The 144,179-nt window shown below is 43.8% G+C and overlaps 1 protein-coding gene across 2 annotated transcripts; it reads left to right on the top strand.

The window, feature by feature from the left end:
• Positions 1–37,489: 37,489 nt before the first annotated feature.
• On the top strand, positions 37,490–115,297 carry PLPP3 (phospholipid phosphatase 3). 2 transcript variants are annotated; one of them, XR_008556926.1, is made up of 7 exons: positions 37,490–38,218; positions 79,134–79,291; positions 93,345–93,625; positions 94,040–94,097; positions 101,391–101,567; positions 109,857–109,947; positions 113,378–113,437. XR_008556926.1 is itself a non-coding variant. In XM_008139359.3 (6 exons), the coding sequence occupies exons 1-6, from the start codon at positions 38,080–38,082 to the stop codon at positions 113,498–113,500; spliced, it is 936 nt and encodes a 311-aa protein (XP_008137581.1). In that variant the 5' UTR covers positions 37,492–38,079; the 3' UTR covers positions 113,501–115,297. The 2 variants fall into 2 exon arrangements, 1 of the variants encoding a protein (XP_008137581.1); XM_008139359.3 differs by lacking the exon at positions 109,857–109,947 and having other exon boundaries at positions 37,492–38,218; positions 113,378–115,297.
• The last annotated feature ends 28,882 nt before the right edge of the window (positions 115,298–144,179 follow it).

Genomic DNA, 144,179 nt, shown 5'->3' with positions numbered 1-144,179 from the left:
ATATTGTACCATAACATTGCATTTGTTCTGTAGCATTGTTTTGTCTCCCTTTTTGGGTGTATATTCCTCCTACCTGAAATATTCAAGGGCATGGATTTTATCCTGTTTATCTTTGCATCCCAAGTGCTTAGATTCCTGATAAATGTTTTAAGAATGTATTGTTTAATAATTAAGCTGCTATCTTACCTTTTAAAGCCTTATATCACGTAATCATGCCCATCTTTTTCCACCTTCACAAAGTATTCCCTAATCACCCATGGTTTGAATTCCTCTTTCGTTCTGGTATTCTATTAAGCTGGTGCTATTGTGCAATTACCACTGTCTAGAACAGTTATTGATATAGAGTGACTATAAAAGCCTAAGAAGAAAAAAATTTTTTTCTTCATTATATTCCCGTGCTGTATGAGTCTCAACTCTTCTTTTTGTGTGTACTGCTATACTTGAGTAGTGCATACCTCTACCAATTCCTAGAGCACTTGACATAATTCTACCCTTTTCTGTTGGAGAGAGCCATAAAAGCAACACTCTAGAATCTGATATGACTTATTTTGTCAAAAACTACTGCATTTATACTATTACTACAGGTCTAGTGCACAGATTTGTGCACTGGTGGGGTCCCTAGGCCTGGCCTGCACCCTCTCGTAATCCGGGACTCCTCAGGGGATGTTGGAGAGCTGGTTTCGGCCCGATCCCCAAGGCCAGACTGAGAGACCCAACCAATGCACAAATCCATGCACCGGGCTCTAGTATGCATATAAGATCTTTGGTTAATCTCTTCCCACCCTCCCCCCATCCCCCTTCCCTCTGAGATTCATCAGTCTGTTCCATGTTTCCATGCCTGTGGTTTCCGCTCCTTCGTTGAGTGTCTGCCCCCTGGTGGTCAGTGCACGCCATAACTACCGGCCAGTCACCCGGTCGGCTGGCCACTTAGGCTTTTATATATATAGATTAGTAACTTTTTCTAGCAATCTCTTGCTCCATTGAGCCTTATACATTGTAGGCATTCTTTAAATACTTGATGAATGACTAAAAAAAGGAAAGAATACTATTTCCAATACCAAGTTCACAGGAAATTCAGGCTTTGTCTTTTGTACAAATTTAGTCCACTCATTTCATCGATTACTCTTTAGAGCCAGAATTAATTTATTTGGATGGGCTAGAGGAAAATAATAATGTCTTTCACAAACTTAATTCTAGATAAAATAATAGTGTTACTTTTTTAAAAAATTTAGGCTTCTAGCCCAACCGGCATGGCTCAGTGGTTGAGCATCAACCAGGAGGTCATGGTTTGATTCCTGATAAGGGCATATGCCAGGGTTTCAGGCTCCATCTCCAGTGTGGGGCGTGCATGATGATTTTCTCTCATCAGTTGATGTTTCTATCTCTCTCTCCCTCTCCCTTCCTCTCTGAAATCAATATATATATATATATTTTAAAGTAGGCTTCTTTTCTCAAGCCATCCTAACCTTGGAAACAAATAGAAATGTTACAGGAACTGAGTTTTCCCTGAGGTTTTATTAAGTTCTGACCTCTCTGTTCTCTGTGGAACCAAAGTGACCCATTTCCCAGTGTTCCCCAGCACTGCTTATCCATGTGGCACCTTGTACAGTCATCATAACCCTCAAAATTGAGGAGGAAGGATTGTTGGCTTATTTTCTTCTCCCAGTGACAACTACTCTTTAACAATCAAAAAGGTGATTGTGTTCTTTTAGTTTACAGCCCCCTTACAAAGCAGAACTTGAAATCCAATTCTTAGGAAAAGGACTGAGCGACATGCAAAGGATATTATCCAAAATCAGTTATCCCTGCAAACCATCACTGAGTAGCTTAACTCGAGAGTGCCTGTCTTGCTGCTTTCTTCTACCTTTTGGCCAATTCTTACCTTCTCTGGGCACATCTTCCACTTTCCCAAAGATTGAAGGCAGCTCTTATTTCCCCCACTTTATTTTTCCTCCTTGTGTCATCATCCTAGTGCCCCAGAAAGCTTCTCCTAATACGGGAGGGAAGGGGTGAAAGGAGAACAAAGCATGTTGGAAGGAACTCTCCATGCAAATTTGACACTTTGGGGCCCTTGCCAGAATTTGGAAAGTGAGCATGTGGTTGGCATCCCCACTATGAGCCTGCTCTTATACTCTTTCATTATTTGATCCGCCTGCTATCTCACATAGGTTATGTCATAAGTTGTGTAGAATTTCAGGCTTACTTGGCTGCAGTCATAGACTAGGGAAATGCTCAAAATTATAATGGATAATGAAAAAGTTATCACAGCATCTCCCATGAGATTTTTCCAGGAAAAAAAAAATAGGTCAAAGCTATCTTCAATTGTACTAGTATTCTTGGAAATGGGACTTTACAATGTTCCTCATGAGAAATAAAAAGAAGTCACTTTAAGTTTCTTCCTTTATTTTTTTAAAATGTATATTCCAAGCCTTTTAAAATCTATTTCAAATGTTGTCTGCAGGACAATAAAGAAAAATAAATGTAAAGGCATTCCTTTTTTATTAACTGATTCTAATTCACTTTTTATAAAACTTACAACTACTTTTAATATAGTTTTTTTTCAGGTAATTATTGTTTGGCTTATTATAAAGTTCATCATTTAGAGAAATTGTTTTGGTAAGTTAAATGCTAATTTTTCAGAATGCAATCCAAGCTTCAAGTATTTTTAATGCCTACCATATGAGATACAAAGACGTATCTCATGAATAATGCCCTTAAGGCTCTGGACTCCTTAAGGAGAAGACTTTTAGCTATGAAACAATTTAAAAACAAATTACTCTTTTTTTAACTCATGGATTAAAATGGCACCTCATTATATATTTCTGTTACCATACTCTTAAGAAAGAAGTTACTTAATTTTTAGTTCCTTATATTCATTGCTTATGACATAAACTAGAGGCCCAATGCACGAAATTTGTGCATGACAGCAAGGGGCTCAACCCTCACAGCCTCAGCCAGCCCTTGCAGCCTCAGCTGGCTCTCGCAGGCCCTCGCAGTTTTGGCCGACCCTCACAGCCCCAGCTTCATCCAGAAGGTTGTCCGGACGGTCGTCCGGATGGTCATTCTGCTGTTCATTCTAATTAGCATATTAGCTCTTTATTATATAGGATACCCCCAGAAACATAGACTTGTGAAAAAAAGGAGTGTGGTTATATATCTTTTCTACACTTCTTTTTAGTTCCCCCATTCTAAAATCTAATGGAATCTTTATGATGCCCACAGGGCAAAAGCTAACTTGTCCTATATAATAAAAGGCTAATATGCAAATTGTCCCCTCAGGAGTTTGACCGCTTGCTATGATGTGCGCTGACCACCAGGGGGAGGTGTGGAATAAAGGAAGGGTCCGGCTGGCAGCCAGTGGTCAGGGGAAGGAAGGCCTCAATCAGCCCTGATCGCTGGCCAGGCCTAGGGACCCTACCTGTGGATGAATTTCGTGCACCAGGCCTCTAGTCCTATATAATAAAAGGGTAAAATGCAAATAGACCGAAAGGCAGAACAACCAAACAACCAATCAGAGTGTCATATGCTAATGATATGCTAAGGCTGTTCAACCGCTCACTATGATGTGCACTGACCACCAGGGGGCAGACAGTCAACTGGTTGACCAGTTGCTATGACATGCACTGACCACCAGGAGGCAGATGCTCCGACTGGTAGGTTAGCTTGCTGCTGGGGTCTGGCTGATCAGGACTGAGCGAAATGGGCCAGACACCCAGACACACCCTGGAGCCCTCCCTCGGTCCCTCCCCGGCCCTATTGTGCACCGGTGGGGTCCCTTAGCCTGGCCTGTACCCTTTCGCAATCCAGACACTTTGTGGGATGTCAGAGAGCTAGTTTCAGTTCGATCCTGCTGGCCACTCCCCTTGGGAGGGCGCCAGACGCAGGGCTCATGGCTGGTGAGCACTGCTGCAGCAGCAAGAGCCTCTCGCTATTGGGACTGATTGGGCTTGAGCCCACAGCAGGCACAGTGGAGCCAGGATGAGCAGGAGCAGCAGGTAGGAGCTGCAGGTGGCATTGAACTGCAGGTTTCAGCCTGATCGCTGCAAGCCACCCAGAGGGACCCCACCCATGCACAAATTCATGCACCGGGCCTCTAGTTGTTTAATAAAAACAAACTGCGCCCTAGCCAGTTTTGCTCAGTGGATAGAGTGTTGGCCTATGAACTGAAGGGTCCTGGGTTTGATTCTGGTCAAGGACACATACCTCAGTTACAGGCTTCTCCCCAGCTGGGGCCCTGGTCATGGCGCATGCAGGAGGCAACCAATCAATGTGTTTCTCTCTCGTAGATATTTCTCTCTTTCCCTCTCTCTTCCACTCTCTAAAAAATCAATAGAAAAATATCCTCAGGTGAGAATTAAAAAACAAACAAACAAACAAAAACAACCTGCAAAGCAAGGAGAAAAATATTTTTTGAGACAGAATTAATCAAACTTATTTTAAATAAATCCCAAGTTTCTAAGTCCCAACATTGACTATCCAAAATTCAGCTTCAACCCTGAATCACTGCTAGAAATGCTCTCTGCATTGGTTGTACAGATTCCTCTTGTGAACTCTTACCTGTTTCTTACTTTACTGCTTAGTTTGCTGGTTAAGTCTGTTCTACATTATTGATATTTACCCCTGTTTTCCATTCCTTCTCCAAAGACTAAAGGTTTTGATACCAGTCCAAAAGTTAATTCTACAAAATCTGGACACACCCTAGCAAACTCCAAGCATTCAATAGAAAAAGGTTGCTATAGTATCAATTAAACCAGGAGTATGCCAATCTGGCAAGTTTCTTGTCACACCATGTAATGCCTAACCTTGTACCTCACTGGAATTTATCAACATTGAAAAGGTATTGCTTTTTTCCTCTTCTTCACAAAAAAGGGTGCCATAAACACTTAGTATTGAGCTTTCTTTAAGGAGTCAAGACTTTTGAGAAGTATCAGGTGAAGAAATCTTTGGATTGGTAGAAGGAATAAGCAGCTTTTATAATTTGGAGAAATGAATTCAAAGTTGAGTTAAAAGCACATTCTACACTTATTTCCAGTTCAATAAATGGAGTGTTTTCATGGCAATAAGCCAAAGGTTTTATGAATAGCTCCTTACTTTTTTCCCATGAGTTAGGAACACTTTTCCAATATAAATAAAAAATAAATCCCTATGAGAATTTGTATGTTCTCACTCCTTTGCTGTTTGGAGCTCTACACCACAGCTTTATGTCATGAGTCTTAGTGAGTTTGCATCTGATAGAATCCCTAGAATGGAGTCAAACACCAGATAAAAACAACTTGATCTTGCCATGGCCGGTATTCTCAGTGGTTACAGCACCAGCCTGTACCCTGGAGGGTTGTAGGTTTGATTCCAGGTCAAGGTCATGTACCTGGGTTGTGAATTTGGTCCCAGACTGTGCGGGAGGCAACCAGTCGAAGTGTCTCTTTTACATCAATGTTTCTCTTTCTCTTCCCCTCCCTACTCCCTTCCATTATCTCTAGAAATCAATGGAAAAAGTATCCTCACTCCTTGGGTGAGGATTAAAAAATGTTTTTATCTAATTGTCTGGAAAATATTTCTCAGTATTAAGCAAAGAATTTTGAGATTTCAAACATTATCTATTTTTATTGCTTTATTATTTCTGCCACTAGAGGCCCAGGGCACAAAATTCATGCACTCAGGGGTGTCCCTCAGCCCAGCCTGTGCCCTCTCATAGTCTGGGAGCCCTCAGGGGGTGTCCTTAGCACTGCCATGGAGGTGGGAGAGGCTCCCACCACCGCTGCTGTGCTAGCCAGCTGTGAACCCAGCTTCTGGCTGAGCGGTGCTCCCCCTGTGGGAGTGCACTGACCACCAGGAGGCAGCTCCTATGTTGAGCATCTGCCCCTGGTGGTCAGTGCATGTCATAGCAACCGGTCGTTCCGCCGTTCGGTCGATTTGCCTATTAGCCTTTTATTATATAGGATTATATCCCTAAGTTCCTAAATTAAAATCTTCTAAATATGCATTTCAAATCTAATACTTTATGAGGCAGGCTGGGTTTGCTGTGTGATTTGGATAATTCATTTAGTCTCTAAACTGTTTTCACATTTAATCTATATTAAAAAAAAAACAAAAAACAAGTTCACTTGAAGTAAGATATCATATTCATTGAGTCCTCAAAAGTTTTGTCATGAACAATTAAATTCCCATAGCAGGATAGTATGCGTATGCAAAAATCATAACCAAATGTTCTTTCCTTTTGTGTAGCTACATTAAAATTACATTTTCTACTCTTGTCACATATTTAGACTATCTAAAACCAGCTACAGAATTGGAAAGTGTGGTTTGGGAACACAGGGCGCGGTGAGGGGTCGGGGGGTGGCGGGGGAGGGTTGTACAGATGATATCTCTATATTATTTCTGAATGCTATTTTGTGTGAACTTTATTTTAAAATATTTCATTACTTCAGTGTGAAGTTTGAATCATGAAAAATATGCAGTCGAGCCAAGTGAGTTTAACTATAATTTTATAGAAATTGAAAGGTTTATTATATGTGGAATGTTAATAGAAACCAGTTTGCATTATACTTATTTCCATTTTTAAAATATTATCATCTACTTTCTCATTTCTTTTTATCTGCTATTTACTGTGAAGGCACTGTATTGTACAATCTATTTGAAATTTTTGTGGCTGTGCTGGTATGGTAATAGTCCTCCTGACAGACTCATAACTACATAATTTGAATCTCAGAAGGTGTTCCCAGTAAGCAAATCACAAAAGAACCTGATTCAAGAACTGATTTTCATCAGTAGTATCGTATAATGAAAACTCTATAGCTATTTCCAAAATGTATAAAAACTTTGCACAAATCTCTCTGTCTCTCTCTCTCCCTCCCTCCCCCTCTCTCTCATCTAGGTATATCAAATCAAGCATGTTCAACTTATTTTATTTAAAATAAAACATATTTTATTTTAAATAAAATGAACTCAACAGGGAAAGGAAAAGTGAAAAGTCCCAGATAGGAAGAAAATAGTGAAGGAGAAAAGAAAATGTCAGTTTTCCCATGTTATAAACTATAAATAACTTCAGGAAAAAAAAAAAAAAGAAAGAAAGAAACAGTAAGAACAACATACAGTGTTCCCTGTTTATCTGCGGAGGATCCATTCCAAGATCCCCCAGGGACACCTGAAACCACAAATAGCATTGAACCTTACATATATTAGTTTTTTTCCTATACATACAGAACAATGATAAAGTTTAATTTATAAATTTGGCACAGAAAGAGATTAACAACAATAATAAAATAGAACAAACAATTATAGAAATATACTGTAATAAAAGTCATGCAAATGGCCTTGGACTATCTATATATATATAAAAGGCTAATATGCTAAGTGTCCCTCCACCTGTCTGACTGGTCGCTATGATGCACACTGACCACAAGGGGGCAGACGCTTAACACAGGGCTGCTGGGCTGCAGTGACTTGGCAGTGGCGGTTCTCAGGTGATGCACCCCAAAACCAGAGAGGAGAGAGCTGAATTCCTCGCAGGGCCGTGCGATTCCACCCTTGGTCATGGGTTATGTTGTTGCTGGGCACTGTTGGCCCTGAATCTGGTTTACTGCACACTTGAATTTGCGTTCCATACCCTGTATGACAGCAACTTTGCAGGGTGCCCTCTCACTCTCCAGGACCCCTCAGGGGATGTCAAAGAACTGGTTTCAGCCCAATCCCTGCAGGCCAGGCCAAGGGACGCCACCTGCCAGAGGGATCCTGCTCACTCCGCAGACACCAGGGAGGGACTGTGGGAGGTGGGCTCCAGGGCATGTCTGCCCCATCTCACCCAGTTCCACCCTGCCAGCCACCTTCTAATTAATTTCCTTTCAATGTGCACGAATCCATGCACCAGGTCACTAATTATAAAATAAGGGTTACTTGAGCCAGCACTGGGAAATTGAGTCAGTCGATCTGATAATCCATATGGCTGCTAAGTGACTGCCATATACTGTGTGAATTCTCTGGGGAAAGAGATGATTCACATCCGGGCAGGATGGCATGGGACAGTGGGAGATTTCATCATGCTACTCACAACAGCACATAATTTAAAACTTATGAATTAATTATTTCTGAAATGTTCCATTTAATACTTTTGGAATGAGGTTGACCAGGTAACTGTAACCAGAGAAAGTAAAACTGCAGATAAAAGGAACTATTGTATTTTGAGTTATGTATTCATGGATTCCTTCAGCATTTCAGCACACACTCACTGAGTTATCACTATGTGCTAGGGGATTTACTAGGCCTCGATTATACAAAGATAACCAATGCTGGTCCTGTCTCCGGAAATAAGCAATCAGAAAGCACAGTAATAAGAAGCATGCTCAGTTAAGTATAGGTGCTACAGAAGCCCCAAAGAGGGATGAATATGTTTTCTTTTGCACTTTCTTAGATTAGTTACTATATCAGATTTCCTTCTCTAAACTTTCATTCTGGCTCCCCTACAATCAAGTTCTTTGTAAGTAGTTGTCCAAAGATGTATTAAAATTTTAATAAATTTGCAATGGTATTTTAGTATTTAACTCTTTTTGTAACTCAGGGATATGACTTGGGCTTTAAATCTGTAGCCATAATAGACTACATTATTTTTCAACTATTTTTTACTGTCCTATTTCTCCCTCCCTCCAGTGGGAGGAATATATTTTCCCACTGCTTGGATAAGGGAAGTGGCCATGTGACTTGCTCTGGCCAATGGAATGTGAGCAGATGTGACATACACCCATCCTTGCAGAGCTGTTAAATATGCTTACATGAGTTGGTTTGGCCTCTTGAGTTTCTGATCTCTGCCAAAAGAAGAGCATTTCTCAAATAGTCCCACAGTAGGAAAAAAAACAAAAAACTCACAGAGCTCATCAAAACTGTAGGCAATTCACAGCATGAAATAGATCTTTTTTAGTATAAGTCACTGAAATTTGGGGGTTGTTAGTGCAGAAAAAAAAAAAAAAAGATTAATACAAGAGTCAACCTTAGAAGCACATTTGTGTGAAAACCATAAGCAATACAGTGAAAGGCAGGATATTCGAAATGACTTTCAAAACGAAAAAGATGAAAATGTTGTATGCATATTGTGAAATATGCTACATTTGTATTAGCCTTAACATGATGTCTGCCTTGTAGTACCAAGTATATGTATGGAATGCAAATATTTAGAAGCCAGGCAATAACCTACAGGTATGCCTATGTATCTGTATGTTTGTATTAATAATTAATAGTTATGTATCTGTCCTGATTCCCTTTATATTACACAAGTTAGAAGGGCTTTTTTACAATAAAATTTATTGCCATTAATCTAACTCAATGCAGAAAGCTACATGAAGAAAAGAATTTCATCCTAATAAATTAGAACTTTAAGCTTATTAACAATTTCAGTTTTCACTATCCACCCATGACCACAGGAAACAAAATAAAGAAAACCATGTTCTATGACTATAATGATATATAACTACACACCCAGATACAGAGCTAATGTATTAAATTATCCTATATAATATGCTAATTAGACCACTCGGCAGAATGACCTTCCGGAACGACCTTCCGAAATGACCAGTGGGTGGGGGGCAGGGCTGCAAGGCAGCTGCCGGGGCCACGAGGGCTGAGGCAGTCAGGGCTGCGAGGTCCTACTCTTGCACAAATTTCATGCATCAGGCCTCTAGTATGTATATAATTATATAAATTAATATAAAATAACTAGAGGCCCAGTGCACGAATTCATGCACAGGTGGGGTCCAGCCGGCCCAGTCCCAATTGGGATAGATTGGGGCTGGGCCTGTTGGGAGGAGGAGATGGCAGGAGGTTGGCCAGCCGCCCTCCCACCCCCAATCAGGGCCAGTCAGGGTCGGGCTGGCTGGGGGAAGGGGCTGCGGGCAATTGGCTGGCAGGCCTGCCCCCAATTGGGGTTGGGGGGCCTATTGGGGGTGGGACCTGCCATGGGGAGGGGCTGTGGGCAGTGGGCCGGCTGGCCCTGCCCTCGAATGGGGTAGGGGATGCCAATCAGGGGCCAGCAGCCTGAGGGAGGGACCATGGGTGGTTGGCTGGCCAGCCCTGCCCCTGATTGGGATGGGGGGGTACCAATCTGAGGTGGGGACAGGTGGGGGAAGGGGCTGCAGGAGATTGGCCATCCAGCCCCACCTCCTATTGGGTGGGTGGTGTGATCAGGGGCGGGGCAGGCCAGGGGGAGGGGCTGTGGGCCTATCATGGGAGGGCTGGCTGATTGGGGGCGGGGCTGGCTGGGAGGAAGAAGAGGGGTGTTTCGCCAGCCGACCCCACCCTTGATGGGGGTGGGAGAGTCCAATCAGGGGTGGGCTGGCCAGGCAGAGGGGCCGCAGGAGGTTGGCTGGCCAGCCCCATCCCCTGATGGGGCCGGTTCACTGGCCACAGTGGACATCATAGCGACTGGTCATTACAGTCGTTACGGCGTTACGGTTGCTGGCTTTTTATATATATAGATAATAATACCAAAGAGTAATTTCTTATTTATAGCAAGGTTCTAGATCTAACACTAAAAAAGATTTCTTGCTCAATATTGTGCATTAGATCACAAACTTTTTAAATCATCTATGACTAACACTCATCTTGTTTATATGTCTATTTGCACTACACAGTATTTGCATATTATAGTTAACTGGCTATCACAAAGCAACGACCATGTTCAAAAAGTAATTATAATGTGTGAGTACAAAGATTGTAACCATATAAAACATAATGATATTATGCCATTTCCAACATGAGTACTTTTATATACACCAAATCATGCAAGAAAGCATATTTTTGGAAATTGAAAAATGTTTCATAAGCACCCATGGGACATAAACTTCCTTCACAAAGACACATATGGGCTCATTCCTGAATTCTCTGGTATTTTTCATCTAAATGAAAATTATTTTTACAGCTGATTTTTGCGGCAGTTTTTCACACTGCCCTGCAGATGCATTAATGTGTTTTTATCATGGTGACATCTGATTATAAACAATTCCATTTTATGTTAGACTTATGGTATTTCTCTCATATTTACATTAAGAGGAAATGGGGACTCAAAATAAGTATGTGCAATCGTCCTTCCAACAGTTCCTGTAGCCCTTTGCCAGCTTGAGGCTATTGTTTGGGGGGTAGGGTGAGGTGATACAATCACCTAAAATATAAACAAAAGTGTTTCCCTAAACTTCCTTAAATCAGAAAGAAAAAAAAATATGTTTGGGCTCTACTAGACAGATTTCTTTGAATTCCCTTGCCTATTCCCGTGAACCCACCGCCAAACAAATGAAGCTTATCGTTGTATAGTTGGAGACTTACTAGTGCTTCATTTTATAAAAATAAAACTGTAGGTGATTGTGTACCAGTTGGTCTGCATGTGTACATGCAGCAAATAGGTGGTGAACTACTTCCTCCACTTAGGTGCTGAATAGAAGCATTTATCATGAATTTGTCATACACTGAATGCAGGAGACTAGATATTAAGGCTGAAAAGTCATTTTGCCCATTCATTCCTTGATTTGTTCCTTTGTCCTTTACTTCACTCATTTATTTATTCATTCAACAATAAATATTTATTGAGCTCTTCCTGTGAAGCCAGCCCTGTGCCAAGGTCTGGGAATACAATGGTAGGTAAATAAATAAACAGGAGGAGCTCAGAAGACAGTTCCAGATCCTTCTCAAATTCACTCATCCATTGATTCACGTTCGCTTCCAACACATAGTGCAATGAAAAGAGTCAAACATGGCTTTCATTTGCACTTAACAGCTGGGTGATCTTGGCCCAGTTGTGTAAGTTCTCAGAGCCTCAGCTTTCATATCTGTTTTCTACCTCAAACAATGATAGGGTAGATTACAAACATAACCAAGAAAAAGGCTTGATATTTTATTCTCCCCTCATCCACACCAAATCTCACCTGTTCCCCAAATATTAGGTCACAGGTGTATATAATGGATGGATGATTTTCCTAGCACTGTGTTTAATTGAAGCTGAGAATACAGAGAAATATTCAATGTGGTCCTTGCCTTCTGACAAATTAAATTTAGAATACTGATGAATAGCATTTAACATATGCAATTTGCAAGCATTATTCTAAACAATCTACATGAAGGAACTTACTTTTCCTCACAATAATCTGAGATAGAAATTACATGCATCCTGTTTTCTGAGTGAGGAAACCGAGGCACAGAAAAATTAGGTAACTTGGCAAGTCACATAGCTAGTGAGCAGCAAGGTAGCATTCAAACCCAGATTGCCTGTCTCTGGAATCCAGGTTCTTAACCACTATCCTGCATTGCCTTTCAGGGGAGGCTAATAATGCAAGAAAATTTATCATAACTATTGTTTGACTGGTTAAGCAGTTAGATAAATGAGAGGAGAGAACTCAGGGGCTTTTGGTGTGAAATTTTAAAATTTGATAGCATCTATATAATAAAAGCCTAAGCAACCATTATGGTGGAACAACCAGAATGACTGGCTGCTATGATGTGCACTGATCACCAGGGGGCAGACGCTCAATGCAGGAGCTGCCCCCTGGTGGTCAGTGCACTCCCACAGGGGGAGCACCATTCAGCCAGAAGCCTGGCGAGCACAGGCGGGCCATAAGGAGCATAAGGAGCGAGGGGTCCCAGACTGCGAGAGCCCTGGGCTGTGAGAGGAATGTCTGACTGCTGACTTAGGCCCAATCCCCCTGGGGGAGTCGGGCCTAAACCAACAGGCAAACATACCCTGAGGGGTCCCGGGCTGCAAGAGGATGCAAGCCAGGCTGAGGGATGCCCCCCACCCCCCAGTGCATGAATTTTGTGCACCAGGCCTCTAGTTTTAATAGAAATGTGAAAGATGATGAAGAGAGATATAGGACATTTCAGGAAGGTTTCATTTTATCTCTGTAGAAAGTGATTTTTCTTTACATCAAATACAAGTATACTATGCTGGAATATAAACCATTCTATTTAGTGAAGATGGAAAACAGATATTTATAAATATAATTTAAATTTTTTATTGTTTCTAATTTGTAAAAGTTATGCATGCTAATCATAGAAACACTAATAAAACAGCAAATTCTAAGAAAAACACCTTTAAAATCATTCTTAATTTCATCAACCAAAAAAAAAAAATAACTTTAGCAGTATTTCTTTTGATCCTATATCCTATGCATATTGCATTAAGTGTATTTCTATATAATAACAGCAATGTAATTATACAGTTTTCAGTCTTGCTCTTTTCACTTAATATTTTATCCTAGCAACAAATATTATTTTTTTCACTGATGTCCCAACAGTCCCCATTCTCCTTCCCTGCTTTACTATCTTTGTACCACTTATTATCATTTACATACTGTATTTTTTACTTTATTTTTTCTATTTCTTATCCCCCCTCCCCACACAAAATAATCTTTATGAGGGCAAGAATACATGTATTTATTCTGTTCTCTACTGTACCCCCCCGTGCCTACAAGAGTGCCTGGCACATAGTGGGTACTCTATTTGTTGAATGAATAATGTCAAAGAGGAAGATATAAAGCACCATGACTGGAAATAGTTCCTTGATTTAAAAGTTGATAAATAATGTACCCCCGAAAACACATATCCACACACATTACTTGGTTCATCATTCGTACCTTTTGTACCAGGCACTCATTTCTACTTATTTGGGCTAACACATATAGACAACGGAATGGACGATGTCTCATGAATAATTAATTACATGGTTGCAATTTGCATGCAGTTTTGTTCTCATAAGGATTTCTCCCCCAAACTCTCTTCTGTCCAGACTTTCCTCTTATATCATCTTTGTCCTGTCTTTTCATTGTGTCTCAAGCATTCGCTATAATCCTGGGTTCCTAACTTCACTGTTTTCTAAAATTTGGGGCTTGTTTTCATTGAAAGTCTGCAATTTGTCATGCATATGTACTCTTTCTTTGAACTTGATTTCACTTTGATTGATGTTTTGTTGGTTTGTTTAGCTAGTCATGTCTTGTAATACACACCTGTACCTTCAATGAAATTAATCAGCTTTCTACATTACCCAGATGTTAGATGGTCAGGCAAGAACTGCCACCTTCCTATCTAATTAAAACCTGGATCGTTGGATATGTTTATATTCAATAGTCCTTTCTCTCATTTTTATTAGTAATGTCTGTTTTTTTTCCTAGTCTTTTACATATGTATATAAGATACATAGAACATTTACATTTTTAACTCACCACTATAAAAATTAGATAATGTATATGAAAGTGCTTGGTAAGCTTTCAGACACTGTACAGACATTATCACAATGCAATCACCATGAACTCATATCATCTCAGACTATACCACATGTCACCTATACACATCATTCTCTGTTTGAAAACCCTTCACATGCTAGAAGACTAACATCAAATTCCCATTCTAATTTCTAGGCTGAATAGCCCAGTTTGTTTAAAATTTCCTCCTGTAATCTCTTTCTCAAACTCTTAATGATCTTTGTATTTTGTGACTTTTAAAAATTTTACTTTATATTAATATATTTTTTATTAATTTCAGAAAGGGAGGGTGAGGGAGAGATAAAAACATCACTGATGAAAAAGAATTATTGGTCGGCTGCCTCCTGCACACCCCCTACTGGGGATCAAGCCTGCAACCCAAGCATGTATCCTGACTAGGAATCAAACCTGACTTCATGGTTCATAGGTCAACACTCAACCACTAACCCACACCAGCCAGACTGTATTTTATGACTTTTCTCTGATCTATCATCTAGTCTATCTTTGTTACCATGAGCATTTTACAAATGAACCTCACTTTATGAAATACAGCTATGTAAAAATAGAATTTTTAAAAATAAATTGGGTCATATGACAAATATACTCAGAGTGCTGAAGTTAGTAAAAGGCCCTCTGTAGAGAAACAGAAATTAGAAAATAACTTGTTTACTGAGTACCAACTCACGGCATATCTCTAATGTGTCCTTATTCCTTATCTTCTGTAAGCCCTAGTTTCCTCATCTGCAAAGCAGGGACTCATCATTAACTACTCCTGCAGTGGTTCTCAATGATTGGGGTGCTGGGGCATATTTGAAAATGTGTGGCAGTGTTTTCCATCCTCACAATGACTGGAAGTAGCTATTGCTATGTAGTGAGGTGGGGTGGGACATAAATATCCTGAAATGCCTGAGGCAGTCCCTCATAACTAGAAATTGCCCTTTCACAAAATGTTTGTGGTGCCACCATTGAGAAACAGATAAAGCAACTTCTTACACACTGCCCTCTGATAAGCTAGTGAATGCTAGATATCAGGGCAGGCTTCATGATGAAGATCAAAAAAGTGAGCATTAAAAATTCATGACACTCTTCTGCTCTGTTAAAATAATAATTTAAAATCGTTTCTTTCCTGCATAATAAATAAGTCTGCCCATATATCCATATCCATATATATACATACATATATATACATAAATATATGTGTGTGTGTGTGTGTGTGTATGTATACTAATAAAAGAGAAAGATGCAAATTGATTGTACCTCTCTGACACCCACCAGCCAATCAGGAGTTAGTATGCAAATTAACCCAACAAAATGGTGGGTTAATTTGCATATGCAGGCATGGAGTGAAGACTGAAAACTGAAGACTGAAGACTGAAGGCTCCGTTGTGGCCGGAGCCAAGCCTGAAGGCTGAAGTCTTGGCTCTGCTGCGGCCAGAGCCAAGCCTGGAGGCTGAAGGCTTGGCTCCGCTGAAGGCTGAAGGCTTGGCTCTGCTGTGGCCCGGGTCCCGGGTGCCGGAGGAAAACTGGTGCCGGCAGCCAGGGGAAGGAAGGCCTATTGCAAGAATATTCATGCAACGGGCCTCTAGTGTATACACACACACACACACACACACACACATACACACATATACATATACATATATATACATATATATATACACACATATATATGTATATACACATCCTATCTAATAAAAGAGAAACATGCAAATTGACCATACCTCTGCTTCGCCCACAAGCCATGCCCACAAGCCAATCAGGAGTGAGTATGCAAATTAACCCAACAAATATGGCGGTGACCACAGAGCTGAAGAGAGCAGGAGGCTTGGGTTGCCCCCAGCGATGGAGGAAGCCAAGCTTTCCACCCACCCTGGCCTGCCCTGGCCTCCACTCAAGGCTAGAAAGTTTCAATTATAGAAGATAAATAAATCCCAACAAAAATGGCAGCAGCCATGGAGCTGGAGCCAGCCGGAGACTTGGGTTGCCCCTGGCGATGGAGGAAGCCAAGCTTTCCGCCCACCCTGGCCTGCCCTGGCCTCCACTCAAGGCTACAAAGTTTCAATTATAGAATATAAATAAATCCCAGATACCAGGGCCTCTGCTTGGGTTGCTGGAGGGCGTGGCCGGCCTGCAAACCACCACAGGCCCCTCGCCCAGGCCACCCATGCCCCAAGGGAACCCCCACCCTGATCCGGGACACCCTTCAGGGCAAACCAGCCAGCCCCCACCCGTGCACCAGGCCTCTATCCTATCTAATAAAATAGTAATATGCAAATTGACCATCACTCCAACACACAAGATGGCTGCCCCCATGTGGTCAAAGATGACTGCCCCCATGTGGACACAAGATGGCCGCCACAAGATGGCCAGCAGGGGAGGGCAGTTGGGAGGGGCCAGGCCTGCAAGGGAGGGCAGTTAGGGGCAATCAAGCCTGCAGGGGAAGGACAGATAGGGATGACCAGGCCAGCAGAGGAGGGAAGTTGGGGGCAACCGGGCCTGCAAGGAAGGGCAGTTGGGGGGGACCATGCCTGCAGGGGAGGGCAGTTAGGGGTGACCAGGCCTTCAGGGGAAGGCAGTTAGGGGTGACCAGGCCAGCAGGAGAGGGCAGTTAGGGGCAATCAGGCTGGCAGGGAGCAGTTAGGCATCAATCAGGCTGGCAAGGGAGTGGTTAGGGGGTGATCAGGCTGGCAGGCAGAAGCGGTTAGGGGCAATCAGGAAGGCAGGCAGATGAGTAGTTGGGAGCCAGCAGTCCTGGATTGTGAGAGGGATGTCCAACTGCCCGTTTAGGTCCGATCCCAGTAGGATCGGGCCTAAACGGGCAGTTGGACATCCCTTGAGGGGTCCCAGATTGGAGAGGGTGCAGGCTGGTCTGAGGGACACACACCCCCATGCATAAATTTTGTGCACCGGGCCTCTAGTATATGTATATACACACATTACATACAAACAGACAGGTCTTATCCCTCAGTGCCTTGGTTTTCTACACCTTAAAATGAAAATTTTGATAGTACTTATCTTACTGATTTATTGTTTAAATTAAGTGGGATATAATATATTTAAGCATTTAGCAGCACAATGCCTGGAACATGGTCAATGCATCATCTCTTCCCCCCGCAACAAGACCACTATTGCATTTGTGCATGCCAATTTATTATGTTGAATTCTATAGCACTTCTGAGTCCCACACACTATACATATATGTGGGTTGCAACCAAGTCATTAATGACTACTAAAAAAAATCATCCCATGTTTCCAAATATTTCTGGTTGAATATCATGTGTATGAGTTATGGATAAGGAGGCACAAGAATAGACATGTTAATGGTGAAAAGGCACCAAATTGTTACTGAACCTTGGCTGAGCAACCTCAGTACTTGAGTTTGGCAAAGAGAATTCAGAGCCAAGGAACTCAAATTATATGATGAAGTTTATTTAGAAAGTCACAGAGGTAGAAAAGATGAGCCAGCTGCTCTGCATGGGCTCAAAAAAATAAGATACAGAGGCAAAAGAAGGTCTCTTGGAGCTTAGGAAAAAGAAAGGCAGAAAGAATGTGCTTGGGGAATGGAGAGGGGTAAAAGGGCAGGCATGCTCCAGAGCTAGAAAGAAAGTGCTCTGGGTCCTTTGTTTTAAGGGGTTTTATCTGGAGGTCTCAGGGGAGGATCTGAATAGAATATTCATCAGCTTTCCAGGTGTGTGCTTTCAGGGTCTTGATCTCTACTGATTGGTTTGCACCAGGGCAGGGGTTCATTGGTCATGGAAGCTGGTCCTCAGCCATGGCATCACGTCACCAGGCCTTGCTTGCTGCTTTTCTGGGCTGGAGCTGAAACACAGCTGAGGCCTAGATGTTATCTCTAGAGCTTAATGCTTAAGGGAGTGGTTGTGCAAGGGTCATATGAGGCTATTCTTTGCCCCTTCCCCTCCCCCCCCTTGTTCCTCCTCTAAGGGGGTCTACCACATGACTAGCATTATGAAAGGTCAGGGGTCTAAACCACTTGACCAGCAATATGATAGGGGAGGAAAGGTCACCCTGGGGGTGAGGTCCCACACTACGATTGTTACTTGCTTTTAGTACTGGTGACCTTCTACACCTGGCCTATTGTTCTTGCTCTGCTCATGCCTGTCTAACTGCCAACTATTATATGAGCGTAATGGCTCTTTCTTTCCCCTAATTCTTTGCTGAAATGTAATCCTTCACATGAAAATAAAAAGCACAAAACAAAAACAGAAGCAATGTGATGTAGTAGTGCACAGGATGAGGGCTGAGAAGATCTGGGATCTTGTTTTGTTTTGTTGTTTTCCTGTTTTAAGCAAGCCCTTTAGTCTCTCTAAGATAATTTTTAGTATAAAATGAGGTCCAAGCTGCTAGGGGCAAAAACAGAATATTGGGAACTAGCTATAGTTATAAGAAATATTAATCATGCTTTGTTAACCGTGATTGCCTTGTTCTGATTAAAGAAAGGATATTCTAACCTGGCTGGGAGTTGTATGCCCCTGGGACCTGAATGTCAACCTTGGATCTGGGAGTCAACTTTGGAATTCGGTCCATTCTCATTCAAGAACTGCCTATCATATGGAAAGATGAGCAACCTTGTTGCCTGAACAGTGGAATCCTGCCCCAGCCCACATAGCCTACTTCCCCATGCCTGTAATTCCTACTTCTCCATGTAATCTTTGTTCTACCCAATGTAAGCAGCTGGTTTACGGGGGAGTTGCAGAGCAGATTTTTGTGAATGACCTGCTGCTCTCCCATACTGCCGGCATTATTGGAATGAACGCTCATATACGTTTTAACTCTGTCTCTCTTTAATTGGCTCAAGTAGTGACAGGCAGCTGGGAACCCTTGGTTGTCTGATTACAAAGCTACAATTCAGAGTCCTTTTGGCTCTAAGGTTTAAAGATTTTAACATGTTCAAGAAATAATTCTGCTGAGGTGCTTTCTCTCTGTAGCAAAGATTGGACACCCAGACCAGTTTTGCAACTTTGTAAATTACAGAGGGCAGGGGTTTAGATTCAATTTAGATGCAATCAAGTAATCTAGAGGTCAGGTAACACAGCCTAGGAAGAATGTACACAACCTCCCAACCTTTTTCAGATCAAGCTTTTTATTGGCCTACCTGAGTGTGAGCTCTCAGTCTTGTGTTTTTGTCTTTAGCTATTTCTGTTTGGATGCAACTCTTTGCCTCCAAGTTTAATAGACTATTAAACTTGTTTCCTCATTTGTCTGTACACTTCAGAAACTTGTGCGTTTCAATTAGTTACCAGACCTGAAGTGTTAATCCTCCAGTTGTAAAAGGTTGTCATTTCTAAAGAGTAGTCTCATTATGTTGCTTAATTATACAAAATTACCATGAGTTGAGCATTTATTTAACACTTTATGTACATTCTTTACTTAACCTGCATGGGAACACTATAATGCAGATATAGCTCATTTTACAGATCAGAAAACTTCAGGAAGTAGCTTGTTCATGGCCACACATGCTGGTAAGTAGTACAGCCTATCTGACACCACACTATATCACAATATCGAGATTAATCAACTGAATCATTTAGGTAATTTTAAAAAGACATCATTTTTCAATGAAATTGAACATTGAGAAATTTCCTAAAACATTAGCCCTAATATTTTCTCCTGTGTTTCCTGTTCCAAAAGAGAGTATCTATATCAAATCCTGGAACCTGAGTAATTCCTGATTATCCCAGGAGAATGACCTAGAAAGAATGCTCAAGGAAATACATAAGATTACATTGGGATAGTTTCTTTGATCTCCACTCTAACCCACAGTTTGGGGCATTAGACAAAATACTTTGCGCAGATTCATCTGTAAAATAATGTCTTCTTTATCACTATAACACAAAATAGGTTAAAAAATGAGGAAAATGAGTTTCAATAATATTGTGGAAAAAGAGGACCTGTCTTTTATATTTTTAAGGCTAAATAGGCTTATCATTCTTGTAAGAGACTGAGGGACAAAAATGTCCCTTTGTGAGACCCTTTCTTCTTGTTACCATGGGACTACCTTTAATATTATGAAACTTTCCCAGTAAAGTCACTAGGATCCCAAGCCCCCAAGTGTCTCCCTTTTCTCTGGGGTCTACTGCTGTTTTGGCACTTGCTGGGTTCATTCCAACACTGCTCTTCTGCCCTCACTGATATCACTCATCATGCCTGGGTATGGAAGAAGGTCTTCCCCTTTCAGCATTTGCACTTGGCTCACAAGAGCTTTATAAATTCTTCCCTGTTGGCTGCAATGACACATTTGATAGAGAGTCAATGTTCTGCTTGACACAGTTCTTTGTCAAAAGATCAACTTGGGCTCCAAGCTGACTCACGTGTCTCAATTGTTTTCTATCAAGATGATTTTACCTCATGGCAATTAGGGATGATCTTTATCCTCCCCAACCCCCAATGCCTTCTTTTTTTTTGAGGCTTAACCCCATGCTGGATTCCACATTTATTTCATGGTCTTTCAGGAGCCCTAGGAACCACAATGAATACCTGTGAGCATCTTGAGGACAATTTTTTGTTCCTAGGACTTTACAAGAGTCAATGTCCAATTATATTTATTGAATAAATGGATAAATTGATGAAACATAGCTAAGTAAGCATAACAGTTATATTATTACTAGCGTTCCCATTGCAGGAAAAATCCTGCAATAGGGTTTCCTGCTGCACTCTACCCCGCCCTGCCTGCTCTCCTCCCTTGTCCCCTGGCCCGCCTTCTCCGCCAGCCCACCTGCTTTTCCCTTCTCCCCCGGCCCCGCCTCCGCTCCTTCCTTCTCCTCCCCCCTGGCTTGCTTGCTTCTCCGCAGCTTTGCTCCCTTCTGCAGCTTTTGGCTTCTTTCTATGCTGTCTTGATATGCAAATTAGCCGCCATATTTGTTGGGGTAATTTGCATACTCATCCTGATTGGCTGCTGGGCGTGGCTTGGTTGGTGGGCGTGGCGAAGGTGTGGTCAATTTGCATATTTGTCTATTATTAGGTAGGATACTAGTAGCCCTGTGCATGAATCCATGCACCAGTAGCTCTCTGTGGAGCTTGGCTGCTCCGTGGCCGCTGCCCAGAGGCCCTTCGTGGCCAGGGTGGAACACTTGCCTTGTCACCGCAGTGACAAAGCAAGCTTTCTGCCAGGCCGCTCACTCTGCCCACTCTCAGCGGCCGCCCCCCTGGGACTGGGGGACTCCGGCTTGGCTGAGAGGACTGGGCGCCGCCATCTTGTGACTACGGGTACCTCCATCTTTGTGATGGAGTGATGGTTAATTTGCATATTATCCTTTAAATAGATAGGATAAGAAACATATAGCATAATATGTATGTATTTAAATGTACTATGCAATTGTATATATTTTTTAGTCCTTATGATTTATTTATTAAGATATGTAAGTTTTAACAAAGTACAACTGTACCTTTGTATGGAAACACTTCCTATTGGAGAACAATATCCAGGCTTACATTAATAAAATGATGGGATGCATTTAGGTCAAAGATGAATTTATATCTATACCTATATCTCTATCTAGTTAGTGATAGTCTTTCACCTTAATCTCTTTTAATATTTGTCTCAATACTTTTTCTTCATGCTTTTAGTACAAATAATAAAGACTGACATATGCAGTTTAAGAATTCATTATAAATATGTCTCCTAAAATACTCACAGAATGTATTAGGTGCTTGTACTGAATCTCTCCATTCTTTTTATAACTGCATGGCTGACTACCAGGACCGCTCCACTACACAAGGCTGGAGGCTTCATGGGGGTTACATCTGTGAATGGAAATCCTAGAATTGTGTAGCCACATGTGGTGGCCCTAGATTACATAAATTTCAAAAATTTTTATGAATAGAATTCTGTCCATAAATAATAAATAATTATATATAATGTATATAAACATATTACTAATATGTTTATATTAATAACAATTGAAAATTACAGACCATGCCTCTCAAGTCAGATTCCTGTCAAATCTTAGCATTAAGCTAGGAGTCTACTAAAATATTCTATTGAAGAATTTTGATCATTTAAACAGTAAAAATAATGTAATATTATATCTGTTCAGAAAAAAATTTTAAAGGATAATTTTTAACTGTGTCATTTCAATCTACCAAGAATTTCCACATTCATGATCTCATTGTATTCCTATATCAACCCATTGTATAAGGTCTGTTTCTCACTATCAAACTGGGAACTTGGGTTTAGGGAGAGACAGCAACTTACTCAAAGTCACACAGCTACTTAGTGACAGACTTGGGATTCAAATTGCTGATTTTATTTGCAATAATATTTTCACTGTGCTACTTTTATACAAAATCAGAAATACCTTGCATGTGCCAGAGAGAATTCCATGACCTCATAGGTGGATATAAAATCAAAGGAGGTATAATGATATTACAGAAAAGCTCAAAAGAGCCAAGAAACCACCCACAGACATTAGAAGGGTCCTTCTGAAAAATTTTATTTTATTGTATATTAGATTTTTTAAAGTATACTTTATTATAGATAGTTTATTGACTCACTTATTAATTCAGTACATTTTTGGGGTGTCTGTGATTGACAAGGCACTAAGCTGAACACTATGGGAACTATAAAAATGAGTATGACATAGTCCCTGATGTCATGAAAGATATAATCTCTGAGCACACAAATAACTACAATAGCAGGCAGAATGTTATAAATGTCATACCAGATGTGTGAGTACAGTGTTGTGAAAATTAGCGTATACAATGAGGAGACAACATAACTTTTTATGTTTATCTACATAGAAATGGTAATTACTCTTGTAATAATAATAATAATAAAACACATTTGTTGGTTTATTTTTTAAAGAATAGAGATTGCTAAGTTCATGGAAGAGAAACAAAGGCAGAGAAGTGGCCATGGAGAGTCAGGAATGTATAGACCAACTTCTTTTTCTTTGACCAGTGAATTGGCAGGAGAAGGAAAAGTAGCTGCCTTCTCCAGCAAAGGTCCAAGGAAATGATGTTACCTGGGGAAAACCAGTTTTCAATAAAGATAAACAAGTAGAAGAATTTTTAAGGCTCTGTGTGTGTGTGGGGGGGGGGAGGGAGGAAGGAGGGGGACAGGGATCATTGCTATCATCATGCACAGCAATCCCATTTTAAAGTAGAAGAAACTGAGGCACATATAAGTGAAAATACTTGCCCAAGATCACAAAAGCCGTTAAAACAGAGACATAACTAATATTTATGTCTCCTGACCACACACTGTATTCACTGATTACTGGCAAGATGTAGAATACTGTCTGAGGGATAATCAGAATTAGATTATGTTTATCAGCTACAGTTATGCCTTATACATAATGAGCATACACTAATTCTTTACTGAGTGAATAAAGAATTAAATTGGTATACAAGTTATTTGATGTTATAATGAAAATAAAATTATATCTATCTATATATATAAAAAGAGCCAGGGGCCATCACATCCAAAACAACCGAACGGACGACCGAATAGGCTGTGTGGGGTGACCAGGCTGGCAGGGGGATTAGTGAGGGATGACCAAACAACTGAGCAGCAGGCTGTGTGGGGCGACCAGGCCAGCAGAGGGGGGCAGTGAGGGGCAACCAGGCCGGTGGGGAAGGGGAGGAGATGGGGGCGACCAGGTTGGCAGGGGGGGGCAGTTAGGGGTGACCAGGCCAGCAGAGGGGGGCAGTGAGGGGTGACCAGGCTGGCGAGAACAGCAGTTGGGGGCGACCAGGTTGGCAGGGGGGTTAGTGAGGGACAACCAAATGACTGAACAAGCAGGGGGAGGCAGTTGGGGGTGAACAGGTCACGGGGTGGGGGGAAGTTAGGGGCAACCAGGCCGGCAGAGGGGGGCAGTGAGGGGTAACTAGGCTGGCGGGGGGAAGGGGAGGGCACAGATGAGAGCGACCAGGATTGCAGGGGGGGAAGTGAGGGGCAACCAGGCTGGCAGAGGGGGGCTACTGGGGGCTACCAGGCGGGCAGGGGGGTTAGTGAGGGATGACCTAATGATTGAACATCAGGCTGTGTGGGGTGACCAGGCCAGCAGGGGGGTTAGTGAGGGACGACCAAACAACTGAGCAGCAGGCTGCGTGGGACGATCAGGCCAGCAGGGGGGTTAGTGAGGGACAACCAAGTGACTGAACAAGCGGGGGCAGGGTGGCAGTTAAGGGCAACCAGGCCAGCAGAGGGGAGCAGTGAGGTGCGACCAGGCTGGCAGGGGGAGCAGTTGTGGGTGACCAGGTTGATGGGGACGGCAGTTAGGGGCAACAAGGCTGGCAGGGGGGGCAGTTAGGGGTGACCAGGCCAGCAGAGGGGTGCTGTTGGGGGCAATCAGGCCAGCGGGGGGGGGGGAAGTAAGGGGCCACCATGCTGGTGGGGTGGACAGTTAGGGGTCACCAGGCTGGCAGGGGGGGACAGTTGGGGGTGACCAGGTAGGCAGGGGGGCTAGTTGGGGGTGATCAGGCTGGCGGGGTGGCAGTTAGGGGCAATCAGGCAGGCAGTCAGGTGAGCAATTAGGAGCCAGCGGTACTGAATTTTGAGAGGGATATCCAACTGCTGGTTTAGGCCTGATCCCAGGATCAGGCCTAAACCAGCTGTCAGACCTCCCCTGAGGGGTCCCGGATTAGAGAGGGTGGAGGCTAGGCTGAACCCACCCCACCACCCCCCATGCATGAAATTCATGCACCAGGCCTCTAGTACTATATATCTGTCTACTGGACCATGGGGATAACTAATAGATATTTCAAATCTTACAGGTCCAACAACAAACTGATCATAGATTTAGGATTAGGGTTAGGGTTAGGGTTGAGGGTTGGGGATAGGGTTTAGAATTAGGGTTAGGATTAGGGTTTAGTGTTTGGGTTATGATTAGGGTTTAGGGTTAGGATTAGGGTTAGGGTTGAGGGTTACGGTTAGGGTTTAGGATTTAGGGTTAGGGTTAGAGTTAGGGTTGAGGGTTAGGGTTTAGAATTAGGGTTAGGATTAGGGTTTAGTGTTTGGGTTATGGTCAGGGTTTAGGGTAAGAATTAGGGTTAGGGTTAGGGTTGAGGTTAGGGTTAGGCTTGAGGGTTAGGGTTATAGTTAGGGTTAGGGTTGAAGGTTAGGGTTAGGGTTTGGGTTAGGGTTAGGTTTAGGGTTCGGTTAGGGTTACAGTTAGGGTTTATGGTTATGGTTAGTGTTAGAGTTAAGGTTGAGAGTTAGAGGTAGGGTTTGGGTTAGTTTTAGGTTAGGGTTAGGGTTAGGGTGAGAATTTAACCCTAACTCTCAACCCTAACCCTCACCCTAACCCTAACTCTAAACCTAAATCCTAACCACAACACTAAACATAACACTGAACCCTACTGTAACCCTCAGCCCTAACCATAACCCTAACCCTAACCCTAACTTTAAACCAATAATAAATCCTAAATCTTATCCCTATCCTTAACACTCAAAGCTAACCCTAACCCTAACCCTAACCCTCAACCATAACCATAACCCTACCAATAAATCCTAACCCTAACCCTAATCCTAACCCTACCCTAACCCTAACCCTAACCCTAATCTTAAATTGTAACTCTAACCCTAACACTCAAGCCTAATCCTAACCCTAACCCTTACCTAAACCTTAAACCCTAACTCTAACCTTAACCCTCAACCCTAACCCTAAACCAAACCCTAACCAAACCCTAACCCTAACCACTAACCCTAATCCTAAACCCTAACCCTAACCCTCAACCCTAAACGTAACCCTAACCCAAATGCTAACCTAACCCTAACCCTTAACCCTAACCCTAATCCTATCTATGACCCTAACAATAACCCTAACCCTAATCCTGAATCCTAACGCAGACCCTAACCCTAACCCTAACCCTAACCCTAACCCTAACCCTAACCCTAACCCTAACCCTAAATCCTAACACTAACCTTAACACTAAACCCTGAACCTTAATGCTAACCCTAACCCTAATCCTAAACTTAATCAAAACCCTAACCTAATCCTAACCCTAACCTTAACCCTATCTATGACCCTAACTCTAACCCTAATCCTAACTCTAACCCTAAACCCTAACCCTAACTCTCAACCCTAACCCTAACCCTCAACCTTAACCCTAAATCTTAACCCTAACCCTAACCCTAACCCTAAACCCTAAACCCTAATGCTAACCCTAACCTTAACTCTAAACGCTAACACTAACCCTAACCCTCAACCCTTACCCAAACCCTAAACTAACCTAACCCAAACCCTAACCTAACCCTAACCCTAACCCTAACCCTAAACCCTAAACCTAACCCTAAATCCTAAACCTAACCCTAATCCTATTCCTAAACCTTAACCCTTACCCTAACCCTAACCCTAACTGTAACCCTAAACCCCAACTCTAACCCTAACCCTAAACCTAACCCTAAATCCTAAGCCTAACACTAACCTTTTACCCTCTCCCTGCCTTCCTGATATCCTCTAACTGTTCGCCTGCCAGCCTCATTGCCCCTAACTGCTTCCTTGCCAGCTTGATTGCCCCTAACTGCTTCCCTGCCAGCCTGAACGCCCCTAACCACCTCTGCCTCAGCCCCTGCCACCACGACTTTGTCTGGAATGACTTCCGGAAGGTCGTTTGGCTATCTGGCCTAATTAGCATATTAGGCTTTTAATAGTATAGACCAGTGGTCAGCAAACCGAGGCTCGTGAGCTATATGCAGCTCGAGAGCTGCAGTTTGCCGCTCTGTTGACTAATGTGTTTGCTGACCACTGGGATAGAGGCTTAATCACAAAGAACAACAACAACCTGTAATTATTGGAATCTAGAGTCTAGGTCAGTTGTCGGCAAACTCATTAGTCAACAGAGCAGCAAACTGCGGCTTGCAAGTCGCATGTGGCTCGCAAGCCACAGTTTGCCGACCACTGGTATAGACTAGAGGTCTGATGCAGAAAAATTCATGCAGGAGTAGGCCTTCCTTTCCCTGGTTGCCGGCACCGGCTTCCCTCTGTCACCCAGGAACCCAGCTGGCTTCCCTCCAGCCTGGCTTCATCAGGAAAGATGTCCAGAATGACATCTGGAAGACGTCCAGTATAATTAGCATATTACCCTTTTATTATTATAGATAATCAAGAGGTAGAAACAAACCAAATATCACCAAATGGATGTATAAAGAAAAAGGTAGTGTAGTCTTGCAATGGAGTAATACTTGGTAAGAGAAAAAAAAAGTTAAGTACTAATATATGCTACAACTTGGATTAACCTTGAAAACATTATCCTAAGTCAGTGGTCGGCAAACCGTGGCTCGCGAGCCACATGTGGCTTGTGAGCCGAGGTTTGCTGCTCGGTTGACTAATGAGTTTGCCAACCACTGGGATAGGGGCTTAATCACAAGGAAAAACAACAGCTTGTAATTATTGGAATCGAGAGTTTAGGTCAGTTGTCGGCAAACTAATTAGTCAACAGAGTAGCAAACCGCGTCTCGCGAGCCGCGGTTTGCTGACCACTGTCCTAAGTGAAAGAAGCCAGACACAAAAGACAACATATTGCATGACTGCATTTATATGAAAGGTCAAGAATAAGAAAATCCAGAGACAGAAAATAGATTAGTGATTACCTAGGGCTAGAGAGATTGGAGGAAATGGGTAGTGATTGCTAATGGGTACAGGTTCATTTTGGAAATGATAAAAGTGTTCTAAAATTGATTTTGCTTATGGTTGTACATCTTGGTGAATATAGAGAGAGATCTCTTGGTAAATATAATAAAACCACTTTAAATGGATGTATTTTATTATGTTACTAGAGGTCCAATGCACGCAATTCATGCACTGGAGGGGTGTCCCTCAGCCCAGCCTGCACCCTCTCCAATCTGGGACCCCTTGGGGGATGTCTGACTGCCAGTTTAGGCCTGATCCAGGACTGCTGTCTCCTAACCACTCACCTGCCTGCCTGCCTGATTGCCACTAACCACTTCTGCCTGCCAGCCTGATTGCCCTTACCCGCTCCCCTGCTGGCCCGATTGCCCCCAATTGCCCTCCCCTGCTGGCCTGATTGCCTCCAACTGCTCTCCCCTACCAGCCCGGTTGCCCCCAACTGCCCTCCCCTGCCAGCCTAGTTGCCCCTCACTGCCCCCCCCTGCCAGCCTGGTTGCCCCCAACTAACTCCCTCTGGTGGCCTGGTTGTTCCTCACAGCCCCCTGCCCCTCCTGCCAGCCTGGTTGCCCCACACAGCCTGCTGTTCAGTCGTTTGGTCGCCCTCACTAACCCCGCTGCCAGCCTGGTCGTAGGCAGCCATCTTGTGAGGGTGTGAGGGTTAATTTGAATATTACCTCTTTATTATATAGGATATTTGCTAAGTGCCAGACACATAGTAGACTAAAGGGCAAAAAGACAAAAGTTCTTATCCTAATGGAGTCTGAAGTCTGGTGAGGAAGACAGGAAAGAAACACATTTATATACATTCTATGAAGAAAAATAATGCCAGGGCGATAGGAGAGATGCGGGCGTGGTGAATAAAGCAAAGGCCTAAAGAACATTCCAGATGGAGGGAACATTAGTGCAAAGGCCTGCATCTTCCTGTCCCTGCCCTTCTATATCCCATTTCCCCATCCCCTAACATTTAAAGAAAGAAAAAATGTCTGAATTGAAGAAGATAATGCACTCAGTAACTCCATGTTTCTAAGGGCTGCTTTAACAAATCAGTACAAACTGGGTGGCTCAAAACAACAAAAATACGTTCTCTCACAGTTCTGGAGGCCAGGGGTCCAAAATCCAGAGAGCACACTCCCTCTGTCCCTTTAGGAGAGAGTCCTTTCCTTGCCTCTGCCCCCTCCTGGTGGCGGCCCCAGCACTGCTGGCTTCCTCCCTGCAACCACTGCCTCCATCCCCACATGGTCTTCCCTCATGTGTGTGCATGACTGCTCTTCTGGGATTAAGTTCAGTGTATGGTGTGAAGTAGAGGTCTTACACTTTTGTTTGTATATAGATAGACCAGTTATAATATACCTGTTGCAAATGTATGATGCAGCTATGACTTATCTGCTCTGTAAAACTTTCCCTGACAGCATAACTGTCTGCTAGTCATTAATTCAACAATGACTTTGGGAAGGCTTATTATGTACCATGCTAGGCACCAAGGTTTGCCTTTTGTCTGAAGGGGGTTAGAGTCTTTTGAAAAAAACAAGTCTTTATAGTAAAACAAGAGGCCCGCTGCACGAAATTTGTGCAAGTGTAGGCCTTCCTTCCCCCAGCTGCCCGCTTCAGCTTCACAGCCCCGGTCCCCTCCCCTCCCCGCGCACCCCTCCCCCCCGCACCCACATTGGCCTCGTGCTGCCCATGTCCACCGCCACCCCCCCCTCGTTCCTCGGCTCCGTGGAGCCCCCCTCCCCAACCCAATTGATCACCCGCAGAAGGTGGCCTGGGCCTCCCTCTGTGGGGCGATCGTGGGGCAATGGTGCCCCTCCCCCTCTCCCTCCCCCCAACCAATCACATCACACCCGCCTTGGCTGGCCTGGCACCAGTGCTGTCATAGTGTGGTGATCCAGACGGTCATTTTGCTATTCGGTCGTTCGGTCCATTTGCATATTATGCTTTTATTATTATAGATGTGATATGTGCCATGGTAATGTGGCAAGTAATTTGTTAAGTTTTTCTCCTACTAAAAATGAGTCATTTGGAGAAAGGGATCATAAGCTCTAATTAGATTATCTCTAGCACCTAGCATGAATTCTAGTATGGAATAGGAGCTCATGAAAATTTGATGATAAATAGCCATACACATTCGGTGAATAAATACATTTATATACAGTGAATGTGTATACAGAATATGTATACATATGAATTCAGTAAATAATACACATGCACCTTCTACCCTTCCTCCCAGACACACACAGCTAGTTGCACTTGGGGAAACCACTAATCTTTCTCTGTGTACCTTAGACAGAGGACAAAGTTTATTCAGTCTAGATCAGTGATTTTCAACCTTTTTCATCTCATAGCAAACACAAGCTAATTACTAAAATTCTGTGGTACATAAAAAATATTGTATTTTTTGCCTATCTGACATAAAAATAGGTATAATTTTGATTTATGGACATCAGACAGCTATTGTTGTGTTGGCTGTTGTCATTTTTTTATTTGACAACCTAAGGGAAAAGAGGTCAGTATCTCTGACTAAATAGTCAGCTATTGCATGTTTAAAAATTCTTGTGGCACACCGGTTGAAAATCGCTTGTCTAGATAGATGATTAAAGTCTTGGCTGCTCTTATATCATATTCAAATACAGACTCTATCACTCAGTAACCACATAATCTTAGACCAGTTACATAACCTCCCTGTGTCCCAGTAACCTCATTTACTAGTATAAAATGCAAAGTCTTCCTTATAGAGTTGTTTAGACTATTACATGAACTCATACAAATAAAATAATTAGAGTTCTAAAGGCTCAGTGAGGACAGGGGTTTTTGTCTGCTTTGTTCATTGCCATATTCCTAGTGTTACCAGACAGGGATCTGGCCTGGAGCAGATCTGCTTCTGACCAGTCTGTATGATGTGAGTTCTGGACTTTGTAGAGGAAAGATTTCACAACAGGAGTTCAGGTGATTTTGAGCGTATGTTTATTAAAGCTGGGGACAGTGAAACAGGAAAGGCCTAGGAGAAAAGAAGCAACAGGAGAGAGACTAGGTGGGGCTGCTTTGGCTCTCTAGAAACATTACGGGAAAGAAGTGAGCCGAGGTGGGGCTACTGTCAGCTCACTGGAGAATCAGAGAAAAGGGGGCCTTGGAGACAAGCTCAGGGGGTTAGCCTGGGACAAGCTGTCGCTGCTCATTGCTCTGCTGGTTGCTAGTCTCGTGGGGACCCTTAGAATTTAGGAGATGCATGCCTGTGGGTGAAGAAGAGGGGAAGGGAGAGGTGTGGCCTGCTCCTGGGAGAGGGAGCACAGGCTGGGACCTTTGTTTTGAGGGTTTTTAAAACTGGGAGTTTAGGGGAGGTCTCAAGGGAGATTTCAGTAAAATATTCATCAGCTTTTCCAGATGTGCCATTTCAGTGTCCTGGTCTCTGCTGATTGGTCAACACCAGGGTAGGGAATCATTAGCATTGCAGCTGGTCCTGGCATCACCCACTGGGTTTTGCTGCTTTTCTGGGCCTGGAACTGAAATAGTACAACTGAGGCCTAGATGTTATCTCTAAGGAGGAAAGGTAATGGGGGTCTAAACTGCATGGCCAGTGATATGCCAGGGGAGGAAAGTCCAACCTGGGGGCAAGGTCCTATGTCAGTTTTGCTGGCTGTAAATTGCTGGGCCACTTTCCCCGTTCCACTTGCCAAGGAATTTTCCTAACTTCTTACTATCCTGTCTCACTAGCCCTTAGAAGAGTGCTTGGTACATAGTAGGTGCTCAGTAAATATCTGTTGCATAAAGGACAAATACCTGGATCAGGAAAATAGCAATAACAGTTGGCTATTATTTTTTATGTATGATATAAAAGTTCTGAATTCTGCCCTAGCTGGTTTGGGTCAGTGGATAGAGCGTCAGCCTGAGGACTGAAGGGTCCCAGGTTCGATTCCGGTCAAGGGCATGTACCTTGGTTGCAGGCACATCCCCAGTGGGGAGTGTGCAGAAGGCAGCTGATCGATGTTTCTCTCTCATCGATGTTTCTAACTCTCTATCCGTCTCCCTTCCTCTCTGTAAAAAAATCAATAAAATATATATATTTTTAAAAAAAGTTCTGAATTCTTTTTCTAAAATTTTTTATTGTTGAAAGTTTTACATATGTCTCCTTCCCTCCCCCTTTCCCCGCCCCCCTCGCCCCCCCCTCCCCCCCATTGACCTCTAGATTCTGAATTCTTATTCCAATCATTCCCCATGCCCCAATTACAAGTTTTCACTTTGGGAGTCCTGGCATCTTTCTACAATGACACAAGGTGGCAGCATCAGTCTCCTTTTGAGTTACCAGCATCGCTCTAGTTCGACCAGTTCTAGAGACAAACTTTGCAACGTCTCTATATGCAAATTAATCCATTCTAGATCCTGTTTTTTATTTAAATGAACAATGTTAACTGTTTGAATTATCATAAGGTTATCTCTTAACTGCCCCAATTTTTAGCTAAAGAAAAGATTACCACTTGTAGAAAAGTAAAAATATTCACATGAATCAAGGCTGCTTTACAATAACACTACTGTTTTGTGTTCTCAAAGCTCCCTTTTGGTAACAAATAACTGCTTGGCAAATAATGAACCCAAATCTTCCCTTTCAGTGACACAAGATGCAACAAAGTTGTTCTTTTCCAAGTCTGTAAGAAAAGACAAAACAAAATAAAACTTCTTCTCCTTTGTCGTTTAAATAGACGTGAAGTTGATTCTGCCATCCCTCTGAATTACCCTGGGAAACCGCTGCCCAGAAGCAGAAATTACTGAGTACCTTCGAGGGTGAGACCTTGTGGTATGAAGAATCTTGGTTTAGAAATTGAGAGACCGGGAATCCTGGTGTTGCTTCGGGAATCTCCTGACCCCCACTTTAAACACATCTCTTATCTTTTCAATATTCAGTACCTTTATTTCTAAATCATAATCTCTGCCTTACCTACTTGAAATCAGTTTAGTGAATGCAACTATCTTTATAAAATGTAAAGGTGTTTATTTTATATTGAGTGAACTAAGGTTAGAATCATTTCCACTTTGCCTATGGGAAAACCCAGTTCTAGCCAGTTACATGGGCTTGCCTCAGTTTTCTCATCTATAAAATAGGCTAATGATAGCAACCCCACCTACTTCAGTGAGTTGTAAGGATAAAATGAGATAATAGGAATGAAAGTGTCTTTAAAATGAAAGTGCTCTCACTGGCCCAAGATTATAAGCTTAAGCAAATGGCTTTTCTTGAGTTTCACAAACAATCCTGAAGAAAACAGTATGTAACTAAGTTGCAAAACAAAGCGTATTTAATTTACTACCTTCAGAAATCTCAAGAAATTGTGCATTTAAAAGAAGACAGGGAGAGAGCCGCTGAAGGTGTTATGACATTTAGTGAAGGATGAATAAAATTAAATGGTTAAGTGTATTGTGTGCTTCTGCATTACATATACTAACTTAGGTGTATTGAGGAACAATGTGTTCATTTAAAATATTAACCTTCAACTAACATTTGTCAATTGCTTGTTGCATACCAGCTATTTGCAAACACATTATTTCATTTTTAATGTTATAGTCCCCAGAACCAGAGAAAAATGTCAGCCACATTTCAAAGGCAAGGAAGCTGAAACTCTGAGAAGTTGCTCAGCTTGCCTTGGGTCAAACATCAGATCTAAGACAAAATAGTCAGATCTCAAATCCTCTGCTTCTCCTGTCTTTATCAGGACTGTTTCTGTGGAGGCATCTACTCAGTCCTGTGGGGACTCCCCTCATCCAACCAGCACCAAGCAGCAACTTTCGTTTAGTAAAAAGTGAGGTGGAATGTAAATGGAAAACCCGAAGAAGCTGGATAAATGGATACTAGTAGCCCAAACTCATCTGTCATCTTCTCCTTCTCCTTCTCCTCTTCCTCTCCTTCTCCTTCCTCTTCCTCTTTTACTCCTCCTCCTCCTCCTCCCCTCTCCCCCTTCTCCTCTTCCTCCTCCTCCTTCTTCTTCTCCTTCTTCTCTTTTTGTTAATTAATCCTCACTGAGAAAACTTTTCTCCATTGATTTTTAGAGAGAGTGAAAGGGAGGGGGAGAGAGAGAGAGAGAGAGAGAGAGAGAGATTGATTGGTTTCTTCCCACAAGCACTGCGACCACAGTGGGTGATGGAGCCTGCAACCGAGGTACGTGCTGGTGACAGGAATCAAACTCTGGGATCCTTCAGTCTGCCGGTCAATGCTTTATCCACTGAGGCAAACTGGCTTGGACTCATCTGTCTTCTTAAGTGAATTTCAATGGCTTGGGAAATTTGGGCTCTGACCCTTGGACTATATATACCTTTATGTGAAGGGAACTGTTATCTCTCCCTTAAACATTTCCAGAGCCAATTCATGCCTCTTTAAAAAAAATTAAATTAAATGATTAATTATTGAATGATTGAATGTTAGGGGTTAAAAAGAGAGAAATAAAATTATGAGGTAACAGGAGATCTTAGGAATGAAGGCCATTTCTGTCTCTTGGGAGGTGTCAGTTATGAAGAATGATGTGCTGTCATTGCCACACATAATAAGTTAATCTTAAAAACTATAGCATCTATCCCGGCTGATGCTATAGTTTTTATACAGACTAGTTTAGTGATCTGGCTGTCATTTTAGGTGTGAATTTTGGTAAGCTACATTTACCAGGAATTTTAATTACTTTTAAATGACACCGTTCTAAACTATCAAGTCTGTTCTGTGGCATTACTTGCTAGGTAGATTGTTCAATTTTGGGTTTAAAGCAAAAAGGCCGTCACATTTATGTATTTGGAAGGCTGTTTTATTTCCTATTATCTAAAGAGTGATACTGACACTATATTTATGACTTGCTCAAGTCAATTTCAATGAGCCTCTGTAGTTTCTGCTCCCTTGAAGAGTTATCCAAGTATACTTGTTTGCATACAACTACATGCATCAATTAACACTAGGATCGTTTTGTTATGAAAAAAAAAAAAATAGCCCACAGACCCTTGTAAATGGAAATGTAAAACTATCATTTAAGCATCCATTGATTTTTGCCTTTCATTCACTCCTGGAATAACTGATTTTTATTCTTCTTAAAAATTAGCTGAGTTTAGTTCAGAGAACCTTAAAGCAAAATGGGTTCCTAGTATTCAATCTAGTGCCTACTAAAGTTAACAATCTTACCCTATAACTTTAAAGAGACCAACAATGATTGGTGAGTTATGATATCATTCAACTACAGTAAAAAACCTGGCTTTTAAAAATGTTTGTTATTAAATTAATAAAAGTCATTTCACAGATAAGGTGAAGGGAGGTAACTATACAATTCCAATAATAGAACAGAGTGGAATATAAGTGGTCTTCATTTTTTTTCTTTTTTTTTTTTTTAAATGTACTTTTATTGATTTCAGAGAGGAAGGGAGAGGGAGAGAGAGATAGAAACATCAATGATGAGAGAGAATCACTGACTGGCTGCCTCCTGCACGCCCCCTACTGGGGCTGGAGCCCACAACCTGGGCATGTGCCCTTGACCAGATTCGAACCTGGGACCCTTTAGTCCACAGGCTGACTCTCTGCCCATTGAGCCAAACTGCCCAGGGCATAAGTGGCCTTCTTAATGGCACACTGTCCAAGGACTTTTCAAATTCCAAGAAAAGAAAAGATCACAGTGGGGTGTAGTTTCAGGAAGGTAAGCACTTTTAAGTTGAAATTCCATAGATACTGTTTGGCGACTTAGAACTTGAGAGATGATTATAATTGCAAAGAGGGTTGGATGGGCAAGAGAGAGACACTGGGATCCTTAAATTCCTTTTACAATGTCAATAATGGTGAAATCAACCTTGTATTGTTTCTGCTACTTTAACAGTTCAAAAGAAGACATTTCTCACTGAAAAGCTACCTAAGGAATCTATTCTGTTAGTTACCTTGGCTTTTACTCGCTGCTATTTTTTTTTCTCTTGGGTACTGTGTCCCGGCTTCAGCATTGTCTTGGAGATTCATTTACTCTCAGCTTCCAGAAAAACAGCGAGTTTGCCTTTCTTTGTCAGCCCCACGTATTATTATCCAGTCTGGACTTGAGCTTAATTCAGCAGCCACTTAGCGGTGTGCCAGGTACTGAGGAGATGCTGTGAAGCGGGTAATTTATAGAGTGGACTAGTCTTATGACACCAAATCAGACAAGTGCTACCAGAGTGTTAGGACAAAGTGTGGAAGGTGAAGTTAATCCTGTCCAGGGGTCAAGAAAGGGGTCCCAGAGAAGGTAACATTTCAGAGGACCTTAAAGCAAGAGAGCATTGTGGGAGCTAGAGAAGGGACAGATGTGCATTATAGGTGGAGGGAGTACAGGGGCAAGGATTTCACTGTGAAAAGACTGTTTGAGAAAGGGCAAGTGGCCCTGGCAGGTGTGGCTCAGTTGGCTGGGTGTCCTCCCATCCACTGAAAGGTTGCTGGTTCAATTCCTGGTCAGGGCACATGCCCTGGTTGTAGGCTCAATCCCCAGTAGGGGGCATGCAGGAAGCATCTGATCAATGTTTCACTCTCACATTAATGTTTCTGTTTTCCCTCCCTTCCTAAAAAAGCAATTTAAAAGAGAGAGAGAGAGAGAGAGAGAGAGAGAGAGAGAGAGAGAGAGAGAGAGAGAGAGAAAGAAAGAAAGAAAGAAAGAAAGAAAGAAAGAAAGAAAGAAAGAAAGAAAGAAAGGGCAAGTGACTGATAGGGTTATGGAACCCCATATCAAGTATTAAAAAGCTACAGGATGTATAAAAAGCTACAGGACATCTGGAAGAAATATTCATTTATTGTCTACTGTGTACTTAACTCTCTGCTAGGCACTATAGATAATATAAGGGAAGGCCCTTGCCTTGTGAATGTTTATCTGGAAGTGATTAAATCACATAAAATAATTTAAAAATAATATGACAATCTAAGGCAAAGCTTAGATTGCCCCCAAATGCAAGCTCAAGATAGTATCTGCAGGGAGTACTCTTGCTGGCCTGGCTTCTCCCCACCCCACTGTGCTACAGGCACCGCTGGCACTGGGGCTGGAGGCTTGAGACTCCTTCACCCCAGCAACAGGAGTCAAACTCATGGAATCCATATATAGAACACTTGCTGTAACCCTGGCACTTTTCTAAGTAGATTAACTAATTAAATCTCCACAATTACACTATATGGGAGACTTATGAGCTCCAGTTTACAGTTGGGGAAACTGAGGCACAGAGCCACAGCCAGGATTCAAACCCACTGAGTCTAGCTCCAGAGTCCTGTAGTCTTTTTCATGTTACTATCCTCAGAATCTAGCACAGGAATCTGTGCTGGGTGTTAAGAGCTTCTGGAAAAAAAAAAAACCCACACAGTTTTCCTTAAATATTTTCAGGAAAATGCGATTTAAATAAAAATAAAGACTTGGGGATAAAAAAAAGACTTGAAAGCCCCAAACTTGTGATAAGTGCATTTTAGCTGTACAGCCTTAACTTTTGCCTGATCCAAGGCCAGCAAGAAAATGTTCCTTTTTTAATATATATATATATATTTTTTTATTTTTGCCCCCTTTTGTGACAACCTGATGTTTTTGAACGCTAGGGGCTCCCTGATTCTCTAGTTTGAGAGTAACTTTTCCTTTTAGGATTTTTTTTTTTTTTTTTTGAAGGGGGTGGGGGAAAATGTGGCCTTAATTATCCTACGTCTTAGGCAGCTTAAGGAAGGGGCTGTGCTTTCTGAATCCCTTCAGAGCCAAGTGAGGAGGTCCCTCTCGTTCCCTCTCTCTCTTTTTAAAGGACCTCGTGAAATAAAAGTGCAGAAAACAAACCAAGGCGATCACAACAGCAGCCGCGGCGGCGGCAGCAGCAGGAGGAGGAAAAGTTGGAGCTGGGCTGGCGCTCCGGAGTGGCCGGGCTCCGCGCAGCTCCCATTCATTAAGTCGCCAGCTGCGGAGGAAGGTGGCCGAGCGCCCGCGCTGCCCACTCCCTCGCTCACTCCCCCAGGCACACGCCAGCCCAGCGCGCCCCGAGCAGCGCAGCTCTGCACAACTTTCTGCTCGGGATCTGGCTCTCTTCCTCTAGGACTTTCGAACGATTTGGGGTTGAGAGAGGAAGAAAGCAGAGGCACCCAAGGGGAGCAGAAAACACCACCGTCTGCGTTGGAAGCAGGCAGCGAAGCCGCACTCTCGCCTCCCTCCGCTCCCCAAACCCGGGCCGACCCGCCACTCTCCCGAGCAGCCTCGGCCAGGAAGCGAACCCCATCTCTGGGTGTGTGGCCGCTGTTGCGGAGCGTCTTCGCGGGGCGGGAGGATCGCGCCGCAGCCAGCGCCATGCAAAACTACAAGTACGACAAGGCGATCGTCCCGGAGAGCAAGAACGGCGGCAGCCCGGCGCTCAACAACAACCCGAGGAAGGGCGGCAGCAAGCGGGCGCTGCTCATCTGCCTCGACCTCTTTTGCCTCTTTATGGGTGAGCGCAGCCCCGCTGTCCCTTGGCCCCTTTGCCCCGCGGCCCCTCGGCGCGGGTCCCAGCCCGGCGGGGTGCCTGCGCGCGGGGCTCGGCACTTCCTCGCTGGCGCGGGGCCGCCGGCCGGCCGCGTCTCCGGGCACCGCCGGGCTGTCAGCCCCGGGAGGCCCTCGCTGCGTCTCGGGGATCCTTCGCTCCCCTTCTGGCCCCCTGGCCCGCTCCCTCCCCGATCCCACCGACTTCCCGGCCTGCACGTGAATGCTTGGGCGTGCTTAGGGATTTCGCGGGCAACTGTAAACCCGTTCCTTAAAAGCCGTCCCACTTGGAAGCCCAGGTGGAATTCCCACGGAAGATGTGGATTCCGCCTTTTAGAATAGGGGCAGTTGGTTGAACCATGACCTAGAATCAGCGCCTAGATGGTTGCCCTCCGCCCAAGTAAAATGGATCTGCTGGAGCGCCGGGCTCCCGCCTGGAGCCGAGCTGCCTTCCCTTGACTGTATGTAAACATCCAACCCCTTCCGCCGTCGCTGCCCTGGCCCCGCCAGACCTGCAAGCTGGCCTTTCCATTTGCTCCTCTCCTCAACGCCCCCCAGGGGTTTGGAAGGCGGTCTCTAGGGTCTTGGTGGGGGGTCCCCATTCTGCAATCACTTCTTAAGCGCCTACTGTGTGCAAGGTGGCAATTTTAACCAGCTCTCTCCCTGACTCTGCAGTTCGGGTGAGAAGCCCCATTTCATCGGCGAGGAAACTGAGGCACTTGGGAAAGCAAGTCACGTTCAAGTTTTGGGACCATAATGAATGCACCCCAAAACATTCAGGCGATAGTCCACGTCTGTTTATCAAACTAGTTGGAAGGGCTGTGGGAGTGAAAGGAATTGGAGTGGGAGGGGAAGGATTTATGAACTCCGTGCGGGGAGGGGAAAAGCTATTGACACGAATCTACAGGAGTTCCAAGGTTGAAGTCAGCGTAGAATTTTTATTTATTTACTTTTTTTTAAAGCGAATCATGGTGTAATGGAAAGCGCGCAGGACTCGTCATCAGAGCACTGCCACTCTGCCACTTGTTGGGTGTGCCACCTAACTGCCTCATGGGCCTCAGTTTCCTCCTCATGTCAGTGAGTGGGTTCAACTAGCTGCTCTCCAAGGCCTCTTCCTGCATTAAGAACTCGGATTTGGTCCAGGAGCTGTTCTGCCAACTCTGCTAACTGAGAAACATCTGTGTTCCCGATTCAGTCCCCTCCAAATAGAACTCCTGCACTCAGACTTCAGTCCCCTTTGAAATGGATTTGTCCAGGCAGACTGTGCACATTCCCTCTGTTAGGACTTTCCGTAGCAGAGCCCTTCCTGAGGTCCATCCCTCCTTGGCTTGCCAGTCCATGGTAAATTTTGAGAGTCAAAGAAAGATAGGACTCTTTTTTTTTTTTTTTTTTTTTTTTTTTTTTTAAATATATTTTATTGATTTTTCACAGAGAGGAAGAGAGAGGGACAGAGAGCTAGAAACATCGATGAGAGAGAAACATCGACCAGCTGCCTCCTGCACACCCCCCACTGGGGATGTGCCCGCAACCAAGGTACATGCCCCTGACCGGAATCGAACCTGGGACCCTTGAGTCCGCAGGCCGACGCTCTATCCACTGAGCCAAACCGGTTTCGGCGAAAGATAGGACTCTTAAAAAAAGAGTTTAAACTTAAGATTGGCCCCCTGTAGCTATGTAGAGAGAGGGTTTAGGGTAAAACGGTGGGTGCTCTGTGCAGAGCAAGAAAGCTGACTGCAAATCCCATTCCCACCTCTTCATGGAAATTCCACATTAAGATGCTATGTAAAGGAATTGTCACTGGGGGGCCCACCTTCCTGAGGCGGCTGGCTTATTATCATGCACAGTGGGAAGATTAGTACTTTCTTTGCCAAGCTATTGAATTTTTAAAAGACCCTCCCTGGGCCTGGGGGAGAATCAGGAAGCACTAAACACATTGAAGCTGTTTGCTGTAAACTTGCCTGGAGCTTCCAGTGTTTACTGGCGAGTTTCTTGGTGGTGGGGTGAGCTCTTTCTTGCCAGCCGGTGCAGGGTCCTTTCCTACCTCCTGCTTTGTGATTAGGAGAGCCCAGCAAGAACACGCTGGACAGCCTTTGTGCAGCCCGGTTGCTCTCCTCCTCCAGTCCCCAGAGATGGTGTATTATTATTAAAAGAGAAAGAGTGTGAAGGAATTTGTGAAAAGACACACCTATCAGCTCTCTTGTAGGCAGGGACACGGGAACCCCAAGCTGCTCTGTTGTGCATGGAAGGTATGGGGAAGGAGTATGTTTCATCTGCCCGGACTCCCCTGTGTCACTCCCAAAAGCTAATATTCTAAGCCTCGTTGTTTATTATGTTTACTCACTGTTGGCCTGTTTGAATAAGTGATTTTTGTTTACCTTAAAAAAAGGAATGATAACAGGACCTTGTATTTTATTATAAGACGCACGTAGCTATCCGCTTAATGTATGTGTGTTGCCATTAAAGCCATGTCAACTAAGTCATTTCAAAGTGGCTTGTTATCAATGCCAACCCTATACATAGGCCTAATGACAATACCACTAATTAAGTGCTTCCAACAACTTTCATGGGGAAAACTGTAAGGTAAATATTTACTTGAGAAATTTATGTGAGAGAACTCTATTTGGCTTCCAAAAGAAAATTAATAACACAACATGTGATTTTAATATTCTACACAACACAGTCCTAAAAAAAAAAATTGTTTCTACTTGCTTCACTTTTTGCCCAAGACTGTCAGTATGATTTAATTTTTATATAGTTTTGATCATATGGTCTGGATTACAGAGCACTAATATATTAAAAAGAGACATAGTTTTCTGTTTATTTTCTCACAGGAATATATACCAAGCTTCATCTTCTTGTATCTGGAAAAAACATAAAAGCTCATGTGCTCTAAAAGTGTTATGCAAGTGGAAATACACAAGCAGTTTAACTTGTTCCACATAAAATTCTTGGTGAAGAAAAAACCCACAAAAGTCCTCTTTTATTTGAAGGCCAAAATGATCTGGTGTCAGTGAACACCAATGGGAATTTACTTCCTATTGAACAGCTATTTTCACCTTCACTGACTAATTGCTCTTCTAAATACAGTTATGAATCTTTGCGTGGAAGTTGTTCTGAAATTGATTTTGTTATCCTTGCCATTAAGTAACATATATGCCTCCTGTTTTCTGTGCATTGATTCTGGTGTACGAAGTTACATGAGAACAGCAGAGAATATTCTCAGGCAAGAAGGGAGGTGCATTTACTATTGTTTACCTCTTTTTTTTTTAACATAAATTACTTTATGTACTCTTCACTGAAACCCTCACGAAGAGATTATCTCCATTTCATAGATGAGAAAACCAAATGTCAGAGAAGGGAAAGACTGAGATTCATACTGAAGTTGATTTGGGTTGATCCCTAATTCTCAGGAGCATGACTGGAGACCATCCCCCTCTCCTGTCCTATCTGAAAAATCCCCAAACTCAGATTATCATCAGAAAATCCTGCAGCTCAGTTTGCAGAAAATCCTGCCTCTCCACATTTTCTAGTTACCCATCTGTACCTAAGCAGATGGGTAAAGGCAGTTCAACTCTTCTGGTCAGTGGTGTGGCCTTGTTGCTTCATGGCATTATTGTGATTTAGAGCTAGGTCTAGTACTAAGTGATTCCCAGATTTTGAGGCCACCTTTTACCCCCATGAGACAATGGTTCCAAAGAAAGAACACAAAGAAGTACATGGCTGTAGCGCAATGCAGAGATCTGGTAAATCGATGTTGAGCTTCTGTTTCTGTGTCATGCCTTCTCTACTCTGTCTCCCTTCCTAGTTATGTATTGAGTTCCTCCTTCCAACCCATGCACTTTGCTGGGTAGGCAATTGTAGACAGGTTCAGCTTTTTGTCCTGCGGACCTTGTTCAAGGCCCTTCATTGTCTGAGTCCACTTAGCTCATCTGCAAAATGGGATCAGAATGGCCACTGACTATGTTACTGTGAGGATCAGAAGAAATGCTGGATGTGAAACTTATTTTGTCATATCTAGAGACTTGGATAGTTGCAAGAGATTTATAATCTGGAGCCCTGGATGAAGGTTTTGTGATTGTCTTCATATATTGTGTCTTATTGGTAGATGAGACCATGAAGTAAATTTTCAGTAATGATATTATAGTGAAGACCATAAACTATTCACTTGAAATAGCAGAATGGCACATTTGCCCAGTAAGCTGAGGACAGATGCTTTCCATTCATTGTTGATCTAAGTGGTAGCAGAATTCTTAAGCCCTAGATTTTAAGGTAGCTTCTTGAAATATGTATGTATGTATGTATGTATGTATGTATTTATTGGAAATGAAGAGAGAGAGCGAGAAAGAGAGAAATTTGTTCCACTTCTTTATGCAATCATTGGTTGACTCTTTTATGTGCCCCGAGAGAGAGAGAGAGAGAGAGAGAGAGAGAGAGAAGAGAGAGAGAGAGATTTGTTCCATTTCTTTATGCAATCATTGGTTGACTCTTGTATGTGCCCTTATAAGGGATCAAATCCTCAACTTTGGTGTATACTAGTAAAGAAGAAGCTCTAACCAACTGAGCTACCCAGCTAGGGCACCATCTAATCCTCTTTAGAAAAAGTTCTTTTGTTCAGAAAAACTGTTCTTCATTTGGCTTTTGGTACCAGGAGGTAGGTTAGCTGAGCTTATGGTAGGGATGGGAGATGTTTAAGGAAGCAGGTGGTGGTCAGCTTGGTCGGAAGGTCTTGACTCCTGTTCCATTCCCCACCAGAAAACAAAAGTTGGTGGGTCAAGTGTCATGTGGCAAAGGGAAAGAGGTTCAAACAGGTAGAAATGTTGACTTTGGATAGCCAGTGACCCTGCTTTATAATTTCTTGGTTCCAGAATGTTTTAGGACATTTCTCAATTTGCAATTACATGGTTGAGATCTAATTCCTGCACTCATCCTAAATATGGGATACATAAAATCATCATGTGTTAGTAAACTATTCACTTTTAATAGTGAGAGGGAGGCAGTGTTGTATAATGAAGAGAATGGGCAATTTGGAGCCAGAAACCGGATTCCAGGCCAACCAATGCCACCATCTAGTTGTGTGGTTATGGATAAGTAGGCTTTCTATGGATCTCAGTTATTTTCTATTGGTATAATGGCTGTTTGGGCGAGATTCTGTCTAATGTCGAAGGCTGCTATGCAACATTCTGTGACCGATTTCAAGAAGAGAGGAATGACATTCACAGTTGTTGACTGTCCACCTCATGCATGCCGTCTCTTTAGCTCTTCATTGAACATTACCTCAGTGCGTCCTCGCAGCAATGAGGAGCCTAGAAAAGTTGCTATCGGGTCTTGTACTGCCACTGAATGGCTGTGTGGCTTTGGGAAAATTCACTTAAGGTTTCTCGGCCTTTGTTTCTTTACCATGGCAACAAAGGGAAGGGACTAGATAATCTCTCAGATCCCCTTTAGTGCTAACAAGTATGGGTCTGTGCTGGTAGGTATTGTGATGTAGAAACCCTGTAATTGCTTCTCTTACTTTTTTACCAAAGAACTGGTGCTGACAATGTGCTTACATTGGTGTTCATTCTGGAGAGAGAGTAAGCACTTTTCTTGGTTAACCAATGTGCTGAGAAACAGGCCAGATTTTTCCTTGGCTGGATGTGCCCTTTCACCTGCCCCCTGAAATTTGTAGTAATCACAAGCGAACATGTAAACCAGGTGACTTTCCTTCTTTCTGTTGCTGAGTTATGATATTCACTATGGGTTTTCAATAACTCAGTTGGTTTTGATAACTTAATATAGAACCACAGGATATAGAAACAGATTTTCATTTAGTCAACTGCTGAACCATCTAGCTGAGCACCCTGCATGGGTTGAAATAACGAAGGAACCTCCATTTAGTAGGTAACCCCAGCTGACTTTCCCATTTCTTCATTGTCCAGAATGGCTAGTATTTTTCTTTGCTGCTTCTTCCCTAACTTTCTCATATACTTAAGAGATATACCACGGGGGTGTAGCTGCCTTTGAGAGAGACTGCTAAAGCCAGAGTTGGTGGCCTTTTCCACTTTTAGCCCTTTGGACTTCCTGTCCATTTCGGATTCTTTCTTTCCCCCTCCCTGTGCAGTTCTTTGGGCTGTCAAGCCCGGTTGGTCACAGGATGGTGCTAACGAGACCGTAGTCAAAGAGTCCTTCCTTCCCTGTGTAGGCAGTTATATTTATGGAGAAACCCTACCCTGTGTGTCAACTCCATTTAGTACACATTATTTGAGGAATAATAATCTATTTTGGGGATACCTGCTTGTATAGATATTGGTTCCCTTTTATAGATGAGAGACCCATCTTTTGTGAAATATAGATTCACAGACCCCTTCCTGGGCGAGTCAGATTCAGTAGGCCTTGGGCCAGTGACTGGGATTCTGTATTTTATCAAAGCTTCTGGTGATTCTTTTAAAGCCACTTTGAGAATCACTATGCTGTTTAACAGCTGATGTCTTAAGGGCAGTTGACTTAGGTAAGAGGGCGTTTTGTCCCTGCACTGAATGTTCTGGCACTTTGCACATTGTTAGATTGTCCATACTGTACTTTTCCCCCCCATTTGTGGCCACTAGTCTTTCTCAGTAAAGACAATCAAGCTGGTTACAGTTTTTTTCAAAAGAAAAAACTACCTCTGTGTGCTACCCTGAGGTCCCCTGTGATCTTAGTGCAAGGACTTGGTGGTGTCTCCTAATTGCTGAGAGGCTGCGATTTGTTTTTGTTTCCGGGTTCCACACTGAGTTCTAGGTAGTCGAAGTTGCCAGCTAACTGACCACTTTGGATGAATGAGGTGTTAACTCTATAAATATTTTCTTTTGAGATACTGAAGTTTGTGTATGAATAAAACGTGAATGGAATATATTAGATCTCCCAATAGAGACTTTAAAAGATCACAGTTAGCTTGGCAAATATTGTAGAAACAATACAAGCTTTGGATTCACACACAGATGAATCTTAGCATCTCGACTTAAAGCTAAGATAGGTGTGACGTGGGCAAAAATTATTTAACCTTCCCTTCCTCCAGTGTCCTGATCTGTGAAAGAAACAAGCAAACCTAGTGACACCCTTGTGTGAGGACTCTCAGATGAGATCATGGATCTGAAAGCACTTTGAAAAGTTGATACCATTACCAGGTATTACGTTGCTGATATTATTCACAGTCCTTTCCTTCCTCCATGGTTCTATGGAGTCCTCTTTCATTTTTTGGCAACAAAGTTGCCTGAAATATATGAGGAGAAAAAATTGTGAGGAGAATCCTAAGCAAAAAAAAGAGGCAGGGGAACACAAATGTTTCCCATTAGCTGAAGGAGTGCAGGGGCAGGCTTTCTGATCTGGGCAAGTTCCAGCGTAGGAACCTCAATGGCCTTCGGTAGTTGCCTCCTCCCCCCCCTTTGAAAGGAAGAGGGCCATATCATCTTAGGAGAAAGACAAATACACCTTAGAAGGGTGGGAGGGGATTTGGACAAATGGTCTGTTTTAGCATCAACTCTTCCCTGTATCTTTTGGCAGCCCAGGGAAAAACCCAACTAAATAAAAAGCTGTGACTGAAAATGATCAAAATGCTTGTTACCCAGGGTACTTCACATATTTGTTGAAGAAAGAAGTAACTGTTCATATTTATTATTCATGCTAACCATGTGGTATAGATATTGGATCCTTTTTATAGATGAGGCAGCTGCAGCTCAGAGAGGTTAAGTAACTTGCACAAGGGCTCCCAGCTTCTAGGTACTCACCACAGCCCTTGTCAGCTTAGTCTGTTGCCCACTTTTTGATGCAATTAATGCAAGGAAGACTCTTTTCTATTTTAATCCATTTAATTTATTTCAATGTTATTGAGTCCGAATATGTACACTGTGTTCTATGGGGCTCAATAGAGGACACAGATACGAGTCTTACCTCAAGAATCATTTTGAGCAGTGGAGGAGACAATTTTCATAAATAATTACAAACTAGCTTAGAGTGTGCTGAATGAATCTCTCTGGACATAATAAATATCATCAGAGCAGCTCTTCATTGCCCAGATTCATGGGATTTGAAAGCACCTTGGAACTACCAATCTCATTATCAACAATTCCAAATTCATTTTTTTTATCTCAGTCTTTGAACAGGGGAAGGTTAGGAGGTCTGAGGGGTAAAGCACAGGCTTTATAGAGTCAGATAGAAGCGAGTTTACTTAGTATATTATTAGCTACATAAACGTAGGCAAGTCACTGAATTTCTCTGAGGCCTCAGTTTCCTCATCTGTAAGGTGGGGTAATGTATGCATGTGTGGTTGTGAGGATGTGCCTGGTATAGGGAACGATGCACACATACTCACCAGGTGGCAGCTGCTGTCATCACCGTCCTGGAGTCCTACTCAGTGCGTTCAGGTGCAGTGAACCTGAGGCCTGGATTGGTTGGTGAGTAATTGTCCAGTGATCGTGGAAGAGCAGGGCCTAGAACCAAGGTGTTGGCTTTCCACCATGTTGCTTTTCTGGTGTTTACTCGTCAGTTTGAAATTTGATACCATTTATGAGGCAGCACTGTCCAGGGAGCTATAGTCTCTTCTTTCTCTTGCCCGGGTCAATTAAAAGAGGAACAAGACAAACAGGTTTAACTTTTGATCCAATCAGTGGGTGGTAGTTGAGTGAGGCCAGAGATGCATGGGACACATTTGAAGGACGAGGCTGTTTTTGATGTGTTACTTTTTTTTCAAACTGGTGCATATTCTAGAAAGTGCTTGTTACCAAAGAGCTGCTGACTGATTTGAGCTCAAACAGGCACCATCTTTTTCAAGTGATGCCTTCAAGGAGAGAAGAAAGAGAACCCATGTTTTTGAAGTTTTTGCTTTTTTAAAAGCTTCACCACCTCTTGAGGTAGAAATTATTCTTATTTGACTGAGGGGGAAACTGAGTCTCAGATTAAATAATTTTCTCAAGGTCATGCATTAATTGGTGGTCATTCAAAAGAAGCCCATGTCAGGTTCTTGAACATCCTTGTGAAACTATCCTTCCCTTAGGTCCCGATTAAATTATAAATTATGATCTGCATTAAAATTCCCAAATTTAAAACAACCCAAACTAAATAACATACATATGACCCAGTTGGAAGCTTTTGAAAGGAACTTGGTGATTTCTGTGCGCTTTGAAAGTATATATTGCAATCAGAGTATTGGTGGGAAGTGTGTTTTTGAGGTTTGTTACAAATTAACAAAATTATATGCCTAGAGAGTTCTGTAGAGAAATGCAAATCAGTATAGGCACCTTGTCATAATAAGCAGTATGCTTTGGTTCCTGTTTATGTATCCCTAAAACACATAATATACATGATTACATTGACACGAAGGAAGCCTTCTCATTGATGCTTTCTTTATATCTGGCCCCCAAATTAGTTTGCAGTATCAATCATATAATTTCTAGAGAGTCTATTTAATGAAGTCTATGTTTGTGTCTGTCTTTTCAAGTGTGCATCCTTTGCAGATATTTCTTGAGCACCTACTGTATGCTAGATCCAGGGGTTCCTTGCCCTTTAAGAATCCCAGGCTGGTGAATGGGAATCCCAGGCTGGTGAATGGGAAACTTTTGCATGATTTTTACACACACACACACACACTCACACACACACATTCACAGAGATGCTGACTTTGTCATGGTAAGGAAGGAGTATAACAGCTTGGTGAAGAGTGATGAAGTTTGCTTAAGAGCATGGACCTGGGTCCTGCAAGAGAGAAAATAGCTCATAAGCCATGAAGGGGAGAGGTATTGTAGCCAAGGAACAGCAGGTGCTGAGATGAGGTGATGCACTTGGGAAGGGTGAGTATTTGAAGGGTAAGTGTGGTGTATTTGCATTGAGTGGGGCTGGAGGAAGAGGTTGGAGCAAGCTTGAAAGGCAGGCTGCAAATGGCAGGCAGCGAAGGAACTTGAACTTTATTTAGGAGCACCAGCAGAGCAAATAAAGTTTTATTTTTGTTTTCGTTTTTCTTTTATTATGGAAAATTTCATATAGAAATGAAACACAATATAAAGCCGGGAGTGGAATTGCTGGGTCACAGGGTTAACTCCATGTTTAACTTTTTGAGGAACTGCCAAACTGTTTTTCCATAGTGGCTGCACCATTTTAGGAATAACAAGGTTAGTTAAAATATGTAGAGCAAAATACAAAGGTTTTACAGACAACGTTTAGATGAACATATTCGTGAAAAAAAATTTAAGAGGGGAGACCAGCTGGGAAGCAGGTGAGAGCTGACCCTAGGCATTGGAGAGAGAGGGGATGGGGATGGGCAAGAAAGAGATTACAGGTGGTTCCTGACTCCTGGCTGGGAACTCCTGAACTGTGGCCGTGCTGCTTCCTCCATAGGCACCTCCAATGCAGTGTTTATAGAAGACTTTCAAAACCCATGTGCTAGGGTTAGTCAGTGCATCTTCATGATCATAGCCTAATTAGAAAGAGGAGGCTGTAGTTATCTTTTTAAATGTCTCACATGCCCCTTAAAATAAATGGACTGTTAGAAATGCTCTTCGTTTACAGAGATGGAGATGGTTTTTCTTGGGTAGTAATGGCATATTAAAAGGTTTTATTGAGATACTAGAGGACCTTTGCACGAAATTTGTGCATGGGTAGGGCCCCTAGGCCTGGCTGGAGATCAGAGCTGATCGGGGCCTTCCAGCTGCCAGCCAGGGCCTTCCTTCATTCCGCACCACCCCCTGGTGGTCAGTACACATCATAGTCATAGCAAGCGATCGAACTCCTGGTCTCCCGGTCAAACTCCCAAGGGGAAAATTTGCATATTAGGCTTTTATATATATAGATAATTCATCATACTGTACAATTCATCCATTTAAAGCTTACAGATTTTAGTGTATTCAGAGTTGGGCCATCATCACCACTATCAATTTTAGAACATTTTCATCATTCCAATAAGAAACCTGAACTTCGTAATCACTGCTGAACTACCCTCCTCATCTCCCCATCTCATGGCAACCACTAATCAACCTTCTTTTCTATAGATTTGCCTATTCTGGACATTTCTTGTATCAGTGGAATCATATGTTTTGGCTTTTTTGTGACTGGCTTCTTGCACTTAGCATCATGTGTTAAGGTTTATCTGTGGTTTAATTTTAGCGTTTAGCATGTATCAGTACTACATTTACTTTTATTGCCAAATAATATTCCATTGTACGGATGTACCACATTTAATTTATACATTTATCAGTCAGTGGACATCTGGGTTATTTCCATTTTTTTACTATTATGCATCGTGCTGCTAGGAATATTCATGTACAGATGTTTGTGTGGACATGTGTTTTCAGTTCTCTTGGGTATGTATATACTCAGGAGTAGAATTGCTGGATCATATGGTAACTTGATGTTTAACTTTTTGCGAAACTGCCAAATTATTTTCCATAGTGGCTGTACCATCTCAGAAACATATTAGGATTAATTAAAATATGTAAGGAAAAAATGCAAAAGTTTTACCAAAGACTGGAATTAACATATTCATGAAACCACTGTAGTGTTGCTTTGTTTTTAAGGGCGTTTTTCACAAAGAAACAAAGTTTTTAATCAACTTAATAATGTTACTAGATTTAACATGAGTGAGCAGAAGACAATAAAGATGACTGGGGAATGAGTGTTGGGTGGTCAGCCAGACCTGCTCACCCACTGAGCAAAATACTTCCACAAACCAGGCTGTGACAAGCAGGTTCCTGCCTCAGCAAATGAAAAAAGCGTTGGATCTTCAGAGTTCCTTGAAAACAGTTAAAAGTACAAATATTAGTAAACCCACATATTGCTAGGATCTGCTTTACAAGAGTTTTTTTTTTTAATCCTCACCTGATAATATGTTCCCATTGAATTTATTTATTTTTCTTTTTTTTAAATTAAGGTATTATATGTGTACATATCTTACCATTGCCCCCCTGTTCCCATTGAATTTAGAAAGAAAGGAAAGGAGGGAAGGAGGGAGAGAGAGGGAAACATTGATCAGTTGCCTCCTTACACCCCTTGACTGGGGATCTAACCCACAACTGAGATATGTGCCCTGACCGGAATCAAACCCTCCACCTTTTGTTGTAGGGAGAAGACTCCAACCAACTGCGCCACCCGGCCAGGGCAACTTTACAAGGTTTTTAAGACCATGAACTAGAACTATAGTTTCTGATAAGGTTGGTAATTCATACTTTCCCCCCTGTATACATAATTATCATCTCAGAAATTAAATCACCACGCATCTTTCAGACTCATGCATTGGAAACTTGGAGATATTAAAGAATATAAGGCACAAATACAAACTTTTAGGGATTCATTGGAGCATCAGGTTATAAATTGCACTTACAAGTGCATGAAAATTAAACCGCAGATATTACAAGAGGTGAGGAAAAGGCATTCACCTTTATTACTAGGAGCTTTAGATGACATCTTACTTAATCTTTTCAATAACAGAAGAAGGAAGATGTCAATAACCTGGTTTTGCAACTCAGAGAGGTAAATGATTTGCCCAGGTTCACGGCTAATATTGTGTTGGGCCTGTGTTTGGACTCAAGCCTGACTAAATAATGACAGTTGCTAACATTTATCTAGTGCTAGCTTTGTACCTCCCACTGGCTTAAGCAATGTGTGTGCATTCTCTTATTTAATCCTCCTATGAGTCCTTATTACTGCTATCTTCATTTTACAGAACTGAGGTTCAGAGGGGTTATAAATAACCTACAAAAGGCTATGTAGCAAGTGAGTTGGAGAGTGGGGCCTGAGAAGTCTGTCTTGTGAGACCAATCTTAACCACTCAGCTTTACTGCGTATGTTTTCCAGCTGTCTCGAAAGCCCCAATTTTTCCCAGCCCCGTGCTAGCTTTCACATCAGCAACACAAGATGCATTGTCCAAAATGAGTGAGACCTGCGATCCTCACTGTAGGTTCTTTGGACTAATAAAGACCAATTAGGGCAATCATGAGGCATCTTAGGCTCTTTTCAGTGCTTTAATGATATCTGATGGGTATCGTAGGGGTCCCAATGATTGGCTTGCTCTGACTAACTCAGAGCATCTGCATTCTGCTTGTCAGTTGAATTTGGAATGGCACATTCCAGTTCTCTCTAGGCTTGCTGGTCGTTTTCATGAACCCAGAGATGGGGCTGGCACTTGGTATACTTTGATTAACCTAAATGGAGAAATGATTTTAAACAGTTTACTTGGTAGATAAAGACGTCTTCCAGACACGACAGAGGCTCAAGAAGGAACTGTGAGGGGTCTTCGGTGGTGAAAAGGTGGGACCTCCCAGAATGGATAAGCAGCTCTGTGAATGTGGAAGAGAGAAAGAGCATGGGATCCTGGGAAGGTTCCCAGAAGGGAGAAGGGGTTTGAACTAAGGCTTTGTCCCTCGTATCAGGCAGCAGCAATGGGTCGCCGTGGGACTGATCTGCTGTCCTTGTGGTTTGGTGTAACCTTTGGGTCACATTGAGAGATTTTGAGCTTCTCTGGTTAGCGGCTGCGGATGCTGCACCTTCATTAAATGCAGTAAATAGACCTTCCACCAGTAGCCTCTTCGCCACAAATGACCCACATTGTTGTCAAGTTAGCAACCACGGGCAGGAAGTGGCAGGAATGCTTCTCATCCACACAGTGGATTTCATTAGACACTTGCCCATAGAGCTCTTTCAGTCAATTCAGCTTGTGTGGGTTTTTGGGGACGAATGGCCTAATACACTATTTCTCATCATTGCGTTTGTCTTGCTGTCATCTTGGCCCTAATAGATATTTTTATTAAATGCATAGTGTCTCCTTTTGATGTAACTGCATATGCCATGATCATAGGGAGGAACTTCTGGCAGGCTGAGGTTTTAAACGTATTTCCAAGGTGTTACCAATTTTCTTGAGTCTTTGGTTTAGTGGGCTTCTCATTTAAATCTGTTTGGAAAGCCAGGTTTCAATGCTATGGGCTGCTCTCACCCTTGTGAACCATTGCTTCGGAGGTTCTATATCTCAGGCGTCGTGTATATGCGGAATTTGCAGGGGCTGGTTGGGAATTAAAATGCACTTCTTGGGTCAAAACATTCCCCTAAAGTCATTGGTGGGGTTGAAAAACCTATAATTATAATTTCGCCTTAAACAGGTTATTTAAGGTTGTGCTGGCCTCAGCTGAGAAATTAAAACATTTATTATTAATGAATAATCTCTTTCATCTACCAAATGATGATGGATGCACCTGAGATTTGAATGGAAATATCCTTTTCCTGCCTCCATTGATGTTTCTCATTCTAGATCTCCAGCTCTCCAGCCCTGAAAAGCCAACACAAACAAACCATCAAAACCACCACACCCAGGATATCATTATTTCCAAATGTCAACTGGAAAAGGAACATTTTTGAACCTTGATAGTTAGGCATATTCACGTATCTCATAAAACTGAACAATCCTGAAGGGAAGATACTGCTCTGATTGATTTTGCAGATGAGGCATTTGCCCTTTGCAGAGGTTGAGGGACTTTCTGGGAATCCTGCAACTGGAAAATGGAAGAGCATCTGTGATAAGAACCAACCAACATCTATGGTCTTTCTTCCAACAAGGAAGACTGGCATTGGGATTTGCACTGACAACTATTTTTCATAATAAGCATATGAAGAAAGCAGGCAAACCAGAAAGTTTTAAAATGAAATTATCTAGTCTTGTTAAGTGTTCAACTGTGATTTGGGTTTTAAAGCCATTTGCTAGTGTTGCCTATTTCATTATAAATTCCTAGAGGATAGACATTAGACTTAAAACCTCTGGGTAGGAAGGGGGAAGGGTGTGTGAACTTGACTGAATAATTCCGTGGTAGGCAGTAGTGTAGGGGTTTTACATGCGTTGTTCACTTGCTTGGATTTCACAACAACTCTAAGAAGAAGGAGGTTGGAGTTCATTTCAGTTTTCCACAACCTGATCAGCAATGCCCATCTCTACTCTTCTGAGTGGTTGGGTGGTGACACGCTGTATTAATAATTCAACTAGTTAGTCACTGGCAGAGATGGCTTGTTAAGATTCCAGGGGAAGTGCTTTGCTAGAATCTGCTTTGTGCTGGTCACTCAGACCATGCATCCACTTTTATTGTAAGTGTGTCAGTGACAAGCTCAGCTCCAATTCTGGGGAGTCTCAGAAGCAAAGGGCAGAAGCCATGGCAGGAAAAGACTGCCAATTTCATACGGAAATGGAATGACTTTTCTGCCGAGGGATAGAACTGCAGATTGTATTGTCAATTCTTCTTCTTCTTATCAGTCTTCTCCAAAGGAGAGTGTAAAAGCCAGGGAAATGCAGCATTTGGAGCAGAGTAGCCCACACTTTGGTTAAAGGCTCTGTGTACTTCCCAGGCTATTGTAGGGCTGCTATTCAGCTGGGATTTGAATGGTGGTGGTGTGATTAGCATGAGAGCAAGTGTATAATGTAGGCCTTTTTTCCCCTTTTCTAAAAGAAGTTTTGTGGCATTTCTTTTTCTGACAGAGTTGGCATGATGCTTTGACAAACACAGACCAATGGAAAACTTAAACAGGACCCCGAGAAGGCCCGTTTGTACAGAGCCTTCCCACTTAGAATGCAGAGCAGCAGAGCAGCTGGCAAGAGACACCTCAGATCATAGGAGTCATAGCAGGGGCTGTTCCTCCACTGTGGACCGGTGATGAATGGGAAATACAAGACCAATGGGGAAGTGTACCTTGGGCTCTTGACTATTCTCTGTTGTCAGAAACTACAGATGAGAACATTCCTGGGACTCAGTTGTCTAAATTACCTATTCCTCAGTATTTATTGAGATAAATACAAAGCACTGAGGGAGTCACAAGAGGTGGCTCCTGCATTCAAGGGGTAGGTGAGAGGATGAGAAAATAGACACACCACCAGCAGTTGGAGAAAACTTGGTCTTGAGCTGGTCATTGAGTGACATTTTTTAAAAGTTTAAAAAATCTAGCTAAGTGCTGAGCTGGGCTCTGTTTCTAGCTTTGCTACGTTAGCTGGGTGACCCTTGGCAAATCACTGCCACTGTAGGCATGATAAAATGAGGGCGATGATTCACTTCCTGCCTGCCTCATGGAGCTGTGGAGACCAAAGGGTATCCCATCACGAATATACAGGAAAATGCTCTGGAGCATATGACTGTAAAGTCCTATTTGTGCAATGAATACAATTTTCTTTTGTCTTCTGAATCTGCTCTCTCTCCAATCTATTTCTAACCTATTTTAGGCACATGCTATTACAGGCAGTCCTCGGTTACGTTGGACTCGACTTAACGTCGTTTTGTTGTTACGTCGCCATCTCTGATTCACAGTATTTATAAAAGAAAAGTTCCATCATTTCGACATATGTACATATGTGCTTTATGTTTTTTATTGTTTATTTACCACAACTAAAGGTCGGGAGTTGTTATCTTTCTTTTAATTTTTTTATTGTTTCACTTCATTAACTGCTGTGTATGTGCTCCATGTGAATGATGTAGGTGCTTATGTAGGTGGGTCCTGACTTACGGCGAAAATCGCGTTTCGTGGTGCCGTCCGGATCTCTGACGTAACCCGAGGACTGCCTGTATACACCAAGAGCTGAAAACATTTCTTTACGGTTTTTCCCTAGGGTGATTGTTTCTCCTGTATATATCTTTAAAAAAATTTTTTTTTATTGATTTCAGAGATGAAGGGAGAGGGAGAGATAGAAATATCAATGATGAGAGAGAATCCTTGATCGGCTGCCTCTTGCAAACCCCACATGTGGAATTGAGACCAAAACCGGGGCATGTGCCCTGACTGGGAATTGAACCATGACCTCCTGGTTCATAGGTCAATGCTCAACCACTGAGCCACGCCGGCTGGGGATTCTCTGGATATCCTTTATGCAGTGAGTTTACAGGAGTCATTTCTCAAAACGACAGTTCTGATCATATAGGTTCTTCCCTCCAGAACAGGACTTTTATGATGCCCTTGTTAACTACAGAATAAACGTCAGCATATTTGAGACCCTTCAGAATCTGGCTATCACCAACCCTTTCTACTCCCCATTTATTCCCTTGTTTCCCATCCCCTCTACTCCCTGCTCCATACCTTGTGCCAGACAGCTCCAGTCTGTGGCTAGCCCAGGCACTTTCCTGCCATGTCATTCTCTTTGCTTGGTATGTGCTACTCTGTTACTCAATTCAAGTCTACCCCTGCCTTTCCTGATTTCCTGATTTTCTCTGAGCAGAATTAAGTCTTTATTTAAAATATGTCTTTATTAAGTCCTTCCTTCCTTCCTTCCTTCCTTCCTTCCTTCCTTCCTTCCTTCCTTCCTTCCTTCCTTCCTTCCTTCCTTCTGAGAGAAAGGAGGGAGAGAGAGAGAGGGAGAGAGAGAGAGAGAGAGACAGAGAGAGACAGAGACAGAGAGAGAGAGAGAGAGAGAGAGAGAGAGAGAGACATTGATCGGCAGGGACCAAGCCCACAGCCTGGGTATGTGCCTTGACCGAGAATCTGCTGGTGACCTTTCAGTGCATGGGATGATGCTCATCCAAGTGAGTCACACCGGCCAGGGCCAGATTTAAGGCTTCTTTGGGCTTCTATAGCACTTTGTGTTGACCTTTCTGATGTAAATTTTTGACTTGTTTTCACAGTTTTGTGTGGTTCCATCTTAATAGATTATAACTTCCTTGTATATGATGAAAATGTCAATAAAAAGTTATTTTAGAAAGTGCAGACGAGAAGCAAAAAGAAAATTTTTGTTACTTATACTACTGAAACCCTAAAGTAGCCACGGGCACCGTATCTCTTTCTATAAATAGCTGAATTATTATTAAGTATAATTATAAAGCTAAACACCGGGTGCTTAATACGTACCTCCTGCAAGTCAGTGTGATGAAATGGAAAAAACCTTTGCTTGCTAGAGTTTGTAACAGCCCATAATGAAGTATTAGCTAACCTGGGAGGATTAGGAGTATGTAACCTAAGAGCACCTAGGTATTTTAAGTTCAATTTTGTATTCATATAGTGTTTTGAACTTGGTCAACAGACTGAATTTGTACTAACCATGATGGCTTCTATTTAAAAAAAAAAAAAGTTAAACTTACCTTAAAAGGGCTGTATTTAGAATGGGTGATTCTTCTCATCCTTGCCTTGCCTTGCCTTAAGGAGGGCCTCTGAATGGGAGAGTAGAAACCTCCTCCTGTGGAGAAAAGACGCCCAAGCCGGGAGTCAAGAAATCTGGGTTTACATCCTGGCTTTGTTGCTAACTTACTGGGTCACCTTGGCCAACTAACTTTCCCTCTCTGTAGCTCTGTTGCCTCATCTGTGACATGGGACAATGAAATCTTCCAGCATGAAGAATTCCCTAATTCTTTTGCCCAACTGGGTACTTCTGCTGAAATCCCTATTTCTTAAAATATGGTGAAGTTCTCACCTCAAGGGAGGAAGGTAGCGATTTTCTCCTTTAACTTTTTTCTGTTTGATCATATTGCCATAGTTGTTCTTAATACTATCACTTTAAAAGTATTTGGATCATTGCTTTTATCTATGGAAAAACTTTAAAACAATCCCCTAATGTACCAGCACACTGCATGTTTGTATGTTTGCCTTGTTAGATATTTATTTGGATTTCTTTTGCTTCTCGATTCTGAGAGGGCTGACATTGAAATACCGAAGTGTCTGATTCAGAAGAGAAAGGACCTAACAGTATAGCGCACCTAATGTGTTCCTCATGCTTCATGTGTTTTATTCAGTCCCTGTAGTATCCTAGTGGAATGGGTATATTACTCCAGTTTTACAGATGATAAAAGTGGGGCACAGAGAGGTTAGGTATTGGGAATTAACCCCAGCATTTTGTATCTTATTTCAAAATTCAGGCTTCAAGACTATAATCAACCTCCTACTCTCACCCCCATCGAGGGCACGCAAGCCCTCTAAATCATCTTTTCTTGGTTAGTAAGAAGCCTCTGCTTAATACTTCCAGTGATGGCAAGTTTATTCCTTGGAGGCAGTTCTAATTGTTCAAAAGGTTATCTTAATATACAATCTACCTTCCTATAATTTTAGCCCAGCATCAACTATGTTTGGTTTCATGTTGATAAGTAATTACTAGCCCTAATAATACTAATCAGGCTTATAATTAAAGGCCCCTAAATAAATGGTAGTGATGCGTCATTTTCACAAACATTCATTGAGCACCTTGAGTGTAGCTGGTACCTAATGATGAATGGGATGTGGTCCCTGCCCACTACCATTTTATAGATGGGAAAACTGGACTCAGAGAAGTTAACTGGCTTCGGAAATGGGTAAAATCCAGAGGAAACAAAATTCTTACCTTGTACAGATTAAAGTTTAAATCCACTAAATACCATATTTTAAAGTATCCCTTTACACTCTGGATTTGGTTATTCTGCAAATCAGATATTGGCCCCACGTGTTAGTAATCTACAAGCATCTTAAACCTTAACATAACATCCCAAAGCACAACAATTCAGGGGTCGGCAAAAGTAGCTTTATAGTTGTGCATATGGAACATAATACAATAATAATAATACCAGCATAAACTGTGTTTCACGTACTTGCAACTGTAAACCTACTTTTCCTCACCCCTAAATATTCTTTTTGTGACAATATTCCAGAAATAGGATTACTTTAGAAGGGAACAACCCTCTCAGCATCCCTCCAAGTTCCTGCCAGCCTTAGTTTGAGTGCACAGGTGTTCTCATTGACATCCACCTTCATCCTTACTGGCCTCATTGTTTCCTAGACCCACCCCACAGGTGTCTGCCTTCTGGCCTTTGATCATGTCTATTTCCTTCAAAGCACCCTCCCCTTCTTCTCTGCCTATGGGAAAGGGTAGCCATGCTTAAGGCTGGTTTCTGCTCACCCCACTTCCTCACTACTCCACCTTTGGGGTACTTCCCCCTCATTTCAAAGTCATTGCCAGTTCTGGCACTAGTTAGTGACCTTAAACAAATCACTTACACTCTGTTGGCCCAACTTTTCCTTATCTAAAGAATGGGGCAGAATTAGATGGTCTTTAAGGTCTGCTGAGGTCATCAAATGAAAAAGACTGCACCCAGGACAGTGGGAGGTCTTGACCACGTTGAATTGTTGAGTCCTGTCCCAGGCTTGTGACATGAGAGGCGACTTGCAGAGATTCACCATCACAGGGCTTCACAATTTTAAACTCGGAGTTGTCAAGTGTTAAACTTAATTTAAGAGGCAGTGTGGCTCAATGGAAAGGATTTTTGTCTTGGGGTCAGGCAGTTCTGGGCTCAAATCTTGGCCCCACTATTGGCTAGCTTACCTCCCTGACCTTCAGTTTCCTCATCTGTGAAAGGGGGACAATAATTCCTGTCTTACTGGTTGCCCCAAGATTAGAAGATGTGTGGCAGGGAGCAGGTTCTTCCACATTAATCTCTCCTGCACCCTAAAAACTTTTTGTTTGGGAACTGTTATCTGTCATAGATAATTAGCACGCTTCAGGACAAACAAGTGTATAAAAGAGTGCTACCTGCATTTATAGCATCTGTAATATACAGTGTGGATGAGGTGCAGTTTATCTGATCTTTGAAAAGTAGCTTTGGAATCCTTCCAGAGCACCATATGGCACCTGCACGATAGCCGCCTTCCCATCTGCACTTGCTTTAGGAAGGTGTTTTCCAATTGGGAGAGAACATGTTGAATATTTGTCTTTAATGCATTCCAGTGTTCTGAGGCAAAACTTGCCAGAGATTGAGCAGAGCATATTAACCAATATCATTTAAAGTTGATTAAAACTATCATCTTAATTAAATACAAGAGAACAAGAAGTTCTCAGTCTTCTGGTAGCAATTAACGACTAAAGAGTCAATTTGAAGTTGTTTTTGCAACTCTTAAAATAATACTCCTCCCCCCCGCCCCCCGCCCCTCATGAAAAGAGTTTCTTAGCTAGAGACATGCCCTCACATTGAGGTTTTTTGAAAGCTGTTAGGACCACAAACCTTCTGGCAAAGCCTTCTGCTGCCAAGGCATCGGAGTTCTCAAAAGCAAGAGGGTTCAAGCTCAGGATACGCTGATTTGGAAAGAGAGCCCAAACAAAGGGCCTTTGAGGCAGGAAACTGGGCTTTGGCTTCAGCACAGAGCAATGTGGGGTTGGAAATGTGCCCTGGGACTTGCTGAGTTGAAGAGGGACTAGGAGATCGATGGATGGAGGAAGTATAAAGTTTCTCCATACAGTGAGAGTTTATTTCTAAACCCTCGAAAGTTGGTTTCAGATGCGTTATCTTTCCCCTGTCAGCTTAATCAGCGTGCCTATAAAAGGTGGACTTAACCACATTTTGTCTTTGAGCACAAAAGGAAAATTATCTGCAAAGGTACGCGTAGACGTTACCATTCCAGCAAGGTTGTTGGACTGGAAGACCAATGCTTTTCGTTCAAGACCTAAAGCAACTACCTTCATGAATTCATTCATTCGCCCACTTAATCATGCAATATTTATTAATCACCCGTGTATGCTAGGTTGATGCTATGCTAATCATGCAATATTTATTAATCACCCGTGTATGCTAGGTTAATAACCTAGATGTTATTTAGGTACATCTTCATATGATTTTCCATGTTGTTATGAAGTTAAAAAAATACAGTTCAAGGAGCTCAAAATCTAGTTGACCAAAACTTGAAGATTTGAAGTGAAGGAGACGGTCTTTCCTGATAAGATACACAACTTTTTTCTTTAGTGTGTTTGTGTGGTAAATTAAAATCCATTGAAAATACTGTATTTCCATGCATATATGGAGAGGTATAGATAATAAGTATGAGTTTATGAAAACCCTGACAGTGAAATCTGAAACAAGGACCTCATCTTTTTTTCTTCTATATTCCTAGTACCTTACTTGGGGTCCAGTGTATATAAGTTGTTTAGTGAAAATTGAACAAAATAGAAAGACCCAGGTCATTTTTGACACTAGCATAAAACTTTTAGCGGTTTTTCTAAAAGGCAAATTTGTTTTCCATTATTGCTGTCTTAAACGACATCACCACAAATTTGAGAAAAGGGGAAAATCACCCATAATCCACTGCCTGATGCAAACACCATTCGGGCATATTTCCTTTTAGTAATTTTTATTTGATTTCCTGTTGGTTATTTAGGTACATCTTCATATGATTTTCCATGTTGCTAATAGTTACTTTATTTTTATTTGGCCAAATGACCCCTGACTATATCATTCAGAATTAAGCATCGTTTATTCTTTTTTTGCTTTGCTTTGCCTCACTCCCCCAGACCACAACTCTCTGGGGAAGGTACAGTTGCTCCCTATTTTTTAGGGCTGCTGTAACAAATGCCACAAACTGGGTGGCTTAAACCTCAGAGATGTATTGTCCCCAATCTCTGGAGTCTAGAAGTCCGAAATGAAGGTGATTCCTTCTGAGGGATATGAGAGAAGGATCTGTTCCAGGCCTCTCCCCTTGGCTTGTAGATGTCTATGTCTTCATGTCACTCTCCCCGTATGCACATCTCTGTCCAAATACCTCCTTTTTATCAGGTCACCAGTCATGTTGGAGAAGGACCCACCCTAACGACATCATTGTAGCTTGATTGCCTCTGTAAAGGCCCTGTCTCCAAATAAGGTCACACTCTACGGTCCTCGGCTTAGAACTTCAACATAAGAAATTGTTTTGGAGAGGGGGACATGGTTAGACCTATAACTGCCCCCCACTCCCCGACCTCCATGTATATGTGAGGAAATTGAGGCCCGAGCCAAGTAGTTAGAGAGTTGAATTTAGGCCTATGTGACTGAAATGGTGTGCTTTCATCACATCCTGTTTTCTACCCACGAAGTAAAAAAATACCCTGAACAAAGAACAAGTCTTCCTTGATCTGAGTTTGATTAGGGTGAGACTATGTTTGATGGTTATTAACTGCTAAATTTAACTGAGTTTGACCAATCAAAACCTTATAATCATGTTATTTGCAAACAAGGTTAAGTACAGCACACTGTGCTTAAGTTGAAACTTTTGCATTGTTCTAAAGCATTTGTTAAGCCTATTGCATAGATTGTTCCATTCTTATTTAAAAGTTTGAAGGAAGACAGGGACATACCATTCAAACCAGCATGAAGTACTAAGAAAATCCCTAGTTATTTCCTTTAGCTGGGAATAATCTGACATTGAAAAGACATTGATATTTTACATACTCTACATACCCCGTTGCCCTTGCTTCCTTTAAAGGAAAGGAGAAGCTCCCACGTGGAGACAAAGGGCTACCAGAGGCATCTTTCATCATTCCAATGTCTTTGGAGGAAGGACCATGAACAGTAACAATAGCTTCCATGAACTGAGTGCACCACATATGGTACTGTATCTCTACACTTCACATTGGCCCTCAAGGCTGGCTGTACTAGCCCCTTCTACAGATGGCCTACAGCACTTACAGCTTGCCCAGTGTCACAGGAGTAAAATGAGCAGATCCCAAGCTCCAAATGCAAATCTATTTGACCCCAAAGCCTGTGCTTTTTCTGAACATTTGTATTGTCAATCACCCAAAGCCAAAGGTGGTGGCTTTTGGAGTACATATTTTGTCACTCTGTGTGAAGTGAATAATGGATTTTTTTAATGGGCCAAAATAACACTGGCCTCTCCTTACAGGAGACATACCATCCCATATTCATATGCTAACATTTTTGAGCATTTCTGTGCCAGGCATTATATGAAGCATCTTCGCACACAATATGTTATTCCTCTCCCCTGGCCGGGTAGTTCAGTTGGTTAGAATCATCTTGATACGCCAAGGTTCCAGGTTTGATCCTGGTCAGGGCCACACAAGAAGCAACCAATGAGTGCATAAAGAGGTGGCACAACAAATGGATGTTTCTTTCTGTCTCTGTCTCTCTCTGTCTCTGTGTCTCTGTCTCTGTCTCTCTCCCCCCTTTCCTCTATCTCTCTAAAATCAATCAGTCAGTAAAAAAATTTGAAATATCTTTTTCCTATCCCATCACTGTGAGAGGTTCACTGACTTATTTAAGGTGGAGACAGGACCCAGGAGTATCTATTTCCAAAACCCATGTGCTTAGAGCTACACCATGCTACTCTTTGCCATTGTTCTTCAGTTTCCCACAGGTGGATTGCCCTTTTTACCTGTTTAGTTCTAATCTGCACCTAAGTATGCTCCTAAATAGTGCTGTGTGAAGATTCCCTGAGCGAGTCTGAAGAGGGAGATTAGCCATCCATTCAGTGAGGTGTTGGAATCAAAGAGGGAAACAGCCCAGCGCCCCTGGAGGGCAGGCGGTGTTTGAGCTGTGCTGTCTAGGACCTGGCTTGCGTCACAATGGGGAGAGGCCTTAATAGACCTTATTCAGAGTTGGTGGGGATGTGTCTGAAGAGTGCAGAAGGCTTTTTCTTGGGAAGGTGGTTGGTCACACCTCACTGAGCAGGGAGCTTTAGTTACAAAGGTCCCCTGCCCCGTCCATCTTCCACATGCCACCAGAGTGAGCTTTCTAACACAGCCTGGCCACGCCACTGTCGACCCCAGACGAAGTGCTTGCTTTGAGCCTCCGCTGTGTATCTATCACTGTAGAGGATAAATAAAACTGTTGTCCCTGATGGCTAGAAAATCAGTCCTGTTTGAAAGCCATGCACACGAAACATACTTTCAGAGCCGGTTTAGGCCATGTTTTCTCAGGGAGGGTTCTGGATCACTGGCTCTTCTAGGTGGGATATCTCCCTGTTGAAGCTCAACAGTGAAATTGGATGAAGGCTCCAGGAAGAAAGGTTCATGTCAGATAGTGATCCAACCTCTCTTTAGTAGATAAGGAGGCTCAGTGAGGAAAAGGGACTTAAATCGCAAGACTCCAACCTGGGCTCCAAGACCCAGCCCAGGGCTTTTTCTGCTGCCCAGGGGCCTCGTCATTTTACTCCTCACTCTGTTTCTGTCTTCAGACGAAGGCACATTTTTTTCCCCTCCCGTATCTTGAAACCATATGCTTCTCAGGCCTTTTCTCCCCTTCTAAGATTGGCCTCTGCTGTTTGGTGTCTGAAATCATTCTGTTTCTTTTTTGGAGTCAGCCTGGCAAAGATATTGGAAAGGCTAGATTCACAGGAGTCAGAAGAGAGGTGGGAGGAGAATTGCAGTTTTGAATTCTTACAGGATCCCTACGAAGGCAAGACAGGTTTTTTCAGTTGGGATGTTACTGGGCCCCTAGGCAGGGAGCTCTTTGAGGGCAGAAACCCTGCCTTACCGTCTCAGTGTTTTTCATCCCTAGCACACAACAGGCTGAGTAAACACTGACCTTCAGTCAGTGTTTTGCATTTGGTATATGCATAATAAATTGCATCGTATGTATATTATACATCAATTTTTTTTTAAGCCCTGGAAGTAAAAAATGAAGTTGTTTATGACTACCAAATCACCTTGGGACAGAATCATCTCAAAGTCTTGTTAAAAACGAGAATTCTCAGTCCCTTGCCCCAGAAATTCCGATTGAATAATTGAGTAGGGCTGGGTAGTGCCTAGGATGTGTTTTGTAATAAGTGACCCTGACGATTTTGATGACTGGCCAAATCTGAGAATCACTGTCCAGATTATTCAATTGTTCCGATTGGTTCAATCCCCAATTTTACCCTTAAAGACAGATGTGAAAGTAGGCACTAGGCTTCAGGCCTGCAACCTTCAAACAAACAACAAACAAACAAACCAACGTGTGCATAGGAATACAGACAGGATATATGCGGAACAAGCGGCCAGTGTACCAGTGTCAGGTTGAGAAGGGCGATGGAGAGAAATGATTTGCAAGCTTAATTAGACCTGCTCCTGGTTCTCAAACCTGCAGCTCTAAGCCTCCTGCTAATTGGCAGTCCCTTAATAGATTAGGACTTGGCATCGGGTTTGCATGTTATTACAAACCACACACAGAAAAACCCAGTGGCTGAGGAACTCCTGCCAAACCCAGGCCTGGGTTTTTGTGAGGCTTTTGAAGTGCACTGGTCTTTCAGTATTTTCTATAGTCAGTGTGCTGAAAGGCATCAAACCATTCCTTTGGATGGGATTTGTGAAGGGCGAGTTTGTTGAATAATTAATTCCCCCAAACCCATTCTGTCAGCTTGATGGACATGCGGAGCCCGCACGGCGGTTCTGCTCTCTGCGGTACTTGGAGCATGATAGGAGAGATTATTTCTCACGATCTTGTCGGATCCTCCCGAATCCGGCCCCCTTCCCTCCGTGCATTTGGTGGGGAGAAAGAAGCATTAGAGCCTTAGAGTGATTCTGCTCCGTGCTCGACTGTTTAACACCCCATCTCAGGAAATCCTCCCAGTAGCCCTTCCAGACTGCGTGATCTGTTTCGCCAATGAGGACGCAGAGGTCCTGAGAACTCACTAATCCAGGGTCACGCTGCCACAACCTGGCAGAGAGGGAGGGCCTCTCCTAGGTCTGCTAATTACAAACTGTCACCACACCAAACCAAACTCAGAAAACCTTTCTTGATTTTTCTGGCTGCTCAGTTGATTCATACAGGCGGTGAAACACTTTCCTGCAATTTACATGGCACACAGGAATACTGTTGGCATTGTGGGTAATCTAGGTACTGTCAATGCTCCTCTCCCTCCTCAAACTATATATTAGGGTCCCCTATGCTGGGGGGAGGCCACCCATTGCAGAGAGCGACCACGTACAGAAGCACAGAGGCATGAGAGAGGGGCTGGAGACGGTGGCTTTGTGAGGGTGCGCAGAGGTCTGTTCCAGGAGGCAGCACTATTCCTCGGGTTTTTGAGCAATTCCAGGGGCCCGCTCTCCACTCTTCCCCACCCAGTTAGGTTCCAGTTGGGGATCCTTCCATTTCTTTCCAAGTCTATCTCCACAAAGAGAGAGCTAGAGGGGAGGGCAAGATTTCCATGAAAACCTTCCATTTTCAGGCAAACAGACTAGGTAGTTCTCGTGGCAATACCATGTTGAAGGGGAATACTGTTATTTGGCATTTTGCTCTATAAAAAAGTGTGTGTGGTGATGGTGGGGGGTAGGTGGGTGGGGGACAGGATGGGCACAGAGAACAGTGGGGGCTTTGTAATCTACTGCAATAGAGAGGTCAGGTGGGCAGGGTCATGAGGGGAGAGAGTCAGGGTGCAGAGAAGGCCTGAACCCCACTTGAGCTTCCAGACCCTCCTCTCCCTCTCGGCCTGATGCACACATTTGGGGCCTTTGTAAAGGGGTAGTTGGGCAGTTTTTGTATTTTTATTTGGAGGAAGGACACTAGACATTCTGTCCCTCTGCGAGAAGCTGGCTCCTCGCTGCTTTGCAGGGATTAAGGGCCTGGCTTCCAGATCCATTGAAGAAACATCCCAGGAGCTACTCTTTTCTCTCAACAGCTGAAAAATGCATCACAGAGCAGTGGCTTCCTGGAGAGTTTTGGCAAAAGAACTTCCCTTTGGAACAATAGGGTTCCTGTAGCCAACCACCTAGGAGTTTTTACTGCAGCTGGTTCTCCCACGAGGATCTGGATACCCCCACACTTTGTTGTCCGAATCCCGGTGGGGGAAGGGGCAGGGCTTGTCTAAGCAACTGAGGGTGGCCCAAGTCATGGGTTTCTGTCTACAGAGGGCCAGCCAGTTTGAGATGCACCCCTTCTCAGGCCCAATCACAGCACCTAAGCACGGGAAAGGGGATGGCTGTGCAGAGCTGTGGAGAGCCCCCCTGACCCAGCGCCATGCCCGCTGTGCTGCTCTGAGACCCTGTTTCTGATCTTCAGTTCTGATGTGTCCCAAATCCAGCTGGGACTGCTCACCTGGAAAAGGTTCCTGGGGGTGAATAAATGAGGCCCAGCTATAAAGCACCTAGAATGGCAGTATCCTGTTTGCAGCTATAGCTAATGCTAATTCCCACCCGCTTCCAACCCACGCCACATTTTTGCTGGATACCCACTCCTTTGACAGAGCCAAGAGCTGCCTGTCATTAATTTCCTTCGTATCTGAAAGTTTGCAGATTTGGGAATGTTTTCTGGAATTGTTCGTTATAAGTGAGCATCTTTGAACTCCGGGGGGCTCTGCTTGGCCAGTCGACGTTTACAAACGTAAAATAGCGTGCTTCTCAGTTACCCAGCCAGGATAGTGGGCAGAGTGAGGCCCATCTGCTCTGTAGAGATGCTGTGGAAATGAAGCCTTCAGTGTGTTTATAAAATGCCCAGCACTCCTTGGATAAAGGTGAAAACTCCTGAACTTAGAAAGGTCCACAAGACACCTGGTAGCACCACTCCTGTCGCTTGTACAGGAAGACAAGGAGCCTGACAGAGCCGCCGTGTGATTATAGTTAGCAGCAGGATGAGCACGGAGGAATGCAAGTTATCAATCATTGTTGCCCAGTATTTGTTTTTTAAGGTTGCCTTGGCAAAAGAAACTTAACTAATACTCCCAGAGTCACCTGGGTTATCTTATCGATATCAGGCATGTGTTCGAACCAAAACCTGGGGTGAAATGATTTTCCTTTCCAGGATACTGGCTGAGCTGACCCAGCTCAGACTACATGAGACTTATCACTCCAGAGGTGAAAGGCTACCTAATTTGCTAGACAGCCACACAGAGTAGAATGACCCCAATATCTTCATTTGGCATCAGTTTACTTCAATTTATAGTAATACTAGTAATAATTAAACCAGAAACCTTTTTCCCCAATTAAGAACTGTCTTCTGGATTGAATAACATTTTTAACTACCAGTTTTTTTCTTTTTCGCATGCTTTCAGCATCTATGTTGTCAGAATCAGATGGGCTCCTTCAAACTACTTTTATCCTTTGTCCTCAGGGTTAAAAGTTGGGTAAGGGGTCAGCCAGCATGGCTCAGTGGTTGAGCGTCAGCTTATGAACCTGGAGGTCAGGGTTTGATTCCCGGTCAGGGCACATGCCTGGGTTGCAGGTTTGATCCCCAGTGTGGGGCGTGCAGGAGGCAGCCGATCAATGATTCTCTCACATTATTGATGTGTCTATCTCTCTCTCCCTCTCCCTTCTTCTCTGAAATCAATAAAAAAAAAAATTTTTTTTTTAAGTTGAGTAGGGGATGAGGGTAGAACACAACAATTTTGTTAACTTTTTTTTTGGGGGGGGGGGAGTGGGGGCTTTCCCATTCTGGATTTTTTTTTTCTTTGAGTGTAGCCTTACATGCATTGTTGCCATTCAGAGATAACAAGGAATGTTTGAAATGCATTCGCCGGGCTAGTTGATAAACTGGTATTGCATCCCTGCCGCCTGCAGGTCATGTGCCTAGCACGTCCTCTGACTCTGAACGTCTCAGAAATACCTCTATGGGAGTTCCTGTCATGTTGCATCATGGGTTGTTGTCCCCCAAGTATGCATTCCTCCAGGGCGGGGACCAGGTCTTATTAGTTTCTGTAGCCCATAATTCTCTCAGGGAGGAGTTCCCTGGTTCAAAGCAGCCTTCTTCTCCTTCACTTTCTTGCCACCCAGTGCAATGTGTAAAACTCTGCCGGGCACGGACCGAGCCTCAGATGTCTGGGAAAGAAGTTTGACTTGTACTTTAATCAGGTGTTTTGTAATACCATTCACTCCCTGGATACTTCTAAAGTGAAAATGGAGCCTATGAGGACAGCACAGAGAGAGGAAATAAACTACAAATTAAAAAGTGATTAGTGAGTGTTTAAGCAGAAGGTCAAAGGGATTATTTTGGACTTCAAACTTTTCAGCTTTCAGGGCTTGTATTCAGTTACAAAATTACATCCCTGAATTATTTGTGCAGGTGGCAGCTGTCATAGTTGAAGAAGGTTTCAGTGTTTTACAAAAGGAACATTGATAGGGCTAGGAATGGGGGGCGTGCTCCTGGGTGAGGGTTGTCTACTTCGCAGCCCACGGGACCGGCTCCAGTCTCGCTCCACTTGAGTGACAGTCTTCTCCTCTGAGCTGACACAGCTCTGTCCAGGTTAGTTTAGCCTCTTTCCTTAGCAAACCAGTCAAGCCGGTTGATTGGCATCCTGTAAACAGCTGGGTGGTAGATTTTCTGGATTGGGAGGGCAGAGATGTCATAGCCTTAATACCTACCACGTGAATGGCTATTGGCATCCTCTTTACAACTGGGCTTCAGAGAAGTTAAGCAGCCTGCTGAAGATTGCATAGATCTCAAGTGGCAAAACTGGTTTTCAAACCCAGCTCTGAGTTGCTTTGTTGAGATTGGTGCTCTTTGACTTAGCGCTTTCTTCAGGGCAGAGATTCTCTAGAGCAGTGGTTCTCAACCTTTCTAATGCCGCAACCCTTTAATACAGTTCCTCATGTTGTGGTGACCCCAACCATAAAATTATTTTCGTTGCTACTTCATAACTGTAATTTTGCTACTGTTATGAATCGTAATGTAAATATCTGTGTTTTCCGATGGTCTTAGTCGACCCTGCTGGCAGTTCTCAACCTGTAGGTCACGACCCACAGGTTGAGAACGCTGCTGTAGAGCCTAAGACCATCGGAAAACACAGATATTTACATTATGATTCATTAACAGTAGCAAAATTACAGTTATGAAGTACCAATGAAAATAATTTTATGGTTGGGGGTCACCACAACATGAGGAACTGTATTAAAGGGTCGCGGCATTAGAAAGGTTGAGAACCACTGCTCTAGAGGATCCCAGCAAATGGGTTAGAGGGTGGGCTGATAAGGATCCCTTCTGGCCCTGGGGCAGCTGGGCAGGGTGGAGTGTGATTGCTGAGTCACTGACCAGTGGCCTCCTCAGCTTACCTGGGGCTGCCCTACCAACAATTGTCTGGTAGTTTCACTCTGTGAAAAAGTCCTGGAATATGACAATGAAGATCATCCAACTCAACCACCCATTTAGAATTTGAAGCTGATGGAGTTCCCCATAAATTATTCCTTCATAAGAATACATGACATTGTGTTGCTTTGGGGGATTGTCTTACAAAACAGGATTTGAGGTCTGAGAGAGATTAGATAGGAGGAGTTCAGAATTTAGAAGGGAGAAAAAGAATCCACAGGTCATAGAGTGTATTAGGGGTGGAGTCAGATATTCTAAATTTTAGTTTGTTTCCTATACCTTTATTCAAAACACATTTGCTGAGCTCCCACCAAGTGCCAGGAATTATTCTCTGTGCTGGGGATACAGACAAATAAAATATATGGACCCTTTTCTGAAAAGACTCACAGCTAGTGAAGGAGACATTCAGGGAAGGAATAATTAAAATGCCAGAGTGTGGTGGATCTCAGTCTTCCCATCTATTATATTGAGTAAATGGCATCTAAGATCTCTTGTAGTTCCAAAACTTGATCAGCATATTACTGCCTCCCTCCGTTTAGAGTGTAATACCAATAAATATCTGATGGGCTTTAGTCACTTGGCTTTTACTCTTTAGAATTCATGAGCTTCTATCAGAAGAAGGCTGTTTTGTTTTTATTTTAAATAGCTGTTGACTTAAAAATAGAACTCTCTGATAACTCTCTGATAACTCCACCCACCGCCAGCCACATGGAGTAAACTTGCTAAGGTATGGGCTTTGTAGTTAAGCTGTGGCTTCTAACCCTCATCCTTTTTACTAACTAAGACCTTTGGCAAGTCACTTCACTTCTGAATTCAGTTTGCCCATACCTGAAATGCAAATATTCTTAACTGCTTTGCAGTGGTGACTTGCCACAGTCCTTGGATTTATAATGGAAAACATAGATGGACTCAGTCTTAGGATAAGATTAAGACATATACATATTAGGTAGTAGACTTATCACTTTGTAAGTTATATAAGGCGCCCTGGGATTGAGTATGCCATGGCTGTGCCGGCTCGCCACGCTTACTATCCTGAAGACAATAGGGAATGTTGGCACCCTGGGGTGGGGAATGCGTGCAGCCAGGATTACCACTGCCTGCATTGCCGCGTGGCATGAGAACTGGTTGAAGAAGCTGGATGTTATGTGAGACCTCCCGTTATTAAACGTTAACAACTAATTTGAAGAATTTTAAACCCTGGGTGGGCCAATCAGAACATCTCTGCAGGCCAGATTTGGCCATGGGCTGCCAGTTTGTGACCTTTGATGTAGAACTTGGAGTGCCCCAATGGCCTTGGAGTGCAGAGCAGCCCGATGTTCTCACAGCGCCTCCAATAATGCTTCCACTCTTCATTTTTGGCGTTGCATCTGGCTCCAGTTCTGCCTTTGACTATCTCAAACTTTGACCTTCCCCGGTGTCTGATGTCCTGCCAGTCCACATGATGTTTATTTTACCGCCATGTGAACTTGGTGTTTTGTGTACACCTGGGCAGCCTGGCTTGGATGGAGCCATGCATACTGACGAACGTATGTTTAACTGTTGGAAAAATAAAATGTTTCTTTCCACCCTTATTAGAGCTTTACCTCCCCTTCGGCCTCGTGTGATCTTTGAGAATGATGGCAGAGTTCCTGCTGTGACATTTCTTCTCCGAGTCAGGGTGCCAGGTCTTGTTAACCACTGTCGAAGCTCCTTCTGTTTATACAATCCCCCAAAGTCCCTGGAATTATAGGATTTTATGAGCATGCTTTTCCCTTGGGATCACATTGCTTTTGGGGAGTGACTAGCAGGCCTGTGGCCACTTCAGTGAGATTTTGACAGAACTTTGATTGCATCTTTTTTCTGCTCTAAAAGTTTTCAGTATCTTTCTGTCATTGATGGGAGCAAGAACAAACATATAGGGAGCCAGGTGATTACTGGATATGTTAACTGTCTCAGCTAGTCTTCATAATGAATTCTGTACTTTGGAAATTCTTAGTACTAAGTCTTATTGTGCAGTGATGAAAATGAAGTTCAGGAGGTAAAGGGACTTGCCTAAGGTCACACAGTAAGTATGACAGCTGATAGAAGTGGGGAGTGAAATCCTGTCTGCTTGACTCCAAAGTTCATGGGTAAATTGGAAATAAGTAACTCTGAGCAAAGATATTTAGTCTTGAAGGACGAATAGGAGTTTGTCAGTGGTACTGTAGTCCAGATGTTAAAACATTACTTCACAGAGCTGGTAGGAAGATCAAATGTGATTCTTTATGTAAGAGCTATAAAGCCCTGTGCACACATGTGATTCTTGCGGTGCCCTCACTCTGCACACCCCTATTGCAAATGAACTCATTTAGGTCATAAGGGAAACTGAGGCAGAAGTGGCTGGGTCTGCATAAATCCATCTCAACATCTTAGGAGGAACTTGTTTTTTATCCTTGTTCAAGGTCAACATATACTTTCCCGAGCTTTGTAGCTTTACTAATATCTGCATGGACACAGTTCATGTGTACTTAGCAAGAAAGACTAGTTGGCCACATCTCTGAGTGAACTTTAGAGTCAGAGTATCTATTACATATCCTGGTTATGGCCCTTAGCAGAGTGGACACTGAGACAAGTTATAATCTCTCTGACCCTCAGGTTTTGGACTGTGTGCTACTTAATTTCAGGGATTATTTTGAGAGTTAAGCCAGCTGATGTATCCAAAACTCCTGGCACATAATAGGTGCTCAATGAATGTAAATTTACTTTCATCCTTATTTAAAAGCGGGATCAACATAATGGAAGGAAGTCTGGGAGATGACCCAGGTTTACCTGGGGTACAGGAATCACAAGTCCTGTTGGCTCTGGGAGCAGTGTATTTGCTCTAGAAATAAAATATTCCATTTGGGAAATATGTAATAGCCACAAAAGCTGTCTGGATCTGTCTCAGTGGAAGTCATGAACCATGGCTATTGATCAGTTTGTTTTCAGTTCCTGGTGGATATGGCAGCCCTTTCAAAAAGGCCAAAACAGCCAGAGCCAGGGGATTTAAGGCAACTGATATTACTTATTTTAAGGAATAAAGTGTTTTCACTTTAAGCGTTTTCAAATAAGAAAGGCCATCCACAGTTCTTTCTCATAGTCACGATTAGACTAAAGACAGGTGTCTCTTTGTCATGGAACCTGAAACTTTCCTAAGCTGAGGAACTCAAAAATAGTGCAGAGGGTGATGAAAAAAGAAAGAAAGAAAGAAAATCAAAAAGACAAAAATAGTGCAGTATCTTGCTCATCATTATGGCCCCAGCACCTAACACAGTTCCCAGTACTCAGTTTAGTCTAAACACCTTGGACCTGGGGTCAGGAAACCTAGGCACCAGGACTAGACCTGCCATTAGTTTCTTCATGTCCACCATGTAGGTCAAGCATGTCAAACTCAAAGGTTAACACGGGCCAAATAAACAAGGTTTAAGTTTATGTGGGCCGCAAAAAAAAACAAAAGCTTCAATTTGCATAGAAACATAGGTTTATTTCGATAGAGACATGCTGAATACAAAGGGCTGAAATGAATGAGTGATCGTTAACATAAAATAATAGAACATTTTAATAAAAATTAATGTTTTTTCTTGAACATTAACTTACCTGAATAACTTCACAAATTAATAAGCATAACTCAAATAAACCTATTTTTCTTGTTCTCCAAAAGTGAAATATTTCCTGTTGCGCACACCAAACAAGTCATTCGCAGCTAGTGTTAGTGGAGAGAAATGGTGTGCCTGCGTGTAAGGCGCATAAGGGAAATGAATGCAAGACAATTATAGTAAACAGTCATTAGCGAACATTGTAGTTTGTTATTAATAATTACGTATGACAGGATATTGTAAAAATTAAGTTAAAAATTTTTATTAAAACGTTTCTTACAACTGTTATATTGGCAGGGCTGCAAAAATATTTGTTGTGGGCTGCATGTGGCCTGTGGGCCGTGAATTTGACATGCTTGATGTAGGTACCTTCGGTTCTGCCAATCTTCTTTGTGTGAAGAAAGGCCCTGAACTTTCCAGTACTGAAGAACTGAGCATGTATCAAAGAGAACCTCTAGACCCAGAGGATTGCATGCTCACCCCAGCCAACAGCAAGTGTTTTTCATGGCAGCCCCTTTCAAAGGTGGGAAACACCTTCATAGTACATTAATTTTGTCTCATCTGGATTGTATCCAGTCTGAAAATCTGGACAAATATTGTAAACCAGAGAAAGTTTGCACACTTCTAAGACAAGTAGCAATTAATTACTTTAAATAGAAACCCTGTCACCTACAAGCAACATAAATATTTGTATTTTGAACCTCTAAGTAGTAGTTGGGTTGACCATTCTGGCCCTAAGTGATTGAAAAAGAAAATCAGTTGGTCATATTTTAACAGGGAACACATTTATAAAGAAGAGGAGGGTCAGGTCATGGAGTAAGAAAACATGACCCAAAAGAAAGAAGGACCTGGGTTCAAATCCCATGACCAATTGACTTCCTTGGGACGCTTGGACAAGTTATAAAACTTCTGGCCTTAGTTTTCTGTTGGGTACAAATGAAAATAACAACCTATAACTTTTCAGCGACAGTAGAGATTAGAATATATACATTAATTCTTAACTAGAGTCTAAACTCCTTAAAATCAGAAGCCCAACATCTTCCATCTATATTTCTAACATCTGGTCCAAATGGATGCCATTTGCTAGCTTTGCACTTCAGATGAACTGCTTAACCTATCTAAACCTCAATTATTCATTTGTAAAATGAGCAGAACTCTATAGTGTAGGTAAGATGGGTAAATTCCTGTCACAGAGTCCTAATAGCTGCCTGATTAGAGCAACTTACTCTGTTTGATACTTACCAGTATGCACATATTGTGCATTTGGTATTATTTTATGGGTAGGTGTGTGGGCTTTCTGCAGATGTGAGTTTAATTATTACTATCACAGACCCTGGACTTTGCTTATTTTAAGGTAAATACAGATCGGGAGAAGTGGAAAGTTGGACAGCTCTGGAAAAGGCACTGGAAGGACTGGGGATATAGGAGACATGGGAAGCCCCTCCCTAATGCTTTGATTTGGGTCATGCTAAAGTGCAAAGACTTCTCATTCCGTCTCCGACCCCCACTCTTTCCCTACCCACACCCAGGGCTTTCTAACAAGCACTGGGAGCAGGAGGCTGTGTTTAATTTTGTGCAAACGCGAAGCTGTGGCTGAGGGGAGCAGGGCTCACGGGCTGGGTCACTTTGGTAACACTTCCCACATGACTTTATCAATGGGTGGGCCACGAAAACTTATCCTCTGTTTTTTTTTACACTCCACTCCCAACCACCCAACCTTCCCGAGTGTTAGTTTTTCAAAGCCCAAGAAGTTTCAAAGGCCCGAACCCAACACAGGGGCCTTTCTTCATGCTTTGATTTTCTGCCCATTAAGTGTTTGTCAGTGAGTTCGTATTTCGCCTTCTCTGCAGCTTACACATCCCAAGAGGTCCCTGGAGGTATAGGAAGTTAATTGATCCTTGATTAAAAGAAGGAGAAATACTTGAGTCTGGGTCTGGAGTCACCAGATGGTGTGTGTGTGTGTGTGTGTGTGTGTGTGTGTGTGTGTACACACTTTTGGTTCTGCTTTGCAAAAAGCTGGTAATCTACCTTTCATTATAGATAAATCTAAGTTCTGGGATATTGGCTCCAGAGTTTCAATTAAATTAGATCTTGAGCACATGGGGTACATGGTGAATGTTCAGTGGACAGTATCCAGTGCTGTTGCCTTGACTGTTCCAAACCATTATTTTTCTTCAAAGGTCAGGAGGTTTGCTGAGTTTTATTTAACTTATTAATACTCATAGGTGCTTCCTTCTCTGTTTTAAGTGACTCACTTGCTTTAGAAAGCACTTAGGAGTCAGATCATTTGAGCCCCGTTCAACTCCACTATGGACTTGCACAGTGGCTGGTAAGTCACTTTAATCCCTTTGAACCTTAAGGTGACTTAACGTGTTAGTTTCTTTTTCTTTAGAAATAACTTTTTTACTTTAGAACAAATGTGTATTTATTGTGATACATTTAGAAAATACATCCAACAGGAACAACAAAAAGCAAAAGTATCTGTAATTTACCATTTGGAGATGACTACTAATAGATTAGTTTTTTGTTTGTTTGTTTGTTTTGAGAGAGAGAGAAAGACATTTGTTTTTCCACTTATTTATGCATTCATTGGTTGATTCTTGTATGTGCCCTGACCGGATATCAAACCCACAACCTTGGTGTATCGGGACAGTGCTCTAACCAACTGAACTACCCAGTCAAGGCCCTAATGTGTTAGTTTTCATAACTGTTTTTCCCATTAGCTCGTGGTCTACCTGATGGCTGAGATGTGAATTCCTTCATCTCAGCAGCCCCATCAGTACCTAGAACATTATAGGCAGCCAGGGTTGTCAGACTGCAGTGTTTATGTGACGGTCCTCAGCACAGTGAGGGCACGTAATTGTTGTTTATTAACTGTTAGCTATTATTACTGTTCTTCATGCTATTTTTCCCTTTCTTCCTTTCAGTGTTTACTTATGTATCTCTTCCAGCTCTGTAGCTAAATTTAAAATTGTTTTTTCATAATGGCCATCAGTTTTGTTGATTGCCTTATTGGAATCCCTAAACTACACTGAGTTCTCATGAGTGTACTTAGCCTCTGGACCCCAGAACTCTCTTGCTCATATAAGGTCAACTCAAGCCTCCCGTCAGCCGTGGGCCATCTTTAGTATCCATAGCAGCGTAGTCTTTTGTGTCCTCGCCATAGTCTACATGTCAGTCACACGTTAGGAATATTTTAGTGCATTTGTTTTTGTGTCTTTCTTACAATACCACGAACCTCTTGAGGACAAGTCCTGTGATGTATTCACCTTTAGATTCCCAGTGGCAATTAATGGGAATTTTCTTGAAATGAAATGATCAGGCACTGTAGTGGTTGGTAGTAAAGGGGGTGCCAAGTTGGAAATGGAGATCCTGCTTTGGGGAAAAAAAACTAGCCTCTTCTCTGTGTTCTGGAGAGGGAAGGCAGGGTGATATATCTCTTGAGAACTAGTTGCCCCACTGGGGAAAGTGTTTATGCTTTTCCCATCCACTGAAGAAATCTGAGGGTACTCTTTTCCTGAAACAAAGATTTGACTGGCATCACCCCCCTCTCAGACCACAGTTGGTAGGGGAGACCAAAAAAAAAAAAAAAAGCCATTGGGTTTCCTCAGTGCTGTTTCAGTGCCTTTCAAGAATACAAACAGAACATATTCAGATCCAACTTCTTGTCTGTTTGTGGTCATCCTCTACATAATCAGAAGCGGAAACCCTCCCCAGGCCTTGAACAAGGGAGGAAGAAAGGGTTTGGATTGCTCCCCGGTTAGGAGGGCAAAGGCACTGACCGGACATTTTCTTTCCTAACCTTCTCTGTGGGACATTTCCCCTTCTTCCTTTTAACATTTACTGAGGGTCCCTAGCATGTGCCAGACTGTGCTCACATTACCAATGCTGTGGCCTGGTGCCTCCCAACTGAAGCAACATCCCGTTCCGATTTTAATGGAGCAGATGCGCCTTCCCCTTCTGGATCATAAGCTCCCTGAGGGCAGGGCTTGTGTCATCTTTGTACTCCCTGTAGTTACTATACATACTAAAGACTCAATATATATTTGTATAAATGAATGAATGAATGACTACATTACCGTAGTCATCATCCCAGCTATCCCAAAGCTAGATGTCATTCTTCCCATTGAACAGATGAGCAGGGCTTTTGGAGATGTGAAATAGCTTGTTCAAGTAGAAGGGAGCAGAGCTGAGATCATTAACCCAGTTCTGTCTCACTCCACAGCCCTTTTATATGTGTTTTATTGTCCTTAGAAACACATGTTTTACAGGCCTATCATGTGAACGCCATTAAAAATAGAAGCTGGGGGCCTGAGAGGGCAGCACACATTTAAGGAACTCAGGGTCTGTTCCCTACCTGAGTTTATTAGCAATGTTTTGGCTCCCAGGCACCACAGAGGCTGCGGCTGTGCACGGACACCAAGCTGAATGATTTTATCACGATGGGTGGAACTTAAAAGTGGACTATTAATATCATACAGCTGGCTTCTCAGCGACTTTTCGTAGCCAAGTTGGTCACATTTCAAAATGTTTAGGCAGTGGAATGAAGATGGCTCAAGCCCAGGTGATAGCTTTCCCTCCCAGCTCCGCAACCCCGAAAGATCAGCTAATTGCTGTTGCCATTTCTAAGCCAGCGCGTTTATCTGCCGCCTCCCTTGCTCCGTTTACTCCTTTGCTCTCAGACTGAGTTTCAAGGGCTGATGGTTATTGCCTTCAGGGCCCCTCTGTGTTGACTTTGAGAAGGTCAGGCACAATGCTTGTGGTGTGTTGCTGTTCTTTCTTTTCAAAGCACTAGTATGAATTTGATAAAGTAAATTGTTGTTCTAGCAGGAAGCAGTTAGGGGTCACAAAATAAATAGCCGTAGAATTCAAATAAATCCAAAGAATAAAACCAAATAAATCCATGCGTGTATGCACAGTGATACATAAATACACTTTTTAGAAAGTGAACATTTTTATCGCTGCCGGTCTGGACCGAAGTAATTGAAAAATTGTGGAGTTCATGGTACATTTTTTTCTTTTTTCTTTTTTTTTTTTTTGAAGAGGTGGTCTAGGCCCTTGAGCAACGTGACATGAATTTTATTCTTTTTGAAAAACATGACAATGGAATTTTATCTTTTCAACAACAGCTTATCTTGGGATTTTTTTTAGCTAATGAAATTCACATTGGGATAAATCCAATTTGCAAAGTAAAATTCGGGATTTAGGCATTTGGGGGTGGACTAAGAGACTCTGAGTGAGCTAAATAGTCTCTCTGAATCTCTTTTTTTCCCACTTGAAAATGAGCGATAGTCATGCTTAAATGATGCTTTAAAATGACCTCTCAGGATTGTTGAAAGATTCGATGCAAAAATGGACGTAAAGTATCTTACACATTGTGTGTGCACATCAGCGGTGTCTGTGGCCATTAACCCGCTGTTTTTCGTGGTCTTCCCTAGTCCTGACATTCAGTGACTCGCCTTTTACATTACATTGTGGGGTGGCATTGGGGCTTGGTGTTGAACTTGGGTGCTAGGGGAGAAATATGTCTTCTGGTCTCAGAAAAGAGCCTGCAGCAGGATAAGTGTCTCTGAGTATAGTTTCCTTGTAGGATGGGAGTGGGGCAGGAGACCCTGATCTGGAGAGGGGAGGCTCAGGTCATGGGTAACTGCAGGCCATACCTTATCTCGTCCTGTGCAACGAGGAACCTCTGAAGAGGCTTTAGCGAGGCAATGTGTAAGAGGCAGTGAAGGCCAGGGGACTGATTTAGAGGCTGTTGCTGTGTTGAGGCAAGAAATATTGTGACCTTTCACCCTTTACTTGAGGGCTATGAGGAACTTTTTCCTGGCGGGTGATGGCATCCATTTGCCATGACCTTTAAGAGAACGGCATCTGAGCTGGCCACTGATTAAACCGGCAGCAGCTGCACTAGCAGCTTGGTGCTCTCAGGTGCCCTTGGGTGCTGTCCAGGTCCGAGGGCAGTGGGGCCAGCTCAGCTCTGCTTCATCTTCTCAATGACTCTTTGAACAGTGAAAGAAAAGGACAGAAAGTGGTATTCATTGAACAGCTACTGTGTGCCAGGCACTGTGCTAGCAATTCCCTGTGCTTTTTCCTCCCTTAGTCATCACCACGGGCCTTTGATATATGGACAAACTGAGGCCCAGGAAGGTAGCGTGAGAACCAGAAGTCCTACTACCAGGAAGTGGTGGATCTGGGGTTCAAATTCAAGGTATCTGACCCCAGGCCTTCATGACTCCCTGCTCCACAGCCTTAGGATGCACTTCTCAAAGGGGAAATGGTTAAGATGGGAGAAGAATGTACTTGAAGGCATAATGAGACATCATTAGATGTGGGCTGTGTTAGTCATTAGTACAAATTGGGGGTTAACTTTTAGCAGGATGCTGTAGAGCAGTGGGGATGCGCCGCTCTGGCTCTCCCACTGCCTTCCCCTGTGCCCTTAGACACGAGGGATGAGGAAAAGAGGAGAGGGGATGTGTGGAGTGGAAGTTCTCAAGGAGTTAATATCACTGACAGTGTTGTCATTTGGGGTGGTCTTTGCTGTAGTCATTCTTGAACCACATTGCACTGATGTTTTCCCCTCGTTTTGTTTTGTTTTTCCTGGTATGTGCGATGGTTCCATCCTGACCAGCGGGCCTGCCCTTCCTGATCATTGAGACCAGCACCATCAAGCCTTACCACCGAGGGTTCTACTGCAACGATGACAGCATCAAGTATCCTCTGAAAACTGGTGAGACAATAAATGATGCAGTGCTTTGCGCCGTGGGGATCGTCATCGCCATCCTTGCGGTAAGTGCGCAGACTGCTGTGCTCACCGTCTCACTTCCCCTGTAGAATACCTGCGTCAGCAGAGCCTTGGCAGATCAATCAGAATTTCACTTGATTAGCACTATTTCTGTAGTGCAGTTAATACCATTATTAAAGGTATTTTAAAATACTAAATACATACACACATACATATGCAGCAGCTCTTCGAATAACAATTTCATTCAGCGTCTTTTCATTATAGCATTGGTGAGATGCCATAGGAATTCTTGTTTACATCAATGAGCCTGTGGTAAAATTTGTTTATGTCATTTTGCTCAAAATCACGGAGCCTATGGTGAGGACTTACTGTATACTAAAAGTATTATAAAAGTATGCTAAACACCCTGCTAAAATACTTTGCATGCAGCATCCTCACAACTATCCAATGAAGTCTAGATATTGTTCTTATCTCTCTCCTACATATTAAGAAACTGAGGTCCACAGAGTAAAAGTAATTTGCCCAAGATCACTTGGTTAATAAGTGGTAGGGTTGGGATTTTAACGTAATTGTCCCTTAACCCAGAATCTGAGCTCTGATTCTCAGAGGAGGGGGAAATGCCTTGTCAGATAACACAGGCATTTTCTGGGTTCCTTTCGTGTCATTGCTGTGCTGCTGTAACAGTGACAATGCTGCTGGCATTCTCTGACATATTGTTCAGTTCTCTCCCATCCAGTGGCTGTGGTATCAGAGTGAAAGTAAGATGAGACTTGGAATCTAGAGACCTCGGTGTTAGACCTCTACCAATGAGCTACACCTTTAAAACCAAGGATGATCATCTTGCTTCCTAGCATAGCATGGAGGGGTAAAAGAGATCATGAATATTGAAATACTTTGCAAACTCTTAACTGCTGAGCAGGTTACTCATATGCAGGTATAAAGTTCAGACTTACATCTGGATCGTCCCGTGGAGGAAAAAGTCCTCATTGAGGATGCAGCGATGTGCTACCGGACTTGAACAAGATTTAACAATTATCTTGAGCAATGGTAGCTTCATGCAAATTGGGGTATGGCCTATCTGGGCTCTACTTGGAAGGTGACCACTGAGTTTTAGATCTATCCAGTTGGGGCATGTGAGGGAAAGAGTAATTGATTGTGATCCAGTCTTATAATTTGTGAGTCATACATTTTTCACAGCTGTCCATTCCACATCTCCAGTATTCTTCTAAGTTTGTTCTTTGCTCCTGAACCTTAGCCATGTGGATGAAACCCATAAATAAACATCATGTCCGCCAAGATCATAAATTCTTTCTCACAGATTCTTGAGTCATCTGTGTCTTAGCCATAGCCAGGAAGCTTATCTTTGGCCTGTTTGAGCAAGTCAAGAAAAAGGAAGCTAATATTAAAAATACTACATGTGAAATAAGTGCCATTATCCCCATTATACAAATGGAAAATCAGAAGGTCTAAAGGGTTAAATGATGAGCTCAAAGTCTACAGCTCATACAAGTTGGGGTTCATACCTATCCCTGGCTTATTTCAAAGCCCTCTTTCCATCTTCCAGACTTGATTTTGGAATGGAGGTTGTCTATTCCAAATAAACTGCTCAAGGGGATAGGCAGTTGGCTAGTCTTGCCTACTTTGGATCCAATGTAAGCTGCTGATGGTACATGAACCACATTTCATAAAGTTTTTCTTTTGACTTCCCCACTCTGGGGGTTGGTTGTAAACTTTGAGACCCCTCTTTGTTTTTTAATAACATCATAAACCAGGCACACAATCAACAGTTTGAAATTGGGGAGGGGGAAGGGAGGCTAGTAGAATTCTTTCCAACCTTTAAAAGAAAAACAGTCCATTTGGCAACTGCAGTAGTTTCTCAAAAGGTGGACTTAAGGATCTTTGTGTTCAGAAAATGAAGAATTTAAAATCTGATTTTACTATTTGTTCATAATTGACAGTGTGGGATTGAGTTCTCAAGGAAGAATGGCTTTTCCTGGAAAAGATGTTTGTTATAGAAGGCAAATAATTGAATCAAGGTTTGAACAGGTGTTTTTGACTCTTGGAGGATCAGTTAATTGAATGCTTTTAGGAGGCCGACTGTAACCAGGGAATGATGACGATAAGAATAGCACATGTGATTATGACTGGCTTGCCTAGCGAGATGCTCCTGGACACAGCGCTGTGGAAAGAGACACTTTTCAGAGGCCCCGGCACCCACTGACTATGTGAATGAGGCGAATCTCTGGTTTCTCTAGCCTCCTTTTTCTTCATCTGTAAAATGTGAATGGTGTTTGAATTCCCTGGTGGGGATTTCCCTAAGAATCAAATGCTGTCATTTGTGGGAATGCGCTTTGTAACAGCAGGCCAGATGAACCCAGGGTGCTAAAGCAGCTTTTGCAAGATCCATGCTTCCTCCAGCAAATCTTCCCTGCTGTTTGCCAAGACCGTCCCTTCCACCTTACAGATGCTAGCATTTCCATGAACACTCTGTTTTTAAGAGCTTCATTGTGACTGGCCTGTCTCTTCATGTCATGTCAATGTTTAAATTATAAATGCTCCCTGGCCTCCCCCGTTTCCTTGAAATAGTCATGTGCTGTGGTCTTGGTTGTAGGATAAGCAATATCATTGCTGAACCGTTCATGCAACATGAGCAAAATAGGTTTGGATAGTGCTTTCCTGTAGTTCTGAGAAAGACCAGGCAAGCAAACACTAGTACTGCAATAATGATCTTTCGTCAGGTCCTGCTGTCTGCCATAAAAACCTGTGGCCCATGTTCAAGCATTTCATCCTCCTCACAGAGTCCCCGAGAGCTAGGTATTCTTATGGTTCTTAGTTTAGGATGCGATTAAAGGCATAAGCTCTGGTGCACATCTGAGATCCCCTGCTGTGGAACAGTAGCAAGTTGAGCCTCATTGAGTCTCAGTAGGCTCATCTCTTAAATGGAGATTATATGCCTACTTATTAAGGTTTTCAGAATTAAAGGAGCTAATGTATGTAAAGTAACTCAGTGCCCAGCACCTACCATATATTCAATAAATGTCAATTATTTTTATTATAAACTAGAGGCCCGGAGCACGAAATTCGTGCACGGGGGGGGGGGGGGGGGGGAGGGGGGGGGGGAGGCGGTGTGTCCCTCAGCTCAGCCTGCACCCTCTCCAATCTGGGACCCCTCGAGGAATGTCTGACTGCCCATTGGGATTGGGCCTAAACGGGCAGTCGGACATCCCTCTCACAATCCAGGACTGCTGGCTCCCAACCGATCGCCTGCCTGCCTGATTGCCCCTAACCGCTTCTGCCTGCCTGCCTGATTGCCCCTAACTGCTTCTGCCTGCCAGCCTAATCACCCCCTAACCACTCCCCTGCCAGCCTGATCGACGCCTAACTGCTCCCCTGCCGACCCGATTGCCCCTAACTGCCCTCCCCTGCTGGTTCAGTCACCCCTAACTGCCCTCCCTTGCCAGCCTGGTCACCCCTAACTGCCCTCCCCTGCTGGCCTGATCACCCACAACTGCCCTCCCCTGCCGGCCATCTTGTGGCGGCCATCTTGTGTCCACATGGGGATGGCCATCTTTGACCACATGGGGGCAGCCATCTTTGTGTTGGAGTGATGGTCAATTTGCATATTACCTCTTTATTGTATAGGATGAGTAAACAGATTCAAAGAATGGTGAAGTGACTTAGCCAAGACCCTGTATCTGGTAGAAACAGAATCAGGAAAGAAATATCTGCATTTGGACTCTGATTTCCTGCTCTTTCCTTGTAGTTAATGAACTAGAACCCAGGTCTCATGACTATTGCTCCTCTGCTCTTTGCCCAAGGACCTTTCCCTCCTGACCCAGCTGCCCTTGCATGTCAGCTGGGGGTGGGGGGAGAGGGGTGGTGTGAGATGTGGGCTCCTAAGTGGGGCTGTTTACCTGCCATTAAGTGCCAGAGTCCTCATGGAAAAAAGTCAAAGCAAAGACCTCAGAGGAAAAGTGAATCAACACGGACCACAGTGTGGTGTTTGGGGTGGAGGGGGGAGTGGGTGGAGGTGGAAGAGGGTATGGAGGATAAATGATGATGGGGAAAAAGAAATACAAATAAAGAAAAGTGAATCATTCACTTTAATAGACTCATTTCTGGAAAAGCTATACAACTTAAATTAAACAACAACAGTAACCTGTTTCCCACTTTCCCTTTATGGCCAGTCCTGGAGGCCGGCTGGCTCCATCCAGAATCTGCTTCTGGTCAGAGGGCACGGGTGACAGTCAGGGGTGGCAGCTGGGCACTCAGAGCTGGAAACCTAATCCTCCTGCTCTGCCAAATGTCAGGTTTGTGTCAAATAACAAGGGAAGCCTTGGCCGACGGGGTGCCCTTGCTTCAGTTTGAATGTGCCCATAACCAACGGAACGGCAGTGGTGGAGATCGGCAGAAGTTATGCAGAAAGCAGACACCCTTCTGTGGCAGGAGAGCGGGAAAAATCGAGTCACATTGACCTCTTTTTCAGATGTACCTCAGGTTCTGGAATTAGCATGATGGGAATTCCTTCCAAATACACAAAGCAGTGGATTCTATCCCTGCCTTATAAAGACTTAATGGCTCTAGCAGCAGTGAGATTAGGAGCAAAGAGTAAAACATCATCTCCTATCAGCCTCCTGTCATGTTGCCTGGCCGTATGCTGTGAAGAGTATTATGGGCAAAGATTTTAACATGGAAAAAATGCTCAGTATTCTTTTAAAATAAACATGGGATCAGGGATTGCCTTGGTCAAGCCCTGCAAGGGGTTTATGTAGATCCTTAATATCTTGGAGTTGATGCATGGGTGAATCCCCTTGTCTCCCAAGCCATAAAACGGCTACTTTCCTCTTATATCCCAGTGAATCTAATCCTCTGTGATAATCTTGGAGAAAAAGCTCAGACTTGGTCATCACCTCACTTAGGTCCATGTCCCAACCTCTGTGCTTACTTATTCTGTTACTTATCCTTCAACCTCAGGCAAAGCCATTGACTCCCTTGGGAAAGAGCTATGCCTTCCTTTTCTGTAAGTTGTTGACAGAAGTTCACCAACTCCATGGCTTGTTTGGGGGGTGGGGGTCAAGACAAGTGGGATTATGTGTGTCCTCAGTGAGAATCATTCTTTTCATGTCTGTGTCATAGAGTGTACAAAGTGGCCTTTATGTGCACATTCTCTCGTGTGTACCTGGCAGTCCTCTTAGATTCTTATGGCTTAGGCAACTGAGGCCCAAGGATAGGAGGTGGCTTTCCTATAACTGGTTAGTGGGAGGGTCAGAACAGGAGTCCTCTGACGCTAAGGCCAAGGCTTTTTGTAGAAATAATGACACCATGGCTGTCTCCTAAAGCCTGCCCACCTTACTTATCAAACACCCATGGTGTAGCAGGTGCTGGGGACACAGTGGTGAACCTTATCCCAACCAGCTGGGTGGTTTCTCTCATCACTAAACTGCTACAAGCTGCCCCACCTCAAGCAGATAAATAGCCTCTCCAATACACATTGCCTTGTAATGTGATTTGTGTCCGTGTCTTGTCTCCCCAGCTAGGTAATAGGTTCCTGGGAGGCAGAGACCAGGCCTTTTCCTCTTGCACATGGTCGGTACTAAACAAACACCACGCAGACATTTCCTTCTTCAGCAACCATTCCTTGGCTGTCTTTCCCCACCTTCCAAAGGTCCCCCAGGCCCCTGGGCCCACCTCTATCTTTACGGTTACGGTGTTGAAGTGTCACGTCTATTGACTTGTCTGTTTCCTGCGTACCCTGGTATCTGCATCAGGATATGGACCAGTCTGGTTTGATTGTATATTGCTAGCACCAGGCACAGACTTTGATGGCCAGTATATGTTTGTGAAAATCACAGGAGGCCATGCATTTGAGGCAGAAAATAAGAAACTATTGGGTCAAAAGATGTCAGGAGATGTCTGGAGCTGGGAGAAGTGGCCTATTTGCTTCCCTGTATGGTCCACGATGCACACAGAACATGCTCTGTGCCACATGAGCATTTCTTGCTGGAGAGACATGAAGAAGAGCTTAATTCCTCCAAGACTTGTTTATTCAGGATCAGGCTTCAGTGTGCCTACATCTGGACTTCATTACTTCCTCCCCACCCCCATCTCCCTTTATCTGAGAAAGCACTGCCAAGAAAACAAGGTTCCCCAGGATTGCCTCCTCATTAAAGGTTAGTCGTGTTTTCAACTCTGAAAGAAAAAAAAAGTGAAGCCGTGCTGGCCCGGCGCTGCCTTAGTGGGAGACCCCGTCCCCCAGTTTACAATCCACTGCATCTGTACAATTACCAAGACCACCAACAGAGAGCAGCCACATTAATCCTTCAACTGTGTCATCCCCTGATCAGATGGCTGTGGCGTTCTTCTGAGGCCTTCTTATCCCTGGAGGGGTGGTGGGTGGGGGCATCTATTTGCGATTTAACAAAAACAGGCATGGCGATTAGGATTTACTGTAATTTGTTCCCTTTCCCCACCGCCCCACTCCTGCATTGGAAGAAGGGAGAGCTGTGCAGTTAGTTCTTCCTTGGTTATGCAGAGGTCTGAGGGGTTAATGACTGTTTGAAAAGGTATCTACTATGAAGGTGACAATTTTCTTCATTTTAAGTGATAATGCTTAAGCGGCTGAAAAGTCTGTTCCTGTGAGTCAGGGTATATTAGGGGGTGGGGTAGAGAGTTGGATAACATTGGCCAGCTATATAATGGGCCAGAAACTAAGATGCCTTATCTTAAATCCTCTTCAACAGCTGCCTGAGATAGGTATTATTTACCCCACTTACAATGAGGGAGGGAGTGTGCTGACGCTTACAAGGGTGACGTGACCAGTGTAAGGTTTCTCCGCTTAGTGAGTGGGGGAATTAAAACCCAGATCTGTCTGACTCCAAAGCCCAGCACTTGCACTGACGTTTATGGAAGGCCCGCTCAGTGCTCTGCAGAGTGCTTTTTATTTAGTGAGCTGCCAAAACTTTTAGACCTGGGGCTTGGAGAGCCCAGTATATGGAGGAAGACAAAACATTGAGACCACCAGGCAGGTGGCTGTCTAAGATTGACACTGTGTGATAGTGTTCTATAGGAAGTGGTTTGTGCAGGAGGTGATAGGTACATACTTGGCGAGACCTCCCCTGGAACAAGCAGGCATGTGATAGGCAGCTTCGCCTAGAAGCTGATGTATAAGACAATATTGTCCTCAAAGCTTATGGTCTAAAAGAGAAGCAGGGCAAGTACAAGACTGACTATACTGTTAGACTCCCAAGGAGATAAAGAATTGTTCAGAGAATAAGAAGAGACTCAGGACAGTGCAGGGTGCTGGGCTTCAGAGGAGTGAGAGCTTCAAGGACAAAATAGGCCAAATGCTATAAATGGTCTGAGGCGCTACAAGAGTTCAGAGGAAGATCGCTGAAGGTTATTTTCATTGGCGAGGACTTCATCAGCATCATGATTCATTGAGTAACTTCACGCATTTAATTATCACAACAGCCCTTGAGCTGTTGGTACCGCAACATGCTTGTTTTTATACATAAGGAAACTGAGACTTCTCAGGTCAGTTGTGCAAGACCCTTACGTAAAAGAGCCAGAACTATAACCTTGTATACCAGTTGGCACTTGAGCTCTACTTTGAAAGATGGTCAGAACTTTCATCAGAGATCCTGACATTCCAGGCAGAGGGTTGCGTCAAGGATGGTAGAGACTAAACAATAGACCTGCTTGGCTGGAGAAATAACCGATAAGGGAGTAGACAAAGATAAGATAGGAAAAGATGACAGCAAGATTGTGAAATTCCTTGAATGCTGAAGAGTTTTTCCTGCAATTAATTGGCTAGAGATTGATGAAAAGTATTTTAAGCTAGTTTGGTCTATTTTCCAACCCAGATAAACATGAGACCTGAACTACAGGCAATGCAAGGAGAAGAGAGAGAAAAACACGGTGTGTGAGTCGCCTTGCAAAAGCAGGATGAGCAGAATTGGGTGACAGGAGCATAAGGAAGATGGAGGAGTCTAGGGCTTCATGTCTTTGAAGTTGTATGTTTTATGGCATCTTGAGCAGAAATGGGGGAGAGTGAGGTTTGGGGCAGAAGTGGGAATGAGAGGAACAATTTAGGATGATGGGTTAATGACATTGATTTGATAGCCAGTTGGGAGATTTACTGAAGATTGGAATAGGGCAGATAGGGATAAGGTGTAATCTGAAACTAGAGAGGGAGAGAGAGATACACCCTAATGGAGGTCTTCTTCACAAAAGTATAATTGAAACAGCTGAGATCACAGCAGACAGGCAAGAAAACAACCTTAGGGAAGATCCACATTTATCTGGGAGAACCCAGAAGTGGAGCCACTGAAAAAAGGAGAAAGGTGTTTGAGAAATAGGAAGAAAAGAACAGTGGTGCTATCTCAAGGAAGCTTAGAAAAGTCAATGTCACAAAGGAGTAAGAGATGGGCAGTAGGCAATGCTGGGAAAGAGCAGCCAGGAGACTCTTGCATGGACAGGCAGAGCTAGGCATCTCAGAGACCCATGGCTTCGTCGAGTCTTTGACTTTTGGGAAAAGAATGAGGCTTCATGCTTCAGACTGCCTTCTTCATGTGACTAGTGAGCATAGGGCGGCCAGTGCTATTTCAACTACGAGTGGCTTCTGTGGCCTCTATCTGGCCTCTTTGCTGTCCGTGTTCTAGATATTGGAGTTTTAACTTACCCTTAGAGCCCACTGGTGGCCTTGGATAGATCTATGTCCTCATCGTCTTTCAGAGTCTGTGAAGTGCTGATCTCCTGCCAAAGAGGTTGATTTGCTATGCAAATAAAAAAGTGGAAATTTTCATCAAGTGTTTGTAGTCACAAAGATACTGTGATTCCTTACAGTGGATTGAGCATTCAGCTTCAGAGAAAATACAGCTACACTTGTCTCTCTATCCTTAGAAGCAGGACTTGGATACATTACGTTTCCTTTCCCTTGGGCCTGAGAAAAATGATTCTCCCTTTAGTATTCTCCATCATCAAATGCTTGTTGAGTGAATCTCTTCTGGACTGAAAGAGGTTCATTGATGAACACAGCTGAGATGTGAAAGAACAACTCGTTGCTCTGTGGTGATCTGGGACTTGGATGTCCAAGTGCCTGACGATTACGTGTCCTCACCAGGTGCAATATCCATCTCACTGGAGACATAGCTGCTGCTGCCTGCTAGGACTTCTAAGAGAAAGCCAGCTTGATGCCATCAGACAGAGCATAAAAACTAGAACAAGGAGGTCCAGACCTCCTTATTTCTGACCCAGAATGATTCACTGGCCTGACTTACTGGCCCCTCTGCCCTTCACCATACTCACTTATAAAGTGTCAGTAATAACTTAGTAATTCACAGGCTGTTGTGAGAAGCACATAACACAGTAGATGTGAAAATGTTTTGTAAGCTGATAAAGTGCTATGCAAATATTATTCAAGCAGATCAGAACATAGGGAAGTTGGTCCTTCAAACTCAATAGGGAAAGAAGACGAGTTCTGCATCTCTAAAAAGAGGGATCCTTGAGACACTGCAAAGATCTTTTCTTGATATAATTTAAAATAGAGTGGAATGTTTAAAAAAATAACAGACGATACAGTATGCCCTTTCTGCTTTGGGTTTAGACTTGCCTTCCAGTTTGTTCCCTTGAAAAAGTCATCTTAGATAAAATGGTCAAAACCCACGTCATCTATACACATGTGTCTGGAGGGGTGGTACTTCTAAACTACTTCCTGGAATGTTCTCTTCCAAGGAGCCCTTGGAAGTATCTGGGAAAAGATATTCTCTACGAGTATTTGTTCGTTTTCTGTTTCCCCTTCTTCAGTGGAAGAAGAAAATTAACTTTCAGAGGGCTCCTCAGCTACATGCTGGCCATTTGACATATCGCCCACTCGAGCCCCCTTCGCCATCCTGCCAGGTAGATACTATCAAATCCTGAGCGATGAAGTCACTTGCCTAAGGTTAAGAGATGAGATTCAGACCAAGGTTCTGCTGGCTCCAGAGTCAGTGCTATCTCACCACCCTAGGCTCTCTCCTATCCAGAAAGTCTATCCCAATGTTTCTCCAAATTTCCTCCCCAGAACAGTTCAATATTTGTGACTAGGTGGGCAGTTGAGCTCTTTTTCACCAGGAAAGACAGGAAGAGTGGCCCTCTTAGAGTTGGAGACAACCTCCCCCGAAAACTGCAGCCGTTCTCAGGCAAGGACTGATCCCTTTCTGTCCCCTCGTAGCTTAATTGCAGTGCTTTCCAGTTTATTAGTTTCCAGATTCTGTGCCAAGTGCTTTAAGAGGCAGGTAGGGGAGAGTTCTCTGCTCCCCTGGCAGCCTGCCATCCCCCCAGAATCTGTTGCTTGCTGCTTCAGAAAGGGATCAACATTGAAGGCATTTGTCTCAGCAGTGAAATTTACATATCACAACCTTGCTGACTGAAGCAGAATTGAGGGCTCCAGGGGCTGAGTCTGGGGGTGGGGACACAGCCTTTGTAGGGGGGAGAGGGAGGGGAAGAGAAGAGCTTATTTTATTAACCAGGAATAAAAACATTGTGAGTAATGAATAAAGTCCGAAAGCAGTAAATCTGGGACTCCGGAGTTAGGTGTGTAACGTGTCAGGGAACAATTTAAGCCTTCGCCTCTTGTACAGAGGTGAGGTATGCGGGGCCGTCATTCACAGCCCGAATTTCATTAAATGGTCTTTTAAGGGTTAGGATTACAAGAAGCCAAGTCCGGCTGGTTCATAATGATGATTTATGGCTGTGTTGTCGACTCCCCGACCCTTCTGTACAAGGGGAGAGAGAAAATACATAATTTGTTGCTCATTAACTCCAAGATCTGTCAGGGCTGGCCCAGAAGCCATGTGGTCCTGGAGTCATGTGTCTGCTAAATGGCTTCAGCCTGGCCCTATCCTTGAAAATATACAATTGCTATAGTACAGTGGAAACTGTTTTTCATAACAATAGAAATAATAAAATTTTCTCAATGTAGTCAGCCGTGGGTCTTGGAACTTGGGAGTCAGAATATCCGAGCTCTCCTTTTAATCCTGCAGATAAATCAGTAGCTCTCAGAGCCTCAATATTACCATCTGTAAAATGGGCATATCTTCTCCACAGAGTTGCAGATTAAATGAAACTATAAAGTGCCAAAGAAATGAGGATGATTGCTGCTCTGATTAACATTGTTATTAGGAATTTGAGGTGCCATAAAATGTTCCCTTTATCTCCCCATGATTAGAGGAAGCATTTTAATTAGCGATTTACTGTTTGCAAGACTGGGGCACGGAAAACTGAAATTTTATAATGAAGGCATGTCAGACCTGAAAGGAATCTTTGAGTTGTAATCAAGCCCTTTCTCTCTAAGATGACTGATGCGGAGAGGTGACTCACCTGAGATGCATTAGTAAATTCACGTAAAAGATACTAATTTGCCGTGGAAACCCACATGTTCTTTCTCAGCATCAAACAGGAAATCACACTCAAGCTGAGCCAATTAGAAACAGTTCCATAATCTGTGACAGTGATATGGTTCAGGTACCTCAGGAGCAATCCAAGGGCAGGGACCGTGCACAGGGCCTTGCTTCCGCTCCTTGCCTGCGGTCATCTCCTAGGAAGTACTTTGTTTTCCTACTGCTTATTACCTTTGCTGGGCTGGGAGGTAGTGGTGGAGGTGGCACAGGAGAGTTGAGAATACATGTCATTGCAATTATGAGGTAATAAATCATGGAGCCCAGTGCCCTCATTTTGCAAATGGAAAGCCTAACTTATTCCAAATTCACTCAATGAGTAGGGACTTTTGAACCTTGGCTCCTTGATTCCTACTTTGGTGTTCTTCCCCCTGCGTCTAAAGTCACGTGAGCATGACTTATAAATAAAGAAGAATAAGAGTTAGAATACATGATGGCGGTTATAAACATCTGGAACTTGTTAGCCTGTAAGGTTACATAGGGTAAAAGTGTAAACAGGTTCAAAAGGGGAATTAGACCATGAATGGTAGGAAAGAATGCTGGGTGGGGACTCGGAACACCTGGGTCTAATCTTTAAAATGTGAGTTAGCTTGGACCTCAGTTTCTTCTGTGTATAATGGACCCTTTCATTTCTGACTTGCTATGCTTCTCAGATTTTAATCTTTGCAATGTGTTATCAAAGGACTCTCGGTAATGTTTAGAGGATATTTCCAATTTTGCAATGAGGCAATTGTGAAGACTACTGTCCTGCTCACTCAGGGGGTGGCTAAGCCAGGAGACTGGCTGGACTGGCCTTTGACTGTCTCCCTCTAATATAGAATGACATTGAATCTGATCTGGGAAACCAAAATGTAGTACTTAGAAATATAAGTAGTGCCCGGCCACTGTGGCTCAGTTGGTTGAGCATTGTCCCATGCACCAGGAGGTCACTGGTTCAATTCCCAGTCAGGACACATGCCCAGGTTGTGGGCTAAATCCCCAGTAGGGGGCTTGCAGGAGACTGCCGATCATCTATGTTTCTCTCTCATCGATGTTTCTCTCTCTCCCTTTCTCTCTCTGAAGTCAATAAGAAACATTAAAAAAAAAAAAAAAAATAGCAAGCGCTTTTAAACACAGAGTCACTGTCTGAACGCTAGCTGTGGAAGTAGATCTTCTCACTGTTGCACCTGTTGGCCCCTTGGCCCAGCTGGCATGCCCCTTTTTTTCATGGCCATCCTATCCCCAGCCTCCGGAGCCCTGGAGGACTTGGATCAGACCCCATGCCTTGACGCCTGCCCCCGCTGTGGAAGAATAACAGGAGACTTTGGAAAGGAGTGCCCGACATGTCAGCCTATTGCTTCCCTTGTGGTTGTGAACATGCTCTCTGCTCCCTGAAAGGGCAAGTGTGGCTCATCTTCCTGCCCTGTGAGGAAGAGTGAAAGGGCCTTTGTGGTGAGTGATGAGTTGAATATCGCTCCCCCTGGACTGTGGTTGCAACCAGGAAGTGGCCAGGGCTGTGCTGCGGAGTTAAGAGAAGGGCAGCAGGCTGTGTGGTTTGGTTCATCACCAGAGCAGAATCGGTCCTCTGCTGCGTAGGCAACATAGGCATTTATTGTACAGGGAATCCGCTGGCCCCACATTCTTACTATAAAACCAGGCAGCTTCGGTTGAAGTGCATCCCCCGCTGAGACTCAATTGTATTTATCATGGTTGTTGTGAAGATTTCACAAAATCAAGTATATAAAAGCAATGCCTGGTATGAAGTAGGGATTCAGTGATCGGTGGCTCTTTTTTTTTTTTTTTCTTCCTTTTTTTAATAGTAATAAATGTCCCCTGAGTGTCATGAAGTAGACATTGAGGGATGAAGGAAGAGTCCTTCAGGATCAAAGGGACAATGCAGACCGGACTTGAGAAAATTCACAAACACTGAAGGGCATTGTATGAAAAGTTCTTGGTTTGTAAATGAGTGTTCATTGCATCCTACCGTACTTCTAAAAAGGAAGATGGAATAATCACTTTCCATGACCTAGTTTATTTATCACATGTAAGCCAAAAACTCTGCAAAGGTGTGTCGCCTCCTTTCTTGGAGGGAGGGGACTGAAGCTTGGAGAAGTTAAGGACACCAGGTATGTGGCAGAGTTCAGACTCAAACTCAGGACTTGGCCTTGGGGCATTCACCCTTTACTACAGAAACCCCCACCGTGGCTCAGTGTTGGCACAAGGCTGAGGCCCTTTGTAGAGTTAGATTGTTGTTGGTGATCCTTTACCCCAATCCCAGAGTCCTCACATTTGCTTCGATCCTCTGACATCCTGACCACTCTTAACTGTTCTTGCTTCTTCATCTGAATGTATTTTATATAGCTAAGTTCTTATTTATCTCTTTCTTATGTTAAAATATATATTTGCATGACATTATTTGAGTGTGCATTTTTATTATGAAGGTACTATATGGCTATGCAGGACTTTCTTGAACAGGGGAAATAGCGTCCATGCTAGTAGCACTTTGAACTTTCCTCCCATGCATATTTGTATCTGTAGGCCTCTAAATAGAACTTGGGTTTTCCTAGATTATAACTTGCAGTTATGTACTGAACATTCTCTTCTGTTGTTAAATATCCTTTACAGCATCAGTTTTGATGATGGGTCTTGATCCTGTCTAATTCCCCTCTTGCTTTCCTTTTAGATCATCACAGGGGAATTCTACCGGATCTATTACCTGAAGGAGAAGTCCCGGTCCACGATCCGAAATCCCTACGTAGCAGCCCTCTACAAGCAAGTGGGTTGCTTCCTCTTTGGCTGTGCCATCAGCCAGTCCTTCACAGACATTGCCAAAGTCTCCATAGGACGTCTGCGTCCTCATTTCTTGAGCGTCTGCAACCCTGATTTCAGCCTCATCAACTGCTCTGAGGGCTACATTCAAAACTACAAATGCAGAGGCGATGACAGCAAAGTCCAGGAAGCCAGGTGAGGCACCACTCCCATGGCCACTATGTGCACCTGTTTGATGCCGGCAGTTCAGTGAGCATATACAAAGCATCTCCTAGGTGCCAGGCCCAGTGCTGGGCTCTGGGTTTGATGGGCGAGTACGATGGAGTCCTTGTTCTTGAGGAACTCACAAATGATTGAGATAGATATGCACATAAACAAGGATGATATAGTATTGGTACGTTCATTCATTCACTCATCCACTCATTCGTTTATTCATTCATTCATGGGTACCTGCAAGGTTCCAGACAACTCATCCAAAGCACCATCAGGGCTGCAAAAATAAACAAATAGTGCTGCTCTCAAGGTGACAATCTAGGGAGAGAAGACAGGAGTGAAGTGTGTATGGGAATGTGAATACGGCTCTCTCATGGCCCTCTCTTGCTCTTGCAGGAAGTCCTTCTTCTCTGGCCACGCCTCTTTCTCCATGTACACTATGCTGTATTTGGTGGTAAGTACCTGCCCTCTGATTCCAATGTCCAGCATCCAGCCCCAGCTTAAATCCCTTCTGTACATAAAACCCCCAGATTGATTAGGGACAGATTTACTGTGAAATCCTTGAAAAAGAGATTAGCTAGAAAAATTAAGTTCTAATCTGAGCTCAGCCATTGCCTTAGCAGAAGTTATTTTACTTTCCAGGATTTTCTCATTTTTTAAATAAAAATAATATTTAGCATATCTGCTTGATAAGCATTTTATACCCATTTTGAAATTATAAAGTGATGAAAACACTTGTATAACATTTATTAATAAGCACTGTTTTCCGAAAATCCATTAACTCAGTTGATCGTTACAGGAACCTTATCTCATAAGTAATATTATTTCTGTTGTGGGGAAGGATTACCAAGTAAGACTCCGAAAATTCAAGTAATTTCCAAAATTTACAGAAACCAGCCCAGCCAGAATGGCTCAGTTGGTTGAGCATCTTCCTGTGCACTAAAATGTTACGGGTTCTATTCCCAGTCAGGGCACATACCTGGGTTGCGGGTTTGATCCCCAGTTGGAGAGTGTAAGGAAGTTTCTCGTCCCAGTTTCTCACCATTCACTTCTTTGTGTATATCCACCAGAGAAACTGTAAGCTTCTTTCTGTTGCAATCAGAACTTTGTCTCCTCATCGCTGACTTAGTAGATCACGAGGGTCCTGTGTGGTGTAAAGGAGACCTTTGCTGTGTCTTCACTGAACTGTTTACCGAATGAATGGCTCTTTCCTGTGGTGCTCGTGAGAACTGTTTATGTGTCAGAGGGTATGCCGGGTACCAAGGAAACAGGGAAATGGCTCTACAGTCGTGTTCTCCAGCCTGTGGTTGTTAGTCATTGAGGTTTTGTTCAACATGTTTAGAATCCTGGAGCAGTGAGGTCTGGTGTACCCACAAGGCATACCCACAGATCCTGGGGGTGTCTGCTGAAACTTTGCAGGAACAAGATTGCTGTTTGCAAGTGGAATCCACCACTATGCCAGATGTTTTTTCTCTACATCATCCATCTATCCACCCATCCATCCATCCATCCATCTATCCACCCATCCTTTCATCCCTTGCTCTCTCCCTCCCTCACCACCTCCCTTCCTCCTTCTTTTCCTCCTTCCATCCATCCTGCCATCCTCCCAGTGTTAGTGACTGTAATTAGGCCTTGTGAGCACCTGGGGACATCGAAAGAGCGCCATTTTGTGTGGGAAGCCTGAAAAGTACATGGCTACAAAACAACTGGATAAGTTCTCTGATCCAGGGTAGACTGAAGGGTTGGAGCACAGAGGAAAGGGCCGTTAACTGCTGTGAGGTGCCTTTAGCTTACGAGTGGGTCAGAGATTCTACATAACGCTTACAAAGGCTGTGCACTTGTGTTTCAGACCTGGGTGTTATAAAAGTGGGAAATGGGAGGAGCCTGAAGTTCCAAATGTCCCATGCAGATTGTCCTTTAGTTCAAGGGCATCTATGTAGTCCCCTCTTTTCTCCAAAGGCAGAAGTCTAATACATAAGATCCCAATACTTTGTGTGCGAAGTACTAATTACCCTACGGAAGCCAGGTGGTTCTGTGATTAGGAGTATGGACTTAGAAAGAAGCAAATCTTACTCCATTTAAGCATGGCTCTTTGTTACCTTGAACAAGTGACATGACCTTTTTTGGACTTGTTCTCTTTATCTGCAAAATGGGCACAACGGTGTCAAACCTAAGAGAATGCTGTAACAATGCTGGTTATATTATTTAAAGCACCTAGCACAGTATCTAAAACAGTGCTCAGCAAAATGGTAGTTTCTTTTTCTACACCTGATAGTGACAGAAAAAAAGATCTGACTCCCCCCTTTTTTGAAGTTTTAAAAATATATTTTTATTGATTTCAGAGAGGAAGAGAGAGGGAGAGAAAGATAGAAACATCAATGATGAGAGAGAATCATTGATCAGCTGCCTCCTGCACACCCCCTACTGGGGATTGAGCCTGAAACCCGGGCATATGCCCTGACCGGGAATCAAACCCTGACCTCCTAGTTCATAGGCCGACACTCTACCACTGAGTCACATTAGCCGGGCTGACTCCCTTCTGAAAAAAAAGAAAAGTCAACTAAAAATTTCTTTTTTGTCCTGAAAGTAGTTGAGTAACTTCCTAGAGAGAAATCCCGGTTCTGCACCATGTAGACGAGTCACCAGGCACATGAGCCAGAGCCAAGTGTGAACCACTTGAGGAGATGAGAGAAGGGAGAAAGTTTTCCCTGAGGGTGTCAGCGATCTGGACAAACTTCCAGGAAGAGAGCAGGCAGGGACAGAAGGAAGGACAAAAGCCTCCTTTTCACTCTCAGCAGAGCTGTCCCCGGAGTGATGGAAATGAAGCTAGAGGACAGTGCAGACCTGTTTCACCAGTATGCAAATCACATAATGAAACACAAATGACTTAGCAGAAACGGAGTGTGACTCACCCCACATCTAACTCGGCTGTTAAAGACCAGGGGAGCCAGATAGAGTCCACCCAGAGCTTTTTAAGGAGGTTTTGTTAGAATTCCACAGGACCCCGATTTTAAAGCTAGGGCCAGGAAGAAGATAACTCCATTCATGAGGTGAGGTCTCTGTGCCAGGGACTTCCACACACATGATGGGGGAGAGGGGTGACCTGACACATATTGTACATATGATGTCATTTTCATCATATCTACAATAGCAGTATTAGCAATTGGCAGAAAAATGTTAGTATAAGAAAAGGACTTTAATATTATATTCTTTTCTCATGAAGGAACTTATTTTATTCATGCCTGTGTCTTTTGCAGAGTTTTGAATAGAATAGATGCTCACAACATGTGGGTGTGTTTTCTTTTTAGTGAACAAATCTCTGTATGTTACATATGAGAAAGCAGAAATTCAGAGAAGCACTGTGACTTGTCCATGGTCAGACAGCTAGTACGAAGCAAAGATTCAAACCTAGTTGCTCTGATTGCAAGTTGAACACTATTTGCTTTTTCAACATCACACTGATGGTTCGGGAGTGGATTCTTCCAGCCCAGACACCTTCCCACACATGGGGATGTGAAGGTGGATCAGACAGGCCCTAGGAGCTGCTGAGCAGTATGAGAGGTCAGGGTGAGTTAGGCTTTCTGGTTTTCTCCCCATTTCAGGGTGCCTAGGACTGTATGAAGCTCCTGTAGGAATTCTGATTCTGGGAACGTCTCCTTGCTGTTCTGTCCATTTACATCCTCGTGGTCAGGAGGTTTGACTTCCTCTCCTGCTTCAGGGGTACCTGCCCTGATGGAGTGGGAGTGAATGGAGCCTGCTGACCCACATAGTTTCCCAGGCTCAGGTTTCCAAGGAAGCAGGGTGCTCCAGAAAGTTCTTAATGATCGCCGTGAGGCCTACGCCTCTGGCCTGGAATGGTTCCTGTGAACTGGGCTATGAACCAGCAAAATTCAGTTCGTTTAGCAGTTCTATTGCTGTGGGATGGAGGGAGTCATCAAGTCCTTCGATCAACCTCACAGCCTGTTGCCGCCTGCTTACTTCTCAAATCAGAAGTAGCCACTGGGTAGAAGGTCATTGTGTAATCTTTGTTTAGCAATTGACTTGTTTTGCTGAAATCAAGCGCAGGCATTGAGTAAATCTCATTTACCAAGGCAAAAGGGTGGTGTGGATTTCTGGGAGAGTGCTTTGCCTACCCGTCTTATGCCAGGCAGGGTCCCGTGTTGTCTCATTGAGTCCTGGCAACCCTGAGAGGGAGATGCTTGCTGTTCTGCCAAGATGAGGAGGCTTAGAGAAGTGATCATACAGTGAATGGTAGAGCCAGGACTGGAATCAGGGCTGTCACCCCAAAACTCACTTTACTACCACTGCACTTTCCCCTGAACCTCCAAGCTGCAGACACCAGGATCAGTCCTGAGATCTCAAGACATTTCTCCATAAATGTGTGGGGTGGGGACAAGCTTCCGTGCATCCACCCTTCCCCCGCCCCCCACTATAATTCCATGTCTTACTGCTTCCCAAGATGAGTCTTTCCCCATGACCCCTGCTCCTTGCTCATTCATAAGCATTCTTTTCCTGAAGCCATGCTGCTGATGACTGGTCTCTCTCCCTCTCAAGTTCCTCTCATTTTTTTCTTTCATTAAGCTTCAGCCTTAAGTATGTGAGTCAGTGGAAGGGGAGATGTGTGCCTTGTCCGGTTGGGAAACCCACCCTTCCTCTGCCCCACCCTGATTTCCAAGGCCTGTGACCTTAAGTCTACATGGAGGGGGCAGGGGAAAGTTTTGGAGAATTTTGAATTAGCCTTTTCCGAAGACCTGCTGATTTTTCAGTTGAGGGAAATTAGAAAAATCTTAGGTCCAAGTTAAGAACATGGTTAGAGAGTAAGATCATCTGTTGATTGAGCAGCATATGGTGCCAGGTGCTGGATCTGTGTTACCACCGATCTGGACTGCAATCTGTAAGAAAGTGGTTATCACACTTATCATACATGTGAGAAAACTGAGGCTCAGTGAGGTTTTTCTTAGATTAAAAAAAATGTGTGTGTGGTTTTTTTTTTTATTGATTTCAGAGAGGAAGAGAGAGGGAGAGATAGAAACATCAATGATGAGAGAGAATTATTGATTGGCTGCCTCCTGCACGCCCCCCTACTGGGGATGGAGCCCACAACCTGGCATGTGCCCTGACTGGGAGTCGAACGGTGACCTTCTGGTTCATAGGTTAACGCTCAACCACTGAACCACACCAGCCGGGCTCAGTGAGGTTTTTCTGATGAAAACCTGTGCTCTTTCTGTTACCCACCTCACCCATCCACTGACAAGACTTACTGGTGGGAGATCAGATTATCATGGGCTCAATACAAATTCCTTGTTCCCTGAACTTGCCATTGTCCTTAAGACTTGGGTTGAACTGTAGTTACACCAACATCATCCCCATCCCAAGTTCCCAAAGGAAGGGAGCCTTTGATTCATAGTTGTAGAATCTGCTGTTGCATCATTTCAGCAGACATGAGGGACTAGCCTTTGATGTGCAGATTATTTTTTTAAAGTAGATTATCTTTTTATGGTTCCTCATGCCTTGCTTAGAACCATTTAATTTTTCACCATTGCTTACAGCAACATTTCTCAATAGGGACTCAATAGGTAGATGTCCTGTAAAATTAATTATTGTAAATGATGTAAACAAAGATTTAGTATAGAGCATTTACCATTCTTTTTTTAAAAAGACCCCTAAAAGTCCATGCAGTATGGCTTAGGAAAGACTGACTTCCTAAATAAAGACAAGTTCCTCGATTTGACACCCAGTGCCCTTCATCAGCAGCCTCTGCTTGCCTCTAGCCCCTGTTTCTCACTAGCCCCCAACACCCTCTTCAGCTGCGCTGAGCCACTCAAGTGCCATGGAGCTCTGATTGCTGGCTTCTAAGTCATTGAGCTGCCTGAAATACATGCCCCTCACTACTGTCCCCTTAACTCCTAGCAAACACCTATTCATCCTGAGGATTCAAGTCAAATATCCCTTCCACTTGGACTCACCCCAACTTCTTTCACAGTTCCTATAAAACCCCTAAGTATACTTATTTTTGTTTTCATGTAGATTTCCCTGCCCCCAACTGTATGATCCATAGGGCAGGAATTATAACTTCTCATTTTGTATCTTCAGCATGTGTATCATAATGCTTGTGTGTTTTTTTAAAATTTAATTTTTATTTTATTTCTCCCTAGTTCCATAGATTATGCCCTGTAGGTTAGTTTTAGAATATTTTTTCCAGGTTTTTTCCCCTCCAGATTTTTACAGGATATCCATGGGAATCTGATTGAATTTACATGCCAATTTACTCAATTTTGCAAGTTAAAGTGTTCTTAGAAATAAAATTCTAGCTCTCCATTTAAATTGTCCTTTATGTTCCTTATTTCACAAAAGCTATGTAGGTTTTTGTAAGATAATTACTATTTATTTAATCATCTTTGCTATTATTATTTTACCTCTTTTAGATCTTTAACTGGTTATTTTTATATGTGAAAAAACACACACATTGATTTTCATCCCTTGTTTAGCAACCAACAATATTAATGCATTCTCTTTATTATGTTTTCATGTGTTATTCTTACATTTCCAATACTATGTTCATATAATTTCATAAGGGTTATAGAGTTGCCTGCTGTTTTCCAGGCCTGGGCTGTTGAAACAGATAGTCTTCCAAGTAGTTGAGGATTCAGTGCTAGACCCTCTTTCTACACAGGCAAGAGTGACTCCAGAATCTTTCCACCCTCTGTCTTCTCAGGCCCGGCTGCTGGCGTGGTCTTTCCTGACCACCAAAAGGAAAGTGTCCATTTGTCTCAGGAAGGGCAGAGGCCTATCTTTAGGCCACCAGCCCCCTCCCCTCAGCCCTCTTCCCTTTTCTCCTGGCCTCTCCCAGGGCTTTGCTTTGATTTGTCGTCGGAAGTTCCCCTTGTCCCCTTGCTTCTTCCCCCCCACGTTTCCCAAGTTCCCACAGGAACCTGGAAAGTGGGTTGTGCCCAGAGGTTAGAACGGAAACTGCAGCAAGATAACTATGGGGGACAATGCCCAGTTGACGTCATTTCAGCTTTTTTGCTTCGGCCAGAGGTGGTTTTTTTTTTCTTTAATTTTTCTTCAGGTTACTCTCCTGTCCCACCCAGCCCAGTGTCTGTCAGCCTCTGTCTGAAAGTCCTCTGGCATTGTCTGGATGATTTATGTTTCCTTATATTCTAATTCGACATCCACAGGCACAAGCCATGACTTAGGAACCTGTCCTCTGATAAGTTGCTTCTTCTGAAGCTCAGGCATCTCCGGTGACTGTCAGGATAACCTGCTTATCCTCATGCATCTCTGTTTCCATGATGGTGCTGAGAGGCAGGCCCTGCAGGGATTGCATAGCCACAGACTCCAGGAAAACGCACAGATGCACTCAAGGAGTTATCATTTGTTGAAAAGTAACCTCTGGTAACCCTGGTTACTATTTTTTAATTAGTTTTAATCAAGAAGTAAAGAAAAGGAAACGAAACGTTTCTTAGGTGTCTACTTTGTGCCAGTCATATGCTAAGGCCACTGTCATGTATTATCTTCCTCAGCTCGCTCTAGCTGATCTCCCTCGGAAAACTCCCATTTTCTTATTTTTTTAGTATGGGAGCTAAGGCTCAAGGTTTAAAAACTGGCTTGAGGTCATATCCAAGTTGAATGCTCTTTCTACAAGATGCCAACCCCAAGGTCCAGATGCAGCATATGTCAGCCAGGCACTAGAATGCCCTGAGCAGTGAGTGACTTACTGTCTGTTCCTTTTCTCTCCCACCTCCAGCTGTACCTTCAGGCCCGCTTCACTTGGCGAGGTGCTCGTCTGCTCCGGCCCCTCCTGCAGTTCACCCTGATCATGATGGCCTTTTACACAGGACTGTCCCGCGTATCTGACCACAAGCACCATCCCAGCGACGTCCTGGCAGGATTTGCTCAAGGAGCTCTTGTCGCCTGCTGCATAGTAAGTAGCATCTCGTCCTCAGTATGCAAGCAAGCCCTGGGCTGCTGCTTTGTAAGTGTTTCCGGCTCAGGGACCACAGCCAGGGAGCTCTCGGTCCTCTTCTCTGCTTGGTATCTGAGGAGTCACCCACCCCGGGACCCCTCCAGCAAAATGAGAATCATGACCGCCTCTTTCATCCAACAGGGTCTGACATCCTCTGCTCCATAAACAATGGCAGGTTTGGGGCTCGCAGAATGTCGCAACTGGAAGAGATTGTAGAATATGTCCAACTCACTTTATCTCTGAGGACATTTAGGGTTGAGAGGGGAAGAAACTTGCCCCAGATCACATGTCAACTCTAAGTCCTGACTCAGGGTACTCAAGTGCTGCTTTGGTGGACACTTACTGTTTAGTAGAACTCAGCTTCTTGGAAAACTTCTGTCTGCCCCACTGTGACCTTTGGTCAGACCTTAGCCTCAGTGTTGGCTGGAGAAGAGGGAGTTTGGTGAAGGCTAAGGCCTCCCCCAGCCTGAGGGCCTTACCCATCCGGTCACAGAGCTCCCTAAAGCAGTGGTCGGCAAACTCATTAGTCAACAGAGCCGTAGTTTGCCGACCACTGCCCTAGAGAATGGGCTTGGGATGGGCCACATTCTGATTTGCCCCAAATGAATGGGTTGCCCTTTCCACATACTGATCCTAGTGAGGGTGGGTTAAGGTATTCCCCCGCTCTGAGATTCGCTCTCTTTGGGAATCTGCTTTTCCTGCCTGCTAAAAGTTTTGAGGGGTGTATTCAGCAAACATGAACGAGCACCTATTCTGATATTGTGTCTTCTGGGCCCTTCTCAGGGGGGTTCCCCCTAGCCCAGCAGGAATCCAGGAATCCAGTAATGGCTGGATGTTTAAGCACCATGCGTGTATAGGTTGTACTGTTGTTGGTATAACCCTTGCTCATTCACAGAAGGAATCATGAACAATGGAGCCATATAGGCCAGCCCCTGTCCTTTCCTAATTTCTAAGCCTGACTGCAGCCCCATGTCCCCTTATAATAACCTCTCACCCTCCTGTGAGAGCATTTATCTGTGTTGAAATTGTTAATGTACCTCCTTTTAGAATGTGTGTTCCTCGGGGGCAGGCCCATGTATAAGATATATCTAATTCTCCCTGTCTCACCAAGGCCTCTCAGGGATCCTAGCTCAGAGTAAATAAATGCATGCCTTGCAACAAGAAGCTAGACTCAATGAGTGCATGTTCCCTTTCCTGAGAACACTCTAAGGACATGCTCTTGAAGACAGAGGATGGATAGGACACAGGCCTTGCTCCCAAGGAAATCCCAGTCTAGTCACTCCCACAGTCAGGCCAAGCACGGGAGTTACAGTACCGCGTGGGGCTGCAATGAAGACAGGACCAGGGCACTTCAATGGGCAGGCGAGGGCTGGCCTCAGTGCAGTGTACAAGAACAGGGGCGGGGAGTTGGGGCAATCCAAGTGGGCACCACAACGAAAGTAGCCTCTGAGCTGTGTGCCAACCTGGCACGGGAATCCTAACCTCAGGGACTGGCTGTTTTGGTGGTTTTATTCATTCCTTTCCTTATTTTGGTCAAGGCCAGAGGGAGGGAAATTGGGAGAGCAGCTGTTGATGGGAATGGCTGTCACTGACCAGCTTGTTCTCGATGCTCGGTGCTCGATCCTTCCATGTGAAGTGACAGGGGGATGGGTGTGTGCACTAAGTAGAGAAGCCAGGAGGTGGGTCCAACACAGAGCCAGTGCTGTCAGACCCAAGCTTCTTCTCAGGGCCCCATCTCCTACTCCTCTCCCGGCACACGGAACTTGTCAATACTCCCCAACTCCCTGAGCTCTTACACAGCCATCCTCGTTGGTGTTACACAGTTCCAGTTTTCCCTCATCTCTGATGAAACCTTCTGTGTTAGTTTCCCATGTTGCTGCTGCAACAAATTACCACCAACTTAGTGCTATAAAACAACACAAATCCATTGTCTTAGAGTTCTCGAGTTTGATATTCCAAAATGGGTCTCACTGGGCTAAAATCAAGGTGTTGGCAGGACTGCGTTCCTTTTGGAGGCACTGGGAAGAATCCGTTTTCTTGACCTTTCCAGCATCTAGAGCCTGCCTGCATGCTTTGGCTGTGGTCCCTTCCTCCATCCTCAAAACCAGCAGCGTAGCATCGTCAAGTCTCTCTTTCGCTCTCTCTGGCCCCTGCTTCCATCGTCACATCTCCTGTGATTCTGACTTTCCTGCCTCCCTCTTATGAGGACTCCTGCCTCCCTCTTATGAGGACTCATGATTACATTGGACTGACCTGGATAATCCAGGGTAATCTCTCCCATCTCAAGATCTTTACCTTAATTACATCTGCAAAGTCTACTTTGCCACGTCAGATAACACAGTCATAGGTTCTGGGGATTAGGACAGGACATCTTTGGGGGCCATTGTTTAGTCTGCCACATCTTGTGCCCCATGGCCCTTTGCATGTTTTTCCTGCTGTGGTATTCAGCCTGGTTCTAGCATAATTGTCTGCTCAGATGTCTGTCTCTCCAATATAATTGCAGATGCCTTAATAGCAGACTCCATGGCTTAACTTTCTGATTATTCATTTTCAGCACCTAGCGCAGTGGTTGACACACAATAGGTGCTTGGTAAGCATTGGTTAAAGAATGAGTGATGAATTAGCTTGTGACCTCAGGCAAGACACTTCCCCTCTGAGCCAAGCTTCCTCAACTGTGAATTGATCCTAGAGGCCCTGTAGCTCTGTGACCTTCTCCCACAGTCTGTGGCACCCCTGACTCTGTTAGTAACTAAGCTGGACTTGCTCTCTCAGATGTTACCAAATCCCTGAAATGCCCAGGAAGATGGACTCTACCGGGGATCATGACATGTCTCTGAGCCCCCCGGGAGTGCAGTGCATCGCCCTAGAATGTTGGCTTAGTCACTGTGGAGCCTCAGCAACAGGCCGTGACAGCCAAGCACTTTTACACGGGTCTGGGGAGTAAGTCCTGTCACAGCAAGCAGGCGTGTCTAGACAACAGTCACATGCCAGACAGGAGTGGGTTCGGCTTCCTCCCCCCTGCTCACTAGTTGAACCCTTTTCAGAGAGAGAAGACAATGGTACCCAACACAGACAGAAAACCTACCCGGCGTCATGGACTCAATACAAAGACATGGGCACGTAGGGGCAGATGGGCCCACACACTGTTGTACACATTCACACGTGTGGGCAGAGGTACACAGGATGATGTTAGCCAGTGCCCAGAGAGACCCAGAGGGCAGATCCAGTCATACCCAGACCCACAGACATCCATCTTCTCCATGTCTCACCTGCGCTCAGAACCACAGACACACACAGACAGGTCCATGTAAACACAGGCACATGCTGACATTCTCAGTCCTCCCCGCCACCCTCCCAACACACACACACATACACAGTCACCCTGTCAAGGTGTGAGCTCTTCAGCTGGACTCACCATATCCACTCCAGGGACTGGGATGAGGGGACAGACATCAGTTCATTTCCTTTCTGGTCACCTCCTCCTTTGACCCCCTAACAGATGGCAAATTATGGGGCCCTGGGAGGGGTCGGGGCAGGGCTAGGCCGTCGTGGCTGCGGGTTCAGCAGAGGAAGCAGCTGCTGGTGAATTTCATAAACACCCAGCAGAGTCTTTCCTGGTTTTCCTCTCCCCGGGGGTGGGGCTCTGCTCTGGTTGCTCTTTTGTGTGCTGCTGTCTTCCTCCAGGATGTAGGGAAGGGCGAGGGCATTCTTTGTCTTTGCCCCTGTGAAGTAAAGAGATGTGAATGTAAAGAAGAGTTCAAGCGGAAACTGGGGTACAGGAGGAGAGTGTCTGGCATGCCCGGCGACGTACAGTGGCAGAGTGGAACCAGATCCCAGGAGTCTTGCTTCTATCTCAAAGGACTAGAATAGTAAGCTCCAAAAACATGCTTGGTCTATGCCATGAATTTGTGAGATCTCTTTCTTCTCCAACAGGAGAGATTACCACCTATTCCCCTTGGATTTATTCTACTCTGCCTAGGCACAGGGGAATGGATGAAATGACCGCCCAAAACTTTTCTGGCTCTGCAAAAGCCTAGCTCTTTGCCACCCCAAGCCCCCACTCCCAGGTGGGCAGGGGTGCCAGGAATGTGGATGTGGGAGAGAGAAGGAAGCAAAGGCATAGATAAACTTTGACCCTCAGTAGAGAATGAAGTGTCTTTGGAGTATTCCACAGTTTGCAGCATCCTTTTAAAGTCTCCTTTGCATTCCCCTGCTGAGAGACTCAGAAAGGGGAGTGCTATTTCTGCCACTTGCTGGTTGGGCAAGTCACTTCCTCTCATCCACCTTTTCCCATTTTATGAAATATGGATGGTAATAACCTTACACGATCTTTGGATTGAGAATTCAGTGAATGAAAGATGTACCATGCTTGGCACATGCAACACATTGATAGTATGTGTATTATGTGTTAAGTACTAGGTTAAAGGTTTTCACTAAAAAGAGTTGGTCCTTGAAGAGCTTAATTAGAATATAGTAGCTTTCCAAGACTTGACCACAATCCACAACAAGTACATTTTACATCATAACCCAATGGAGATACACTCACATAGCTAAAATAGTTCACAAACTAAGACTTAGCTGTAGAGTGTGATACACTATAATATTTTTTACACTGTAATATCTTTAATTTAATTTTTTAAAATGCTGGTGTTGACCGCCTAATATATTGATATTGTAACTTACTAATAACTTATGACATGCAGTTTGAAAAACACTGATCTAGGGCAGACAGACATGTGAACAAACATGCACTTGAAGGCTCAGCTGCAAGGAGGGACCCTCTACTGGGGACAGTGGGGGCTCAAGAAAGGGGTTAGTTCATTCTCCTTGAGGCTGTAAGAAGGCTAGAAAAAATTTCTTGGGGAGGTGATTCTTGAAAAATGCGTGGACATTTTCTATGAGATGTAAATTATAAGGAAGGGCATTTTATACTGAAGGAATAACATAGACTTGGAGATGGATGAGAGTATGGTACGTCTTGTAACCCCAGCAATTCAAAATGATGGAACTTGTAGGATAATGGGAGAGATGGGCTCAGTAAATCATGATCCCCTTCACCCTTTCAGATACACAGTGTATGATTTCTGGGAGTGGGGGTCCCTGTCTTTGGCTAGCCCCTGTCATCCTTGGTTACCACACTCTTGAACTCCGGCTCCTGCTGAATCTAAAATCCCATCGACAAAGCTGTCAGCCCACGGGGTCCTCCTTACCAGAAACTCTTCATCATGACAGCCTAGAAGTGCCTCTCTGTAAGTCTCCTTGGCAGGACATAGGCCCCTCTTGACCTTCAGAATTGCCCGCAATTCTCTCTCCTCTGCTGCTCCAAGCTGTCCTTCATATTAACTTCCTCCTTCATGTCCCTCAGTAGCAAGATGATCATAAACGATGGTACCTGAAGTAGGATTTGAATAGACCTTTATAAGGGTTTTCACATAAATTCTTCTATTTCAGCCTTACAGTAACTATGGGAAGGTAGATTTTTAAGTAACATCTGAACAAAATACAGCGCAGGTTCATCATCTGAAGTCATAAACCTCTTCATTTTGTATAAATTCAAGCCTAGACAAGAGTGTGACTTAGCCTGGGTCACACAGCCATAGCAGTTTGGTCACACAGCCATAGCACTCCTACAGATCCTCACTCCTAGTGGGACACTCTTTCCACCCCTCATGCTTCCTTATAAATTCCCAGGGCCAAAAGCCACTGAAAGCACTTTATTGAGGTTAAAAAACAAACAAACAAACAAAAACAATAAAAAACTATTGCTTTCAATTCCCATTTAGTGAAAAGAATAGGGCTGCCAAAGATGGCTTTTCTTTAGACATGTACTATACTTAGAGCATGAGGTGAGCCAGGTCCCAAGACTTTCTCCTGCAAAGAAAATTATTCCTTAATCTATAGATTGCTTATTACTTTAGAGTGGGATGCAAAAGGGAATCCCAGAGCAAAGATGTGGGGATGTGCACAAAAGGAGCAGTGCATGGTGTCTGTCCCCACATGAGGGGAGAAGGGCCTAGATTTACCAGAGGCTACGATTGCGGGGCTCTGAGCACAGTTCGTCCCCTTGAGCAGCTCACAGTCGAAGGGGGAAACCTAGCGTGGCATTTAAGGCATTCTGCATGAAAGCCTATGGCTCAAGCTAAGACAGAAGGTCATTAGAAGTTCAGTATGGGTGCCAAGGAGAGAAGATAGGGGTGGCTCCGGGAAGGTTTAATGAAGCTCAGTCTACAGATAAAGGAGCTGCTCTCAAAAAGATAACAAGATATATATCTAAGACACGCGTCCATGAAATGGCAGATCTAGGATTTGAGCCAATCTATTTTATAAACTGTCCACTAATGGTTTGCCTGACTTTCGTGTGTATAACGAACACCGGTAGTGTTTATTAAATTCAGGTTCCAGGCAACCTTCCAGTAGGTCTGGGGTGGGCCCAGGAATCTGGTTTTCCAGGAAGCATCCAGCTGATTCTGAAATAGATGGTCTGAGGACAACACTTTGAGAAACACCGGAATAGACAACTCTTCGTTTTCTCCTGGTTCCAACATTCCAAAATTCTGCTTTTATACTTCTCTGCTCTGTGCTGGCACCTAAGCCCCACAGGAGCGTGTGAACATCCCGAGGAATAAAGACATGATTTCTTCGGGGCGTTCACGTACACACTTTCAGGAATTGAGACACTCAGGGACGCCAGAGACATTTCAAGGACGATTTTGTTGTCATAATCTGCCCTTAAAATGACCCTCAGAAATTGCTGACCTGGCCATTCGCAGCAATGGGCATGGAAACCTGGCTACTATGGACTTCCTGTTTCTGGCAGCTTGGTCCTTGGTGAGCTCCAGCCAGCAACACCCCAGCAGGGCTGGGCTGTGAGTGCCCCGGAAGGCTGGCATCGCCACAGTGGGTGAATGCGGCAACAAGACATCGGAGCTTCTTCCTTTTTGACTGTGCTGACTCATTCTCCAGAATAGCCCCAGAAGTGATAGGACTTTGAGAGCGAATCCTTTCTGTCCTATGGAAAATGCCCATCTGCAGGTGATCTTCATGGCCGGCTTGAATCTGTACAGGCTTTCATGTGTTCATTCATATTCTCAATCATTCCTATTTTCTCCTTTCTAGTCCTTTCTCTTCTTTCTCCTCTTTCCACACTTAGGAGAAGGGAAGAGAAGTGACTTTGTGCAGGTAGGTACTGAACACACAAGGCCTCATGAAATGGCTCCCTTTTATTAACCTTTTACTAGGCACCAGGCACTGTACCACACTTGTGCCTTTTATGTCATGTAATCCAAACCTCTGAGCTAGGGAATGTATCCCTCATTTAGGCGTTTTGCTGAACATGGCAGAACCTGGATTGGAAGGCAAGTCTGTCCCACTCCATAGGGCAAAGCTTTGAGCAGGGCTGTGCGTGTTGGGTGGGGAGTGGGAGGCAGTGACCGATGGTATCATACCGATAGTCGTCATTGGCAAGGGCACTCCATTTCCCAGCTCCTCATCACAGTGAACGGGACCCCTCCTTGTCTGTGTGGTCTTGCTCTTGGTGGAAGGGCTGCCTTGTCCTGGTGCCTGAGTAAATCTGATCTCAGAACAGCCTCTGCCGTTCCGACCCAGGAGGAGGGTGGAACCACTTCCCCAAGCCAGTATCAGAAGGAGCCCAAATATTAGAAGGCAGAGGGAAGCAGAGGTAGAATCTTTTTCACTAGCATAGTTACCCAACCTGTAAGAGTTTTGATGGGAACAAGTGCAAAGATTTCTAGAGGTGGAAACAGAAGTGGAGAGAAAAGGATCAGCTCCCCCTGCACACAAGCACACCCCTCCACCCACTGCAGCTCTGTCTCAGCATTCAAAAACTATCTCTTGCCCAGTCAGTGAGGCTCAGTGGATAGAGCATCAACCTATGAATCCGAAGGTCATGGTTTGATTCCTGTTCAGGGCACATTCCTGGGTTGTGGGCTTGATCCCCAGTGGGGGATGTGCAGGAGGCAGCTGATCAATGATTCTCTCTTATCATTGATGTTTCTATCTCTCTCTCTCCCTTCCTCTCTGAAATCACTAAAAATATATTAAACACACACACACAGACACACACACACACGCACACACACGCACACACACACACACACACTCATCTCTTCCTCTTTGTCTGCACTGCATGATTGTAGTTCAGGACTCAGCCTCTCCCAGGTTCTGCAATAATGTCTAGACTGGTGCCCTTGCCTTCACGCTGTCTTTCTAACTCCTTCTCCATCTTAGATTTCACCATCATGATTTTAGTGCAAGTCGTCCCAACACGCTGCTCTCCTGATTCAGCCTTGACAATGGCTCCAAAGGCCAAGAGGATAAGGTCAGAGTTCCCCCATTGTCCTAGGAGGCTTCTGAAGACCTGGCCGTCTCCTCTCCAGCCTCGTTGACTGCTTGACGCTGGCCACGCTGAGCTTCCCGCAGCTCCCGAACGTGCTGTACTCGCTGCCGAGCCTCTGCGCACACTGCTCCCTGTGCCTAGAACAACATTCCTGTCAGTCACCACCTGGCTAACTCCTACTTATCCTTCAAAGCTAAGCTCAACTATACCTCCTCCGGGGAAAGCCTCCTAAGGCCCTCGCCTCCCCTTCAGCCCGGGTTAGATGCCACATTCTCTAACACCCTGGCTTCCCCTTATCATAATCCTTACAACAGCGCAATGGTAGGGGTCTGTTTACCTAGATCTGTCCCTCATTGCCCTGTGAGCTCTCAGAGGGCAAAGGACACTGTCTTATGTATATTTAATCTTATAATCTCAGGACTTGGCACAGAGTGAATGTTCAATAAGTGTTTACCAGTACTGATTGCATTTTGCAAGAAAGCAATTTATAAAATGCAAACAAAAGGAGGGATGGAATTGAAAGCATCTATCGGAGCAGTTTAACTTAGGACTCTTCTTGGTGCTTCGGATATAGATTTTATGTTTGCTGAGACTGTGTATTGTCTGATGTGTTCTTTCTTCCAGGGGAGATCTGTGGAGTGGGACTGGGGCTGGGAGCCTAAGAGAGCTACCTACTTTATATAGACCCTCCCCAGCCTGGGCCTCTGGGTTTTCTTTCTGGGTGGAGATGGTCTTCTGCAGGAAATGGAACGGCTCCAAGCCGAGACACTTTCGCTCTTACAGGTCCTTTTTGTGTTCTGCTGTCCAAGCATTAGGAAGACTGAGCCCTATTTGAGTCTTGACAGGATCATGTTTCAGGATCCCAAAAAAGTGTTTGTGTAACCTCAAGCCAGGCTGAACGTGAAATACTGCTTCAGGGGGGTGGGGGGTGGGGGGTAGGGATTCTGCTGGACCAGACTCCACTCTTCATCTTGCCGCTTGGCTGTGTGCATGTGGCGTGTGAGAATGTGATTCCCCTGAAGTCCGTAGGCGTTGTGTGTGCTGATAGGATCCAAGGCCGGAGTGTTTGCTCCAGTAGAGAGGAGTTTAGAAATTTAACAACAAACATTTGTTGAGCCCCTGCTGTGTGCAAGGCTTAATGCTGAGCGCTGTAGGTGATACAGGGTGAGTAGGTCCAAGGCTCCATCCTCAAGAAGCCTCCCAGCTAGGAAGAAAGGCTGATCAGCAAAGTTTTGGCTCAGTCATTACTTTGGGAATTACAGAAAGGAACGCCTTTGATTGAACTCTGTACCAGGCCTAGGTCTAGGTCTTCTCAGCACAATGTTGCCCTTAACCTTCATATTATTCCTATCTTGCAGTTAGGAAACGGAAGCCCTAGAAGGCAGTGGATATGTGCTCAGAAAATTAAATTGGGAAATAAGCCAGTGGCTTAAAGTGGTGTCAGGATCTTGAAGGGGGAAGGGGTGTTATATTTGGGGGTGGAGAGACTGGCCCCTGCTGTATTTGCCCTCAGCAGACTGGATGGAGGCTGGCGAGAGACCTCTCAGAAATGGGCGTGGACAGAGCCTTATTTGGTAGAGCTAGCTGCTAGCTAGGCTGGGAGAAGTGGAGTTGGAAGCCAGCGATGGAGAGATTGATCGAAACCTTCCTCTGGACACAGTGAAGGAGGGAGGGGAAGGTAGTTTCCAGGCAGAGGTGAGGACACGGGCTCTGTACCTGTCAGAGGAGAGTTGGAGCGTGTATCTCCACATTTAACTTAAACCGCGTTCGCTAGTATTTCCTTATGTGAGTAGGTGAAACTCCGTCTCTGTCTGAGCACTTGTGCAGGTTCCTGAACAGGAGTCTAGAGCCTCCTGGCTGGGCTGACCTTTTCATTCTTGCTTCCCAGGTGTGGCTCTGGCTGGGGGACAAACCTTTCAGGGCCACAGTTCTCCCTGGCCATACCTCCTTAGAAAGGACAGGGACACAAAGCCCAATTTTTTCTTTTGCGCAGTGGTACATTCAAGAGCACTGAGGCTGTCAGTGTATTAAAATCTTACATTTTTAGGCTATTTTACCTTCTTATAGTAGCATAGAAATAGCCCGGCCTTCTTTCTTTTTACAAATATACGGGAAAAACTCATGTAATGGGTCCAAAATTCAAAGGAGGTAAAGGGTTTTGTGGTGACCGGCAAGTCTGTCTTCTAATCACCCAGTCCTCCTGGAGTAGTCAGCGTCACCCGTTTCTTGCTGTGATTTTTGTAGCACTTTGCTAATTGTCGCATTACTACAGAAGGGACATTGTGGCAATTGGCTCCACAAATGACCCAAGTCCTTAGTGTGGCCAGTCGCTGGCTGCGAGAGCCGTGACGTGGGTGAAGTTTTATGAAGAACTTTATTTTCTTGCCCAGAATGTGTCCGGAATGAGTCACAGTGCCATCATTAATAGTGAGAACATTACCCTCTGCAGGACAAAGACTTTTCCATCCAGAAAGCCATTAGACAGAGGAACTGTGAAAGTGTTTCATTCCCCGTTTTGAAGCCCAGCCATGTGTTTCCTATTAAATGGCATGACCGATAGGTGCGGCTTATGGTGACTTAATACAAACGCCTGTTGCTAAATGGCTCAAATGGATGTCTGTGTTTACTTTGCCATCTAATACAAAGCATAAATTTTTCTTACCCCAGTAACTCACCAAATTCTTGAATCTTTCATCGGAAGCTAATTGAGACAGGAACTACACCTGCGCCATCCTGACCCCCTTGCTGGTGGGCGTGCAGTAAATGTTTCTCTGTGATTCCACAGAGACCCGGTGAGGTCGATGCTCAGAGGGAGGAAGGACCTGAGCGGAGCGATAGGCGGGTTTTCATTGACCTTTCCTCTGGGTTAGTTGCTGTCTCCCTCAGCAACAAACCCTAGCTCCTTGACCCCCATCAAACTGATATCACTGGGCTTCCAGGAAAAGTGGTCACAGCGACTTCCTTACTCCAGCTCCTGCTGATAGGAATTCATAGTGGCCGATCTCTTTGGTTACACCCTCCAGTCCTTTGTGAGGCAAGGGAAATGATCATGGATTAATGACTGACCCATTTGGACCTGCTTCCTTTGTTTAGGAACTTATCTTTCATTGCTGTTCATTTGCCTTGAGAAATAAGGGAGTGGGGGTTGAAGACGCAGAGCAGTGGGCTGGGAGTCGACAGAACTGAGCTCTACTCCTGCCATGGGGGCACGTCATGGCCCTTCCCCGGGCCTCGGTTTCCCTGTCTGTACAGTAAGAGTTGGACTGCATGCCCTTTAGGGTCCTTCCCTATTCAAAGATCTATGGGTTGGGACCCCCTTTTTCCTGAAGTCCATGCTCGTACCACCTTCCCTTTGTTGTCCTCAGACCCCAGATGTCATTTTCTGACTTGGATCTCTGATGTGTCCTTCTAGGTTTTCTTCGTGTCCGACCTCTTCAAGACCAAGACAGCACTCTCCCTGTCTCCCCCCATCAGGAAGGAGATCCTCTCACCTGTGGACATTATCGACAGGAACAATCACCACAACATGGTGTAGGCGCCGCCCGCCTCCTGAGCTGTTCTTATAAAATGACTGCTGACAGCAAGGTCTTGCTGCTCTCCAATCTCATCAGACAGTAGAATGTAGGGAAAAACTTTTTACCCGACTGATTTTAAAAAGGAAAAAAAGTCTTACTTTGTGGCCTTCCAAAATAGGTAGTGTTCACCTATGTGGAGACAACATCAAACTAACACCAAGTGCCAGAATCCTGGATGTGCAATTGGTTGAAGTGTTCATGTTCTAGTGAACACGGGCTTGTTCTGGAACAAACACTAAAAGGTTTTGAGTAGAGTCTGCCGGTCACCTTTGTGACCTGAGACGTGTCCCAGGCTTGTGAGAAAAGCTCAAATTCACATTGTAGCACGTGATGCCAGAAATAGCACTGAAGAAAGAAAATAGCCATGGGGGGGAAGGGGGAGGCTCCCCTCTTGCGTCTCTCTGTCCACACCACTCTATCTTCTACTGTGACTTTGGTTCAGGAAGCTGTTGTTTTTAAGTTTTGTTGTTGTTTAATACAGAGAAAGAGCAAATGCTTCATCCAACGATCAGATCCTGAATCCAGATTCCTAGACCTAAAGCCTTATCACTCACTTCCTGGCCCATCGGCCAACACCACAGTCCCTCACGTTAGTGATTAGGAGACTCTTTGTGGATGAGTGAATTTCACAAATAGCACAATTTCAGAAGAAATAGAGGGTCCAGGCCCTCATTTGTCTTCTTTGGACGCATCATCCTGTGATGTTGAAACATGGATTGCAGGATGTTGACGTGTATCAATCACCCGGGCACTTGCACGCTCTTAGTCATGGTTAGCTTTGGTTACTGCTTTCCCCCTTGAAATCCTTGCTCTGTGCCCATCGGGATTTCCTGCGAGGGTCCGGAGGCGAGCCAAGGCATGGTCTGCCGCCGGCTGATGAAAAGCAGCCTTCTGTACACGAGATGGGGGAGTGAAGGGGCAAGAATGAAAAATGAACCAACCTTTTGGCTACTCAAAGTCAGGATGAGCCAGAGTAGCAAACGGTCTCATGCCTGAGAGGTTGCCCTTCCAGATAACAGAGCTGATGAGGGTCTCTGAGGGAGTCGCTCTTGCTAAGTTGTGTAAAGCACTATTGTCTTGGGGTTGATCTCTAGGGCAGATCTTGGTAGGTTCTGCTGGGCAGAACACATGGGTTAAATCTCCGTAGAGAGTTTTCATCCTGTATCCGTCCTCCCAGGCGAGGTCCACTCTAGGCAGTAGGCAGGACCCCTTCTACTGAACTTTTGAGGAAAGGAGGAAGGAAGAAATGCTTTCAGATCTCGGATGCACACCGGGCTAAATGTAACCACACGGATCAACCACAAGCACATCTTTACCACAGAAGCCGTCCTGTCATTTCAACATATAGCAAGCTATGATTTTTATATATAAATATTATATAAATAATGTATAAAACATTAAAAGTTAACTATGTAAAATATTATTTCTGAAACAATTTTAGCTATATCCACTATGATTATAAACTGTGTCTCGACCTGTGTTATTTCATTAGCTGCTTAAAAAAGCATTGAGTTAATTTTTTAATATCAACTAAAATATTGTAGTTCTGTGGTAGACATTGTTTTACAATAAAAGAAATAACTGCAACTAGAGAAAACTGTATAAAAACATTAAATTGTCAGTATTTTTGTAAGGTTCCATTTTGTAAAGAGAATAATATTCAAAGACTTTTGTAGAATACAAAGTGAAAACTTGTATCTGCGAAACTATACTTGTATTAAATGTGCTTTTTAAATAAAAGCTCATAACACAACTAATTAAGGAGTTGGAAGCCTGGCATGTTTGAGGGATGTTTGCCTTGGGTATGTGGGTAAGAGGAGGGGGAATAGCAGGCCCATCTCTGTGAATGGGCTTGCCTTAACTCAAGGCACCACCTCCTGATTCTTTCAGTGGGAAATATGGTGGCCGTCATATGGGTACAGATGTTGAAGCTGTTCTTTATCTCTCAAAGCCTGTTTGCCAAGCTTTCATTTCAGACTCTTTTTTTTTTCCCAATTATAGTTGTCATGCAGTATTATTTTATACTAGAGGCCCGGTGCATGAAATTTGTGCACAGGTGGGGTCCCTAGGCCTGGCCGGCGATCAGGGCCAATCTGTGGGGCCACCAGCGGGGCAACTGGGGGGACCCCCCTGCTGGCACCCGCCTTGGCAGGCCTGGCGCCGCCCACTTGCTGGCACCACCCCCTTCTTCCCCCCCCCCCCGCCCCCACTGGTCGAGGCCTGTGGGCTGGGGGCAGCTCCTGCGTTGAGCATCTGCCCCCTGGTGGTCAGTGTGCATCATAGGCTTTTATTATATAGGATTAGTTTCCGTTGTACAGCATAGTGAATAGACAATTACACAATTTACAAAGTGATCCCTGCGATAATTCAAGTACAACCTGGCACAATGTGTAGTTATTACAATATTATTGAATATATTCCCTATGCTGTACTTTACATCCCCATGACTGTTTTGTAATTAATATCTCACCTTTTCATCAGCCCCCCAACTGGCAACCCTCAAGCTGTTCTCCATATCTGTGAGTCTTTCTGTTTTGTTTGTTTTTATTTTGTTCTTTAGATTCCACCTAAGTGAAATCATATAGTTTTTGACTTTCTATGTCTGACTTATCTCAGCATACTACCCTCTAAGTCCAACCATGTTGTTGCAAATGGAAAGATCTCATTCTTTTTTATGGCCAAGTAATACTCCATTGTATATATGTACTACACCTTCTTTATCCACTCATCTATTGATGGGCACTTGGATTGATTCCATATCTTGGCTATTATAAATAACCCTTGCTCTTTTCTCCTTCTGGTACCCCTATGATACAATGTTATGCTTGCTATTATCCCAGAGATCCCTTAAACTACCCTAATTTTTTAAAAAATATTTTTTCTTTTTGCTTTTCTGATTGGGTGTCTTCTGCTACCCTGTTTCCCAAATCACTGATTCGATCTGTTATTTCATCTAATGTGCTGTTGATTCATTCATTTTCATTTCTGACTGGTTATTTTTATGGTTTTTATGTCTATTTTATGCTTACTATCTCTGTTGAAGTTCTCACTGAGTTGATCTATTCTTCTCCTAAGTTCCCTGAGCATTCTTATAACCATTATTTTGACCTCTGTATCTGGTAGATTGCTTGCCTCCATTACACTTAGCTCCTTTTCTGGAGATTTCTCCTGTTCTCTAATTTGGGGCATGTTTCTTTGCCTCTCTGTGTTTGTTTCTGTGTTTTAGGTAGATCTGCTATGACTCCCAGTCTTGTGAGGGTGGCCCTCTGTGGTAGGTGGCCTGTGGAGCCCAGAAGCCCAGTCTCCCTGATCACCTGAGCTTGGTAGGGCATCAGAAGTTGAGTTGGGTAGGGCGGGGCCTCTGAACCATTAGGTGGAGCTAGAGAAGTTCACTAGGCTAACGCAGGTTAATGTTCTGTTGGGCTGTGGGGAGGGCTTACCAAGGGACAATTGTGGCTGCCCTGCAGGACCTTGCCTCAAAGGCAAACAACTCAGTTTCTCCCTGTATGTCTGCAGTGCCCCTCAAGCCGCTGACCCTCTTATGGAACCCAAGGTGAGTGCTTGGGAGTGAGAGTTTGTGTGCTGGCCCTTTAAGAGGGCACCTGGGTTTCCAGCAGCCTTCCCTCTCACCCAGACAGACAGAATCCATGCTTTTTCATAGCCCCTTTTCCTAGCACGGGTGTTCTGGTGTGGGGCTGAGACCCCTCGCTCCTTGGGGACCTCTGCAGCTGAGATCCCTTCCAATTCTCAACCACCACACATGGGTGCAGGGTCAGCCTGTGCACATCTCTGCCCTTCTCACCAGTGTGTATGGCTTCTTTATATCCTTAATTATAGGACTTGCTCAGCTAGTCTTCAGATGGTTATCGAGGTTGATCATTCTATAATTCAGTTGTAATTGTTATGTGGTCATGGGAGGAGGTGAGTGCAGCTTCCACCTACTCCGCATCTTGACTGCACTCTGAAAAGATCAGACCTCAGGCTCCTCTAAAGGGCTGCTGGGTTCTAAGAGGGCTTTCACCAGGAAAGGAGGAGCTGTGGGTGCCCAAAGGCAGCTAAGGAGCATTGCTGGATAAGGTGTGTTTGGGAGCTCACGAGGGCGGGCGTCTTTCACACAGACAACATCAAAGAAAGGAGGTGCACTGCTGAGAATGGTCTGTGGCCCCTCATTTCTTTCCTCAACCTGGAACGAGTGGGGGGTTGCAGGGAGCGGGAGCCACCTATGTGCCTGGCACTTTGACACTTTTGATCATTATAGCAGTTATTATTATTGTTGTTGTTTTTAGAAAGAAGGAATACTAAGGAATGCAAAGATGAAACAACTTGTCTAAGATACTAGAAGAGTAAAATGCAAGCCAGGACTTGTATTCATTTTCTGCTTCTGTGCTAACAAATTACCACAAGTTTGGTAGGTTAAACGGACACAAATTTATTATCTTACTGATCTGAAGGCTCTGGGGAGAGGCTATTTCCTGGCCTTTTCCAGCTTCCAGAGGCCATCTGCAGCCCTTGGTTTCTGGCCCTCTTCCTCCATCTCAAAGCCAGGCAACACTGGGCCAGTCCTCACTCTGCCCTCTCTCTGGTTCCCCTTCTGCCACCTCTTACACATTCAGGGCCCTGGTGATTGCATGGGGCCCATTCGGATAATCCAGGATAACCCACCTATGGAAAGGTAAACTGATTAGCAGCCTGAATTCCATCTGTCGTCTTAATTCTCCTTTGCCATGTCACATAATATATTAACAGGTGCCAGGGATGAGGACATGGACTTCTTTGAGGGGGCCATTATTCTGCCTACCATTGTACAGCCTCTGGCCCACGTGCAAAATATGGCAACATTCCCCCAAATCTCAACACATTACAGCATCAACTCTAAATCCAAAATGTTCATTCTACTCCAAAGTCCCAAATCTCACCATCCAAACTACATTATCTAAATCAGGTAAATATAAGGTTCTGAGTTTAATTCATCCTGAGGCACAATTGTTATCCATCAATGAACCTGTGAAACTCAAGGAACAAGTTATCTGCTCTCAAAGTTTAATGATGGGATAGGCATAGAATAACAGTTACAGATATTCTTGTTCAAAAGAGAAAATGGAAGAAAAGAAAGTCATTGTTCCCAGGCAATTTCAAAGTCCACAGGTAAAGTCCGTTTAGTTTCAGGGCCTGGGGAATAAACCCATGTGGCTTGTGGCTTCCTTTACGGCCACCAAGCTCAGCCTGCTTTTTTGCTGCTAGACCAGCCCCATGTAGGCCCCTGCACTAGCTCAACACTTGCTCAGCATTCTGCTGTAAGTGGAAATGTAACTTTGGGCCCCAAGATGCAGCTAGGGAGACAATGAAGGCCAGAGTCCAAAATTTCCCCTTGAAATCTAGGGGAACATAGGTCCCTATAGACAAAATAACTTGTTGGTGGGAGAAGAGGGGCACACAACAAGTTAGTGGGGAAACTGGTGAGACCAAACCCCAAGACTCTCCTTACTACTAGTCTTCCAGTCTTTTTTTCTTTTTTAATCCTCAACCAAGGATATTTTTCCATTGATTTTTTAGAGAGAGTGGAAGAGAGAGGGAAAGACAGAAATAACAATTTGAGAAAACACATTGATTAGTTAGTTGCCTCCTGCATGAGCCCCGACCAGGGCCCAGACCAGGGAGGAGCCTGCAACCGAGGTACGTGCTCTTGACTGGAATTGAACCCAGAACCCTTCAGTCCACAGGCCAGGGCTCTATCCACTGAGCCAAACCCGCTAGGGCTTTCCTGTCTTTTTAGTCTAAACTAGTCTAAAAAGAAATAACCCCATTTCATGGGGACTTCATTAACAATGAAGCCATGCCAAACAAAGGGTTAGCTCTGGGATTCAGATCCAAAGCATTTGAATTACTTGTTAACTAGTATTTATTAGCTACTATGTACCATGCACTGGTAGACACATGAGATAGGATAATGGATAACACAGATGGGGTATTGGCTTCCAGGGGCTTATTTATATAGGCTAGGATAGAATGCGAAAACTTCAAATGAGCACACAAATATGTAATTAAGAACTAAGATGAGTGTTATGAAGAAACTAGTGGCCCGATGCATGAAAAGACTGTGTGGTAAAATACGGAGAAAAGATCGCGCCATAAGCAAGTTCAGGTTGCCCCGTTTCAGCCTTAAGGAATCAACAGCACCCATCACATACGGTCCTTTCAACGGAAACACAGAGAGCGCTGCCCTGAGCATGAATGTTGCTGGCTCACCGGGGCCCACAGTCCAGCAGCGATGGCCACTTGTGGGTGACGTTGTGAAGTCATGATGCTGAGGTGACGCCGGGGGTGAGTCCGGCTGCCAAGGCCACGTCCTGGCCCACGTTTGGGCCCACACCCCACAGTGAAGCCTGCGGTCGGGCACCGACAGGCGGCTCGGGGAACTGACATAGCCATGTCGGCACCGTTGCAGTTTCTCTATGCACGTTTAAACCATCTGCGTTCTTCCAGAAAGAAGGGCTTTTTCTCCCACTCTGGATGGCCATGCTCCCCCAGCAGCACTCGAGGATCTGGGGCCTACCTGGCACCCCAGCCTCGCTGACCCCACGGGCCACTGCCCTAACAGCTCCATACCTCTGCGGCCCTTTGCGAAGCCCGCTGGCGCTGTACAGCATTGTCCATCCAACGGGGTCTGTCCATCTGCACAACCCCCAAGGCCACCAGGCCACAGGCGCTTGGGCTGCTCCCGCCCGGACTCTGCTTTCCCGTGCCTGGCGGTGGGCCCAGTGCACCTGCATGGAGCTCCCACCTGGACCAGTCGTCCTCTGGTCGTGATGGCCCTAGTCTATTATTAGTATGGATAGTACAGGAAGCTATGAGAGACTTTGGCAAGAAGACCTGTCCTATCTGAGGGTGGTTTCCCTGAGTTCTACCTAGAGCCCAAAGTCTGTTTACACCATGCCTCTAAACCAACAGAATGAATGGAAAGAGCCCTGCTGAAGGAGAGAAACATGAGTAAGTAAATAATTATGGCAGTGTAATAAGGGGAGGAGGGGCTAGATGAATTGCTGTGGGAATGAAAATAGAATGAGTCCAAAAGACTTTGATATTCTTTGTGTAACCTTCTAGAACATACAACTCTGAAAAAAAAAAAATCCAGTTGTACATGAATCCTTCTCATGTTGACAATTAGCCTTTAATAGCCCTTTCCATTTTCCATTTTGAAAAACACTTGTGTACACCAATCATGTTTGATTCTCCACTCTTTCTAAAGGAAGATGTGGAATGAATGGCCCCAGATTTCAGGGATGAATGTGGAGTATCTGGAGGCTTTGGTAATTTTTTTTGAATACCAAACAGGTTGTTAATAATAATGAATAAGAAAAAGAGAAACAACCCATTTTTTAAAAAAATCAGGGATATACAAATGAAAATAAACACACAGGGTGAGGCAAAAGTAGGTTTATAGTTGTGAGTACACGAAACAACATTGATTCTTTTTAAAAAAATAAATATTTTTATTTATTTCATAGAGGAAGGGAGAGGGAGAGAGAGACAGAAACATCAATGATGAGAGAGAATCATTGATCGGCTGTATCCTGCACGCCCCACACTGGGGATCGAGCCCACAACCTGGGCATGTGCCCTTGACTGGAATCGAACCTGGGACCCTTCAGTCCACAGGCTGACACTCTATCCACTGAGCCAAACCAGCTAGGTCAGTACTTGCTATTTTTTTAATTGAATAGATGCCTAGACAGTCCATTCTTTTGCTTACATATGTAGGTGTGTGTGTGTGTGTGTGTGTGTGTGTGTGTGTATGTACAAGTATATATATATATGTATTTGCAAATACACAATTGTGTATCTCTGGATATGCATACAAGTTTGTGTGTGTGTGTGTGTGTTGTGTGTGTGTGTGTGTGTTCATGTAATAGGCATGTTATGTGCATATTTGAACTGCTTCTTCTGAGTGGGTGACACAAACCCTTAGGTAGCATTTGTGGAGATGCTATGATGTTTGCGGTGACAGTGGAGAGGAGAAGTAAAGGATAATTGCCACTTTGGTTACCAAATTGTGGAATATGTGGTCCAGGCAGCTCTCAGAAACTCTCCCTCTGGAAGGTGCCTATCATGGGGTGTGGAATCCATTGTACCTAAGTTAACAGCACACTGCTCTTGGGTTCAAGGTGTTGTGAGGAAGTTTTGACATTGACGGGGCAGCTTTGATGGACAACTATGGTTCCTGTGGACCCGATCTCTCTGATTTAAATTGAAGCTTATGTGCCAAGTTTTTACTTTTTTCATTTTAATCTGTTGAAACCAGTTCCTGCTTCATACAGGTTCTTCTTTCCATCCCATTAAGCTTCTGCCTTCTATTTCTCTGTTTCCTTTCCCCTCATTACTCTGGCACTTGTGGGCAAACAGAAACTTTTTACTGGTTTTCCCTCTTGACATCTTTATCCTCTGCTTGATTCAGGGGCTGCTGTCTGGGGTCCACCTTTACTGGCAGAGGAGTTCTCCAACCATGATGTCACCATGGCTCAGTTGGAGGACCCCAGCATGAATCAAGACAGAGGAAATGAGTGGTGAGCCCCCCCAGGCAACAAGCTCATAAAGTCATCATGGGTGAAAGCAAAGGAAATTAAGGAAAACCGAGGTCAGAGTTATAATACTACAACCATTGTTTGTATATCCACTCCTCATCTATTCAATGAATATTCCCTGAGCTCTGACACTGTGAATCAGACATAGTTCCTGCCCTCAAAGAATTTACAGTCCAACAAGGGGGATTGATATTTGGACACGCAGAAAGACAAAGGTGAGCCCTGCATACTATGGAAACCCGGAGGAATCTAAATGACAGGGAGATCAGAGGGAAAGAAAGTTAAAGACACACTGATAAAGAACATGGGCTTATAATCAGACAGAATGGGTTTAAATCTCCACTCTGCTACTCACCTACATTAGCCACTCACTAATTGAGCCTCTATTTCTTCAGTTAGACATTGGAGATAGCATATCTATGCAAAATGGTTGCGATAATTAAATGAAATGAGTTTTTAGCATAGAGTCTGACTCACTGCAAGCATTTAAATAAAAGATATTTTATTTAATCTTATATAGATGACATTTAATGCTATATTTTGAAGTGACAGCTAAGAGTTGGCTAGATGGAAAAAAGGGTGTTCTAGGCAAAGAACATGACCATATCCAAAGCTCTCGTGTATTCATGAACTGAGGCTAATGTGATAAGATTTGCATTTTTTAAGCCAAACCTAAAATACAATGATTCTGATTTGGGCTGTAAATAAATAAATAAAGTGCAACAAAACTATTGAAATGAATTGTACCCAAAATAAAACAAAAAGAAACAAAACACTATAGTTATCTCTGCATAGTGGGATTACCAGTGATTTCTGTCTCTTTTTTAAGTTTCTCTGCATTTTCCGTATCTTTAAAATGAATATGTAGATTTTATTATTTAAAAACTGTTTTAAAATTATCACAAAATAGAGGTTAACTAAGGCATACAGAAAGAAATGAGACAATTATTTGATTATTATAATAATCCAGGAGAGAAATGATAAGGTTTGTAGACAAGGCATACCCAGAAGAATGTAGATGCAGAGATGATTCTAGAAATATAAAGAGTTAGAATTGGGAAGAGTTCATGGTCTATTAGATATAGATAAAAATAGAGGAAAGAAATCAGATGTGATGCCCAGGTTGTGGGCAATTAGGTGGAGTGTATACTGATCTCAGAGAGAGAAAACAGGGAAAGGACAGTTAGGAGAGAGATGTAGAGACCAGGAGTTCTGATTTGGATATGTTGAACTTCAGGTGCTTGTGGGATGTTGAGATAAACACATCCAGTTGGATAAGTACTTGGATAAATAGGCCAGTAGTTCATTCATTCAACAAATATTTATTGAGTATCTACTATGTGCGCCAATACTTTGGTTTTGAACACACAGTAATGTACAAAATAAAGTAGAGCTTGTATTTTCTTGCAGGCTAGAATCTCTAATCTCAGAAAAGACATCTGGGCTGAAGATATACTTTTAGGAGTCAACCACCTGGACATGGAGAAGGTGAAGAAAGCCATGAGCAGATGGCCAGTGGGGGAGTGTAATGGATCAAGTTCAGCCAGGCTAGTCTTTTTCTCTAGCTTAGAGGATTGAACTGCTTTGACAAATGTTTGCAAATCCCTCAAGTATTATTACTGTCTGACTGTATGCAACTCCTAATCTAGCTACCACTTCTGTGAGAGGTGGGCTAATCACTGCCTCTCTCTTAGATTTGGTTGTCTTATTTCTAAAAGTAGGCATAGTATGATTTTAACTTGCATCAATATAACTTTCCTACTTCAGGACCTCTGCACTCCCCCTGTTCCTACTTCCTCAAATGCCCTTCCCTATAACCTTCCCCGACTTGACTCCTTGTCTTTCAGATCCCTGCTCAACTAACACTTCTGCAGAGAGGACTTCCCTGACCCTCCAGGAGAAATCAGCATAAAGCCAGGCCCTTGCTACTCTTGCTCCCTTATCTACTCACTGTCTGGTGTTTTACTCATTGTTGATTCTCCTACCTCCCGACCAGAATTTGTCATGTGAGTATGGGTCAATCTTGTCTTGTTCTTTGTAATAGTCCCAGATCAGAGCCTGGCACAAGTAGGCAGGCAATAATTTTTAAATTACTTTGAATAATTTTGAGTAAATAGAGAAAGGATTTTCCAGATTTAGGAATAAATATTAGAAAACAATTATTGAAGATTTCTATGAGCCCAATATCTTGTCAAAATGCCAGGGATACAGAATTAAATCTTATTTTCTTCTTATTTGCCAATAGGTGTACAATCTCCTGAGAGATACAGATACCCATGCAACTATTAAAGGGGAGTGAATACAGGTGGGGCAGAGGTTTGGATGGGTGTGAAGAAGAATCTGGAGATGTACTGTCTTTGTGGAGAATAAAACTAGGTAGTCTCAGGTTCCAAATTGGAATATTGAGATTGTGGTGCTAATTTGATATTATGACCTAGACGCTTGGTTGATAGATGAAAAGGTGGGGAAAGAGAATGAGTCCACTTTAAATCTATACTAGACTCTAAACTTTATACCGGTTTGGCACACATTGTACATCATACATAAGTGTATATACACAACCATAGTAAGTGCTCAATCAATAGTTTTTGAATAACAAAAAACCTCATCTGAGTGGAATAAAATATAGAGTTGGTATATACTTACAATGGAATATCACTCAGCCTTAAAATGAAAGGAATTCTGACACATGCTACAACATGGATGAATCTTATTTCATTATGCTAAATTAAATAAGCTAGTCACAAAAAGACAAATGCTGTATAATTTCACTTTTATGAGGTATCTAGAGTAGTCAAAGTAACAGCAACAGAAAGTGGAATGGTGGTTGCCAGGGGTTGAGGGCTGCGGGGAAGAGGGAATGGAAAGTTATTATTAATGGGTATAGATTTCAGTTTTGTAAGATGACAAAGTTCTGACACTTGGTTGTATAACAATGTGAATATACTTATGTACTGAACTGTACATTAAAAAATGGTTAAGATGGTATTCTTACGTTACCATCTTATGTAGTATTTTACCACATAAGTATAGTATTTTACTACATAAATCTTATATAATAAAGATGTAATATGCAAATGGTTGTTACACCATGAAACGTAATGACAGACTGCGTAATGACCGGATCATGGATCAGCAGGAGGGTGGGGAAGCGAGCTATAAGCGGGCAGCGGAGAGCTACAGGAGGGGGCAGGGCAGCAAGCTATGAGGGGGAGGGCAGCAGGAAGGGGGCGGGGGGAGCTACAGGAGGGCGGCAGCGAGCTACTGGTTCATGGATTCATGCACAGGGCTACTAGTGTATTATAATAAAAACCAGAGTGCATGACTGGTGATTCAGCCACACCTGGATCTGTGTTATTTTGTTATCCTTAGAAGTTAAAGAACTCAAGAAATTTGGGTTGCCAGTCAGAGGTCCTCCTGCCTTCAGATTCTGTAGGCCTGCATGAAGGCAGAAGAGGAAACGGGAGCATCAGAGAGCTTCAAGGTCACACTGCCAGCAGGGTTGTCCTGTGACTAGAACTCAAGTCTTTTGACTCCAGTGTGTCACTCTTCCTGTTCCACTGGCAGTCAGGGTCAGGGTCGGCCTCTGCAGCCACCTCTCACATCCTGCTCCTGCCGGGCACCACCTGCCATAGGAGACAGAAGAAGCAGTCCCTTGTATCTCTGCTTGAATGTCTGAGAGGCACCTCACAATTAGCATGCCCTATACCGAGCTCCTGCTTTATTAGCTATAAGATGCTATGCTCTTCAAAATAATTTTTGATGTTAGTTCACTATGTGGTTTTTGGAATACAGCTTAGATGGGGTTCAAAGAATGAGTCACTTTCCTATAACAAAACTTTTTTGAGAGTAAGGTCTCTCAGTGTTGGCATCTGTTCAATATGAAAAAAGGGAATAAATTTGATGTTTATCCCTGTGTCATTCTAGCAATAAATATTATATGCCAATAGATGCAAGAACTGATTTAAAAATCTTCATATATCTCATTATGAAATGAATTTCCTATAAAATTGTACTTTATAAGTTTAAGACTTATTTTTTAAATTTATAATGTATTTATTTTGATCAATCGTGTAGTATTGATAATTATAATAAGTCAGCTCAGATGGAATTTTATGATACTTAGAACTATATGGTTGCAGGAAACAACATTTTACATTTCTGTTTATTTCAGAGAGGAAGGGAGAGGGAGAGAGATAGAAACATCAATGATGAGAGAGAATCATTGATTGGCTGCCTCCTGAACTGATGGGAATCAGTCTGCAGGCCTATGCTTTATCCACTGAGCCAAACCAGCTAGGGCTCAATAAAATAATTTAAATCATATAATCTGCATTAGGTTAAGATTCTGGAGGGGAGGTAAATGGAATGAAGATATGAGGATAAAAGTAACTATATAAAATTTCTGATTGTTAAGAGCTCTTTCATATATTTTTAAGTATTTAAGAATGCTATGATACTTAAATTCAACTAGATACATTTAAACGAGTGATTTAGTAACTTTATTTTTAAAATGTAGTAATATTTAGAAATTGCCATAAATTACCTTCCTTGCAATTACTTAATGAGCAATTTTAGATATTGGCTTAAACATGTGTGTTAGAGAACATATTTTTCAAAATTCTTTTGGGGGTAGGTTAACCAAACAAATTTGAAAACCACTGGCTTGTGCTGTAAAGAGATGCTGGGAAATGAGTTGGAGGAAGATATGGAACTAACAGATTTTTGTTTTTGGTTTGGTTTTAGTTTGCTGCTGCTTAAAAACGAGAGAAATTACAGATACTTGTGTGCTGAGGACAATGATTTAGTCAAGAGGGGAAAGGTGATGGTGCAGGCGAGGAGTGAGGGTTGCTGGGCCGGTGGAGGGCATGGGCATGGAGTCCTAGCAGAGCTGAGACCTAAGAAGGGACAGAGCGCTCTGCAACCCCCAGGAGGGAGGGCAGAGAGGATGGGCCCAGGGTAGGCACGGATGTAGGTGTGGAGGTCGAGGGCACAAAAAGTTCTGGTCTGATTGCTTCTATTTCCTCAATAAAACCAAAGCAAAGATTCGCAGCTGTGAGTAAGGATGGGGGTGGGGGTGGGTGGGGGAGGTGTTGAGGCTGACAAGAGAGAAGAGGATGTAAAATAGATGTTTAGAAGAGTGGGAGAGAGTCTACTCGGGAAATTTAGTAGGTTCTGGGCTTGGTGTCAGGAATTTATTGAGACCAGTCAGCAAGGCAGTGTGCTGCTCCGGGTGGGCGCAGGTGAGGGCGGACAGCAGAGCTGTATTTAACCAGCGTGGGGTTTGACAGGTGTGAACACGGATAGGCGACACTGGCTAGGGAGTTGAGACCTAGTATAAATATGATGGAGCCTGGACTTGAAGCTGCGGAAGTAGAGAAGGGATGGCGTGCGTTGGGTGATGGATTTGATGGGTTATTAAATATCTGTGGGTTAACCAATTGCTGCGTTTGGAGTAAACTTCAGTCATCATACTATACAAACATATCTATATCTATATCTATATCTATATCTATATCTATATCTATATCTATATCTATATCTATATCTATATCTATATATCTATATCTATATCTATATCTATCTATCTATCTATCTATCTATCTATCATCTATCTATCTATCTATCTATCTTTCCTCCAAGAGCACTTTCTGGCTCTTCGGCTCTCCTCTGTCTTAATAGCCTCTGCCGTCGTTTCCACGGGTGGACTACCGTCTCACTTTTAGAGGAAGTTAGTTGCGGTTTCTTTCAGTGGCACTTTTGGGGCCCGCGTGGCCGCTTGGTTGGTTTCCTGGCAAGTGGAGGTTCCATTTGTTTTGGTCCCGGGCTTTCCTCCCGCCTCTGCTGCCCGGATGTCCAATCCGGTTGCAGGAGAGAAGGAAGCGCTGATTGGAAGTCCCGCGCTTGTGGGCGGGGCTAGGTCCTTGCTCAGGGGCTAGGACTCCTCCTGACTCCTGAGTGCCCTCCTGAGTGTGAGGCGGCTGTGAGATGGGGGTCCCGGGACTGGGTTGCTGGGGGGCGGGGAGATTCAGAACTCCACGGGACGCCTGGCACCTAATCCCCTGTGTTCATTCCCAGCCGGGACGTTTTAGTGTGCGAGCGCTGCATGCTTTGGTTTGTCTGGGAGAGGGCGGTGAGGTCACAGCAAAAGGATTTTGTCAGTCTCCCCCCGTCCCGTCCCCCCCCCCCCCCCCCCCCGCCCCGCCCCAACCAGAGACCAAATCGGATGGAAGGGTGGGGCAGGCTCGGGCCCAGAAGGAGCAACCCAGGGCTTCCAGCCATTCCTTTTATTAAAAGTTAGGGGTTAGAAGGGTTGTTTTTTTTTTTTTTTTTTTTGTTTTTATTTCTTTATTGATGAAGGTGTTACATATGTGTCCTTATTCCCCCATTATCCCCCCATTACCCCCACTCATGCTAGAAGGGTTGTTGAACATTAACCCTTTTGGCGGTAGTTTAGTCGCGGGGAGGCCTGGCGGCTGCAGGATTTCGAATTCCAAGCAGCTCTATATGCACAGCGTTCGTCCCACCGACACTTTATTTCTTGCTTCCTTTGTGCCACACCCTGGAAATGTTTCCTGAAAGGCAACTTCCAGCCCATTCCAGTGACTGCTTCTGATTCTCCTGTCCCAGCACTTGGCGGTTTCTGCATTGAATCCCCACAACCCTGTGATGTACATCTACCCCCCCCTCCCCCCCCGCCCCCGCCTTTTTTTTAAGATAAGGCAATTGAGACTTAGGGAAGTGTTACCCAACATCACCTAGTTAGCAGGGACAGAATTCGGGTTTGGTCTCTATCTGCCTTCAAAGGCCAGGCACTTTGTATTACACTCCCCCAACCATGCCCTCCAGGGCACCTGGTTTGCTGGGTGAGGAGAGAACAAGAGCAGTCAGTGCTGTATCCTAAAGGCCAGGGAAAATGTCCATGTTTGTTTTTGTTTGCTTGTTCTGTGCTATTCAGGAAGGTGTATCCCCAGAGGAAATTAAATTTAACCCTTTGCACTTGCTTGCTTTTTTTCGATTCCTTTATTCTAATGCTAACCATGTGGAGTCACACTCGACATCCCAGTGCAAAAGGTTAACCCATCACACAGGATGAGCAGAAAGTTCCACAGGCAGAGATGGACGGTTCATGCCCAGGGAGCAGGAGGTTCACAGGGGCAGAGATTCTGGTAACCACAGAGTGTAAGAACTGCAAGACCCTTAGGGAGCCTCCACCCCTTCCTTTTACTGAGGAAGCAAATGGAGGCCCAGAGAGGGTATTTCAGATCACAAAACAAGAGAGTGACAGATCTGGGCCTGGAATCCAGGTGTTCTACCCTGTAATCTGTGGTCTGTCTGCTTCCTTTTTTTAAATAGGGTTTTTTTAATCGATTTTTTTTTTTTTTTTTTTTGAGAGAGAGAGAGAGAAGGGCAGAGGGATAGAGAGGTTTAAACATTGATAAGAGAGAAACATCGATTGGCTACCTCCTGCATGCTCCCTATTGGGGGTTGAGCCCACAACCTGGGCAGGTGCCCTGACTGGGAATCAATCTATGACCTCAACTCTTGAGCAATACCCGCTGGGCTGTCTTCTTAATAACTTGTAGTCAGATGTAATGTAAGAGGAGTTCACACTTGTTTAGCACTTACTAAACAAGTACTTTATATACTTTTGTTTCTTTTAGTCCTTGTGACAACTCCATGAGGTAGGCAGTATTTCACAAAGGAGGAAATTGAGACTAAGAGAAGTAACTTACCCAAGATGACACAGCGAGTGGGAGCCTGGAGCCTTGCTCTTTCCTATCCAGCTATACTAATAAGTAGATATGGAAAGAAGGGGGCAACCAACAAAGCCCTTTCAATGTGGAAAGTTTTATCCCTTTTATTCAGACGTGGAGACTGATGCTCAGAGATGTTCAGTGATTTGCCAAAGGTCATAGAGTGATAGTGTGGTGGAGTCACACCTGTGAGACTAGCAGCCAGGGCAGCGACAGGCATACCCCTGATCCCGTCTCCAGCAACTGCATCCTGGCCTCTTTCTCTACCTAAATAAAACTTCCTTTTTTTTTTCCCAAACTACAAGAGAAAGTTTATTTAGAAAGTCACAAAGGTAGAAGAGGTAAAAGAAGTGAGCTATAGAAGAAATGGTCGCAGGAAACAAATTACAGAGGCAAAGGATGGCCCTGGTGCTTAGGAGAGAAAAAGGTAAAGGTAACAGGCCTCAGGGGAGTCAAAGTGGGAGGGGAAAGGTGCAGGCATGCCCCAGGGAGAGGGGTAGAGAGGTTAGGCTTAGGGGCTTTTAAGAGTGGGGATTTTAGAGGAGGTCCCAGGGGAGGATCTCAATAGAATATTCATCAGCTTTCCAGGTGCATGCTTTTAGGGTCCTGGTCTCCACTGATTTGTCCGCACCCGGGCAGGGGGTCATTAGTCAATGCAGATGGTCCTGATGTCAGCCATGGCGCCTTTAGTCTGGTTTCCCTGCTTTTCTGGGCCTGGAGCTGAAACAAAACAAAAATTTCCTCTTCAGAATGATTGCTTTTCTTGAAGAATCTCTTATTTTCTTGAGCTAAGATCTGTTTCCAAGAGCAGAATTGGAAGACTAGAATCTCTCTGCCTGTCTTCTGCAGGGGGTTTGCATTACTACCTGTAAAACTTGTTTTTGAACTCACGTGAGCTTGTTCTTGACTTCTTTCCTGTGTGAGTCAAGAGCCTGGAGGTCCCAGACTGTGGCAAGGTAAGGCTTGCCCCTGCTCGAAACCAGTGCAGTGACACAATCATCTCCTATATGACCCTGGACCATGAACCCATGGTGTATTTTGATTTTACCCTATATATAATCTGTAACCTACATGCCGTTGGGGGGGTGGGGTGGGTCTTTCAGGGAGTGAGCTGATATGTTCTCTAAATTGGTCAATCCTATAATAAACTACTACCTTTCACCACTGGTGGGGCGGGGGGGGAGGAGAATAATTCTTGAACCCGTACTGTGGGTGTAGCTCACAGTCTTAATGGATGAGACAATTTCTAAGTAGATAGGTCCTGCAGTGGTTGAATATACAGCCTTGAGGGGGAAATAGACAGAAATTGTGAGTAGATTCTAAATTACCCTGGGGTCTGGGCAAAGGCCTCCTGGAATGACGGATGTTAACAGGATCACTGTTCGCCCTTTTGGAATCTTTGTGAAAAGTTGAAAAAGGCACCTCTTTTTCTGGGCAGACACAGCACCACATTAGGGTGCACAGCTGGCAAGTAGGTCCCAAGCAGATATTTGTGCCTCCGGTCGGCCCCTGGGCTAGTCATTTTTGCCTTGTGAACAACCTGTATATTTGGACACAGCAGCCCTGGAGGTTGAGATTGAGATGTAAAGGTCTAGTGGAAGGCAAAGGTCAAAGACGCCAGTTCAGTCTGAGGAATGAGCATGTACAAGACCTGCAGGCCTGGGAAAGAGTTTCTTTCACTCGGGGACCTGCTGTTGGTTCAGTGTGACTGGAGTGAGTAGTTATTGGGGGAACTGGAGAGAGATGAGATTGGGAAGATTGGCAGAGGGTGTTTATTACTCACTCATTAAGCAAATATTTATTCCAAGTTTAGTGCTGTACACACTAGAGAAATAATAGTGAACGAACTTGATAAAATCTCCTGCCCTTAAGGAATTTACATCCTAGTGAGCTCCTGATGGGCCTGCAGTGTCTGTTAAGGTATCCCGAGGGAATACTGATTACTGCCCCACTTAGCATCGTGCAACACCCCAATGAGATAGTGTATGTGTAAAACCCTTTACGAACTGGCATCTTCTGGTGAAGTATATGATTGTCAAACCACTAAGTTGTACACCTTTGGTTATGATCACATGATACAGGAACTGTGACACTCACCCTTGTCCCACTGTCAAGGCCCATCCTGAGCAGCAAAGAAATCCATTCCTTCCTGGGTTAGCTGAGCAGGCTGGATGGCCTGTGATTTCCTGAGGCCTGTATAGGTTTTCACAGGCTCCTCCTTAGGCTATGGTACCTGTTGTGGTCAAGGCTTTTTCTCCTCTGGTTAGAATACCAGTGAAGACGACAGAATCACCTAAAATGATTAACAAAACGGAAGCTGTCTCTGGGGTAAAGTGGGCTGAGGGATTCCAGGAGGTCAGGTTGTCCCCAGGTTAGAAGCTGTTAGCCTGATCAGGTAGTAGTCTGATTCAGGTGAGATAGGCTGTTCCCAGGTTTGGGAAGGTGGCCTCTGCCTCACGGTGTGGTTGTGGGCAAGTCACTGCTCCTTACTGGACTAGTTTCTTCCTCTATTAACCAGGAAGTTGAATTTATTCAAGCTTGAACAACACAGCCCTTAAATTCTTCTAGAGAACTCCAGTGTATAAACCAGGTAAAAGCCGTGGTGCTCTAGTTGAGGCAAAGGTTGGGGCCTGGAGTTCTGCTTATTTCGATTCCACCTTGTCCTGCCTCACCCTCTCAGGATTTCTGCCATTACTAAAGACAGCCCTGGAGTCATAGTGGAATTCAGTTTGAAATGATTGGATTAGATCTGTTTATTTTTTTCATTTTCTTTCTCATTGGGCTGCTGTGGCCCCTGGGCTCAAGTTAGGGATGAAGACAATTGAAAAGTTCTGTGATAATTTTTACGATTTTTGTATTTACATTGAAATTATGATCGAAGTAGATATTCAATATCTACTATTCAATATCTTACCTCTATTCAATATAATATAATCTAGATGACTCCCTTCCACCCCCAATTGTATAGACATAAGATTTCAGTGGCCTTATTTGAATTTGTATTTATGATTGTGGTTACACTATAAAGCAATTTAAAATATTTGCCATTTCCCATTCCATGCAGTGTATTTTCAAAATTGGAAAATCTTTAATTTTTTTAAAGGGATGTATTTGTTAGAATTCAGTGGTAGGAGCAAGATAAAAATTACTTTCTCATATGTAAAATCCAGGTAGGTGGTCCGGGGCTAGAATAATGGCTCCACAAGCATCAGGACCCCATTCCTTCTGACATGTTGTTCTGTAGTCCTCCACATGGGCCTTCCAGTTTGAGATCCTTATATGGAGCCCCTGTTCCTGCCAGCAAGTCTTCATTCATCCCCTAGGAAGGAGGGAAAGAGGGAGAAGGGAAAGGAGGGAAGGGGAGAGTATGCTATTTCATTTTAAGGGCAAAACATTGCACATGTTACACTACAGGTAAGTTGGTCATAGAGCCACACAAAGCTGCAAGGGAGGCCAAGAAATGTTTTTAGCTGGCCAATCTTGTGACCAACTAAAAGTTATATTACTATGCAAAAGAAGAGAACAGATGAAGGAACCAAATGGAAATCTCTACATGTCTAATTATTTCTCAAGTTTGAGGAACACTAATTTCTATAGTTCTTTCTGGGTATGAAATTCTGTGAAGGGATTAGAATCTAAGGACTTCCAATTAGAAAGGAGCTCTTGAGTTGAACTAATCCAGTCTGTTTCCTTAAATGATAAAGATATTATGGACCCGTTCTACAGATAAGGCAACTGGGAGCCCAGAGAAGTTAGGTGACTTGCGTGGGGTGAACTCAGTCAGTAACAAAGGGAGAAGTTAACCTTATGTAGATAATCACAGGAGTGGTAGAATTCTTTGGAGAGGCTCTTGTCCTACTCCCATGATGTCCTGGCTCTTCAGACTACACCTACCACTTATGCCATCACTGGGGATACAGTAGACTTTGCCCTGAGGATCAGGATATCCTGAAAGGAGTATGAGCTTTGGCTGGCTTTCAATCTTGGTTTTGCTTCTTATGACTGAGATGCCTTGGGCAAGGCACATCCTCTCTTGGCTTTAGTTTCCTCAGTTTAAAAAGAAGATAATATCTTTCTCACAGGTTTCTTTTTCTTCCATCCTTCCTCTGAACTCTCTTCTTCCCTCCCTCCCCATCCTCTTTGTCCTCCTTCTCCCTTCCCCTCCCATCTCTCCTTTTCTCCCTTCCTTTTCCTTCTCCCCACCCCTACATTTTATTCCTCCTCTCTTCTCCTCCCCCCCCCCCCGAGTTCCCCCCACCCCCCGCCGCACCCTTTCCTTTCACTCCTGGAATGAATAAATGAAGGGACCTGGCATGGAACTTAGTACAGAGGAGTATAAACCAAAGGTATTCCTTCTTTTCTTCCTCCCTCTTTCCTCTTCTCCTTTCATTTACTTTCTCTCTTTTTTTTCCAGTGTCACATGATTTTATATATTTTCTCACCAGGCTTAATAATCACAGGACCCTGAGGACTGAATAAATGTAGTAGTTGGTTTTCACTATATTCTCCTCAGAACATGGGGTTCCCAGAAAGAGTTCTCCCTGACTGGTGAACTTCTACTTCCTTTTGAGAATTATTTTTGCTTGCTATTTTTTGACTTGTAGGAGAACTACAGTACTTCTTGGGTTTCCCCCTTCTGACCATATCACCGGACCCTGACATGACTATTTCCCTTCTTCTACATGACTTCTGAACTCTTGAAAATGTTTATGTACTTTTTTGTTTACTGTGGGATTTTCTCCCCTTGTCTTCGGCTCCAGTTTTCTATGTGCTCCTGAGGACAGGGAATATACCTTTGTGTATCTCTGCAGCGTGACCCAGGACCTGGCCATGAGGAGTGGTCGGCAGTCAGGGTTGAATACATATCAACTTATGTGGCGATGGAGAAATAGGTCAGGGGAGCACGAGTCTCCAGAAACCATCTCTTCTCACCTTTACATTTTATGGATGTGAAAACTGAAGCCCGATTGGAGACAAATGTCCTTTGAGACTCCGTTATACTTCTTTGCATTGGTCATAGTACCTATTAAGAACAAAGAGAGAGAGAAAGAGTGGAGGAAAGGAGAAAGAAAAGAAGGATGGGAAAGAGGGAGTGGGGAGAATGTGGGAAATCAGCATTTATTTAGCACCAAAAGTACCAGCTTTTAGGTAAATCCTATCTCACTTAATCTTGAAAACACCCATGTGAGAAAAATGCTGTATCCTGTCCTGTAGAGGTTAAAAGTGAGGCCCAGAAAGTGAAATCACTTGTCCAAGTTCCCACAGTGAATACGGAACAGGATGAGAAACTGAAATAAGGTTGTGAAGCTGAGGCCACACTTGTTCTTGAACCATGAGTCAGAGTTACTGACATGGTCAAGTGTAAGAATTAAATGGACTGTGTAGAAAGCTAGATCAAACTAAGAGACTGCTTTTAACAATCATAGTAACAAAGCTATATGACCTCAAAAGGTCATTCCATGTGTCTGAGCCTCAGTTTCCTCTTCTGTAATGAAGGGTGCCTTCTGTGAGGGCTGAGGTCCCTCTTGGCTCTCAAGTGCTTGGACTCAGTCTAACTCGCCACGAATTTCTCAACTATCAGTGTGAGGTGCTTAAAAATGATAGATTCTTCTAGGAGGAGTGATATCTCTTTAACTGGAATCCTCAAGGTCAGGCCAAGCATACTTGTTTGGGATTTTGATGGGATTTCTCTTAATTGATTGGGGTGAAGAGTTCAGAGCTAAGTTGGAGGATTGGCTTTTCAGCTCTGGGCTAGAAGAGACTGGGCCTGACATGATTTGAGGTTATCTGATGATGGCTATTCCTGCCTCCTCTTAAACAGCTGACTGGAGAGCATTCAGAATCCAGGATTACTCTTTATTCCCTGGAGTAATAAATAAATATATTGTCTTGGTCACCAAAAAAATAATGGCAAATTTCTGGGGCTTTCCTATTTTAACTTGTCCTTTCTCTTTCTTTCTTTCTTTCTTTCTTTCTTTCTTTCTTTCTTTCTTTCTTTCTTCTTTCTTTCTTTCTTTCTTTCTTTCTGTCTCTCACCCTTCCTTCCTTCCTTCCTTCCTTCCTTCCTTCCTTCCTTCCTTCCTTCCTTCTTTTTTCCCTCCTTCCTCCTTTCCCCTCCTTCTCTCCCTTCCTTCTACATACTTTATTATTCTAGGTTTAAAAACATTTAGGACAATGAGAAATTTTGAATCATCATTCTCTTCAGAGTCTAGTTAACAGTGATTTTATGTCTTCTGATCATTGCTATTTTCTGTCTATTCCTTATTTATTTAACTAAGATTCATTAATAATAGCAATAGTTACAATTGGGAGAACTTACTTACTGATGAATACCAGGCACCATTCTTTCACATACTACAAGGTACTACATTCTTTCAATCAACAAATATTTATTGAGCATCCAACAATTTCCAGGCATAATCATGGAACATTGGGGATTCAGCAGTAACTAAAGCCAAATCCCTTCCTTCACTGAACTTACATTGTAGTTGGAAACAGACAATTAGCAAGAAAACAAAAATTTAACATATTTTCCAGTTATCTAAGTATATCTTCAAAATAACCTCACAGGGCAGGTATTATAAGCCCATTTTACACACGCAGAAATACTGAGCTGCAGATAGTGACAGTATCTGTCCAAAGGGAGATGAAAAGTTGGAATGCAACCCAGCCTGTGGTTGTTCTAGTACCGTATGTAAACTAAAATTCCCAAAGAGGCACATAAAAGGGGAGAGACGTTATTCAGGTGAAATAGTTTGCAAACCAGAAAAATGAAGCCTCTGGTAGAAACTGAAAGTACACACCACCAAGACAAAGGGGAGCTCACCTTTTATAGAGCAAGCTCCTGCCCCATTTATGCAAATAAGGTTTCCAAATTCACATAGTTCTGATTGGTCTGAATTGTGCTGTTCATTGCTTGGTATCATATGTTCTGGTTGGTTATTATAGAACAGTTCTGCTTGGTATAGATGCAAATCTACACTAATATAAGAGAAACATGCAAATTAACCATCACTCTGCTACGCCCACCAGCCAATCAGGAGGAGATATGCAAATTAGAAGGAGAAAGATGGTGGCTGCCTAGCTGCTCCAGGCACAGAATGGCCAGGTGGGGCAGGATGCCTGCTCTGAGAGGGAGGGCGGGGAGCGAAGGGATCTACCGGACTGGCACTCTGGCCACAGCGAAGACGAAGACTGCAGACTCTGGAGTCTGCAGTGAAGACTAAGACGACAGAAGATGGCAGACTCCAGCTGGAGTCTGCAGCAAAGACGAAGAAGGCAGACTCTGGCTGGAGCGAAGGCCTGGGTCCCAGGTGCCAGAGGAAAACTGGTGCTGGAAGCCAAGTGAAGGAAGGCCTATTGCACGAATCTCTTCGTGCAACGGGCCTCTAGTGAGGATATAATCGTGCTGTTCTGATTGGACAGGGCAAGTCTCAGTCCATTGGTCAAAAGATAAAACCAAGGCTCTCCTGCAGAGGTTGATTCAGTGTAAGCAAGCAGGCCATAGTATATGAAGCCAAGAGCTCAGTCTGAGGCTGTTCTCAGTATACAGAGTACATGAGGAGCCCCTATCAGCAAATGACTGTTAGACTCTTATTATTTCTAAAAATTGGGCCCTTGGTTGACAATGGGAAGCTATCTCCTCAGATAAATTCCTTGTTGAGGTTCATATCAAATGGATCTTCCTTCTCAGGGTCCACAAGAATAAGACTTTTATTATGAGCTCAGAAGCAGATAAACTGTGAAGCTATAAAGCCCTTTCTAAATTCACTTAATACCTAACTTTTAATCCTTTTCTCAACATTCCTACCACATTTTATAAGCCTTGGGCCTTGCAGAACTTGGACCAGTTCTCACTGATATAAGATTCAAGAACTCAGAAGCCAGTAGAGAAGACAGACATGAAAACATCATAATAATACATGGAGATAAGAGCTGTAATTGAGGTGTTATGGCCTGAATTGTGTCCCCTTCACCCCAATTCATAGTTGAAGCCCTAGCCTTCAATGTGGCTGTATTTGGAAATATAGGAGTAGACACCTTTAGGAAGGTAATAAGGTCACATGAGGTCATAAGGATGGAATTCTAATACTATAGGTGTCCTTATAAAAAGAGGAAGAGATACCAAAAAGTTAACTCACCATGCCCACACAAAGGAAAAAGGCCATGTGAGGACACAGAGAGAAGGTAGCTGTTTATAAGCCAGAAGGAGACCTCTCACCAGAAACTAAAACTCTCACTGAGACCTTGAACTTGAACTTCTAGCCTCCAGAACTGTCAGAAAATAATTTTTTGTTGTTGAAGCCACCCAGTCTGTGGTATTTTGTTATGGTAGTCTGAGCAGACCAATATAGGAGGGATGTCTAAGGCTGATGGATTTGAGGATGGGAAGCATTCCAGGCATAGGAAATAGCCCAAACAAAGGGGTAGAGACTTTAGAGAACACAATAGATCTGTAGAACTATGAATAATACTTGTGTGCTTTCATGGAATATGAAGGTAGAGATGAGCAATGACAGGTGTTTGGGGGAAATCACAAAAGGTGTGGTATGCTACGTGAAAGAGATTGGGTTTTACCTGATAGTAGTGGGGATGTCCCTGGTTTGTCAAAACCATCCTGGTGGCAGCACAGAGAAGATAGATGGGAAGGAGGAGGACTAGTTAGGCAACTAATGCAATAGCCCAGGAAACAAAGGGTGTGGCTCTGAAGTCAGTCAGTGAGGATGGAGAGAGGAGTGTGCTTCAGGACTGAAATGGGAGAGACAGAGAGGGAGGAGCTAGAACCACACTTGGATTTCTCCTTGGGTGCCTGGATAGATGTCCTGGGAATATTTTTATTATGTCTAAAGTGACTTGAATATAACCATAGATTTAATTTACTTGTAAGGAAAAGGTTTTGGATATTTTATATTCCAAATAAGTATCAGGTGGATGGTTGCAATGGTTCTAGATCTGCAGATCTGGTCAACGGTCAACTTCCTGCTCTGCCTTTGGGAATCAGCAGAGTGGAGGCACAGTGGTAGAAGGCATGGGAGAAGATCTGCAGGCAGGCTTCTTTACCAACATTATACTTCTTGATAAGATGCTGGTTTTGCCTCCTACTTCCTTTTTTTTTTTTCCCCTGAAACTTGGGCCAGGGAGTTTACAGTGTCTTGGAAGATGTTGAGGTCAAACTTGGTAACTTGATCAAACTTGGGTTGGGATGAAGAATATTTCCATTTTGTCCTGAGTCTTGGTTCTGACCCAAATTTTGGGATGGCTTTTGATAGATCATTTACTGTCTCTGGGCACAGGTGCCAATTAATGTCCATAGAATGAGTAAATACTAGTACAAAGGATAAATGATGGAGTGAATGCAAACTGAGGTCTTCTGGAGAATATAGAATCAAACAGAAAAGGCTTAGGAAACCATGTCCTACAAGGTATAAATAAGAATAGTTTTGTTTTTTTTCCTCATCTGGTTATTTCTTGAACCTACAGGTCATCACCCTCATTAAGGATGGCTCCCCTAAGCTGTAAGCAGGAAATGCCTTGGTATCAGGCCCGATGGCCCATATTGAAGACATAATCCTTTGGCTCATGACTCACCAATGGATTCCAGAAGGCTCAGTGTGGGTGGCCTTCTACAATCAATCAATGGCTGGGCAGCCTGGTCTCTCAAATGCAGCTTGTATGGAGACCTCTGGCCATAAGGCTTGCTCAATTTCTAACCACCCACCAGGAGACGCAGGGAAGCATCCATAAAAGCTAGTTTTTATGGCCACTTATACTCCCTTGAGCATGGTCATTATGATTATTTAACATTTATGAGACATCCTCAGTGCAGTAGAGGTGACCGAAAGGCAGTTTAGTAGCCTCAACACAAAAGGTTGTTTCTATTTAACCCCACAAAGATTATTTCATTTACAACTATGTTCAGGAGTCACAGACCAGGGCAAAACTCACTTAATGTATTTTGTATAACATTAACCCAGGCATTTCCAGAGAAATCTCAGTTAACCAAAACCCAACAAAGAAAAATCTTCAATTAACCAGACTTTTATTTTTGCCCTTTTAATGATTTGTTCTCTGGTGATGCTGATGTGCCAAGTCCTTCATTTACTCTTTCTCATTCAATAAAATATACTTCTGACTTTATGCCAGACCCCGTGTCTGGTATTGGCATTATAGACATAAATAAAATAGCCTGTACTCCAAGGCAACTCAATCTTGTGGAGAAAATAGGCATGGGGACAAAACTGTAGTATTCCAGGTGATGAGTTAGAGCCAAGTTTACAGAAGAGTGGAGGCCTGGAGAATGGAGTGGCCAACTTGTTCCACTTGGGTGGGGGCCAGGTTGAGAAGGCTTTGCAGGAGGAAAAGCTCAAGATGGCATTTGATTAATGATGGGGTGGGTGGATGTGGGTAGATGTGGATCTGACAGGTAGAGGGAATGACTGAGCAAAGGCGTGGGAGGGTGAAATAGCATGAAATATTCAAGGAACTCTAAGCTATGCAGACAGGCTAGAACTGACAGAGCAAGAGATTGAGGTAGGGAATACAGACAAGGGCAGATTATAAATGAGACCTTGCCCATCATTTAAGAAGTGTGGCCATGGCTGCTGCATTTGGAAGCACTAGTCACTCTTCTTGGAATTCACTCCTCCCTTGGTTTGGGTGATATCACACTCTGATGGAGCAGGGCCTACCTCTCTGGTCACTACCCATTTGCCATTTGCATGGGATTGTCTTTGCCCACCCTCTAATGCCAATGTTCTTCAGTGTTCCCTCTATAGTTTTTATCACTCTAGACCCTTCTTTGAGGAATTTTCCCAATGCAGTGGATCTCCAAATAATGTCTCACCCAGATAAACTCTTTCCTTAACTCCAGATGTGTACATAGATCCAACTGCCTAGTGGAAGTCTCTAGTCTCTGCCCCCTAACCCTTCATTTATTCTGTATTTACTATGCTTATGAAAAGTATTAATATCTAGCCACTCATTATATCCTCAAACCTGGAATCATTCTAGACTCCTTATTTTCCTTCACAAGTCACATGAAGTCCATCAACCATTCATTCATTCATTCATTCATTCATTTGACATTTATGTAGTTCTTACTTTTTGCCAGGGCTTTGGTAATCCTATATCAGTGATGGGCAACCTTTTGAGCTTGGTGTGTCAAACTTTGCCAAAAAACTGAGCATAACTTGGGTAGTGTGTCACTTTGAGGAAAAAACTAACTCCAAGACTCTAGTCGCAAATGTTTCATCCTCAGGAGCAGCAAATGTTTCATCCTCGGCATGCGGCCGCGTGTCATCAGAAATGACTACGCGTGTCAGTGCTGACACGCGTGTCATAGGTTTGCCATCACTGTCCTATATAATAAAGAGGTATTATGCAAATTAACCCTCACACCCTCACAAGATGGCTGCCTACAACCAGGCCGGCAGGGGGGTTAGTGAGGGACGACCAAATGACTGAACAAGCAGGCTGCGTGGGGTGACCAGGCCGGTGGGACGGCTATGAGGGGTGACCAGGCCAGCAGGGGGGCAGTTAGGGGCAACCAGGCAGGCAGGCAGGTGAGCAATTAGGATCCAGTGGTCCAGGATTGTGAGAGGGATGTCCGACTGCCGGTTTAAGTCTGATCCCGGGGATCAGGCCTAAACTGGCAGTTGGACATTCCCTGAGGGGTCCCGGATTGGAGAGGGTGCAGGCTGGGCTGAGGGGGCCCCCCCCCACCCCATGCACGAATTTTGTGCACCGGGGCTCTAGCGTAGACATAAGACATAAATAGAACAGATCCTTGGCCCTTGAGTAGCTAGCTCACAGTCAAACGAGAAGAAAGGCACATGAACATATGTCTATCACTCTGGGCATGTAATATAGTAAGACGCTGCTATGGGAGTATGAAGAAGGCACACACCCCAGGGTTAGGGCTGGGATGGGGCAAGGGAGATATGGCAAAGTTTCCTGGAGGAGATGATACCTGTGCTCACATCAAAGAATGAATAGCAATTAGGCAGGGCAGTGGGGGTGGGGGTGGGAGGTGGTGAGAGAAGGGGAAGCATTCCAGGAGAAGGGACTAACATGAGGAAATGAATGGAGATGATAAATGGTGTAATGTTATAACTACAAGCAGTTCAAGCTGCTGGAAAGAAAAGTGGAAGACAGAAGTGGTAGATGAGGGGATGTGATTGGGTTATGCAGGACCTCATGTTTTCTTTAAAAAAATATTTTTATTGATTTCAGAGAGGGAGGGAGAGGGTAAGAGAGATAGAAACATCAATGATGAGAGAGAATCATTGATCAGCTGCCTTCTGCACACTCCACACTGGGGATTGAGCCCAAAACCCAGCATGTGTTCTGATGGAAATTGAACCTTGACCTCCTGGTTCATAGGTCAAGGCTCAACCACTGAGCCATGCTGCCTGGGCAGGACCTTATGTTTTCTGATAAAGAGTTTAGATATATCTCAAGGGAAATAGGAATGCAACAGTTAGAGCAAAGGATTGACCTGGTTAATTGTGCAGGAATATCCCACCAAGAGGTAGGGTGGGTTGGCAGGGGGGCGGGGGAAGGAGGTGGGGAGGAACTGCTGTAACAAGAAGGCCAAGAGAGAGGCAATGAGGCCTGACCTAGGGCAGGTGCTCCAGGAAGGGAGAGGAAGTGAAAGTGGGGAGACATTTTTCAAGTAGATGCCTTTACTCATCATTTGAATATAGGAATGACACTATAGAAATAAAATTAAGATACAGATTTTTTTTTCTACCTGAATGATAGGTGAGTATTGGTGTTTATTGAGAACACAGGAGTGGAAGTAGGCTTTGGGGTAGGGGGTGCGAATAAGAGCCTTCTCTTTTAGATCAATTTTGAGATACTTTACCCCCAAATGTTTTGTAAGCTTGAAATATTTTTTTCACATGGGGGACTGGGGCTGACTGCAGCTCCTGGATCTGACCTTGATCTCTCTAGGTTGAATCCATGTTCTTGACTTGGGCAGTAGGGACAGAACAGAGGACAGCAATTCTCAGGTGGAGAGGAGGCCTTTGTAACCTTTGCCGACCCACAGTCAGCTGGCTAAGGCAGGACTTCTGCTCTCTGACATTTCCTGCTAGCAATGCTGGGCTGTCAAATACACAACAACCTACCATCCACACCAGATAGGGTTATGCAGGGCCTTGAATTCTGTCCATCCTTGCCGTCATTTCCATCTGCCTCCATGTGTTTCTCATTAAAGATGGAAGGGGCTGCTGTGGTTGGTGGATTTATCATCCCTCTGTCCTCCTTCACCTCAACCTTCTAGGAAAGCTGATGTTATTAAAATGAGGGGGCTTTGAAGGAGAAAGTACAGTTCTTAGGAAAAATGGATTTAAGAGCTATGTCTAGATAATGGTTTTCTTTTTTTCTTCCTTTGTTTGGTTTGGTTTTAGTTTATTTTGTTTTAAAGGGCAGGTGTTTCCTGTTGTCTTTGGACAGAGCAGCATCTCTCTGGTATTTCTTTGGAGCAAGTGAACCGAGGCCAGCCTGCGGGTGAGGATGCTGAGCATGGAGTCACCAACCCTGAGCCACTTCTTGCTTGTCTGTAAGAGTTTGGACGAGAGGAAATGGAAGGTCCTCTCAGGTCCAAGACTCTGAGATATGGTTCTGAGGGTCAGTTAGTTGTGGAGCCAGCACCCTGAATGGAAAAAGCAGTGGCTCAGGAGTCCTTGCTCTTCTCACCAACTGTGAGATCCCAGGCCATTCAATTAACCTCCCAGAAGCAAGATTTTCCTATCTGTCAAATGAGGACAATTATCCTGTTTGCGTACTTTCAGACTGTTGTAAGGATCAAATGGAAATGTCAGTGTGATTTGTAAAATGCTAAGCACTTCCAAGGAAGTTGGGTCTAACTAGTGATAGCCCAGCCAGCTACTTCAACCATTCAGGCCAGTTGAATCGTGGCCTAGAACATGGTCCACGTCAACAGCCAGGATGACCTCATCTCAACTAATTACATGCAACGAACCTATTTCCAAACAAGATTACATTCTGAGACATGAGGTATTAGGACTTCAAGATAAGAGTTGGGGTGAGGAGATGCAATTCAACTTGTAAAAGATGCATAGTTGGTAGTCAAAATATATTTGTTGAATGAAAGTTTGAATGGATAAAGGCATAGAGGCAAGAATTAGCATGGTGCCCCTGCGGGGGGAGGGGCGGGCGCTCTGGGTTCTTTGGTATTTTATGAGCTCCTAGAGCAAGACAGGGAGGGGTGAGACCTGACACCCAAGAGGTATGTGTACCTCCTCCTTAGCACATGGGAAGCACTCAGTCAGAGGTAA

Source organism: Eptesicus fuscus, chromosome 9 (genome assembly GCF_027574615.1).
Source record: "Eptesicus fuscus isolate TK198812 chromosome 9, DD_ASM_mEF_20220401, whole genome shotgun sequence".
Taxonomy (NCBI): Eukaryota; Metazoa; Chordata; class Mammalia; order Chiroptera; family Vespertilionidae; genus Eptesicus; species Eptesicus fuscus.
Note: the sequence above shows the minus strand (reverse complement) of the source record. Positions and strands in the feature narration are given on the sequence as shown.

Excerpts from the sequence above, each read along its gene's own strand:
- PLPP3 (XM_008139359.3), top strand. The coding sequence starts at position 38,080 with ATGCAAAACTACAAGTACGACAAGGCGATCGTCCCGGAGAGCAAGAAC. Across the intron at positions 38,219-79,133 it reads CCTCTTTTGCCTCTTTATGG|CGGGCCTGCCCTTCCTGATC; the intron begins GTGAGCGCAGCC and ends CATCCTGACCAG. Across the intron at positions 94,098-101,390 it reads ACACTATGCTGTATTTGGTG|CTGTACCTTCAGGCCCGCTT; the intron begins GTAAGTACCTGC and ends TCCCACCTCCAG.